This window comes from Microcaecilia unicolor, chromosome 12 (assembly GCF_901765095.1).
Source record: "Microcaecilia unicolor chromosome 12, aMicUni1.1, whole genome shotgun sequence".
In the NCBI taxonomy this organism is placed as follows: Eukaryota; Metazoa; Chordata; class Amphibia; order Gymnophiona; family Siphonopidae; genus Microcaecilia; species Microcaecilia unicolor.
The window spans coordinates 16,533,178-16,677,356 of NC_044042.1; the positions used below are offsets into that span (position 1 = coordinate 16,533,178).

Here is a 144,179-nt window from a genome sequence, read left to right on the forward strand (position 1 = left end):
CTCTTCCTTCCCATTCACATTAATTGATTTGATTTGCTTACTTTATTTATTTTTTGTCTATTAGATTGTAAGCTCTTTGAGCAGGGACTGTCTTTCTTCTATGTTTGTGCAGCGCTGCGTATGCCTTGTAGCGCTATAGAAATGCTAAATAGTAGTAGTAGTAGTAGTAGAATGAGCCGAGCAGCCATGTTTTGGACTGTCTGAAGCCTTTTCAGTATGTAATCCCGGCATCCAGCATAGATCCCACTGCAGTAGTCTATATGGGATAGGACTAACCAGTGAACTAGGGTACGGAAAAGCTCTCTTGTCACGAAGTGTCTTATACGCTTCAGCCTCCGCATGGCGAGGAACATTCGTTTAGAGATGATTTGCACTTGGTTATCCAGTTGTAAATGGCTGTCCAGCACGACACCAAGGATTCGTAGGCTTGGTGAAACCGGAAGTTTGTGATCCTTTAGGTTAAGCGTGGTTTGGACTACTTTATTGTACCTGGTCGAAAGGATGAGACATTGCATTTTTTCTTGGTTAAGTTTAAACAGAAATGTCTTTGCCCAAGATTCCGTGATGGAAAAACTCGCGTCTATTTTATCGGTGATATCAGCTAATGTGGACTTGAGTGGGATTTAGATGGTTACGTTGTCCGCATAAATGAATGGATTAAGGCCAAACTCAGATAGAGCATTAGCTAATGGAGTCAGCATAATGTTGAAGAGGGTCGGAGACAGCGGCGAGCCTTGAGGCACCCCACAATTGGCTATCCAAGGTGCAGAAATGACAGAAGTGGATTTGACTTGGTATGTACGGAAGGAGAGGAAACCCTTAATCCAGTGTAGCACATTCCCACTTAATCCAAACGTGTCCAGCAGGTAGAGTAGAAGCTCTTGATCCACCATATCGAAAGCACTGAACATGACTATTAATGACTATTTTGAAAGTAATTACTAAGATTTGAAGAGACTTACTGAATTTCTAATTTTTCATTTGTACTCAGGGACCCGAACAGCCGTATTGAAGTTACAATTAATTGGTTCTCTTGAGACAGTGTGTTATCTCAAAACATGGTTCATATTGGGACCTAAGACCACTTTTAATCTAAGTTGATTTATGTACGATTTTTTTATTACATTGACGCACTGATTGAGCACTTTGTATGGTGTTTGCAGTTTGAAAAACAATATAAAACTATGCAAATTCTGTGTGGTGATTGGATTTGAGGGATACAGCTAGACCAAGTGGTCTGTGAAGGTCCTATGAGAACTTATGAGCTCACTAGCCAAAAATTTTTATGAGTGATATTATACTAAGTAGGAACACAGTTTAAATTTATTGTATACTGTTAGGATAATTTTTGTATATGTTTTATGACATTTCCCACCAGTTTTTGAATTGTTTCTCCCTGGTAATGGTGGTGATACTAAAGGAAGCAGAGCAACTTATTAATTTTGAATTTTACAAAAATGATTTGCATGATGGTTTTCACAAAATGTAATCATCTCAAGAGGTATAAATATCTTTTTTCTAGTCAGTTCCACTAGTAAAATGTCACAAAATGTTTCTATTTATTTGCATGGTTAGCTAACTTTTGCATGAATGAGGCTTCTAACCTGTGGGGAAACCCTGTAAGTTAATACACTGGCCTTATTATATGCAGATAATCTGAACAATAAAGTCTCAACATGCTACCAATAAACAGCCATGCACAAATATCTTATTGTGCGCTATTGGCAAGAAACTTCATATGTATTCGTGAGATTGTCTGTATGTCCATTTGAAATCCAGGAAAACATTTAAAGGACAATTCTATAACCTGGGCACCCACATTTGTGTAAGTTACACCCATAAATGTTTAGAATATTAGTACTGATGCACATGTACACATTTAACTGCACAAGTGCTAGCAGGGCACCCAGGCTCTATACTGCAAATACCCTCTTAACTTACATAGCATGTATTTGCAAAGGGGGCATACATAGCTGTGGAGCATGGGTGGGTAACTTAGAGAATACGGTTAGTTATGCATGTCTTTGCTGCATTTAGGTGCCTGCACTTAATGCAAGCTCTCTGGCTGGTATAGTTGCTGATGTCTAATTGTTAGGTTCACTAATACCAGGTTATAATAATATTCTATAACGCAACCTAAACTCCTAGGTTCCTTTATAGAATAGGCTCCTACTGCATGGTTTTGGGGTGCCTAAATGGAGGTGCTACTTATAGTATTGCCTCTTTAATGCAAGGGACTAACATTATTCCTTTGTGTTTTAGATAAGTAAGCAAAATGAAGAGAAAGCAAAGATGGAAATAGATATACTAGAAGCGACAAAAAATCAATTAAGGCAAGAAAATTAAAAGTTATTAAATCATCATGTAACACTTCACTGTAAATAGGTGCAAAATGTTTTGAGAAGGAAGTGTGGCTTGAATGTGTCAAGACTTGAATTTCTTATTATTTTCAGCATGGTAACTACCATTTGGTAATGAACCAATGTGGATAGATGTCCAAAAGAGAAAACTTTCAAAGTTATACAGTGATGCTCTTCAGCAAAAAAAACAAAGCAGTTGAATTTAAACAGTGCTTCAGGAAAAGAAAGATACTTGAAGGAGCTGTCCTTAGCTTTGATTTTTGTCCTGTACAGACAGTATAGTTGTGTTACATTAACCATTCATAAAATTATTGCAACAAATCCTTCCCAACTAATCTGTGACATGTTAGCCTCATAACAGTTTTATAAATTTCTATTTTAATATTTTTCTTTCCGTTTTAGAATTATAATGAGACTATGAAGGTAATTTTGTAACAGGGTGCTTATATGTGAAGGATATGTAAGCATCTATTTGTAGCCTCCTTTATAAAAACACGTGGAGGGGCATAATCGAACGGGGACGACCATCTCTAAGGACGTCCCGGTGAAGGGGCGGGGAAACCCGTATTATCGAAACAAGATGGGCGTCCATCTTTCGTTTCGATAATACGGTCGGGGACGCCCAAATCCCAGCATTTAGGTCAACCTTAGAGATGGTCGTTCTTAGGTCGTCCTTAGAGATGGTCGTCTTTAGGTCATCCTTAGAGATCGTCGTCCCCGGTTTTCGGAGATAATGGAAACCGAGGACACCCATCTCAGAAATGACCAAATCCAAGCCATTTGGTCGTGGGAGGAGCCAGCATTCGTAGTGCACTGGCCCCTCTGACATGCCAGGATACCAGCCGGGCACCCTAGGGGGCACTGCAGTGGACTTCAGAAATTGCTCCCAGGTGCTTAGCTGAGCCCAGGTGCTTAGCTGAGCCCCCCAATCCCCCCCCAAAAAACCCACTCCCCACAACTGTACAACACTACCATAGCCCTAAGGGGTGAAGGGGGGCACCTACATGTGGGTACAGTGGGTTTCTGGTGGATTTTGAAGGGCTCCCATTTACCACCACAAGTGTAACAGGTAGGGGGGGATGGGCCTGGGTCCACCTGGCTGAAGTGTACTGCACCCACTAAAACTGCTCCAGGGACCTGCATACTGCTGTCAGGGAGCTGAGTATGACATTTGAGGCTGGCATAGAGGCTGGTAAAAAAAAAAATTACGTTTAGGGTGGGAGGGGGTTAGTGACCACTGGGGGAGTAAGGGGAGGTCATCCCCGATTCCCTCTGGTGGTCATCTGGTCAGTTCGGGCACCTTTTTGAGGCTTGGTCGTGAAAAAAAATGGACCAAGTGTGCTCGCCAGGGACGCCCTTCTTTTTTCCATTATCGGCCGAGGACGCCCATCTGTTAAGCACGCCCCAGTCCCGCCTTCGCTGTGCGTCCGACATGCCCCCGGGAACTTTGGTTGTCCTCACGATGGAATTCAGCTTTCGATTATGCCAATTTGGGCGACCCTGAGAGAATGACGCCCATCTCCCGATTTGTCGGAAAATGGGCGCCCTTCTCTTTCGAAACTAAACCTGTTAGTGGGTCATTTTCGATATGATGTCTAAGTCCAACTTTGGATGTTTTGCTTAAAACATCCAGACTTCAAGTGGGCAATATAGCCATTTTCAAAACAGAAAAACATCTATTTTTTCTTTCGAAGATGGTTATTTGCTAGATATTTTTGTGCTCTGTGCGTTTATCCAAGTGAAAAACGCAGAATATCAAGCCATTGGGATATAGGAGGAGCCAGCATTCTTAGTAGACTGGCCACACAGACATCCTAGGCAGCATTGCAGTGGACTTCAAATAAATGCTCCCAGTACACATCTCACCGCTGCTCCCTTATCTTTTCTGCTAAGCCCCCCCAAAACCCATTACCCTCAATTATACACTACTACAATAGCCCTTATGGGTGAAGGGGGCACATATATGTGGGTAGAGTGGGTTTCTAGTGAGTTTTGGAGGGCTCCTGTTTCCACCATAAGTGTAATAAATAGGAGGAGATATGGGCCTGGGTCCACCTGTCTGCAGTACACTGCACCCACCACTACACTACGCTGGGGACCTGCATGCTGCTCTAATGGACTTGAGTATAACATCTGAGGCTGGCATAGAGGCTGGTAAGTAATGTTTTAAATCACATTTTGGGGGTGGGAGGGGGTTAGTGACCACTGGGGGAGTAAGGGGAGGTCATTCCTAATTCCCTCTAGTAATCATGTGGTCATTTAGGGCACCTTTTTGAGCCTTATTCGTTAGTTTTAATTCTGGATGGTTTTGTTTTGTTCCATTATGGCTGAAAACATTCAAGTGTTAGGAGTGCCCAGATCCCGCCCTTAACATGTGCCTCACACGCCCCCTTGTGATTTGAACGCACTTCTGACGGACTTCATAGAAAGATTTCTAAAAATTGGTTTTGAAAATACCAATTTGGATGTTTTTGTGAGAAAAATGTCCAAATGCAGATTTATCCTGTTTTTTTTTAATGTTTTCGAAAATGAGCCCTGTGGAGGGGCATAATCGAACGCGAACGCCCATCTCCATGGGCGTCTATTTCCGAAAACGGGTACGTGAAGGGGCGGACCAAACCGTATTTTCAAAAAAAAATGGGCGGACATCTTTCGTTTCGAAAATACGGTTTGTACGGACCAAATGCCATGGAGTTAGTCATTTGTGAGCTGGGCGTTTGTTTTTTTTAGTGATAATGGAAACTAAAAACGCTCAGCTCACAAACGTCCGAATCCAAGCCATTTGGTCATGGGAGGGGCCAGGATTCGTAGTACACTGGCCCCCCTGACATGCCAGAACACCAACTGGACACCCTAGAGGTCAGTGCGGTGGACTTCAGAAACTGCACCCATATGCATAGCTCCCTTACCACGGGTGCAGAGCCCCCAACCCCTCCCCCAAAACCCACTACCCACAAATGTACAACACTACCATAGCTCTTAGGGGCGAAGGGGGCACCTACATGTGGGTACAGTGGGTTTTGGAGGGCTCCCATTTACCAGCACAAGTGTTACAGGTGGGAGGGGGATGAGACTGGGTCCGCCTGCCTGAAGTGCATTGCGGTACCCACTAAAAGTGCTCAAGGGACCTGCATACACGCAGGCCTCTAGGACTTGTTGCTGTTATATAACCTTGGCACACCAGTTGACACCTGAAGACTAATCGCTCTGAAAACGTCCTTTATTGGAATAAGCACGTTTACTCACAGTTAACTGCAGATCAGAGGTTGTGCTCCACTGGCAATGAGTCTCCCTGGTACTGAGATTAGCAGTAGGTCAGAGCTGGCAGAATTCTGTACAATGCCCTCTTTCAGCAACATTCAAGGTAAGAACTAGGTTCTGTAACGTGGTTCACAGATGAAAGGGATCTAAAACTGGCTTACAAAAATGGCCACTACCTCATGGACTACTGGAAACAAAACAGGGCACACTCTGACCCAGTAGGCAGGGGGAAAAGCACCATGGGAGTAGAGCCTACCACCTACCAACATCGTGAGCATTTAACACAAGCTAGTGGAATCACGGAGCCCAATACCCTACACCCACCACAATGCATTGCTGATGTGACTCTGCAGTGCACATAACAGAAAAGGTTTCACACTCACCCGAGATGCACATCACAACCAGGGAAAGGCTGTCACAGGATAAAACACATTCTGCTGTCATGGAGGTGGGTACGGCATTTGAGGCTGGCATAGAGGCTGGCAAAAAAGGTTTTTTGAGTGGGTTTTTTTTGGTGGGAGGGGGTTAGTGACCACTGGGGGAGTCCGGAGAGGTCATCCCCGATTCCCTCCGGTGGTCATCTGGGCAGTTGGGCCACTTTTTGGGGACTTGTTCATGAAAAAAAAGGGTCCCAAAAAAGTGACTCAAATTCGCGCTAATAATGCCTTTTTTCGATTATCGGCCGAGAATGCCCATCTCTCCTCGGCCGATAACCACGCCCCAGTTCCGCCTCCGACACGCCCCCGTCAACTTTGTTCGTTCCTGCGACGGAGTGCAGTTGAAGACGCCCAAAATCGGCTTTCGATTATACCGATTTGGGCGCTCACGGAAGAAAGACGCCTATCTCCCAATTTGGGTCGAAATATGGGCGTGTTTCTCTTTCGAAAATAAGCTGGATAGGCACTTATGTGTCTTAAATAAATGGGGTAAACTGGCAGAAATCGCACCTAGATTGATGCCACGGACATTTATTCTCAGAAGCAGATGTAAATGTTAGTGCCTAAAGAATGCAATGATTCTGAACCAAGGTGGTGAGATGTTTGTTGTACACCACTCGGTATTACCAAGCCCCTGACAGCAGCCCTTGTGTGGGCGAAACACAGCCAGTGTCGGGCTTGTTTGGTTTTATTTTCAGAGTATTCCAGAAAAGCAGTTGTTATTTATTTATTTATTTATTTATTTATTTATTTAATTTTATTTATGTGTTCTTGTATCCCACTGTTATCCAAAAACAGGTTTCAGTTAAAAGTGGCTTACAATTTACAATTAGGTGAAATTACAATTATGGTTCTTAGGTAGGAGGTAGAAAGGACAATGATAGCTTATAGAGAGGACATCAATAGTTTATATAATTAGATTTGGAATTTTGAGATAGGTTTTCATTTCTGGGATGTAGTTAGCTGTAGAATTGTTTTGAAGTATGTTTTCAGTTCTTTTCTGAATTAAAGATAATTGGTGATGCCTCTTGTGACCTTTGGTATTAAGTTCCACCACTTGGACCCAAGATAACTAAATCCTGTTATGTATATGATTTTATTTTCAGACCTCACAAGAATCGGAGATCGGAGGTAGGGTATTACTATGGATTAAGAGCTGGTTGAAAGATAGGAAGCAAAGAGTAGGGTTGAATGGTCAGTATTCTCAGTGGAGAAGGGTAGTTAGTGGGGTTCTGCAGGGGTCTGTGTTGGGACCGCTGCTTTTTAACATATTTATAAATGACCTAGAGATGGGAGTAACTAGTGAGGTAATTAAATTCGCAGATGACACAAAATTATTCAGGGTCATCAAGTCACAGGAGGAGTGTGAAAGATTACAGGAGGACCTCGCGAGACTGGGGGATTGGGCGTCCAAGTGGCAGATGAAGTTCAATGTTGACAAGTGCAAAGTGATGCATGTGGGTAAGAGGAACCCATTACAGCTATGTCATGCAAGGTTCTGCGTTAGGACTTACGGACCTAGAAAGGGATCTGGGAGTCATCATTGATGTTAAAAACGTCTGTCCAGTGTGCTGCTGCGGCTAAGAAAGCGCACAGAATGTCCAGTTTGCAGTGGGTATTGGCGAACCTATGAGTCGCTTGTTTAACTGATTCAGTGGTGAGTGGTTTAAATGTTGACCAGATACGGTCAGCTGGGTATCCACCCAGGATTAGGTCCAGGTCGTCGAAGAAGTTTTCGATGTCGGTGTTATGATGAGGTAGAGTGCTATGTAATTTTATTATTTTTTTGTTGAAGTAGGTAGCAGTTTGTCAGCAGATGGGATGTCTGTGTTGGTTGTGGTGATAGGAATGGTGTCTAGTAGCTTATTTACGAGTTGAAATAGTTTCTTCAGATCTTTGTTATCCGGTCCTAATTTAGTTTTGTAGTAGGACCTTTTGGTTTGTCTTATTGCATATTTGTATTTTCTGTGTATTTGTTTCCATGCATTGAGTGTATGTTCATCTTTTATTTTTTTCCATGCTCGTTCAAGTTTTCTGGATTGTGTTTTGAGTTTTTATAATTCATCATTGAACCATGGTATTTTTTGTCTTCTTGATATTTTTGTCTTTAAGGGTGCTATCCCAGTCATTGAGATAATGTATGGAGTCAGTTCATGTTGTCCATCCGTTGTCATATATCTGTTGCTAGAATATTTGTGGATGTATTTGCCCTCTCATAGTGTAAGTTGTATGTTCTGGTATAAGATTTAGTCCCTTCTTTCGCCAATTTAGGAATAGGTTCAGATATTTTCAAGATATTACTCACTTTTCCATTCAGGAATTGTGTTTTTTGTCTAAGCCCAGGTGGTATGTAAAACGTTCACTATGCACATTGTCTCTGTATTTCCTCTGTTATTGCTGGAAATTCAACACTTATCACTGTTCAATGTTTTTTCAGTCACTTCAGTTTTTCACTTCATATCTCATCTTTTCATGTTTGCCATTTTATTCCTTTTTATTATTTTTATTTTTAATTATTACTGTTTGGGTTCGTATTATGCTTTATGTCCAATTTTTCTAGACCCCTGAGGAAGGCTTTGTGCCAAGGCACGGCCCGTTTAGGGTCATTTGGGTTACCTCTTCAAAGCCTCAGGATTATTGAATATGGAATTTGACCAATAAAATCTTTTCATTTTGCCTGAGCATTTTGGAACATCTTTCTTCCACCCTTGCTTTGTACAGGGGTATATATTGACCAGGCCCTTTCTCTTGATTACATCTTAATGCTCTGATTAAAAGTTCTTTCTTTTTGCTCAGGAAACTGAGACAGGTTAGATGTTTTTTTAAGTGGATAAATTTAGACTTCTGGTTCAGTCATTGATGTTGTCAAAACCAGACTATTTCAATCTTATATTTTTGGGGGGTTCTAAGCAAAAGTTAAAAAGACCTCATTCAATACAGAATACTGCAGTTCGTCTGATTTTCTCTTTGAGGAAATTGGACAGAATCACAGGTAATTTTGTAAGATTGCGCTAGCTGCCTTTGGATGCTAGGATTTTATTTAAGTTTATTTGTCTGTTATTTAAAATTCTTGATGGGAGCTATCCAAAGTAGTATACTGGATTATTTCCAGTTTAATGCCCTGACTAGGAATAGAAGAACTACTAATAATTCCCCTTTTAGTTTTCCTTCTGTTGAAGGCTATAAACAGTTGAAAATTCATGAAATGTTGTTAGCATACCAAGTTCCTAAATTCTGGAAAGACATTTCAGTCTGTGTTACCCATTTTCATACTTACTCTTCATTTAGGAGAAATCTAAAAACCTGGCTTTTCAGAAATGTGTTATTGGTCAATCTCATTTAAGGATGTATGTTTTCTAACTAGAATCTGATATTGTAATTCTTGGGCGTTTTGTCCTGGCTCTGTTTTGATTTGTAAACTGCTTAGAACTTTTCTGTTATAGCAGTATGTAAATACTATTGTTATGTTATGTTAGTCTGTGGGCAGAAAGCTAGGTAGAAACCTGATCCAGGCATTCCCGTAGAGGACCAGTATCGGGGGAAGACGGGTTCATAGAGAAAATGAGGAGAATATCATCAACATAGAAATGGAAAGAGATCCCGGTGGACTGAATGAGGGTGGCAAGGGGACTTAAAAATAGGTTAAACAACAGAGGTGACAGGATAGAGCCCTGAGGAACCCTAAAGGAGAGAGACTGAAAAGCAGAAACCAAGACAGTGGTATCAACATGAAAAGAACGATCAATAAGACAAGAGAGAAACCAATTCAGTACTGTGCCAGAAAGTCTGAGTGAAGAGAGGTGAGACAGGAGAAGAGAAAGGTTGACAAGATCGAAAGCAGCTGAGAAATCTAGGGAGACAGCAAGAACAATAAAGTGCCTATCCAAGTAGGAATAAATCTCGCTAATGAGGGCAGCAAGGATGATTTCCATACTGAAATGAGGGTGGAAACCGAATTGTCTAGTGGAATTCTCTATAAAAGATGAGATCTGGGTGAAGACAATTTTCTTGAGGATCTTAGAGAGGAAACATAGGTTTGACACCAGGTGGTAATGAGATGGTATGTGAAGATCTAAAGTTGGTTTATTGAGGATAGGGCGCACTACTGCACACTTCCAAGATGAAAGAACTATTCCAGTCAAAATAACCAATAGAACCTTATGTGAAATTTGTAGCTCAGAACCCTGCAGCCAGGCTGAAGGGAAGGGGTCTAACAAGCAAGAAGTGAGTCTCATACCAGCAAGAATCTTAGTGAGTGATCCCAAGGTTTGAGAATGGAAAGAAGATCAGGTTGAGGTGCCAATGCTGGGAACAGGAGGTTGAGGTAAAGAAGACGACCAAGTAGGGTCGGGACAAGATTGCTGGTCTGATGAGGTTAGAGAAAGACGAGGCAGGGAGAGATCAGGGCCTGTAAAAGAACTGACAAGAACAAGTACTTTCATATTTTACTTGTGGTATTTACCGGTACAAACCTTTGATGCTTACACACACTTGCAAATTTTGTGCACTTTTATAGCTTCATACTGGTTGATTTCCTCTGTTGATAAAATATTGAGGCTACTGCAGTGCTGTGCTAGTTGAAGATTTCCTCAGCATAGGCTAGACAGGCACCACCAAGGAATTTTGCTCAGAAAACTCTCTTGTATCTCATAATTGAATTCTATAATGCAACTTAATGTTGCTATTGAACTTAAGAATGACCATTATCATGGAAAAGAAAAGTAAGAGGAACTTTCAACTATTCACATGCTTATGTTTTTTTTTACTTAAATAAAATCATAATGAAAAGGAGCATATTTTTGCTTTTCTTATCCATATGTAGTACAAGTGTTATATCTGTCATAAATATAACATTGTTATCACTTCTAAATTTACCGAATAGGAATGAATTGAAGTCTTTGGAAGAAATAATGAAATTAAAAGGGGAAGAGGCTAAAAGTAAACTAGATGAGAGTAAAGACAAGGTATGTAAAACAGAGTGTGCACAATAACTGACGTTGAGAATACCAGTCATAACAGTTCTATTAAGCAGAGTATGATTCCATTCCAGTTAAAGATATTTTACTTAATAGCACAGCAAGAATTGATCACTCAGAATAAAAGTAACAGAATATTTGCCATCTGAAAACTAATACAAACAGAGAAACACAGAAAAATGTAGGCAGATAAAGACCATTTGGCCTATCCAGTCTGCCCATGAATGCTGTCTACTCTCCCTGTCACTCCCTTAGACATCCTATGTTCTTGTTCCAAGCTGTCTTGAATTCAGATACTGTTTTCGTCTTCATAATTTCCACTGGGAGGCTGTTCCATGAATTTACCACCCTTCCCAGGTTACTTCTGAATCTATCCTCTTTCACCTTCATCCTATACTCCCTTGTTCCAGAGCCTCCTGTCAATTGAAAGAGACTTGCCTCCTGAGTATTTATGCCACGTATGTATTTAAATGTCTCTTTCATATCTCTCCTCTCCTGCCTTTCTTCCAAAGTATATATATTGAGATCTTTTAAGGTTGTCCCCATATACTTTATGACGAAATTCCACTGACCATTTTAGTAGCCGCCCTCTGGACCAACTTCATCCTGTTTATATCTTTTTGAAGGTGCACAATATTCTAAATGAGGTCTCACTAGTCATACAGGGGCCTCATCACCTCCTTTTTCCTACTGGCCATTTCTCTTCCCATGCACCCAAGCATCCTTCTATCTTTCGCCATCACCTTTTCTACCTGTTTGGCCACCTTAAGATCATCACATACGATTACATCCAAGTCCTGCCTTTCTTTTGTGCACAAACATTTTTCACCCCATAAACTGTACTGTTCCCTCCCAAATGCATGACCGACCTTGCATTTTTTAGCATTGTATTTTAGCTGCCAAATTCCAGACCATTCCTCTAGCTTTGCTAAGTCCTTCCTCATGCTATCCACACCATTAGGGGTGTTTATCCTATTGCAGATTTTGGTATCATCTGCAAAGAGGCAAACCTTACCAGACAGTCCTTCAGCAATATCGCTTACAAAAATATTAAAAAGAACTGAATTTTGCAGCACACTACTGGTAACATCCTTTTCCTCAGAATGAGCTCCATTTACCAATACCCTCTGTCGCCTTCCACTCATCCAGTTGCTAACCCAGTCAGTCACTTTAGGGCCCATACTGAGGACACTCACTTTATTAGTCATCTTTGCGGAACCGTGTCATAGGCTTTTCTAAAATCTAAATACACTATCATCTAGTGCTCTCTCTCAATCCATCTCTCTAGTCACCCAGTCAAAAAAATTAATCAGATTTGTCTGACAAGACCTGCTCTAGTGAAACCATATTGCCTCGGGTCCTGTAATCATTAGATTCCAAAAACTTTACTATTCTTTGTTAAAAGCATTTCCATTAATTTACTTACTATAGAAATTAGACTTACCAGCCTGTAGTTCCCAATCTCTTTCTTACATCTGTTTTTGTGGAGAGGGACCACATCTGCTCTTTTCTAGCCCTCCAAGATGTCACTGAAAAGGTCAGCCAGTAGAGCCGCTAGAACTTCAGTACCCTCAGATGTATGCCATCCGGCCCCATAGTTTTGTCCACCTTTAGGCCAGCTCCTCATAAACACAGTCTTCTGAAAATCGTTCAGGGACTACCGCTTCTCCATGCCTATTTGTGTTTGTGTTCTGCAGTCCTGCACCCAGCCCTTATAAACACAGAACATAAGTATTTGTTAAGCAATTCCACCTTATCTTTATCAGTTTCTGTATATTCCTTCTCTTTACCTTTGAATCTCATACTATCACTTTTGTACTTCCTCCTATCACTAACATATAAAAAAAATGTCTTGTCCCCCGCAGTTTGATTGTATCCACAAAGATGGCCACATAGCTGAAAGGCTCCACAACAAGCTCCTGGATCCCTCACTGGTTTGGAAGACCCCAGCCGCCACTGACTAACCAGACCAAGAGATCCTGACAGGAGAAGAACTAGCAAGAAACCAGACCGGATCGGGAGATCAATCAGCAGATCAACAGGAAAAAAAGGAAGGACGGTGCCACCGGCAAACCTGCTCAAGCACGCTGCGGGATGGAGAAAACCCAACACTGGAACAGGACTGAGTGACCAATAGACCCCTAGGATGCAGGAGGCATGGCTGATACATAGGCTATTTTCAGCTGTGGGAGCACCCTGAGCGGCAGCGGGAGATCCTTGGAGTTCCATCCTAGAGTCTGGCACCATGAGGCAAAGTGTGAACCTCTTCAAGCAGGCCGCAGGAAGGGGAGTCCCTGCATCGAAAAATCGCAAAATGGCGCCCACAGACCCCTGAGACGTGGGATGTAGAGCAGATGCCTAGGTCACTTCTAGTCACATAAGCACCCTGTGCCTGCAGTGGGAGATCTGCAAGGGAGTCCCCCCCCCCCCCTCAGTGACCAGCGCCACGAGGCGGAGAGCCAACATTGGACCCACAGGAGACTGACTGCTCTAATCGCATACTCAGCTGTGCCTCAGAGGGAGGCTCTCTTTTAGTGCCCTAAATCAGCTCGGGAACGAATGACGAGTGAACTAGAGTGAGTGCTGTGGGTCAATATTGGGGCAGGATGGCCCGGAAGTGTGAGAAAACTGGAGGGACCATTGCTATCGCTGGGGAGTGGAAGGGCAAGAAATCCAAACACCATATGCATTTGTAGACCTAACTGCCACTTTGCAGTAACCTTTAAGTAGGAAAACAACCTGCAATGAGGATGCTAAGACTGAGCTGAGTGACCCACCCAAGAATCAACTGAAGAATACATCGCTAGACAACTTTTCAGTATTCTGATGCTAAACACCTAATGTTTTTGAAATCAAAGGATTATCTGGCTTGTGGGTGTGCTCTGTCTCGTTTCCCGTTCTATGTTCGTGCCATCTCTTTTCGTAGGGAACTATGAGTGGTCAGAGCTGGTTATGTATCAGCAGTTCCAGTATGTTCATTTATTCCCTCTTTCTTACCAGGTACCTGGGTCTTCTCTTGTCTGTGCTTTCTCTCCCTGTTTGCATGTAATTCCTTCACCTAAAATTTCAAGCAGGGTGCCAGGCAAGGTCTAAGTGCAATATCTAACATCTGTTTAATAATACGCACGAAAGTAGAACAAATAAGCACAAAATTATCTGCCTGAATTCAAAAGCAGGCAAGATCAAAGAATATTGATCACCAGACCCATCTCTTATACCCTGACACAAAGAGTAAATAAGTGGCAAACATAAAGGCATGGCTCTGTTTCTACATAATGATACTATGGATAATCGAGCTACAAGTTACCGCCCTAGATAAATGGAACAAAATCCCTATAATCATCACTGATAGATGACACCTATATTTCCAGCTAGACGAGCCAATCCACGGGCCACAAAATAGACCAGAAAACAAGCTACCAACCAACGGCAAGACATCAAATCCGGACAAAAATCAGTGTGAACATAAACCCAGAAAAAAACACAACACATATCCAACTGATAACTGTACAGTGTACCAGAACTATAAATGAGACATATGTCCCAGTTCCGATAGGCTACATAAACGCAAGATCAGTAGCCAGACTTATAGTCGGCAAACCAAAATACGAAAGCGCAACACCCCTTCGCGAAAAACTACACTGGCTCACACTCAAAGAACGCATCACGTTCAAACTCTGTACCTTGGTCCATAAAATCATCCATGGCGACGCCCCAGCCTACATGTCGGACCTAATAGAACTACCACCCAGAAATGCAAAAAAATCCTCCCGCACATTCCTCAATCTTCATCCTCCCAAATGTAAAGGCTTGAAATACAAATCAGTGCATTCATCAACCTTTTCCTATACAAGCACACAGCTTTGGAATTCACTGCCACGTAACCTGAAATCGGTCTACGAAATGACCAATTTCCGCAAACTCCTGAAAACTTATCTCGTCGACAAAATATATCATAAAGAACAACACGCGTAACTCTACTTTCTTTAAGATACCCAGGAATGTTCTTTAATGTCTTCTGCTTTCACACTATCATGCACCTAATGTCTATGGCTTTAACACTATCATGTATTTTACCATGATGTAACCAAAACTTCTGCTAAAACAAATGTATACTCTTTTCTATTTCCAATATGGTATGGCATATTTTCAAAGCACTTAGCCTTCCAAAGTTCCATAGGTTTCTATGGAACTTTGGAAGGCTAAGTGCTTTGAAAATATGCCTCTATGTATTTCACCATCATGTACCCAAAACTTGCTGTAAAACCAAATGTACATTCTTTACTATTTCCAGTATCCACAATGAATTGTAAGCCACATTGAGCCTGCAAAAAGGTGGGATAATGTGGGATACAAATGTAATAATAATAATGAGACAAATATCATTAGAGACTGTATTGAAACTGAACAATTTGGTTTTCTATTCATAACAGAATCATGGCAACAAAAAGATGACCCAGCAATACTCGATATATGCTCACTCGATTATAAAATCACACATCTTAATAGAGCCAAAAAGAAAGGAGGAGGGGTCGCCTTAATAGACGTGGAGGGGCATTTTTGATATGTCTAAGTCCGACTTTGGACGTTTTGCAAAAAATGTCCAAAATCTGAATAGCAAAGAAGGTCATTTTCAAAAAAGAAAAACATCTACTTTCTTTTTGTTTTCGAAAATAGAAGGTTTTGTGATTTGGACGTTTTATTTTTTGGTCTATTTTCGAAAGAAAAACATCCAAGTGCAAAATGCACAAAATCAAGCCATTGGGGTGTAGGAGGAGGCAGCATTTTTAGTGCACTGGTCCCGCTGATATCCCAGGAAAGCAATAGGGCACCCTTGGGGGCACTGCAGTGGACTTCATAAAATGCTCCCAGGTGCACATCTGACCATTGCTCCCTTACCTTGTCTGCTGAGCCCCCAAAACCCACTACCCCCAACTGTACACCACTACCATAGCCCTTACGGGTGAAGGGGGTACATATATGTGGGTACAGTGGGTTTCTCATGAGTTTTGAAGGGCTCACAGCCTGGGTCCACTTGTCTGTAGTGCACTGCACCCACCAGTACACTACTCCAGGGACCTGCATGCTGTTCTAATGGACCTGGGACAAAGTAAGCAACAACACACTAAACAAAACAGCACTACTCAAAACAAAAATAAGAAGCAAAAAACAGTCCTGCCCCTGATTCAAGGATGAACTACTAGAGATGAAAAAACTCTACAGGAAACTGGAAAGAAACTGGGCTCAAAAGAAAACAGAACTGAACAAAATTACATGGAGGAACACTCTAAGAATGTACAAACACAACATAAAGAAAACTAAAGCAGAATACTACAACATATACGTAGACCCAAAACAGATCAACACAAAAAAAGTATATGAACTCATGAATAACCTGCTAAACGCCCAAACCTACTGCCATCAAATGAATCAGATGAGTTCGTACAACACTTTGAACGAAAAATAACAAAAATAAGATCAACCCTTGCTGCACCACAAACATCCCTCACAGAATTCTTACACGAATACAAAACCAAGGCAGACAGAATCTGGTCATCCTTTAAAATACCAACAACCATATTAGTCAAAACAATGTTAACAAAGTATGCACACGCTAAATGCCAACTAGACAGCTACCCGAACTATATGATGAAGAATCTACCATACTGTTCCATCCAACGCAACACAGAACACACCTTATCCGAGGTCATTTCCCCTCGGATAAGTGCAACATCATACTACTACTAATTAACATTTCTAGAGCGCTACTAGGGTTACGCAACGCTGTACAGATTAACAAAAAGGACAGTCCCTGCTCCAAGGAGCTTACAATCTAATGGGCGAAATATCAAGTAGGGGCAGTCCAGATTTCCTGAATAGAGGTATGATGGTTAGGTGCCCCAATCCCCCAAAACGCTACAAACAAGATTAACTATATCACAAACTACAGACCAACGGCCTCAATTCCATTATTGACCAAAATGATGAAGGGTCTAGTAGCACAACTAACAGAATATTTGATGCAATTCTCGCTATTCCACAACTCCCAGTGTTCAGACTACTTCACAGTACAGAAACTGTTATAACCACACTGATATCAAAATTCAGAAAACTGATATGCCAAGGCCAGATATATTGAGTGCCTTCGATGTAGTAGACCACACAACACTAATAATCCTGCTAGACAACATGGGAATCAATGGAGCAGTGGCATCCTGGACAAATGGCTTCCTGAGGATGAGATCCTATATAGTAAAAATAACCAACCAGCTTTCAGCACCTTGGATCCAAGAATGTGGAGTGCCACAAGGGTCACCAATATCACCTATACTATTTAATGTTATGATGGCACCACTTGGAAAGAAACTGGAAAACATGGGATTCAATCCATATATATATACAGTGGTGGAAATAAGTATTTGATCCCTTGCTGATTTTGTAAGTTTGCCCACTGACAAAGACATGAGCAGCCCATAATTGAAGGGTAGGTTATTGGTAACAGTGAGAGATAGCACATCACAAATTAAATCCGGAAAATCACATTGTGGAAAGTATATGAATTTATTTGCATTCTGCAGAGGGAAATAAGTATTTAATCCCTCTGGCAAACAAGACCTAATACTTGGTGGCAAAACCCTTGTTGGCAAGCACAGCGGTCAGACGTCTTCTGTAGTTGATGATGAGGTTTGCACACATGTCAGGAGGAATTTTGGTCCACTCCTCTTTGCAGATCATCTCTAAATCATTAAGAGTTCTGGGCTGTCGCTTGGCAACTCGCAGCTTCAGCTCCCTCCATAAGTTTTCAATGGGATTAAGGTCTGGTGACTGGCTAGGCCACTCCATGACCCTAATGTGCTTCTTCCTGAGCCACTCCTTTGTTGCCTTGGCTGTATGTTTTGGGTCATTGTCGTGCTGGAAGACCCAGCCACGACCCATTTTTAAGGCCCTGGCGGAGGGAAGGAGGTTGTCACTCAGAATTGTACGGTACATGGCCCCATCCATTCTCCCATTGATGCGGTGAAGTAGTCCTGTGCCCTTAGCAGAGAAACACCCCCAAAACATAACATTTCCACCTCCATGCTTGACAGTGGGGGACGGTGTTCTTTGGGTCATAGGCAGCATTTCTCTTCCTCCAAACACGGCGAGTTGAGTTCATGCCAAAGAGCTCAATTTTTGTCTCATCTGACCACAGCACCTTCTCCCAATCACTCTCGGCATCATCCAGGTGTTCACTGGCAAACTTCAGACGGGCCGTCACATGTGCCTTCCGGAGCAGGGGGACCTTGCGGGCACTGCAGGATTGCAATCCGTTATGTCGTAATGTGTTACCAATGGTTTTCGTGGTGACAGTGGTCCCAGCTGCCTTGAGATCATTGACAAGTTCCCCCCTTGTAGTTGTAGGCTGATTTCTAACCTTCCTCATGATCAAGGATACCCCACGAGGTGAGATTTTGCGTGGAGCCCCAGATCTTTGTCGATTGACAGTCATTTTGTACTTCTTCCATTTTCTTACTATGGCACCAACAGTTGTCTCCTTCTCGCCCAGCGTCTTACTGATGGTTTTGTAGCCCATTCCAGCCTTGTGCAGGTGTATGATCTTGTCCCTGACATCCTTAGACAGCTCCTTGCTCTTGGCCATTTTGTAGAGGTTAGAGTCTGACTGATTCACTGAGTCTGTGGACAGGTGTCTTTCATACAGGTGACCATTGCCGACAGCTGTCTGTCATGCAGGTAACGAGTTGATTTGGAGCATCTACCTGGTCTGTAGGGGCCAGTTCTCTTACTGGTTGGTGGGGGATCAAATACTTATTTCCCTCTGCAGAATGCAAATAAATTCATATACTTTCCACAATGTGATTTTCTGGATTTAATTTGTGATGTGCTATCTCTCACTGTTACCAATAACCTACCCTTCAATTATGGGCTGCTCATGTCTTTGTCAGTGGGCAAACTTACAAAATCAGCAAGGGATCAAATACTTATTTCCACCACTGTATATGCTGATGACATCACCATGTATATACCATTCAAGAACATCACAGAGCTATCGGAAAGGGTAAAAAAAGGTATGGACCTCATGAAAGGCTAGGCCAACACCTTTAAACTCAAACTAAATAGAGACAAAACCAAACTACTACCATTCTGTTGCTACTGTGAGATTTAAATTTCAATAAAAATCAAAATCTATATTCACCAAGTGCAATTAATACAATAAAATCCTAGCTGTGTCTATTGTGATAGAGACACATCCAGGAGAGTTGGGTTAAGGCAGTTTCAGTCTGAAATACAAGTCCCCCAGAAGGCATTGCAGGCAAGGAGCCAGGGGGTGAGATGGAAAACCCGGACTGGACTCCTAGCTGCAATGGGGGAAGATATGGGTGTAAGCTAGTAGGATGTGTAGATTGGCTGCCACTAGGGGGAAAGAGAGATACGAAACCCTGTGTGCAGGAGCTCATCATTAGTCTAATGCTTAACTCAGCTGGTATGAGTGTGGGGGATGCTAATGAGAGGAGAATGATTGGTTGTGAGAGCAGAAGCCGGGGATTGATTAGGCAGGTGGGAAGGAGTCCCAGAGAAGAGCAGCAGAAAGAGAGAAGCAGAAGGGAGAAGCAGAGGCAGGCTGAAAACCCTTGGGTAAGAGAGGTCCCTAAAGTATTGAATCTACCAGTGGAGCTGATGTCAGGTGGAATTCCTTGGGTATGAGAAGTCCCTAAAGTATGGAACCCTTATGAAGGTAAAGAGAGTAGAAGGTAGAAACTGCTGCTTTGTGATTTAACTGTGATGATGAATGGAATGAACTGCTTCTATTTGGAATTGAACTACTGTTTATTTTGCACTGGATAAAGAGCCAGACTGGAGCTGACTATGAGCCTGTATTGAATCCTGGTATGTGCTGATAGTCTGCTTAAAGGAGACTATGTGCCACACACTTTCAGGTGGCTTACATGTGCTTAAGATTGAAGGTGAATGCTGCTGTTGGAACTGTGTATCAGGTCTATTAGAAACCTGCATGGAATAAAAGATTGAAGTTGCTGGTGGACATTGGTTTCTTGATTGTGCCAGGGGAGCGCTCTCCCTGGTGACACTATTCAGTATCGAATAAACTGTTTGCTTAATGTTAAATAATTTCTCCAAGGACAAGCAGAATAGCAAGTCCTCATAACATTGTTATTTTTTTTTTTATTTGTTACATTTGTATCCCACATTTTCCCACCTTTTTGCAGGCTCAATGTGGTTTACATATTACCGTTAACGGCGTTAGCCGGTTTCGGTCTGAACAAATACAAGGTATGAATGAGTACAAGGTGATATTATGGTAGATAAGGTACATGTATGGTAGGTAATTGGGGGGGTTTAGAAAGGGAGAGGGGAGGAAGAGTCAGGTAATGTCCATTACGGTCTTTGGTTATATATTGTTTCGCAGGTGTCCAGGTATTTGTTATGTTGGGTCGGTGGGGTATGCTCTTCTGAACAGGATTGTCTTTAGTGCTTTTCGAAAATTTAGGTGGTCTAGCGTAGTTTTTACTGCTTTTGGCAGTGCGTTCTATAGTTGTGCGCTTAAGTAGGAAAAGCTGGATGCAGAGGTGGATTTGTATTTGAGTCCTTTGTTGTTTGGGCAGTGGAGGTTTAGGTAAGATCGTGTAGATCTTGTGGTATTTCTGGTTGGCAGGTCAATAAGGTCTGTCATGTATCCAGGTGCCTTGTCGTAAATAATTTTATGAACAGTCTTACAGATTTTGAAAGTGATACGTTCTTTGGTAGCCAGTGCAGTTTTTCTTGGAGTGGTTTGGCGCTGTCAAAATGCGTTTTTCCAAATATAAGCCTGGCTGCTGTGTTTTGAGCGGTCTGGAGTTTGTTTTATGATTTGATCCTTGCATCCCGCATATATATAGTCTGTGTGGCTTAGTACCATTAACATAGTAACATAGTAGATGACGGCAGAAAAAGACCCAACAAGATAAACTCACATGTGCCATTTTTTGTGTATACCTTACCTTGATTTGTATCTGTCTTTTTCAGGGCACAGACCGTATAAGTCTGCCCAGCACTATCCCTGCCTCCCAACCACCAGCCCCGCCTCCCACCACCGGCTCTGGCACAGACCGTATAAGTGTGCCCAGCACTATCCCCACCTCCCAACCACCAGCCCTGCCTCCCACCATCGGCTAAGCTTCTGGGGATCCCTTCCTTCTGAACAGGATTCCTTTATGTTTATCCCACACATGTTTGAATTCCGTTACCGTTTTTCTCTCCACCAACTCCCGCGGGAGGGCATTCCAAGCATCCACTACTCTCTCTGTGAAAAATACTTCCTGACATTTTTCTTGAGTCTGCCCCCCTTCAATCTCATTTCATGTCCTCTAGTTCTACCGCCTTCCCCTCTCCGGAAAAGGTTCGTTTGCAGATTAATACCTTTCAAATATTTGAACGTCTGTATCATATCACCCCTGCTTCTCCTTTCCTTCAGGGTATATATGTTCAGGTCAACAAGTCTCTCCTCATACGTCTTGTAATGCAAATCCCATACCATTCTCGTAGCTTTTCTTTGCACCGCTTCCATTTTTTTAACATCCTTCACAAGATACGGCCTCCAAAACTGAACACAATAATCCAGAGGTGGGGCCTCACCAACGTCTTATACAGAGGTATTAAAACCTCTTTTCTTCTGTTGGTCACACCTCTCTCTATAAAGCCTAGCAATCTTCTAGCTACAGCCACCGCCTTGTCACACTGTTTCATCGCCTTCAGGTCCTCAGATACTATCACCCCAAAATCCCTCTCCCCGTCCGTACCTATCAGACTCTCCCCGCCTAACACATACGTCTCCCGTGTATTTCTACTCCCTAAGTGCATCACTTTGCATTTCTTCGCATTGAATTTTAATTGCCAAACGTTAGACCATTCTTCTAGCTTCCGCAGATCTTTTTTCATGCTTTCCACTCCCTCCATTGATTGTATCAGATTACGAAATATTTCCCTTGGGAAGAATGGTTTCATGTGTTTGAGTTTCCACATTAAGAAAAACATTTTCTTTATGGTGGATTTCGCTTGGGTCTCTAGTTACTCCGAGAATTTTCAGGCTGTCTGTGATAGGGAGGTTGTATCCTGGGGTGTTAATGTTTGTGGGTTTGTATGTATTGTATTGGGATGAGATGATAAGGCAGTGTGTTTTTTTTTCTGTATTGAGTTTTAATTGGAATGCATTTGCCCATGAGTTCATGATGTTTAAGCTGAGCTTGATTTGGTTGCTGATTTCTGCTAAATCATGTTTGTAGAGGATATATAATGTAACGTCATCAGTGTAGATAAATGGGTTAAGGCCTTGGGTGGAGAAGGTCTTGGATAGTAGAGTCATCATAAGGTTGAAAAGGATCGGTGGTAGTGGTGATCCTTGCAGTACTCCGCAATCAGGTTTCCACGGTGACGATATGTTTTTGATTTCACTTGATATGTTCTTGTGGTTAGAAAACCCTTGATCTACTTGAGAGTGCCACCACCGATTCCAAAGTATTCTAGGAGTCTTAGTAGTATGTTATGGTTAACCATGTCGAACGCACTTGACATGTCAAATTGAAGGAGGAGAATGCTCTTGCCTATTGCTATTTCCTGCTTGAATTTGGTTAGGAGAGTAAGTAGTACCGTTTCGGTGCTGTGTAGGGGTCGAAATCCTGATTGTGACTCATGTAGTATAGTGAATTTGCTTATGTAGTCATTGAGTTGTTTGGTCACCAGTCCTTCCATTAGTTTGACTACTAATGGGATAGATGCTACTGGGCGGTAGTTGGTAATGTCGTTTGTACTTTTCTTTGTGTCTTTTGGTATTTGGGTGAGCAGGATGTTGCCTTTTTCTTTAGGGTAGATACCGTGATGAAGCATGAAGTTTAAGTGGGATGTGAGATCTGTTATGAAGCGATGGGGGGCAGATTGTATTAGGTAGCTGGGGCAGGTGTCCAGTTGACAGTGGCTGTTGGAGTATTTTTTAATCACCTGGGTAACTGTGTCGGCGCTGAGGAGCGCGAAATTTGACCATTTTCGATCAGCAGGGTATTCACCATGGGTTGGGTGTAGACCATTAATGAAGTTATCTATCTCCGTGAGGTTCTGAGATAGGGTTTTGTGTAGGTTTACGATTTTTTCATTGAAATATTTAGCAAGGTTGTCTGCTGATGGGATGCCAGTGTTAGTTGTGGTGACCGGCATTGTGTCTAGTAGTTTGTTCACGAGATGGTATAATTTCTTCATGTTTTTGTAGTCCGGTCCAATTTTAGTTTTGTAGCACGACCTTTTGGACTGCCTTATTGCGTATTTGTATTTCCTTTGTAGTTGTTTCCATGCGTTGAGTGTGTGTTTATTTTTTATTTTTTTTCCATGCGCGTTCCCGTTTCCTAGATTGTGTTTTTAGTTTTTTCAGTTCTTCATTGAACCACGGTATCAAGTTGTGTCTGTGTGAAGTTCTTGTTTGTAAGGGTGCTATTTTGTCTAGTATGTGTCACTGATGGAGCTAATGCAGGAAAACGTCTCCAGCTGAGTAAGTGCTAGAAGTTGAGTCACTTTGCTTTGCCTACATGCTACTTCCTGACTGCTGCTTGGAGGACCACCTCAGCCTCATCTTTCCATGGAACCAGTTTGATGCGTGCCATCAGAGCTTGCTTTTAAGTTTTTGGGTAATCCTGTTGCTGTCATGTAGCACTTTTTTCCCTTAATGTCTTAGATAGTTTTTTTTTTGGCCATTTTCTGGTTTCCTTTATTTTATGTATGCAGCCTATTGTAGGGCTCGTTTGAGGACCTCAGACTCCCGTTTAATGTATATTTGGTCTAAATCGATTTCATAATAATTATTTTTCAGGAAAAACTTCCCCAGCAGCTTAACAAATGCATCTGGTGCAAAGGGACCACATCCATCACAGATATCCATAATTTATGTCTGCATTGCATGGAGCACAACCATGATCTCTCTCGATGTAAATTATGTTCACAGATGTCCAAGAAGGGTAATCATAGTCAAGAAAAACAACACAAACAGTTTTCTGTTACTGAGAAGTCTGGTTCATTGACTGTGGCTTTGGAAGCATTAACCCCTATGAGTCCTGGAGCTTCATCAGATGCTGGGGATACATTGGTATGAAGAATACATTGTTCATATATGACGTTGAGCTTCAGTAGATGCCATCAAAATTAGTCACTAATCATCAGAGTAACATACATACATAACATAGTTACATAGTAGATGACGGCAGAAAAAGACCTGCCCGGTCCATCCAGTCTGCCCAACAAGATAACTCATATGTGCTACTTTTTGTGTATACCCTACTTTGATTTGTACCTGTGCTCTTTAGGGCACAGACCGTATAAGTCTGCCCAGCACTATCCACGCCTCCCAACCACCAGCCCTGCCTCCCAACTACTGGCTCTGGCATAGACCGTATAAGTCCTACCTGAAGAAGAGGAAGGATTCATCTTCAGCTATATTGACATTGAGGGCATGTGATTTTAAACACCAGATGGAGACCAGGGTACATCAACATTACACCTCATCAGAATGTGGTATTGAGAGCTCTGAGGTTACCAATGTCCTCAAAACACCTTTATTGAGAAGACTGCTCATATCAGAAGGGGTGCAACAGTGTTCAAGGACCTAAAACCTGGCTTCTAATATTCCTTAAGTGTTCTGGAGGACATGATCACCCCTACTGCTTTCCCTACACCTTTGTTGATAGCAGCCTTTAAGTAGCAGCGCCTGAAGAAATTGGTAAATAGATGAGTACTTTGTTGCTTGGCATGATGCTGCAGCTTCAACATCATCAATGTTGATGCAGAGAGACATCCAGCTGGTCCTTGAGACTGTGAAGGCAGCCAGAGGCTGTCGGTTATTCAGTAGGAAAGCAGAGAGAGCATGGAAATATTCTCTGTTCTAATCCAGGCAAGTATCAAGCCTTAAGGGGGGTTTTGGACTCAGCTCTCAGAAGGCCAGGTGCTGTGCAGCCAGGGAAGTTGTACTGAGCATTCTCCGAGGACAAGCAGGCTGCTTGTTCTCACTGATGGGTGACGTCCACGGCAGCCCCTCCAATCGGAACACTTTTCTAGCAAAGTCCTTTGCTAGTCCTCGCGCGCCGATGCGCACCGCGCATGCGCTGCCGTCTTCCCGCCCGAACCGGCTCGTGTTCGTCAGTCTTTTTGGCTCTTTTGCTATTAAAAAAAAGGGAAAAGGATTTCGGAAGAGGGCCTTTTCGGTCTTTTTCCCCTTCCGGTATTTCCAGTTTTTGCCCCGTTAAGTTTCTGTTCGTTTTCGGGGTAGGCCCTTTTGAGGCCTCGGGTCGAATTTTTTTCTTCCCCTCTTTTTTGGTGCCTTTCCGCAATTAAGGGTTTTGATTTCGCCGGCGTGATTTTTCTGCCCATGTCATCGAAGTCTCCCAGCGGCTTCAAGAAGTGCGCCCGGGTAATCTCGCTCACTGACAGGCACGCGTCGTGTCTTCAGTGTCTGGGGGCTGGGCACCGCCAGCAGGCCTGTAGTCTTTGCGCCCTTTTACAGAAAAGGACTCAGGTAGCGAGATTGGCCCAGTGGAACGTTTTGTTCTCGGGCTCTTCGTCGGCATCGACACCGGGAGTATCGAGTGCATCGACGTCGGCAGCGTCAAGACCTCCGTCCTCGGCCGCGACTGCATCTAGGCATCGACCCTCTGCATCGGGGCCGAGACATCGGAATAATGCGTCGGTGGTACCGGGACCTCCACTTCTGCTGATGTCGTCGGACGGTGGTGCTTCGACTGGAGTGCAGGTGAGGGCTGTCCATTCCCCTGCTGGTGGCGGTGAGCCTTCGGGTGGGTCTCCCCCGACCCTGAGGGCTCCTGCGGTACAGCCCCCCCGAGACCGACCTTCTTCGGCCTCGGCCCCGAGGAAGCGACGGCTGGATTCTACGTCCTCCTCGTCCGTGCCGGGAAGCTCCGGTGACATGCTTCGTTTGAAGAAGTCAAAGAAGCATCGACACCGGTCTCCTTCCCGTGTCGGTACCGAGAGCTCTGGGTCGCCGAGGGATTCGGCACCCAGTAGGCATCGGCACCGAGAGGACCGCTCACCCTCTGTTCAAGAGGTGTCGATGCGCTCCACTTTGGACAGCCCGGAACAGCCTCCACGCCCGGAACAGACTCTGACATCGACACCTGCATCGGCTTCCATGTCTTTCTCTACAGCCGCTCTGCACGAGAGTCTCCGGGCCGTCCTCCCAGAGATCCTGGGAGAGCTGTTGCGCCCTTCCCCTCCGGTAACGGGGGTGCTTGCGCCACCGGTACCGTCGAGTGAGGCGCCAGCTGGCCCCTTGCCCAGGGTGAGGTCTCCGACATCGGTGCCGCTTGCGGTACCGACTGTGGTCGCCTCCCAGGAAGGCTCCCCGACGACGTCGGCGGAGGGAGCTTCACCGGTGCGGGCGAGGGAGGCAACCTCTTGACGTTCACACCGTGGCCGTGGTTCCACGGAGTCGAGCCGGGCACGGCTTCAGACACAGGTCCGTGAACTTGTGTCTGACACCGATGGTGAGGCCTCGTGGGAGGAGGAGGAGGAGGACATCAGATATTTCTCTGACGAGGATTCTGATGGCCTGCCTTCTGATCCCACTCCCTCTCCTGAAAGGCAGCTTTCTCCCCCCGAGAGTCTGTCTTTTGCGGCCTTTGTCTGGGAGATGTCTACGGCCATCCCCTTCCCGGTGGTTGTGGAGGACGAGCCCAGGGCTGAAATGTTTGAGCTCCTGGACTATCCTTCTCCACCTAAGGAAGCGTCCACAGTACCCATGCATCATGTCCTAAAAAAGACATTGCTGGCGAACTGGACCAAGCCATTAACTAATCCCCACATTCCCAAGAAGATCGAGTCCCAGTACCGGATCCATGGGGACCCAGAGCTGATGCGCACTCAGTTGCCTCACGACTCTGGAGTTGTGGATTTGGCCCTAAAGAAGGCTAAGAGTTCTAGGGAGCATGCTTCGGCGCCCCCGGGCAAGGACTCTAGAACCTTAGACTCCTTTGGGAGGAAGGCCTACCATTCTTCTATGCTCGTGGCCAAAATCCAGTCTTACCAGCTCTACACGAGCACACACATGCGGAACAATGTGCGGCAGTTGGCGGGCTTGGTGGACCACCTCCTGAGCAAGCCAAGCCATTTCAGGAGGTGGTCAGGCAGCTGAAGGCGTGCAGAAAATTCCTGGCCAGAGGGGTATATGATACCTTTGATGTTGCGTCCAGGGCCGCTGCTCAGGGTGTGGTGATGCGCAGACTCTCATGGCTGCGTGCCTCCGACCTGGAGAATAGGATCCAGCAGCGGATTGCGGACTCGCCTTGCCGTGCGGATAACATTTTTGGAGAGAAAGTCGAACAGGTGGTAGAGCAGCTCCACCAGCGGGATACCGCTTTCGACAAGTTCTCCCGCCGGCAGCCTTCAGCTTCTACCTCTTCAGGTAGACGATTTTTGGGGGGAAGGAAGACTGTTCCCTACTCTTCTGGTAAGCGTAGGTACAATCCTCCTTCTCGACAGCCTGCGGCCCAGGCTAAGCCCCAGCGCGCTTGCTCTCGTCAGCAGCGTGCGCCTCAGCAAGGCCCCTCGGCTCCCCAGCAAAAGCAAGGGACGAGCTTTTGACTGGCTCCAGCAGAGCATAGCCGACATCCAAGTGTCAGTGTCGGGCGACCTGCCGGTCGGAGGGAGGTTGAAAGTTTTTCACCAAAGGTGGCCTCTCATAACCTCCGATCAGTGGGTTCGCCAAATAGTCCGGCAAGGATACACCCTCAATTTGGCCTCAAAACCTCCAAATTGTCCACCGGGAGCTCAGTCTTACAGCTTCCAACACAAGCAGGTACTTGCAGAGGAACTCTCCGCCCTTCTCAGCGCCAATGCGGTCGAGCCCGTGCCATCCAGGCAAGAAGGGCTGGGATTCTATTCCAGGTACTTCCTTGTGGAAAAGAAAACAGGGGGGATGCGTCCCATCCTAGACCTAAGGGCCCTGAACAAATATCTGGTCAAGGAAAAGTTCAGGATGCTTTCCCTGGGTACCCTTCTTCCCATGATTCAGGAAAACGATTGGCTATGCTCTCTGGACTTGAAGGACGCCTACACTCACATCCCGATACTGCCAGCTCACAGACAGTATCTGCGATTTCAGCTGGGCACACGTCACTTCCAGTACTGTGTGCTACCCTTTGGGCTCGCCTCTGCGCCCAGAGTGTTCACGAAGTGCTTGGCTGTGGTAGCAGCGGCACTTCGCAGGCTGGGGGTACACGTGTTCCCATATCTCGACGATTGGCTGGTGAAGAACACATCCGAGGCAGGAGCTCTACAGTCCATGCAGATGACTATTCGCCTCCTGGAGCTACTGGGGTTTGTGATAAATTATCCAAAGTCCCACCTTCTCCCAGTGCAGAAACTCAAATTCATAGGAGCTCTGCTGGATTTTCGGACGGCTCGTGCCTATCTCCCAGAGGCGAGAGCCAACAACTTGTTGTCCCTCGTCTCGCGGGTGCGAGCGTCCCAGCAGATCACAGCTCGGCAGATGTTGAGATTGCTGGGCCACATGGCCTCCACAGTTCATGTGACTCCCATGGCCCGCCTTCACATGCGATCTGCTCAATGGACCCTAGCTTCCCAGTGGTTTCAGGCTGCTGGGGATCTAGAAGACGTGATCCACCTGTCCACGAGTTTTCTCAAATCCCTGTATTGGTGGACGATTCGGTCCAATTTGACTCTGGGACGTCCTTTCCAAATTCCTCAGCCACAAAAAGTGCTGACTACGGATGCGTCTCTCCTGGGGTGGGGAGCTCATGTCGATGGGCTTCACACCCAGGGAAGCTGGTCCCTCCGGGAACGCGATCTGCAGATCAATGTCCTGGAGTTACGAGCGGTCTGGAACGCTCTGAAGGCTTTCAGAGATTGGCTGTCCCACCAAATTATCCAAATTCAGACAGACAACCAGGTTGCCATGTATTACATCAACAAGCAGGGGGGCACCGGATCTCGCCCCCTGTGTCAGGAAGCCGTCAGCATGTGGCTCTGGGCTCGCCGTCACGGCATGGTGCTCCAAGCCACATATCTGGCAGGCGTAAACAACAGTCTGGCCGACAGGTTGAGCAGGATTATGCAACCTCACGAGTGGTCGCTCAATTCCAGGGTAGTGCGACAGATCTTCCAAGTGTGGGGCACCCCCTTGGTGGATCTCTTCGCATCTCGAGCCAACCACAAAGTCCCTCAGTTCTGTTCCAGGCTTCAGGCCCACGGCAGACTGGCATTGGATGCCTTCCTCCTGGACTGGGGGGAAGGTCTGCTGTATGCTTATCCTCCCATACCTCTGGTGAGGAAGACTTTGTTGAAACTCAAGCAAGACCGAGGCACCATGATTCTGATCGCTCCTTTTTGGCCGCGTCAGATCTGGTTCCCTCTTCTTCTGGAGTTATCCTCCAAAGAACCGAGGAGATTGGAGTGTTTTCCGACCCTCATCACACAGGACGAAGGGGCGCTTCTGCATCCCAACCTCCAGTCTCTGGCTCTCAACGGCCTGGATGTTGAGAGCGTAGACTTTGCCTCTTTGGGTCTGTCAGAGGGTGTCTCCCGCATCTTGCTTGCTTCCAGGAAAGATTCCACTAAGAGGAGTTACTTCTTTCTATGGAGGAGGTTTGCCGTCTAGTGTGACAGCAAGGCCCTAGATCCTCGCTCTTGTCCTACACAGACCCTGCTTGAATACCTTCTGCACTTGTCTGAGTCTGGTCTCAAGACCAACTCTGTAAGGGTTCACCTTAGCGCGATTAGTGCATACCATTACCGTGTGGAAGGTAAGCCGATCTCGGGACAGCCTTTAGTTGTTCGCTTCATGAGAGGTTTGCTTTTGTCAAAGCCCCCCGTCAAGCCTCCTACAGTGTCATGGGATCTCAATGTCGTTCTCACCCAGCTGATGAAACCTCCTTTTGAGCCACTGAACTCCTGCCATCTGAAGTACTTGACCTGGAAGGTCATTTTCTTGGTGGCAGTTACTTCAGCTCGTAGAGTCAGTGAGCTTCAGGCCCTGGTAGCCCAGGCCCCTTACACCAAATTTCATCATAACAGAGTAGTCCTCCGCACTCACCCTATGTTCTTGCCAAAGGTTGTGTCGGAGTTCCATCTGAACCAGTCAATTGTCTTGCCATCATTCTTTCCCCGTCCTCATTCCTGCCCTGCTGAACGTCAGCTGCACACATTGGACTGCAAGAGAGCATTGGCCTTCTATCTGGAGCGGACACAGCCCAACAGACAGCCCACCCAATTGTTTGTTTCTTTTGATCCCAACAGGAGGGGAGTGGCTGTAGGGAAACGCACCATATCCAATTGGCTAGCAAATTGCATTTCCTTCACTTACGCCCAGGCTGGGCTGGCTCTTGAGGGTCATGTCACGGCTCATAATGTTAGAGCCATTTCAGCGTCGGTAGCCCACTTGAAGTCAGCCACTATTGAAGAGATTTGCAAAGCTGCGACGTGGTCTTCTGTCCACACATTCACATCTCATTACTGCCTGCAGCAGGATACCCGACGCGACAGTTGGTTCGGGCAGTCAGTGCTTCAGAATCTGTTCGGGGTTTAGGATCCAACTCCACCCCCCTAGGCCCATGTTTTATTCTGTTCCAGGCTACACTCTCAGTTAGTTGGAAAAATTGTTAGGTCAATCTCTGTTATGTCCTCGCCGTTGCGAGGCCCAATTGACCATGTTTGTTGTTTTGAGTGCGCCTGGGGGCTAGGGATACCCCATCAGTGAGAACAAGCAGCCTGCTTGTCCTCGGAGAAAGCGAATGCTACATACCTGTAGAAGGTATTCTCCGAGGACAGCAGGCTGATTGTTCTCACAAACCCGCCCGCCTCCCCTTTGGAGTTGTGTCTTCCCTTGCATTGTTTGCTACATATGGGACTGACGAACACGAGCCGGTTCGGGCGGGAAGACGGCCGCGCATGCGCGGTGCGCATCGGCGCGCGAGGACTAGCAAAGGACTTTGCTAGAAAAGTGTTCCGATTGGAGGGGCTGCCGTGGACGTCACTCATCAGTGAGAACAATCAGCCTGCTGTCCTCGGAGAATACCTTCTACAGGTATGTAGCATTCGCTGAACTGGAGAAAGCTGATGAGTCATGAGGCCTCCAGCTGCTCCCACTGGCACCGCCTCTCTGGAGAGAAGAAAGGGAATTTAAAGGAATGTTATAGTTTGGTATGAAAAAAGGAGGAGAGAGAAAGATGGAGTGGAGCCTGAGAGCCAAGGGTCAGAGACTTCCCAGCCACACTCAGGTAGAGAGCAGCACTCCATGGATAGAAGATAGGGGAAGTCTCAACCATAGTAATTTGCAGTTATGCAATGAGTGGGAAAGAAAATTCTATAGCAATGGGTGGAGTCTAAGAAAGGGTAAGGCAGTCCCTGGGTAACAAAGATCCCTCAGCCTAGAGGCAGACAGGTGAGGGTAGTGCTTCAGTAGCTTGCAGAGAGGAATGGGCAGGAGCTGAGACTTAGGAGCAGGAGTCGCTGAGGGTGAGAGCCCCAGAGTAAGTCCAGGATTCATGGTGCGCTCCCAGAACTGTTTGTGCTTTTACTCTTGGGAGAGTGGAAATAAATTTGTTGTTATAATTCTGTGGGAACAAATTATAGGATTGACCCGTTCTACTGAGCTATTTTTTGCTGAACTGTAGCTGAGTCTCGCTTGCTGCTGTACCATGAATGTAAACAACTGTTAATCAGAAAGCTATATATAGCCCAGCCATTGGGTTTAAACAGAATGCAAGGCAAAAGTAAATTGGCAGCAACAAATAATGCTGGGGAAAGATTTAACTTCTAAAGATATTTAAATTCTATTTTAACCACCTTGACACTATCCCAGAGAAATACAGATTGCTTTCTTCAACAGAATCAAAGACATATAGGAATTACAATTGTTTCTCTACCATAAGCACCTGGGTAAAACAGGATGATTTTGTACTTTTTAATGAAATTATTAATTTTTTTTATTTATTTTTGTAAACACAATACAACAGTGTTTGCACACAAGTATCCATAGCTTCCAGTTATGTAGATACACTGAATCAAAAAAACCACAAATTGGACCTTTATGGCTATCTGAACAAGAACCACCTGTATGGCTCACACTACATACTGCATTTTCCATTTTTATCCCACTCCCCAACCCATCCCCCTCACCCATACTCCAGTTTCACCACTTTGACCCATACCGTAACTCAGCATCCACACCCCATTCACCACCCTCCTACCCCTCCCCCCCCTCATCCCCCCTATAAGGGTAACACTTTTAAACAACCTATGATAAACAGGCTATGATATTGCTTGCTAGCAAGTTTTGCTGAAGTGGAATAGATACGGCATTCATTCTCACCAACTGTTCTCATCTTGGTATACCACACCTCAACCTGGATACTCTCCCGGGATGTCCAAAATTGTAAAATGGACTTCTTTATCAGTAAGAGTGAAATATATATGAATCTCCTGCATGGCTTAGTAAGGCCCTGGGCTATTAGAAGGGCTTGATCCCCCAGAAGTAAAGTTGCATAATCTCACTCTATCTGCCTATTTGTGACTTCATTGATCACCTGGAATGCCCGGTTCCACAGAGAGATGGGCACACTAAAAAAAGAGTGAACAAAAGTCCCCAATCCTTGCTTGCATTTAATATACTGACCCTCCCCTCAAAGACCCATGACTACCCCCTTAGCCTTTGTAATATGTGCCCGGTGCAATATCTTGTATTGTGTTTCCTGCAGGTCCGCTGCCTTAACCATGTCATAAATAGTGGAGAAGAGCTTGCTAAATGTTTTTATGGTATAACTCATATTCAGCTCTCTATTCCACTGATCCATCAATCTTTCCACCCCCCAGTGGCATAAACATGTTTAAGATTTTGTACCACGTGGAGAGGCTGTTCGCCTTGTATGGTGTACGCAGTAAGATCTTATCTAAAGGCCCCCACTGGCATCGGTCCCCATAGGTGTTCTTTAAAGAAGAGTAATAATGCCACACCTGGAGGTACTGCAATAAATGATTATTGGGGATATCCCACCTTTCCTTCAGCTGATCAAAAAATTCTAAGTACTCCTGTCCCTGCACCATAAGGTGGCATAGCATCACACATCCCTTCTCCCTCCATTTGTCAAACACAGAATGCCCCAATCCTGCCGGAAAGTCCGCATTGCCCACCAAGCCTAAGAAAGGGGAGACCTCCGGTGCTCGGTTCTGGCGCCATTATTAATTTTTTTTGTTTGGAATTTAGGTAATAAAGAAGCTGATGTACTATACTAAGAAATTTTGGATCTTCTCATATTAAATAGCACAAAATGCCAGCAAATGTTCAAAAATATCAAAATGTCAGTATTTTTGTGTTTAGTCTGCAAAACCTTTTTACAAAAATATTTTACAAAACAGCTTTGTTCTAAGCTTTTATGTGGAATTCACTACATGCAAAAGTATATTTAAATTGAGCATTAATGAACTCCTAGAATGCAAATGCATGCAAAGCAACTCTTTAATATTTTGATTTGCAAAAATGGGCCTATGAAAAGGCTTCATAGGCCTGTAACCAAGCAGCCATATGCTCTCACCCCTTCCCCTATTGCCCAGAGTAAGCACACACAAATCATTTTGGCACACAAGATCTCGGCTTTATTAGATGAATATAAAATACATCTGTCCTGAGCCAGACTTCCTTTGCTGCATATTCAGGGCCCCTTTTACAAAGCAGCAGTAAGCCCAACGCGGGCTTACCGCTCGCTAGATAGGAAGTACTGCCGAACTATCACAGCAGCCTGGTGGTACTTCCCACCCCCAGTGCGCCATCATTTCCCACTCCCAGGGCACCAGGTTAGCATGGAACCCTTACCACCACTTCAATGGGTGGAGGTAAGGGCCCCCCCCCCCCTCACCGAAAAAAAGGCCTACCCTTTTACCCACTGTGGTAAAAGGGGGCCTTGGCGCGCAGCAAAAACATGTACCGATGCCAGTACAGGCTCCCTTTTGTCACAGCTTGGAAAAGAGTCTCATAGTTCCTACCCTTTGCCTGCTGTCCAGAGCAAGCCCATTTCCCAGTTTTTTGCACTTTTACCTGACCTCTTCAGGCACCCTGTCTCCCAATTTCTTGCGCTTTTATGTGACCCCTTCAAGCAGCACAGACCTTTAGTAGTCCTGCTATAGGGTAGACTGCCTAGACCACCATTTATGTGCATTGCACAGTTGAACCTGAACAAACATTGACTGCAAAGCCTTCTGGAATTCTGACTGTAGGGCCTAAGCTGGATAGCCATTTTGTCTGCATGTGAGGCCTGAGATACAATATGAATTTTCTGCTGGATTGTCACATTGCAATTGCATCAGGCTGTGACCCCTTCAGGCAGCACAGACCTTTAGTCTCAGGTGGTCTCTATTCCTGGCTAAATCCAAAGGGCTCTACTCTATCCTCATCCTTCTTGATCTTTCTGCTGCTTTTGACACTGTTGATCACAGCCTACTCCTTGGCACTCTGTCCTCACTTGGATTTCAGAACTCTGCTTTTTCCTGGTTTTCTTCCTATCTCTCTCAGCGTACTTTTAGTGTTTACTCTGGTGGATCTTTCTCTTCCTCTATCCTGCTCTCAGTGGGTGTACCTCAAGGATCTGTCCTAGGACCTCTCCTTTTCTTAATCTATACTTCCTCCCTTGGTGCTCTGATCTCAGCCCACGGTTTTCAATATCACCTTTACGCTGATGACTCCCAGATCTATCTCTCCACATCAGAAATCTCGGCAGAAATCCAGGCCAAGATATCTGCCTGCTTGTCTGACATTGCTGCCTGGATGTCTCACTGCCACCTGAAGCTCAATATGTCCAAAACCGAGCTCCTTATCTTCCCACCTAAACCAACCTCTCCCCTTCCCCCACTCTCTATTTCTGTTGACAACACGCTCATTCTCCCTGTCTCATCTGCTCGTAACCTTGGGGTCATCTTCGACTCCTCCCTCTCCTCTGCACATATTCAACAGATTGCTAAAACCTGTCATTTCTTCCTCTATAATATCGCCAAAATTCGCCCTCTCCTTTCTGAGCACGCTACCAGAACCCTCATCCACACTCTCATCACCTCTCGCTTGGAGTACTGCAACTTGCTTCTCACCGGACTTCCACTCAGCCATCTCTCTCCTCTTCAATCTGTTCAAAATTCTGCTGCACGATTAATATTTCGCCAAAGTCGCTATGCCCATATCAGCCCTCTTCTGAAGTCACTTCACTGGCTCCCTATCCGTTTCCGTATACAGTTCAAGCTCCTCTTATTTACCTATAAGTGCATTCACTCTGCTGCCCCTCACTACCTCTCCACCCTCATCTCTCCCTACATTCCTTCCCAGGAACTCCGTTCACTAGGCAAATCTCTCCTAATTGTACCCTTCTCCTTCATCGCTAACTCCAGACTCCGTTCCTTTTATCTTGCCTCACCTTATGCCTGGAATAGACTCCCTGAACCTTTACGTCAAGCTCCATCCCTGGCCGCCTTCAAATCCGGGCTAAAGGCCTGTTTGATGCTGCTTTTAATTCCTAACTTGTCACCTGCTCGTAACCTTTATCTTGTCTTCCTCTCTTCAATAGTCCCTTTCCCCAATCTGTCCTACCCTTTCCCTTATTTGTCCTGTCTGTGTCTTGATTTAGATTGTAAGCTCTTTTGAACAGGGACTGTCGTTTCTTCATGTTAAATTGTGAAGCACTGCGTACGACTGGTAGCGCCTGGTAGCGCTATAGAAATGATTTATAGTAGTACTAGTAGGTGGTACTGCTATAGGGTAGGCTGCCTAGACCACCATTTGTGTGCATTGCAGAATTGAACATGAACAAACGTGGACTGCAAAGCCTTCTGGAATTCTGACTGTAGGGCCTAAGCTGAATAGCCATTTTGTCTGCATGTGAGGCCTGAGTCACAATATGGATTTTCTGCTGAACCATGGATTGTCACATTGCAATTGCATCAGGCTGTTTGTGTACAGAGTGCCAAGGACTCTTTATGTAATTTCCAAACCAGCTGAATCTAGCCTGAAGTTTCTAGCTTGTAAGAACGAAGAGATCTTTGAAGAAAGAACATTGTTTATGTTGTTTCAGCCAGCTTGGAAACCTTATGAATACTTCAGTCACACCTTCAGTCCATGTTGAAAATACCTACTTGATTGGTTCTGTCACATTGATCAACTCTAATGCCACTAATTATAAAGACTGTTCACAAAATTTCAATAAACAGATGTTATACTGGCTTTGTAGAGAACAGACTGGGATCGCTTTCACTCTCTTCTTCTTTTGTACCATTTCTTGTAGCATTTTGCTTTGCATGACGAGTTGTATTGCTACCTTTGCATCAATTCAATTCATTTACTTACATGTCATACCCAGGGGGCTGGAAGCAGGATGTGTCCGCATTGGGCTCCAGCAACTTAGATTAAAAAACATACATTCTTGGGCCTGATTCTGCCTGGAGTTGTCAGCATTTTTAAAAAATGGGCTGAATATCGTAAGAACATAAACACATGAGCCCCAATATTCAGACAGAAGGAGATACCTGGGCTGTCTCCTACGGTCCGCGCTGAACCCGGATATTCAATGTTGGGCTGTTTCCAGTGATCGGCATTGAATATCCAGGTTTTTGGGGTCGGTTTGAAGATAACCGGCCAAAGATATACTAGGGTTTGATGTGGCCAAAAATGATCGCCAAAACCGATTTTAAAATCGGCGGATAGCTGGTTGTATCACGTGATATAACCGGTAATCCGCCAGCTGCTAACCTTGGATATTCAGTGGAGAATAACCAGTTATCCCTTGCTAAATATCAGCGGATAGCTGGTTAAGCACTATTTAACCGGTCAGCATCCATTCTGACCAGTTAAATAGCACCAGATATCGGGCGGATAAGCTTTGCCATTCTAGAGCAGACCAAAAAGTCCATCAAGCCCAATATTCTGTTTCTAACAGTAGCCAATCCAGGACACACGTACCTGGCAATACACCAAAAGAGTAAAAGAGATTTTATGCTGCTTATCCTAGAAATAAGTAATCGATTTTCCCAATTCCGTCTTAATAATGGCTTATGGATTTTTCTTTTAGGAAATTAGCCAAACCTTTTTTAAACACTGCTAAACTAACTGCTTTTACCACACTTTCTGGCAGCAAATTCCAGAGTTTAATTACATGTTGAGAAATAAATTTACTACTTAGTAGCTTCATTGCATGCCCCCTAGTCCTTGTATTTTTGAAAGAGTAAACAAGCGATTGACGCCTACCATTTTCACTGTACTCAGTATTTTATAGACTTCTGTCATATCTCCCATCAATCGTCTCTTCTCCAAGCTGAAGAGTCCTAGTCTCTTTAACTTTTCCTCATAGGGAAGTCGTCCAATCCCCTTTATCATTTTCGTCATCCTTCTCTGTACCTTTTCTAATTCTGCTATATCTTTTTTGAGAAGCAGTGACCAAAATTGCACACAGTATTCGAGGTGCGGTCACACTATGGAATGATATAAAGGCATTAACATTCTCATTTTTGTTCACCATTCCTTTCTTATCATTCCTAACAATTCTATTTGTTTTCTTAGCCGCCGCTGTACACTGAGCAGAGGGATCAATGTATCATCAGCGATGACACCTAGATCATTTTCCTGGATGGTGACTCCTAATGTGGAAATTTGTATCATGTAGCTGTAGTTTCCCACATGCATCACTTTTAAGTTGCTCACATGGAACATCATCTGCCATTTGAATTCCAAGTTTCATAAGGTCCTCTTGTAATTTTTCACAGTCCTCTTGTGATTTAGTAGAATAACTTTGTGTCATCAGCAAATTTAATTACCTCACTAGTTATTCCCATCTCTAGATCATTTATAAATATTTTAAAAAGCAGCAGTTCCAGCACAGGTCCCTAGGGAACCCCACTATCTACCATTCTCCACTATCCCTACTCTCTGTTTTCTATCTTTTAATTGGTGCTTAATCCACAGTAGGACACTGCCTCATATCGCATGACTTTCTAATTTCCTCAGGAGTCATTCATGAGGTAGTTTGTCAAATGCTGTTTGAAAATCCAGAAACACTATATCTTGAGTGGAGGAGTGGCCTAGTGGTTAAAGCACTGGTCTTGTAATCCTTGTGATCTTGAGCAAGTCACCTAACCCTCCATTGCCTCAGGTACAAGCTTAGATTGTGAGCCCTCCTGGGACAAAGAAATATCCAGTATACCTGAATGTAACTTACCTTGAGCTACTACTGAAAAAGGTGTGAGCAAAATCTAAATAAACCAACAACTTTATCCACATATTTATTTACCCCTTCAAAGAAATGCAGCAGATTGGTAAGGCAAGATTTTCCTTGGCTAAATCCATGTAGACTTTGTTTCATTAATCCATACCTACGTATATGCTTTGTAATTTTGTTCTTTATAATAGTTTCTACTATTTTGCCCGCACCAACATCAGGCTCACCAGTTTATAATTACCCAGGTGACCTCTGAAACCCTTTTTAAAAATAGGCATTTATTTATTTATAACACTTATACCCACATTTTTCCACCCACGGGCAAGCTCAGTGTGGCTTACATCAATTAGTAAAGTCAAGCATTAAATTTGCCACCCTCCAATCTTCCAGTACCATTCTTGATTTTTAAAGATAAATGGCATATTACTAACAATAGCCCTGCAAGTGTTTAGACAGTGTTTAGAAAAAGAACTGAAAGTTTGCAGATTGATTCTAATACTACTACTACTACTATTTAACATTTCTAGAGCGCTACAAAGTGTACGCAGCGCTGTACAAACACAGAAGAAAGACAGTCCCTGCTCAAAGAGCTTACAATCTAATAGACTAATAGTCACATATAACTTTTGGGTCCATCTCTGGACTTCCCATGAACTGCCTGTTTATGTGGCACTGAATAAGAGCAGCTGGCCTTTCAGCATGGTTTAAAGGGGCTTAAACCACACCGATGGCCTAATTCTATATGTGGCGCTCAAAATTGTACACAGAAGTTTGGGTGTGCGCCCAATTTCTGCACCCATTTAATTGAATTACAAGCCAATTAGCACCAATAATTGGGTGCTAATAATTTTCAGCACTATTTGACATTAATTCAAATTTATATGTACATTAGGTGCTGAGAATTTATGTGTGGATCCAAAAAAGGGACACAGTCATAGGAGGGACATGGGTGGATAAAGAGCATTCCTGGACTTTACGCACACTTTTATACAGATCCACGCATAATTTAGGCATGAGAATTTGTACCAGGTTTTACTTGGAGTAAATCTTCGCACCTAAAATTGGGCGCATATCGTGGTGCCAAACAATATTCTAGGAATAGTGCCCAACTCTGAATGCCTTTTGTAGAACAGCATTTAGCACAAAATTTATTGGCCCCATAAACAGAATCTAGCCCTGAATATTGACCCCTAAGCTTTTATGTTTCTCTTCTGATTTTGTGTGGTTTATGTCCTTCTAATTGAAGCAATTATTTGCAACCTTGTTCTATGGCTTAATCTTCTTGAGTATTTGATATATTAACAACTTCCTCAGCTTTGAATACCTGATTGCTTACTACTAAAATATATATATATATATATATATATATATATATATATGGGAGTTGCACCAGTATATTGGAATGCGATACCAATAGACCTTAGACATCAGGATTATATGTAGTTTAAGAAATTACTTAAAAATTGGGCCCGATATTGAAAGCAATTTAACTGGACAGGAATGACTGCTTCCTAGTTAAGGGGGTCTTTTACTAAGGCACACTCACATTTTTAGCACTCACTAAAAATAGGCGCACACTAAACGTTATTGACGCCAATGCAGTCATATGGGCATCTTTAACGTTTTAGCGCGCACCAAAAACATAAGCGCGCCTTAGTAAAAGACCCCCTAAATTGCTTATGCAGGACTATCCACTGATATTCAACTTAACCAGTTAGTGCTGCTGAATATCAGCACTAACTGCTAAAACTATAGTTGGCAAAATTTTGGGCAGTCTGGGGATGGAGTCAGCATTTATGTGGTTAAATGCCAATCCTATCTTTGGTTTTACTAAAGTGGTTAAGTACTGAATATTCCACTTATCAGATAATGGATAGCTGGCTGCACAAACCCAGATATTCAGTGCCAGTGCTCTGACATGGCCCAGCATTAAACACCCTGGCATAATGCTGGCAGTGGCCAAAAAAATGCTGACCATTGCTGGCTGAATATTTACTCCATGATGTTTTATTAAGGGGCCCATTTACTAAGTCATGCTAAAAAGTGGTCAGCGCAGTTGTTAGCGTGTGGGTTTCCTGCATGCTCCAGCCACTTTTAGTGCGGCTGTAAAATGGGCACAGTTTCATTTGTGCCATTGATGGCCATGCACTAATTTTCCAATTAGTGTTGGTCATTACCGCGTGAGCCCTTACCATCACCTATTATGTAGGCACTAATTGCTCCCGTGCTAACCCTGCAGTAATTGGGCAGCATGCAGCAGTTTGCCTGTGCTACCCGATTGGTGCAGGGCATGCCTACTCTCCGCCACCATACATGCCCCCTCACTAAAAGATACTTGATATTTCTTAGCACGGAATTGATGTGCAGTGATCCAAGAACTACTGCGGATTGCCTGAGTGTGTCCCGTGGTGGTCCCTTTTCAGCACGCATTAGTGCTTACCGCCACTTATGCTTCTTTTACAAAGCTGCGCTAGCGATTTCCTGCGTGGCAATTGAGAACAAGCCCATAGGAATTGAATGTGCTTCCTCTTATTTCCCGCACAGGAATTGCTAGCGAGGCTTTGTAAAAGAGACCCTTAGTAAAAGGATCCGTAAGTATTTTGATGATATAGCTTTAAAGCTTGGGAAGTTGTTTTATATCTTTGATTGATATTTCAGATTGTTTTGTTATTTTATTTTTATATTTTATGTTTAACTTCTAGGTTGTTTTATGATGCATTATGATTATTTTCTGTTTTGTTATTTTTCAATTTTTATTATTCATTTTATGTTTATCTTGTAAGTTTCTTTGAGCTAATGGTTTAGGCAGCTTAAAAATGATTGTTATATTTCTAACTGTACCAACAAAATATATTTTCAGGCCAGAAATATTGAAAATGAAATGTCTAAAAAGGAAAAGCAATTGAAGACATTAGAAAACAAGGTATGAAAGTATGATCAGGATTGTACTAAGCTATAGTTGCACCCTGTGCGACTCATCTAGTAGCACTTCACCCGCTTCACTACTTCCAGAGGAGACAGTGGGCTGGGAGCAATTTATGTTCACCTCCATATGTGTTCCCTGTGCGTCCACACTGCTCACACAACCCTTGGTACAGCACTGAGAATAATAGAAAATATTTAATGGAGCATACTAAAAAATTTTAAATCTGATATTTTCAAAAATCTATATATTTCATTTCTGTTCAACTTAAGGGTTGTTTACATAGTCACTGTTTCTAGAGCTGCTTTCTTCTTTGAGTTTTTTATGCTTGTAAATATTCATGGCATTCTCCGAGGGCAAGCAGGCCTATTTTTTGTCACAAGTGGGTAACGTGGCGTCATGTTGCCTGGTCTGGAGCTTCTAATAAGTTCAAAACAAAGCTTTGTGGAGTGCGAGACACCCTCCACTGTGCATGCGTGACTAACCCGCCTGCCACAAGGGCACGTCTCCCACAGTTCTTTTTTTTTATCGCGGTGAAGAGAGGCTGTGTTTTTTCTGGACAGGGCCCCCATGACCGACCAGTGTCGGACCCGACCCCGAGGCGATGTGAGGATTTGACGTCATCCTTGTCGGTACCAAGGAATCTCGGTGCTGAGCTTTGGGTGAAGGCTAAGAAGCATTGGCACCAATACTCCTTGACGCATTGTTCCGGGAGCTCCAGGGTGTCAAGAGAATCGGCACCTGAGAAGCGTTGGTGCTGGGAGGATCACTCCCCCGTCATTCAAGAGGTGTAGATGCGCCAGTCTTCGAGCAGCCAAGACCCGGCTCCTGTCTCAACCCCAGTGGTTCTTCAACCTGATTGGGCCGGTGTAATAAAAGTGAATTTTACAGATTGTTTTTTAACTCTGTGTTGACCGACCAGTGCACTCGGGGTCTGTATTGTTGATTAGAAGTAATTCTGTTTAAAAATGATTGTTTAACTTTGATTGTGTGAGAACAAGTTGGAATGCAGAAGATAAGACACAGCTCTAATTAATTTGATATGTGAAGAGGGGGATGGTACTTGTTTTCGGAGTTCAGCCTGGCCATCTGGACTTGGAAAACATGTGACCACATTCCCACAGTACCTAAACAGAGAAGCATTTTGTAATTTTCCTTAGCTCGGAACATGAGTTCTGAGCTTAATAAAAAGGGGGCCTTTTTGCAGCAGAGCTTTGGGGCTCATCTGTGGGTAGACGTACCGCGCAGAGGACTTGTTCCTGGTCAAAGAAGCTCCTGGCCCTCGCTGTGAACCGGGCACCCCCAGCTGATGATAAGGGCCTGGATGATGTAAGGACCAGTGATGTTGTATGTATAGTGTATTATTGCTTCTTTTCCTGGTCTAAGAACTCTTAGCATTGCTTAGATGTAGAGACCAGTGATGTAATGATTGTTTGTATAGCTAATCATTGTGTGTATGCAGGCTGTAAATCCTTAGCAATACATTTTTGGCGATGAGGGTGGGATTCGTACAAAGAATGACACCTTTTTAAGAGGAATGCAGGGGAGAGTTGAATTCCAAGGCTGGAACGAGGTTCTAGATGTTATTATAGCCACTGAGTGGTCATAATGGGAGGAATAGGATTCCGGTTTAAAGGAATCATTGCCTTTTGCTGTAAGTTTGCTGCAGGCAAAAAGTTAAAACAAAAAGGGAGAAGGAACGGTATCACATACTATCTTGTTGGGTAGACTGGATGGACTGTACAGGTCTTTATCTGCCGTCATTTACTATGTTACTATGTAACAGTATTGCTTATCTGAAAACCCATTAGAACCGGGATAAACAGCATAGGAAAAGCACAGAATTGGAATGATAAGTGTGAGATTTACAGTTAAAATGAGATGCTTGCCAGAATACTTTACTAAATGATAACTGAGCATTCCGCTATAAGAGTGACGCAGTATAAATATAAGAAATGAAGGAAGAGAAAATTAACAAAAAGAAAGTACATTTATATCATGATTTTAAAATTATGTTTAGACTCATTTGGAGTCATTAATTGCACATATAAAGGAAAGGGATGGGAGGTAAATCTTATAAGATACAAGGACTGTCTCAGGCAGGGAAACTTTTAGGCATAGGAATGTGTTAATTGCAAGCAGCACATAAGTAAAATTCTGGCACCGGGTAATCAGGAAAAAATATGACCTTGATTGGAAGGGAGAAAAGCAACAGATTTTTTTTTAACACGCTTTTGAGCAGACAACACAGATTGCTTTGGATCTGTGGCTAGTTCAACTAGAAGTAGAATTAAGTGTCTCAGGGAATAAAAATTATGCTGATTAGACCCTTTGGCAAAAACAAAGGAATCGGGTAACACTGGGGTTTTAGAGCCATAGGTTTTTTAGAAGTAGAAAACAAATACAAACTGGGCTAGAGCCTCTGGAACGAGTGGAGAGCCCAGTCAGGTGGGGAAAATCCTATGATCAATTAATTGAGGAGCAGCAACATGCATGGTTTACAGATGGTTCTGCTAAGTATGCTGAAGGAAAGAAAATGTGGAAAGCGATAGCCTACAATCCAAAAATAGAACGTTCACTAGAATGTAGTGTGGAAGGAACAAGTAGTCAATATGCAGAGTTGTATGCTGCCTATATGGCTTTGAAAACTTGAGAATTTAGGGCAATGTCATACATATATACTGATTCATGGTCTGTGGCAAATGAATTAGCCATGTGGCTACCTACTTGGTACAAAAATAACTGGAAAATTAATACCAAAGATTTGGTGGGTCAGAGAATTGTGGCAAGATATTTGGAATTTTGTAAAATACTAATGTTATTGTTTTTATGTAGATGCTCATTGCAAGGGTGATGCTCTAGAATGTCTCTTCATCGCAGTGGCTGATGAATAAAGTAAAATCACACCCCTCGAGGTGGAAAACTGTTGAAGAGCCAGATAATTGCTCAGGTTTGGCGACATGGGCGCACCAGAAATGTGGACATTTGGGAAGAAAGGCCACTTACAGGTGGGCAACAGATCGTGGTATTAGTTTAATTATAGATGTTATTAAAACTGTTATTGTTGAATGTCTGGTCTGTTAATACCAGACTAGGCGATCTGTTCCCCACATGTCCAAGGGGTAATTAAAAAGGGGAAAATTACCTGAACAAATTTGGTACATAGATTATATAGGACCTTTACCCAATTTGCAAGGATGTAAATATTGAATTGATGTACCGTAGACTGTCCATAAAGTCCCTGGTGTTGAGGGGACATATGACCAGTCATCAGTAGGATTGACTAGAAGGCTTTTGTCTATAAGGTACCTTATGGCCATCTGACTCCTTATTACTGAGGGGATATCTGGACTCTTACTAGTACTCATGTCTGTCATAGGGTTACCATAAAATCTTAGATTTTCTACAGGAATGAGAGAAGACAGAGGGTAAAGATATATATTTTATTTATGCTTACCAATACAAGGCAGTGCATTCAGAGACATCAATTGACTTCAGGACAGAGCGACCGCACCTCTGGCAGCATCTGGGTCTTCTGTCAGCCACTCCCAGATCTAGCCCTGCTTTTATACCCTCTCTCTCCATTGAAAGTAATGAGGCCCATAGAGTGCTATGATAAACTTGTTTACCCAAAACTTAGTCAACCGCAAATCCCCCTCTCACCCGCCTTTCTTCTATGTCAATTTCCTCAATTTTGCACCTGGCCTGACAATTTTTTCGAACTGACACGTAGCCTTAAAGATTCCATTTCATAACTCATATTGCAATTCATCTTCCATTTTGTATCTCAGAGTGCAACTGAACTTCCATTTTAATTACAGTCTCCTTGGCCTAACTTTTCCATTTCAAGTCATCTAGATCTCCTTTTAGGCTTAATTACCAGGCCATGCTTTTCCAACAAGGCCTCAATTATACCAGCCATTGATTTTTAATATTACCATTTGTTTCTAATAGTCTAAACTCCAAGGTTTGCCTTCCACCATTCCAGTGGAGGCCCAAGGAAGGCTCCTAGCTGTACCATATCTCTACAATATGTGTGCACAGCAGTAGATAATTATTTTAGATATTTAATTGCTCATCCTTGCAGGCAACACTATTAAAACTTTAGAATTGCATAACAATGTGCCTTAAGTCACAATCATATTTTCAAAGCACTTAGCCTTCCAAAGAAACCTATGGAACTTTGGAAGGCTAAGTGCTTTGAAAATATGCCTCAATATAACCTTGTCTTTATCCTCCGATCTGGGCAAGACGAATGGACTTATGTCCCAGCAAATAAGTGTTATCTTAGAGAATAACTGATCTGTTTATATGCTTTATTCATAGATCCTTGTAACATTCAGTGTAATCCTTCTTCTTACGGTGTCTTTGGGTATGGTTATTACACCGGGTGGACATTTATGACTCACAGCCGAGAGTCAGAGCAAGCTGATTGGGAGATGGAGGAATCATAGTGAAATCTGACAACAAGATAATTACAAATGTTCAGCTAACTAGATGTGTCCTGTGGCAACTGTCAACAACACTCAAATATGGAAAGAAGTCCTGTCACATGACTGTTTAATATCATAGCTTCCAAATAATGAACTTATGGGCGGATGCATTCCAACTTAACACAGAAAAGACACAATGCCTTATCTTTTCATCGCAATATAACAAGATCAATTATACTAATATAAATACCCCAAACCACATTCTTCCTGTTTCGGATACCTTGAAACTCCTGGGAGTCAAAATTGATCGAAATCTTACTCTAGAAAGTCATGCGAAAAATGTAACAAAGAAAATGTTCCATGCAATGTGGAAACTTAAAAGAGTAAAACCTTTCATCCCAAGGGAGGTATTCTGCAATCTGGTGCAATCAATGGTGTTAAGCCATTTGGACTATTGCAATTCCATCTATGCCGGATGTAAAGCACAAATTAAGAAACTCCAAACTGCCCAAAACACTGCAGCCAGACTCATATTTGGAAAAGCGAAATACGAAAGCGCCAAACCCCTGAGAGAAAAATTACATTTGCTCCCACTAAAAGATCGAATTACATTCAAAATCTGTACCCTGGTTCATAAAATTATTCATGATGAGGCCCTGATATATATGTCAGACCTCATAGATCTACCAGCAAGGAACACAAAAAGTTCATTACGCACATTCTTGAACCTCCATTACCCCAATTGTAAAGGACTTAAATATAAATCAATATATGCATCTAGCTTCTCCTACATCTGCATGCAACTTTGGAACGCACTACCGAATGCCATAAAAACCACACGATCTGGAAGCCTTCCGAAAATTACTAAAGACTAACCTGTTCAAAGAGACTTATCAAAAGGATCCTTCATAAAAGACCTAATATCAAAACATTACCAGAATAAGTTACATTGAACTATTTTTATTTGGTTACTTTAATCACATTGTCATTATTGAACATTATACATTACCCTTGATCTCAAATACCTGAAATGAATTGTATATCTATTTTCTTCTAATTTATATTTTCTGTACTTTAATTGTAATAATATTCTGTACTTCTCATTCCGGAAATGATGATCACCATTATGGCATAATGTAAGCTACATTGAGCCTGCAAAGAGGTGGGAAAATGTGGGATACAAATGCAGCAAATAAAATAAAATAAATAAATATGACTTGCACAATTCAGAGACAGACAATACAGCATCGTTGACCCAAAAATGCAGTCATTGTTGATATTTACACCACCAATGTGTTATTAGCAAATGTTTATATTCTTGTGTGAACACTACACCTATGAAGACCTGTGCAAATACTGTAGTACCCTTAATTGCCTTAATTATAGAGTAAAATGAACTTGGTATGATACACTGTTAGGAGTTTTTAGTACAAGTGTAGAGATAACAAAGGCTATTGATGCTGAAACTTTAGACAAAACAAAATGTATTAGAACTGACATTAATCAGCTTATTATTTTGCAATATGATAAAGTTTTTTTTTAATTGTACTCAGTTTATTATACTCAGTTTACAAGTAGAAATTTATATAGCATAATTTACTAGCGTGTTGTATCACTTATTTTCCCTTATACAAAGGAATAAGGCTCAAGATGACTAACTCTGAATACTTATGGAGGTGAATTTCACCGATGGATTCCTTCCACAACATGATTAATAATTTCGAATATTGCCTTGTGCACTGACCTCTTTTGTTATGGGCAAATTGTGCAGTTTAATGTAACTAAGCAGTATGTATTATTTGTAATACTGAATTTTGTTTAGTTATTAGGGGGCAGCATTATTACCATTTGCCCTGGAATTATACTTCCTACTAATTTAGTGTGTTTGTTGAAATTAGTTCTCAGTATATTATCCATTTGTATAATCTGTCTTGTTCCTTTTTTTTGGGGGGGTGGGGGGGGGGGGGGTTAGTAATAACTTATGTATGGACTGTTGTTCAGACAGAGTTGAAAATCAAGGACCGAATGTAATAAAAGTGAATTTTACAGATTGTTTTTCAATTCTATCTTGACCAACCAGTGCACTCGGGGTCTGTATTGTTGATTAGAAGTAATTCTGTTTAAAAATGATTGTTTAACTTTGTGTGAGAACAAGTTGGAATGCAGAAGATAAGACACAGCTCTAATTAATTTGGTATGTGAAGAGGGGGATGGTGCTTGTTTTCGGAGTTCAGCCTGGCCACCTGCACTTGGAAAACATGTGACCACATCCCCACAGTACATAAGTTTCTCTGAGGACAGGCGTACGTATCAGGCCGCTATGCTCGCCACCAAAATCCAAACGTACCAGCTCTACACGAGCATCCACTTACGGAACTCGGTGAGGCAACTGTCTAGTTTGGTGGAAGTACTCCCTCTGGAGCTCGCCAAACCTTTTCACCAGGTGGTCAGGCAGCAGAAGGCGTGTCGCAAATTCCTGGCCAGGTGGTCTTACGACACTTTTGATGCCGCATCCCACGTAGCTGCTCAGGGTATCGTGATGCACAGACTGTCATGGCTGCATGTCTTGGACCTGGATCAGAAGACCCAGCAGCGAATGGCGGATGTTCCTTGCGGGGGGGGGGGGGGGGATAATCTCTTTGGAGAGAAAGTAGAGGATATGGTTGATCAGATGAAAAAGCATCATGATGCCATGGATTCTTTCTCCCACTGGACGTCTTCTGCTACTGCCTCATCCAGGAGGTTTTTTTGGAGGGAGGAGGAGTGCTCCCTATTCCTGTAATAGGCGTAGGTATACTCCTGCCTCTCGGCAGCCGCTTCAGGCTCAGTCCCAGCATGCGCGTTCTCATCAACACCGTGTATCTAAGGCCCCTAGGGCTCCCCAGCAAAAGCAAGGGACGGGCTTTTGACTGGCTCCAGTGCAGCATAGCCGCAGTAAAAGTGTCTGCACCGGGCGACTTGCCTGTCGGGGGGAGGTTGATATTTTTTCACCAAAGGTGGCCTCTTATAACCTCCGACAAGTAGGTTCTTCAAATAGTCCGGTTAGGTTACACACTGGCATCCAAGCCTCCAAATTGCCCACCGGGAGCTCAATCTTTTAGCTCCCAGCACAAGCAGGTACTTGCAGAAGAACTCTCCGCCCTTCTAAAGGCCAATGTGTTCGAACCCGTTCCACCAGGGGAAGAAGGGCTGGGATTCTATTCCAGGTACTTCCTTGTGCAAAAGAAATCAGGGGGGATGCGTCCCATCCTAGACCTAAGGGCCCTGAACAATTTCCTAGTTCGAGAAAAGTTCAGGATGGTTTCCTTGGGCACCCTTCTTCCCATGATTCAAGAAAATGGCTATGCTCTCTGGACTTAAAGGATGCCTATACTCACATCTCGATCTCCCAGCTCACAGGAAGTATCTTCGGTTTCAGTGGGAACTCGGCACTTTCAGTACTGTGTACTGCCCTTTGGTCTCGCGTCTGCACTCAGGGTTTCACGAAGTGTCTGGCAGTTGTTGCAGCATCGCTACGCTCACTGCATGTGTTCCCTTATCTCGATGATTGGCTGGTGAAGAACACTTCAGAGGCAGGGACTTTAAGGTCCATGCAGATGACTATTCAAATGCTGGAACTACTAGGGTTTGTAATCAATTATCCCAAGTCCCATCTTGTCCCAGTGCAAAAATTGGAGTTCATTGGAGCTCTGTTGGACACACAGGCGCCTCGAGCTTATCTCCCCCAGGCAAGGGCAGATAATCTTCTCGCCCTAGTGTCCTTGTCTCGAGCGTCTCAACAGATCACAGCTCGGCAGATGTTGAGACTCTTAGGACACATGGCTTCTACAGTTCATGTAATTCCCATGGCATGCCTACACATGAGATAAGCTCAATGGACCCTAGCTTCCCAGTGGTCTCAAGCCACAGGGGATCTAGAGGATGTCATCCATCTCTCCACTGATTTTTGCAGTTCCCTTCAGTGGTGGACTATTCGATCCAATCTGACCTTGGGACGTCCATTCCAAATTCCTCAGCCACAAAAAGTGCTGACCACGAATGCATCCCTCCTAGGGTGGGGAGCTCATGTAGATGGACTTCACACTCAGGGAGCTTGGTCCTTTCAGGAGAAGGATTTTCAGATCAACTTCCTAGAATTACGAGTGATCTGGAACGCTCTCAAGGCATTCAGAGATCGGCTGTCCAATCAAATTATCCTAATTCAGACAGACAATCAGGTGGCTATGTATTACACCAACAAGCAGGGGGGCACCGGATCTCGCCCTCTATATCAGGAAGCCGTCAGGATGTGGCTTTGGGCTCACCATCACGGTATGTTTCTCCAAGCCACGTATCTAGCAGGCGTAAATAACAGTTTGGCCGAGAGATTGAGCAGGTTCATACAACCTCATGAGTGGTCTCTCAACATGGACGTTGTTCACAAGATCTTCCAAGTGTGGGGCATCCCCTCGGTGGATCTTTTTGCCACTCAGATTAATCACAAAGTCCCTCAATTCTGTTCTAGACTTCAGGCTCACGACAGGCTAGCGTCAGATGCCTTTCTCTTACATTGGGGGACAGGCCTTCTGTATGCGTATCCTCCCATACCTCTAGTAGGGAAGACTCTGCTGAAAGTCAAGCAAGACCGCGGAACCATGATTCTCATTGCACCTTTTTGGCCCCGTCAGATATGGTTCCCTCTTCTGGATTTGTCCTCCGAAGAACCGTGGATATTGGAGTGTTTTCCGACACTCAGAACGAGGGGTCGCTTCTACATCCCAACCTCCAGTCTCTGGCTCTCATGGCCTGGATGTTGAGAACTTAGAAGTTGCCTCTTTAGGCCTTTCAAAGGGTGTCTCCCGAGTCTTGCTTGCTTCCAGGACTGATTCCACGAAAAAGTGTTATTCTTTCAAATGAAGAAGGTTTTCCATCTGGTGTGACAGCAAGGCCCTAGATCCCTTTTCTTGTCCTACACGGACTCTGCTTGAATACCTTCTATACTATCTGAGTCTGGTCTCAAGACCAACTCAGTCAGAGTTCACCTTAGTGCGATTAGTGCTTATCATCAACGTGTAGATGGTCAGCCTATCTCTGGACAGCCTTTAGTTGTTTGCTTCATGAGAGGGTTGCTTTTGTCAAAGCCCCCGGTCAAACCTCCACCAGTGTCATGGGATCTCAACGTCGTTCTCACCCAGCTGATGAAAGCTCCTTTTGAGCCAATGAATTCCTGCCATCTGAAGTACTTGACCTGGAAGGTCGTTTTCTTGGTGGCTGTTACTTCAGTTCGTAGGGTTAGTGAGCTTCAGGCCTTGGTAGTGCATGCACGTTATATCAAGTTTCATCATAACAGAGTAGTCCTCTGCACGCACCCTAAGTTGCTGCCAAAGGTGGTGTCAGAGTTCCATCTGAACCAGTCAATTGTCTTCCAACATTTTTTCCCCGTCCTCATACCCGCCCTGGCGAAAGCAGTTTACATACCTTGGACTGCAAGAGAGCATTGGTCTTTTTCATGGAGCGGAGAAAGCCCTTCAGACAGTCTGCCCGGTTGTTTGTTTCTTTCGATCCCAACAGAGGAGAGTCACCATCGGAAAACGCACAGTCTCCAATTAGCTAGCAGATTGCATTTCCTTCACTTATGCCCAAGCTGGGCTGACTCTAGAGGGCCATGTCACGGCTCATAATATTAGAGCCATGGCTGCATCAGTGGCTAACTTAAAGTCAGCCTCCATTGAGGAGATTTGCAGGCTGCAACGTGGTCATCAGTCAATACATTCACATCTCAGTACTGCCTTCAGCAGGATACCCCGACTTGACAGTTGGTTTGGGCAGTCGGTTGCTGCAGAATCTGTTTGGGGTTTAGGATCCAACTCCACCCCCCTAGACCCATTTTGTTTCTAGTCCTGGCTTCACTCTTAGTTAGTTGTTTATAGTTTCAGGTCAATGTATGTTCTGTCCTCGCCGTTGCGAGGCCCAATTGACCAATGTTCATTCTTTTGAGTGAGCCTGGGTGCTAGGGATACCCCTCATGTGAGAACAAGCAGCCTGCTTGTCCTCAGAGAAAGCGAAGATACTTACCTGTAGCAGGTATTCTCCAAGGACAGCAGGCTGATTATTCTCACAAACCCGCCCACCCTCCCCTTTGGAGTTGTTATTTATTTCTCTACTAGCCCGTTCAGCCCGTAAAAACGGGCTAGTATAGGAAGGGGGGGGTTTGAAAGGCCCCCCCACCCTGCCGCCGAGTTCGCCCCCCCTCCCCCGGAGCCGTCACCACCCACCTTCCACCCGGTCGGGCCCTCGCTTCGCTATTGAAACAGCGAGGGCACGCAGCACACAGCTCTACTGCTGAGCTGCCGTGGCCTTCCTTCTTCTTCTCTGCCTGTGTCCCGCCTCGTGTGAGGTAACATTGTCGAGGGCGGGACACAGGCAGAGAAGAAGAAGGAAGGCCGATGGCAGCTCAGCAGAGGTGTGTGCTGCTTGCCCTCGATGTTTCAATAGCGGAGCGAGGGCCCGACCGGGTGGAAGGTGAGTGGCGGCGACTCCGGGTGGGGGGAGCGTTAGCGACGGCGGTGTCCCTCTCAAATGCGCAGTAGAGACCCTGTCTGTTCCGCCCCATCATCACGTATTGACGCGGGGGCAGGGCAGAGAGGGTCTCTACTGCGCATTTGCGAGTGAGTACGACACTCGCCATTTATATATTGATATGCTTTTGGATTTAACTGAGGAGAAGTGCTCACGTGACAGGCGGGAAATCAGTCCTCACATGCGCACCAGAATACTCGGGCAAAACTTTACTTTTTTGGTTGCAAAAATTTTCCGATTCTTGGGCCGACACAGACGTCAACCCACATATAAGAACAATCAGCCTGCTGTCCTTGAAGAATACCTGCTACAGGTAAGTATCTTCACTTTCTGTGCAAAATTTGTCATCCACATCCATTGTAAGGACTTCTTTCTTCCTGTCCATTATGAGCAGCTGCCTCAGGTAATTCTCTCTCCCTTTGTTCCTTTCGTGTATCTCTGCACATCAGGCAGCAAGCTTTCTCAATCTGCCTCAATCGGCCGCACTGGTTTTCATCTTCTCCCAGGTAGTGCTTTCATTCATAGATCCTTCTTGAGTGTGCTTCTCCAGGTCAGTTTTGGTCTTTTCAGTTCACCGGCTGGTCTCCATTTAATGCCATTATGGGATGACGATGGTCTTGCATACATAATGTGTCCTTTCAACTGGACTCTGCATTCTGTAACCTTCTGGGGTTGCTTTTCCTCAGTATTTCATCATTTGTGATGTGATTTCGGTAATAGATTGTTCTCAGGCATAACTAGTGAAATACATCCAGTTTCTTTCTTACCTTGGTTGATATCTTCCAGGTTGGTGGCATACAGTGGAATGGTACAGGCACAATTTTGTTTTGATACCGATCAATTTTGCTGACCATATTTAGCGCAATTGACTTACCGCTGTTGCCACCTTTTCCAGTCCTACAGTTCACATCTGCCACAATATCACCATTGTTTGACAATATACTGCTGAGATAGGAAAATTGTTTTACATCCTCAATTGGTTCCGTGGCTATTAGTTCCAAACTAGTATATAAATCCTACTTTTTCAGCAAACTCTTCTAATTTAGCTGTTAAGGTTTGTAAACTCTTTCTTGAGTCTTGACTCCCCCATTAAGGCTATATCATCAGCAAAAACCAGATCAATAAGTCGATGCAGTCTTTGTCATTGGATACCAAGGTTTATGTGTTTGTTGTTTCATGCATGACAGATTCAACCACCAGGTAATTAACTTGGTTTTATTTGTGAGTACCCTTATAATTTTAATATTCTGTACATTTCTTCTTATTCTGTTATCTTTGTTAGTTTAGCATCGTGAAGAAACAGATAGAAAATAAAAATAAATCTATAGAAGACTTGCAGCAAGAGGTATGTACCGGTATATTTTATATACCTATGCAGTCATTTTAGCTTAAGATATCCTTTTAATTGCTCGCCAGTTTATTGCAGGTAAAAATGCTTCTTTTAGAAATTTGACTCCTTTTTAGCCCAAAAATTTTAGATGTGCATTTTGTTTATTGAATTTGATCTACAGGTTAAGAAATTTTGTAGATTTTTTTTCTTTCTACTCCTTAACCTTCTTTCATGTTTCCCTAAAGTCATCATTGACAAGTACAATAGATGCAGCCACATCAATGGTGATATCATCTGACAGACCCAGGATGAACCTCTCACTCTTCCATAGCACAGAAAAAGCTGGAAGGCCTTTCCTGGGCATGTGCCAGGACTTCTGTATCAGTGTCACATGTAATTACTTCTTATCCTCAGTCTTCATCATCACTCAGACTGGCTTCTCCTATATTACAAAAAATTGCTAGAAAAAGAAAAATATCCATTGTGGCAGACGAAAATTTGGCAAAACAATTAAATGAGTACTAAGATGTTGATATTCAGTGACAGTTAACCAGGCAGGAGCCACAGGTTCCTCACATGATCATTAGTGGCACTAGTTAATATCACATATGATACTGCATCACTATCTGGTGGGTGCTAGGATGGTATAGAGATGCAACCAAGGAGAACCAGGAAGTTGTTTGGGCATCACCAGTATTCCCAGTAGTGTTCCCTCTAAGCTATGTTGGAGTTCCCCATCCTTATTCCTGCCAGTGGAGGATGGTGCTTTAAATTTTCAATCGATAGGGATAGGCAGGTTGCCTGGAGTCCTGCTAAGTTTGGGTGTCCCTTGCTATTGAAAATGTAATACTGAACATCACCCTCCATTGGCAGGATTGTAGGTGAAGGACTCCTGCACAGCTTAGAGGGAACAGTGGTGGCTAAGTAGCTATCCAGGCATGTTAGGCCTGGGGAAAAACCACCAAGGTGAGGAACAAAAAGGAACCTTACAAAAGTGCGTGGTCACTGGCAAACAGTAAGATGAAAAGATGAGACTGCAAACACACAAAATACTCAAGAACTGTGGTTTTATTGAAGAATCAAAGGGACCCACACCCACCTAAACATGGACTGTGTTGGGTCCCTTTGATTCTTCAAGGAAAACCATAGTTCTTGAGGTTAGGAATAGGTACATAGCAGTCCTAACCTGCAAAGATAGCTATTTTGGACACTGGCACTGAATATTGATGGTGCCCATATAACCTTTGGAACCTGCCAAAGACCTGAATAGTCAGCGTCAGTACTCAGATACGGGCTGACACTGAATATCTGGGTCAAACAACCAGACTTAAAAAAAGCTGGCCATCATGGATTGAATGTTAACCCCAAAATATTTGCTGACCCCTTGAGCTTCTCAGCAGCATGTGCAGAACCAGCTAAGAGACAATTCAGACCACAAAAACCATTGGGGGTCTTTTACTAAGGTGGGCTCACGTTTTTAGCACGCACTAAATGTTAGGGATGCCAGTGCATTCCTATGGGCGTCTCTAACGTTTAGCATGTGCCCAATTTTAGCATGCACTAAAAATGTGAGCACTGTGAAAAGGGTCCACTGCTTCCCAACACAGGTGGAGCCGTCCACCTGCCGAACTTCCAGAGCTCACCACAATTGCAGACAGTGGCTAGGTCAAAGCTTTTATATCAGGCAATAACAGCAGTCTCAAACTTCAGTACACAGGTTATCTCCAAACAAACAAGTTCCAACCAAAAGCAGGTTTCCAGTAAAGCATGTAAATAAAGCAGGTTTCCAAATACATCAGGCTTTCAATAAAGCAGGTTACTCTCACCTCAAACACCCTTCCAACCCTCAGGAGCTGGCCATCCCTGTCTTGGAACTCTCCCACTCCATAGAGGGCTTCCCCCCACTCCTTGGATTTCTCTCCCCCCTGATCTACCCCTCCTTCCATATAATCCATCCAATCATCTTCTTCCCTCTCCATGGGCCCCTCTCTATTCCAGCTGGGCCGCATGGTATATTGATTGCGTATCCAGGGGGACTGAGCCTCTCTCCACCTCCCCCTAGTGGGGCATGAAATTATAGGCTCAGCCTGGCTATCCCCCTGGCTTCCTCTGCTGGAGCTGGGAATCCATTCCCTTGTTTCCAGATTACTCTCTGCCTCCCTCCTTGCAATGGCTTCTGATACTTGTATTTCAGAGTCTAGATGCTTCATCCCAGCCACCCTGGCAGTAGCCTTGTCACAGCACGCCTTAGTAAAAGACCCCCCCTTGTCTTAATGGGCTCAGTGCAAGTACTTAAGGTTTCAATCACAATCATAGCAAACTAAAATAGGACTGGACTTCAAAGACATGAAGAAATTATACTAAAGTGTGAACAAACTGTTAGACACAACTCGGTCACTACACCCAACACTGACATCCATCTGCAGACAATCTTGCCAACTACTTCATTGAAAAAAATCTCAAACCTACGCAAAACCCTACCTCAGGACAACACGGATATCGAAAACTTCATCAATGGCTTGGACTCAACCCCTGGTGAATACCCAGTGGACCGAATCTGGTCAACCTTCGCTCTCCTCACTGCCGATACAGTAACCCAGGTAATTAATAGGTTCTCCAACACCCACTGTCAACTGGATACCTGCCCCAGCTACCAAATAAAATCTGCTCCCCGCCGCTTCATATACTAGACCTTACGTCCCACTTAAACTACATGCTTCAACAAGGTCTCTTTCCTAAGGAAACAGGTAACATCCTACTCACCCCAATACCAAAAGACACCAAGAAAAAAAACAAATGACATCACCAACTATCGCCCAGTAGCATCCATCCCACTGATAGTCAAAATAATGGAAAGTATGGTAACCAAACAACTTAATCATTACATAAACAAATTCACGATACTACATGAATCACAATCAGGATTTCACCCCCTACACAGCACCGAAACAGTACTACTTACTCTCCTAACTAAATTCTAGCAGGAAATAGCAACAGGTAAAAGCATACTCCTCCTCCAATTCGACATGTCTAGTGCGTTCGACATGGTCAACCATAAAATACTACTAGGACTCCTAGTATACTTCAGGATTAATGGAAACACACTTGAATGGATTAAGGGCTTCCTAACCACTAGAACATATCAAGTGAAATCAGGCTCGAACATATCACCACCGTGGAAAGCGGACTGCAGAGTACCTCAAGGATCACCATTATCACCAATCCTTTTCAACCTTATGATGACCCCACTAGCCAAGTCCTTATCCAGCCAAGGCCTTAACCCATTTGTCTCTCCAGATGACGTCACAATATACATCCCTTACAAACACGATCTGGCAGAAATTACCAACAAAATCAAACTCAGCCTGAATATCATGGATTTATGGGCAAACGCATTCCAATTAAAACTCAACAAAGAAAAAACGCACTGTCTCATTATCTCATCCCAATACAATACATATAAACCCACAAATAAACACCCCAGGTTACACCCTTCCTATCTCAGACAACCAGAAAATTCTTGGTGTTTCAATCGACTGGAACCTATCACTAGAGAAACCAAGCAAAATGTACAATAAAGAAAATGTTTCTCTCAATGTGGAAACTCAAACAAGTGAAACCATTTTTCCCGAGGGAAACATTCCACAACCTTTTTTTCTTCAAAGCAGTGTTGTATTTGTCAGCAACTCTTCTCAGTTCACATCTCTCATGTTCTTGGTGGCAAGAAACATCAATATCGGTACTGCTCGAGACACAACATTGAGAGAACTGGGCCCTTGAAGTCATCAGTACAGAGAAGCACTCACATTGTGGGCCACCCACCCTCCAGTGACCCAGAGCGAGTACAGCAGCCTTTCTTGTGCCAGGACCAGGCCATTGATTTCAACCTGAGGAATTCAAAGGATGTGACTGCACTGGTTGAGCCCCAGCCATTCCTGGGGTGGTAATCCTTGGTGAAAACTAACTAACTAACTAACTAACATTTCTAAAGCGCTACTAGGGTTACGCAGCGCTGTACAATTTAAACATAGAAGGACAGTCCCTGCTCAAAGAGCTTACAATCTAAAAGACAAGAGAACAATTTAAAGACAAGTGAACAATCTAGAGGACGAGTGAACAGTTAATCTGATAGGGTGGATAGATTGGAGGACGAGTGAACAGTTAATCTGATGGGGTGGATAGATTGGGCCATTTCATATTTCTAGAGCGGTTAGGCGCCGAAGGCAGCATTGAAAAGGTGAGTTTTAAGCAGAGATTTGAAGATGGGTAGGGAGGGGGCATGGCGTATGGGTAAAGGAAGATTGTTCCAGGCATAGGGTGAGGCAAGGCAGAATGAGCGGAGCCTGGAGTTGGCAGTAGTGGAGAAGGTTCTGAGAGAAGGGCTTTGTCCTGTGAGCGGAGGTTGCGGGCGGGAACATAGGGGGAGATGAGGGTGGAGAGGTAGTGAGGAGCCGCAGACTGAGTGCATTTGTAGGTAAGGAGGAGGAGCTTGAATTGTATGCGATATCTGATCGGAAGCCAATGAAGTGATTTGAGGAGAGGGGTGATATGAGTATATCGGTTTTGGCGGAATATAAGACGTGCAGCAGCGTTCTGAACGGATTGAAGGGGGGATAGGTGGCCGAGTGGGAGGCCGGTGAGGAGTAAGTTGCAGTAATCAAGGCGAGAGGTAATGAGAGCGTGGACAAGAGTTCTGGTGGTATGCTCAGAGAGGAAAGGGCGAATTTTGCTGATGTTGAAGAGGAAGAAGCGACAGGTCTTGGCAGTCTGTCATGGACCTCATTAAGAAGCGTTCTGACATCATCAAGTCACTGTCCTGGCTTAGCTGACTCAGGAGGTACTCTGGCAGAGGGCAGTGGAGGACCTACTGCTCTCAAAGGCATAAGTTTCCTCCCCCCACCTCAGAATTCCCAGACCTCTCACTCCTGCCCACAACAGCAGAGGGCTCAGAAGTCCCAGCCGGCTCTCCAGTTAAATTACGGGACAAGCTTTTGACTGGCTTCAGGAGATTATAGCCGCAGTAAAAGTTGCTGTTCTGTATGACCTACTGGTAGGAGGGAGACTGAATTTTTTTTCAAGAAAGTGGCCTCTTGTAACCTCAGACCAAAATTATTTCATCAATAAAGTTGCTTTTACCATACTGGTGTCCAGTTTCTCCACCCTCTCCTGTGACTTGTTATCTCTGATTTTGCACCCATATACAAATAACACCCTAAGCAGAGGAAGTATCTGAGATTTTAAGTACAGAAACACCACTAACAGCACTATGTCCTGTCAATTGGCGTCATGTCATCTCAGAGTTTTAATTAAATGTTGAGCCATAGTCACAGCATTGCTACTCTGGACCATAAAAATAAACAATAAATAAATGTGTTTCCCTAGCTAGATGATTGGCTGGTAAAGAGCACATCCAAGAAAGGAACACAAGAATCCATGTTCAGAACTATTTGGGCACTGGAGCTACTACAGGTTGTCATAAACTACCTGAAATTCCATCAGAACCAGTCCAACAATTGGAATTTATAGGAACCTTGAGAGACATGGCTTAGGCCAGGGCATTTGTCCCAGTCCAGCACAGAATCTTTGATATTTGCAGCGCTACAAGTTCAGCAGAGCCAGCAGGTATCAGTTCAGCAGTTCAGATTTCTAGGCCACATGGCCTCAGCAGCACATGTTATACCCATGGCATGCCTCCATTTGAGGCCAGCCTAGTGGACTCTACGCCCCAGTGATCCCAGGCCACTTAGAAACTAGTAGATGTCATCACTTTTCCTTTTCCTTGCCTACCTATTTGATTAAATATTGTAGCTATATTTCCTTCCCTTCTTCCTCCCACTGTCATTGTACATGTTTCATTAGTTCATTGTAAGCCGCTTAGGGGCTGCTTTATGTGGTAATAGGCGGGGTATAAATGATCTAAATAAATAAATCACTGTCACTCCTTCTCTCAGGAGGTCTCTGTCCTGGTCGATAATATGCAACAATTTGGCCAAAGGACTATCATTCAGATTCTTCCACCCCACAAGATATTGATGACAGATGCATTCAACCTGGGCTGGGGAGTGACACATTCAGGGTCAGTGGTCTTCTCACGATAAACAACACACGATCAACCTCCTCAAGTTAAGAGCCATATGAAATGCTCTAAAAGCTTTCAAAGATCAGCTTCTGCATCAAATTGTTCTCATTCAAACAGATGTCAAGCTCTAATGTATTATGTCAACAAGCAGGGAAGCATGAGTTCATACCTCAAGTATCAGGAAGCAGAATGTGGGGCTGGGGCCACTTCCAGTGGGATTGTTCTCAGAGCCACTTACCTGTCAGGGAATAACAGTTGTCTGGTAGATAGACTGTTGGATCTTGCAACCACATGAGTGGTCACTGAACATGGTGTGGCCCAGGAGATCATCCGAGATGGGGGCATCCCATTACTATACTTCTTTGCCATTTACCAGAAGGTGTCTTTCAAGTTTTGTTTGCTTCCAAGAGAGATTCCACTAGAAGGTCATATGGTTTTAAGTGGAGTAGGTTTGCTGTCTAGTGGCCATAGATCCTTTCTCTTGTCCTACACAAAAACTGCTTGAATACATTCTACACCTTTCTTAGTCTGGTCTGAAGATCAACTCTGAGGGTCCACCTCAGTACAATTGGAGCTCATCATCACCGTATAGAGGGTAAGCCCATCTCTGCTCAGCCATTAGTTGTTTACTTCACAAGGGGCTTGCTGTTACTCAAACTTCCTTTCAAGCCCCCCACAATGTCATGGGATCTCAACATTGTCCTCACCCAGCTCCTTTTGAGCCTCCTGACACATACCATCTGAAGCACCTGACCTGAAAGGTCTTGTTTTTATTGGGGGTCACTTCAGTACACAGAGGTAGTGAGATCCATGCTCTAGTAGCTGATCCACCTATCTTTGCCCGCTAAGCCATGGCCAGTTAAGTCTGAATATTGACTTAACTGGTCATGCGCTAGCTAGCTGGCATTGAAATCCCGTATATTCAATGCCAGTTATCGTAAACAGCCCAGCATTGAATATCCAGGTTGAATGCCAGCAACAGGCAGTCAAAGCGCTGCCTACCACCGTCTGAATATCAGTGGATAATGTCCATAAGTATCAAAATCAGAAAGGTAGTACATCAAACACTTATCTTGATATACTTGATTCATTCTGCAGTGGACCACAGATTTCTCCAATCTCCAACATACAGTATCCAGACAGCTTCCAACACCTTTTGCCAATATGCCTGTGAATCATCATATGTTGTGTATGTCTTACTGTGCCTGCTCCTTTTAGTGTATGCATAAAATTGAGACTTAATGAACATAAGTGTTGTTTGAGATCAGGCGCACTCACAGTACTATTGTTAGTGCATTGGCAACAACAGCATCAGATCACATATCTTAAGTGTTGAATAACAGATGTTGTGCTAGCTCCCAGACTGGAAAGGGATCAAGACCTGCAACTGGCATATCAAGAACAATTTTAGATAGATAAATTAGCCACGATAACTCCTAAAGAACTTAATGAAGAAATCAAGTGGCTTTTTCTTTTGTGTTTGGTGTGAATGATCATGTGTCTGCTCAATGATTGGCTGGTAAGTCAGTTACCATCTTTATGATGGGCCTTTCAAGCATGAAAAACTGAGTTTTGAGCGGTCTGGAGTTTCTTTGTGAGTTCTTTGCATCCTGCATAATTTCATTGCAATAGTCTGCATGGCTTAATACCATTGATTGTATTAAGTTGCAGAATAATTCCCTCGGGAAGAATGGTTTCACACGTTTAAGTTTCCACATTGAGTAGAACATTTTCTTAACTGTGGAGTTCACTTGCCTCTCGAGTGTAAGGTTCCGGTCGATTGTAACGCCGAGTAGTTTCAGGCTGTCTGAGATAGGGAGGGTGTAGTCTGAGACGTTTAGAGTTGTGGGTTTGTTCTTATTGTGTTGAGATGAGAGGATGAAGCAGTGAGGTTTTTCAGTGTTTAGTTGAAATGCATTTGCCCATGAGTTCATGGTGTTCAGACTGAGCTTAATTTCGCTGATAATTTCTGACAGGTCATGTCTAAAGGGGATGTATATTGTGATGTCATCTGTCTAGATGAATGGGTTGAGGCCTTGATTGGATAAGGACTTGGCCAGTGGGATCATCATTATGTTGAAAAGTATTGGTGATAGTGGTGATCCTTGAGGTACTCTGCAGTCTGCTTTCCACGGTGGTGATATGTTTGAATTTGATTTCACTTGGTATGTTCTGGTGGTTAGAAAACCCTTGATCCAGCTAAGTATATTTCCACCAATCCCAAAGTAGTCTAGGAGTCTTAGTAGTATGTTGTGGTTTACCATGTCGAATGCGCTCAACATGTCGAATTGGAGAAGTATGCTTTTACCTGTAGCTATTTCCTGCTTGAATTTGGCCAGGAGAGTGACTAATACGGTTTCGGTACTATGGAGGGGGGCGAAATCTTGATTGTGATTCATGTAGTATTGAGAACTTGTCCATGTAGTCAGTAAGCTGTTTAGTCACCATGCTCTCCATCAGTTTGACTGCTAGTGGGATAGATGCAACTGGGCAGTAGTTGGCGAGTTTGTTTGTTTTTTTTCTTGGTGTCTTTTGGAATTGAGTGAGTAGGATGTTGCCATATTCCTCAGGGAAGAGACCTTGTTGGAGCACGTAGTTTAGGTGGGATGTGAGGTCTGCTATGAAGCGGTCTGGGGCAGATTTAAGTAGATGGGTGGGGCAGGTGTCCAATTTACAGTGGGTATTGGAGAACCTATGAGTCGCTTGGGTAACTGATTCAACGGTGAGGAGAGCAAAGTTTGACCAGGTTCAGTCTGCTGGGTATTCTCCAAAGGTTGGGTCCAGGCCATTGATGAAGTTTTCGATGTCAGTGTTGTACTGAGGAAGTGTATTGCTTAGCTTTATTATTTTTTCATTGCAGTGTCTAGCAAGTTCGTCTGCGGATGGGATGTCTGTGTTGGTTGTGGTGACGGGGGTGGTGTTGAGTAGATTATTTATGAGTTGGAATAGTTTCTTCAAGTCTTTGTAATCCGGTCCTATTTTAGTTTTGTAATAAGACCTTTTGGTCTGTCTTATTGCATATTTGTATTTTCTTTGTATTTGTTTCCATACATTCAGTGTGTGTTCATCTTTTATTTTTTTCCATGCTCATTCGAGTTTCCTGGATTGTGTTTTGAGTTTTTTCAATTCGTCATTGAACCATGGTATCAAGTTTTGTCTTCTTGATATTCTTGTTCTTTAGGGTGCTATTTCGTCTAGTACGCTTCTGCATCTTTCGTCCCAGTCAGAGAGGTAGTGTATGGAGTTCGTTCGTGCTGTCCATTCGTTGTCATATATCTGTTGCCAGAATGCTTTTGGGTCTATTTGGACTCTTGTGCTGTAGGTTGTATGTTCTTGTATACGGTATGATCCCCTTCTTCCGCCAGTTTAGGGATAGGTTTAGTTTGTAGTGATCAGTCCAATGTGTTTCTGTCCATTTGATATCTGTTATTAGTAGGTTGTGGTCTGTGGACAATTTGTGTGAGAAGAGGTCCAGTGTGTGCCCTTTGACATGGGTAGCTTGCATGTGTGGCCATTTGAGATCCCATGAGAGGAGGAATTCCTTACATTCTTGTGTGTTGGTGGAGTTTGGGTCTTCTAGATGAAGGTTTATGTCACCTAGTATTAATATGTTGAAGTTGGTTACACAAGTGTTTGAGATGAAGTCCGTGAAATTAGACTGACTTTCGTTCCAATTACCGGGTGGTCTGTAAAACAAGACGCAGTTCAGATGATCGAGCAGGGATTTGTTGTGGATTCTGATTGAGGCAATTTCAAGTTGGGTTGTTGTAGACTCGGTGGTGGTTTCGGTGGTGAAGTGGGAGCGGTAGATTAGTGCTATACCTCCGCATCTTTTTTTCTTTCTGGTCCAGTGAGTGATTTTGTATCCTGGAGGGCATAGGTCAAGGATTATGGGATCCTTTTGATCGTGGATCCAGGTTTCATTGATGAAAATTAGATCGAGGTTGTCTGAGATTATCCAATCTGTTACTGTTGTTGTTTTGTTTACTACGGATCTGGCATTAATGTAGTGCACTTGAATTTTTTGGTATGGGGCTTCTATGTTTGATGTTGTATGGATTTTTTGTTAGTTGTCGTTCTTAGTTAGTGTGTGCCTGTTATGACCTTTCTTTCCATTTTGTTGTAACATATGGTAACCTATATGGTAACACATACTTTTGCATTTGTGTACCCCTGAGCAATTTAATAAAACACATGTCAGAAAAGCTTTATAAAATTATTTATAAAATGCTGCTGTACCCATAGAAATGGCTTGTAAAATTGTCCTCATAAACTCATGTACTTACAACATTAGAGGTAGTCTGTGGAATGTAATGTTTGAAAACAGCATTGCCAGCGATGTAACATGTAACCTGCCACAGGTTTAATTAAAAGTATTGTTTCCTCTTTAACAGAATAAGACATTAAAAAAAAAAGATTGCAGCAGACAGCAAACAATGCAGTGCTCAGGAAGCTGAGGTGGGAATTTATCATATGTTTTTGTGTGCATATTCTTTTGAAAGTTATATAGATAAATGACTTTATACCTTATAACATGAATCAGTAAGAGAACAATTTTAAAAATATGTAAGTACCTACCTGGATAAAATTGTAAATTGATGTCATCTTCTGTGGGTAACAATACTCTGTGTAAGGAAAGCTGATCTAGCAAGCAGTATGTGAGGATTTAAGTTTGAAATCTTCACCCATGCCTGATGGCACAAAATTTAGGTAAAGGTAAAAGTTCTATGGGTATAAAACTACCCATGGTGCTGGCCAGCCCCAGAGTTTCAAATGGAAAGTCTATGGAGAATTTTCCTTTGAAAATCATTTGTAGTCTTCCTGGGAGAAAGTGTAAATATGTATAGTTGATGCATGCACAAAAGTGTAGTGCACATGTAAAGGACAGTTATATGACTAGATGTTCATGGTTACATGCCACTTTGCATGCAAACTACAGGGGAAAGTAGCACTTATGCACATAAATGCCCTAAGTGCTATACTATACGGGCAGTCATAAGTACTATAGCACACAAATACAAGGAGATATACATTTAGGTGGCGCATGGGTGGGGCTCCCAGTTACGCATGTAACTTGCAGATACTGTAAATTAACACACGCCTTTGCAGCATGTGGGCACCTGCAGCTACAACAGGTCTATGGCAGGCATAACTATGGGTGCCTAAATTTAAGGTTTTCCGATGCTAGGTTACACTAGCATTCTGTAATCTGGGGGCCCAGATTATGTTATAGAATAAGTGTTCTTTGCTCTGTAACAGGGCACCTGAAAGGAGGTGCCCACTTATAGAATTGCCACCTTAATGATTCCGCCTGAACTTCACCCTAACTGTTCCCTGAACATGCCTATTTGTAGGTTGTATACAACCATGCGCCTTCTTGTTAACACTTGTACTTTTATGCACTTACCTCATAGGGCAACTTTATGAGGGGCCTTTCAAGCATGAAAAACTGAGTTTTAAAACATCTTTTATAAAATTGTCCCCATAGAGTACAGGCATACATACCTTCTTCAGAGCGGGTGTAAATCTGTGTGCTATGAATAAATATGTTGTTGAGAGAATTGTTTTCAGAACCTTATAAATCATATTTTGAGGGAGATGTTGCATTTAAAGCTATTTAAAAAAATCCAATATAGGCATCCAGTTATTCCTAATAGCACACAGATTTACACCCGAAGTAATTTTATAGATTTTTAATGGTGGATGTTTGATTATAATGATTGATTACCTCCTTTTATACAACATCTAAGTATGAAAATAATTATGGTGCTAAAAACATGCCAAAAAGTCTTTAAAAGTCTTTTTACTTAGCTGCATGCAAACTTAACAATGTTTCTTCTGTCCAAACAAAAGATCCTATGTAGGTTAATCATAGTAACATAGTAGATGACGGCAGAAAAAGACCTGCATGGTCCATCTAGTCTGCCCAACAAGATAAACTCATATGTGCTACTTCTTGTGTATACTTTACCTTGATTTGTATCTGCCATTTTCAGGACACAGACCGTAGAAGCCTTGCCCAACACTAGCCAATCTCCCAATCTCCAAAGTCATTTTTTTTGTGATAAATGACTTCTTATAAAATAATGACTGGCGTAACAGTAGCCACCATGATATGATGGCACACACTTTGCCATTAGACATGTGCAGATGCAGAGCTTGAATGAAGCGTGGGCAGAATACACAAGTATGTGCATAGATTATAAAATATGCTAATCTATATGTGTACGTGATTAATCTAGGAGCACATATTTACACCAACTTGAGAGCAGGTATAACTGTCTATGCCTATAAGATAGGCATGATTTCTGCCGCTTATGCTAGTGTTTTATATAACAAAAATCAATTCCCACAGTCTTTGGAAAACAATGATAACATAAAATACTAAAACCAAGACTGAATGTGCTGTAATGTTAATAAGGCTACCAGCTTTATAAGCAATATCTTTCTTTTTTAAGAAGCTTTTTTACTTTATTTTACTTTTTTCTTCTTTTTCTTTTCCTTGCTTTTATTATTAAAGAGTGCCCTCAGCATAAAACCACTATTTAAGGCAATTCATTTCTTTGCCAAGTGGTATAGCACTTCTTTCATCGGGCTACTCTTTGTTTTGATGTGTGCTATAGCCTATATAATAGTGCTTAAATTTAAATATAAATAACTGAAAACGTGAACTTATCTCTTAACGTTCTCTCAATGTGCACTGTGTTTCTTACTTGCCACTTCACTCTCCTTAGTCACTGTCTCTGACCGATTGTCTGGCTTCCCCTGAAAACACCCGACTCAGCAAGTCTTTCATCAGGGACTTGGGTTAAAGCCGTACCGGAACTCGGTGTGAAGCCATCATTTCTTTTTGAACAATGTGTGCGACATTCACTCAATGCACTCTCACAGCTTTAAAAAGGCGCTCTCTTGTGATTTAAACCAGAAGTGAATCTTTTGACGTCACTGCAAATTAAACGAGGGTTAATTGTCATCAGTTTTAATGCTATATAGCTTGTATGTACTTAATGCAACATCTATTCAGTGCCTAATCAACAGGCTCAAATAAACTCCAGTTGGGAATGTCTATAACATAGTATAACATTTCAATAACTTTCTAGATGATGGTTACATTACACAGTCATGCATTAATTTTCAAATCATGGTATTCCATTCGATGTTTTCATTTAAACCCAAAGGATGGATAGTCCGTAATCTATATATCCATCCTTGCTCACGGCGGGTCAACACTGCAGCGCAATCTCCTCTACTCATAGTTACTGGTACATGATCTATAATGAACTACTGCAAGTCAGAGAACGTATGGTTTCATTGTACACAGTGGGCTATGGGAGGCGCTGTTAGATTTTTTGTGGTCAAGCGACTTTTATGTTCTCTAAGGTGAGTTTTCATTTTTCTTATAGTACAACCAGCATAATACAGCGCACATGAGCACTGAATTATGTGCACCACAATGATGATTGGCATGTTGTCACATATTTCAAAATGAATGTTTGCTGCAACTCAATATGCATCCACTGATGCATCACCCTTGTTTGCGGGCAAAACTGACACTCCCCGCAAGGTCCATGTTGCCCTTGGTCGATTTGTTGATTATGCTTCATAAAGGTGGTGTGAACTAGACTTAAGTTACGTCCCCGGGTATATGCTATGCATGGATGTTAAGTAAATGCAGAATGAAATGAAAGCACATGCCAATGTCTATGAAGTAATCGCTCTATTTTTGGAGCCATGGGGAGATGAGCGCCCTTCTCCTAAGAGCAGCCAAGTCAGTATAATCAAAAGCCGATTTTGGCTGCCCTCAACTGCTTTCCGTCGCAGGGCCGGCCAAAGTTCAAGGGGGCATCAGCAGTGTACCGAAGGCGGGATGGGGGCGTGGTTAACAGATGGCCGTCCTCGGCCGATAATGGAAAAAAGAAGGGCGGCCCTGACGAACATTTGGCCGACTTTACTTGGTCCATTTATTTTCAGGACCAAGCCTCAAAAAGGTGTCCGAACTGACCAGATGACCACCAGAGGCAATCGGGGATCACCTCCCCGTACTCCCCCAGTGGTCACCAACCCCCTCCAACCCTAAAAAAAAACACTTTTTAAATATTTTTTGCCAGCCTCAAATGTCATACCCAGCTCCATCACAGCAGTATGCAGGTCCCTGAAGCAGTTTTAGTGGGTGCAGTGCACTTCAGGCAGTCGGACTTAGGCCTATCCCCCCCTACCTGTTACACTTGTGGTGGTAAATGTGAGCCCTCCAAGACTCACCCGAAACCCACTGTACCCACATGTAGGTGCCCCCTTTCACCCATAAGGGCTATGGTAGTGGTGTACAGTTGTGGGGAGTGGGTTTTGGGGGAGATTTGGGGGGCTCAGCACCCAAGGGAAGGGAGCTATGTACCTGGGAGCAATTTCTGAAGTCCACTGCAGTGCCCCCTAGGGTGCTCGGTTGGTGTCCTGGCATGTGAGGGGAACCAGTGCACTACAAATGCTGGCTTCTCCCATGACCAAATGGCTTGGATTTGGCCGGTTGCCTCGGTTTCCATTATCGGCGAAAACCAATGCCGGCCATCTGTAAGGGTGGCCATCTCTGGGGTCAACCCAAATGTTGAGATTTGGCCATCCCCGACCGTATTATCGAAACGAAAGATGGCCGGCCATCTTGTTTCGATAATACGGTCAGGGACGCCTCTTTATGGTGCTGTCCTTAGAGATGGGCACCCCCATTCGATTATGCCCCTCTTTGTTGAAGAAATACAGAAGAACACAATAAGAGGATCATGGAAAAGATTACCAGATTAAACTCAAAGAATCAAAGAGGGAAATACGGCAAGCAAAAGCACAGGTGAAAGAAAAATGGTGGGTCCTCTTAAAGATTTGTTTAATAAATCCTTGGAGACGGGGGAGGTTCCGTGGGATTGGAGAAGAACGAATGTGGTCACAAAAGTGGTGACAGGGAAGAAGCTGGGAACTACAGGCTGGTAAGCCTCACTTCGGTTATTGGAAAAGTAGTGGAAGTGTTGCTGAAGGAAAGGATAATGAATTACCTGGAATCCAATAAGGTGCAAGATCTGAGACAACATGGTTTTACCAAAGGTAAATCGTGCCAAACGAATCTCATTGAATTCTTTCACTGGGCAACAAGAGAATTGAATCAAGTATGTGCGAAAGATGTAATCTACTTAGATTTCAGCAAAGCCTTTGACACGGTTCCTCATAGGAGGCTCCTGAATAAACCTGTAGATAGGACCCAAAGTGTTGAAATATATTAGGAACTGGTTGACAGACAGACGCCAGAGGGTGATGGTTAAAGGAATTCACCTGGAGGAGGGAAAGGTGAGTAGTGGAGTGCCTCAAGGATCAGTGCTGGGTCCGATTCTCTTCAATATATTTGTGAGTGACATTTCCGAAGGGCTAGAAGGTAAAGTTTGCCTTTTTGCAGATGATACAAAGATTTGTATCAGAGTGGACACCCTGGAGGGAATGGAAAACATGAAAAAGGATCTGCAGACTTGGACTTGGGAAAACCTTCTGCTTATTTCTGGGATAATCAACATAAAATCTGTTTTACTTTTTTGGAATTATGCCAGGTAATTGTGACCGGAATTGCCTACTGTTGGAAACAGGATTTTTAAAAATTTATGTCATTTATAACTTGCCTATTAACTAGGCAAGGACCAAAAAAACACATATATTGAAATACATAAAATATAACAAATAAGAAACATATTACAAATCATATATCAAATCTAAAACAAAAATCAAAATAACAAATCCTTTTTACAGATTTTAATAGAACAGCATCATAGAACCAGTCCCAAGCCTTCTTACTCAATAAAAACTTGAACAATTAAAAGGGTTTTCAATCTTCTGTTAAGTTCAATAACAGACGTTAACATCTGTTGCAAGCGACATGACCACATCACACCATTTTTGCAAAAACTTCATTGGCTACCAATACAATACAGGGCTAAATTTAAAACTCTATGTCTGATCTTCAAAGCCCTGAGAGAAAGTGGCCCTGAGTACCTGAAAAATAGGATGATCCTCCACACACCTGCAAGGACACTAAGGTCCTCCCAAGGATCTTCGCTAACCACACCCTCTCCAAAAGACATTACACAATGTGATACCCGCAATCGAGCCTTCTCCGGAGTAGCCCCCACACTCTGGAATGCACTGCCTGAAAGACTGCGCCTAACACAAGACTGTCTCTACTTCAGTAAGCAGTTGAAAGCTTGGCTCTTCAACCAGGCCTTTAATGGAAGAAGTAACTAACTTGTTAGTCTCACTCACACACACAAGGAGTGACTTGGGCTGCATATACTGTAGCAGGACATGTTTATCCACTCCTACCCTAGCTGAGATAGTATTTAACCATCTCTCTGACCTCGTGCAACATTCTTTAAATCAATCACCTTACTTTCTAACTCTTCCTACTTTCTTATCTATCTATATGTTACATCTTTGCTTTACTCTTCACTATCAATTAAAATGTTCTATTACGTATTGTGTTGACATTGTAAGTAATATACCATGCCATACTTTGTATTATTTTTGAATATTTTTACTGCTGTAATTGCCTATTTGCTCATGTTTGATCTATTCTTACTGTACACTGCCTTGAGTGAATTCCTTCAAAAGGCGGTAAATAAATCCTAATAAATAAAACATCCAAATACTTCCAGGTAGTTTATTGCATAGGCCTGGACCAGCCAAGTAGAAAAGACCATCATAGGTATCAACATATCGAACCTTCACTAAAGAAGGCTGCACCAATAGCTGAGTTCCTATCGATCTGAGGGAGACAGCTGGTTCAAAGAGCTTCAGAATACTCTTCAGATATTCAGGAACACCAGTGGTCAAAGTCTTCAAAATAATAATCAGTACTTTAAACGTTATCCTTGAGCTCACAGTTAGCCAATGTTAAGACTTCAAAGAAGATATAACATGATCAGTATGTTGTAGTCCCACAATCATCCATACAGCAGCATGTAATGCTTTACAACAAGATTGAGATAAACAAAGGGAAAAGACTATTACAACAGTCTAATCTAATCAAAATTAGAACACGTAACTGATAGAAACAAGTTTGAACTACCTTTGTTACCTGTGCCTTAAAATTCAACTGTGCTTCTAGTACAACTCCAAGACAATCTGTTTAGTAGGAACAAGAAAGCCCTGGTGTTGTACTGGATCTACCTGGCTACAAACCTCCCGACTAACAAACATAATTTCAGTCCATACTAAATTTAAAGCTAACATTATTCTTCATCCACAGCTGAATTGCATCCACACATTGCTGTAATTTAAGACAACCAGTTACAAAATCATCATCAACCAAAAAGAAAAACAATGTCATCAAATCCTAAAATCAACCTCCAAATCTCTTAACACATCGTCGCATCAAGGTTTCAAAAACAGGTTATACAGTATAGCTGATAGGGCAGACCCCTGTGGAACCCCCAAATTCAGAAAATGAACTTCAGTTTATATCAGCCCATTTTACGACCATCCTGTGATTCTCCAAATAAAGAAAACACTCATGAACCTTTTCCCTGCAGTCTCATATCTCACAAACCATATCTGAAAAACCATACTGATTACTATCTAACAAAGTTGCTTTGTCAATAAATGACATCAATTGCTTCAATTCCAACCTTTCAATAATTTTACTCAATGCTGGTAGCACAGAAATTGACCTATAATTAGAAATAACAGATACATCCAAGTGATTCTTTTTCAGCAATGGTTTTACTGTGGCTATTTTAAGCTGGTCAGGTATTTTCCCCACCTACAATGATTTATTCAGCATTTTCAACAAAGCAGGAGCAAGTTTATTACCCAGACCTCTTAAAATCACTGAAGAGCAGCCTTCATGAACTGCCCTAGTTGGTGTCAATGAACAAACAACATTTTTTTCTTCACACTCTTGAACTTCCTCAAAACCTTCCAAAACAGAGGTGTTCTGAGCCAGCCTATTTAATCATGGCTTCCCTACCAGATCTAGCTGATTTAAGACAGATTGCCCTTCTGTCTGTCCCAGTATGGCAACGATTATGTTTTTAAATTCTGGAATCACCTCACTAACTGCAAATTAAACTGTCCACAACCAGACACTTTGGAATAAGACAAAACCCAACAAAAGCACTTTAAGAACCTATGTAGTAAACCTGCCAAACTAACAGACTGATGCTCAGAACCTAATACCGGTGTTAGGGTGCGCAGAATGTTCAGAGGGCACTAACGCTGGGGACAACATACGCACCAAAGATGGCTGCAAGTAGCATTAAAATGTAGTCAATTTTGTGTAAATTAGGTCTTTAGCTACGCCCTCCCAATGCTGAGAAACAGTGCACAAACTGAACCCTGTCGTTACTGCTGAAAACCTAACACCAGCTCCAAGTTGGCATTAGGGTGTCTGAAGAGAGATTTCTCATCAGATTTGAAGGTACTACATTCCCACAGACCCTGACGTGGCTGTCCTGGTCACCAGCTCCAGAGATAGCAGCTCCACATTATCTTGAGGAGGCAGAGGGACAGCACATAGCACGAGAGCTAGCCATAGCTGCTAGCCCACAAGTTGACTCATGGGTGGGGAAAGAAGCCAGTGGGCTACGACCAGAACTTTCTTGGCAGGGAATAGATTCTTGCCTAGACTTCTTTAGGAAGGCGCCTCCTTTCATCCCACCAATCAGCACCAGGGAGCCATAGAAGGAAGAGGGGGTCAGAAAAATAACTTCCTAATGCTCAGTGCTAACAGCATTCATATAATTTGCATGCTATATAGAATTAAATACCTGGGTATGTATATAACTCAGGATATGACAAGACTATATCATGAGAATGTAACTCCTTTGATGGAGATGACTTGTCACAGGTTGAAGCTGTGGACAGATTACCCACTGTCCCTACTAGGAAGAATAGCACTGTATAATATTCTGCTGGTGCCGAAGTGGATTTACATCTTCCAGACGCTGCCTCTCTTCCTCAGGCCTGAAGACGAGAAGAAATTGAATAAGCACCTACAATGTTTCTTATGGAGGAAAAAGCGGGCACGACTATCCATCAAGTCTCTATGTGTCCCGGTGGAACATGGAGGGCTAGGTCTGTTAAGCATTCGTTATCTCACTATAGCTAGTAGCATGAGACATATTTCAGACTGGTTTCGGTCAACATCGGTATTCTCGGCTACTCAAATGGAGACGACTCTCACTCAGGACACTCATTTTAGTTGCCTGCTCCATGTGGGAGGAGGCCCATTACCACCCACATTGACAGACTCATATATCCTCCCCACGGCAAAAGCAACCTGGAGGTGGATCTGTCGTCACCATCAGTTCTCAGCAAGAACAACTCCATTTATGGCCATTTGTGGTAATCCTGGCTTCCCCCCAGGGAATATCTATCCTGCTTTTGTCAGATGGCGGAGGAACGGGCTGATCTATTTAGTCCATGTACTAACAGAAGAGGGTCAGATACGGTCGTTTGAGGAGTTACAAAATCAATTCAGACTACTTCCCTCAGATCGTTTCCATTATTACCAACTGAGACACTACGTCCATAGCATCCCATGGACAACATTAACAGAAGATGTACAGGAGGAGCTGTCCTCCGCCTTTTCTTTGCAATCACAAACAAAAGTGCCAATGCGGATGCATCACAGACATATTAGAGACTCAGTACAGGAACCCAACTATGTGGCACTGGCGGCGTCTTGGAGTGAGGAGCTGTCAGTGTCAAGGCCAGCTCTCCAAGACTTTGTTCGCAGTATCCAGAGTTCCTCAAAATTGGTGTCGTATCAAGAGATGGATTATAAGTTTCTAATGCGGATACATATGTCACCTCGAAGGGCATTCCATGCGGGAGTGTCCCCGGATGGAGCATGCCCTAAGTGTCTGGCCCAGGGCGCTACTCTGGGCCATATGTTTTGGTCCTGTCCCAAGATAACAGCCTTCTGGACTAATTTATTAAAGTATATTTCGACACTGTGGCACACACCATGGAAACGCACCCCACTTTTATTGTTTGGAAAACCATTATTGACCATCCCCATACCAGCAGGATATAAAGGATTTGTACGCAGAGCAACTACAATAGCGAAAGCAGTTATATTGAAAGAATGGATTTCCTACAAAAGTCCTACCATCCAACAATGGCGCAGTAAAATGATTGACTATATGAGGTTTGAGTGGAGAGAGGCTAAGTCTGACTCCAGGTTTTCAGAATCTGCCTTCTTCCGTATTTGGACACCCTTTTGGCAAACGCTCACACCAGCTGGAAAAAGTCACCTTATGAACATGTGAAGCCCTATGAGAAATTAATGTATATGTTAGATAAATAAGTATCTCACTATCAAGGGAAGGAGGGAGGGGGGAGGTAGGGAGGGAGAAAATGTGAGCAATATCTTTACATTTGGCAGAGTTGGTAGATATATGAAAGACTCAAATGTTTCCAACATAAGTTGCAATAGTTGTTACAACGAGTTCAAATTTTGTATAATGCTTTATTTTTACACTTATTTGGTTGTAATTGATTATCTGACTCACAATAAACAGAAATTGAAATAATTTGCATGCTATTGGTGTTGAGCATTGGGAAGTTTTTTTTTTCGCTGTTCCTGTGGTATTTCCCAGAGCTATTCCCTACAGCGTCGGAGTCCTGAGCATTGGCCCACTAAATAGCACTAACTGTCCGGCTTCACAGAGCACAAATCCTACCTATGAAAAGCAGCACTGCAACTATTGCACCAGGTCCTAGAACACCAATTCACCTCAAACTGGGAAAACAGGATATGTGACACTGCTAAGGAGTTTCACACAGAAAATAAACAATAGTAGAAATATCTGACCTCTGACACATACCAGAACACACAAGTCCTCACCTAGAACAAATCAGAACTCCTGAGAAGTCAGGCTCCACATGCAATTAAACACTAAATTTTAAAAAATGCATGCCATCACTGTTTGAAATACAAATATATCAGAAATGTATAGTCCCAAAGCAGACATATTCCAATTACAAAACTTAAAATGTTTTCTTTTTTTTTCTCTGTTGTTATTTAAAGATTTCCTTTTATAACAAACAGATAATTGCCATGCAAGAATGTTTTATACAAAATCAAATGTTTTCTACCTCTTGTTGTCTTAGCACTTTTTTTCTAATTGTGTTCGTCCTGAAGCTTTCTTTTTTCTACCTTCAGTGTATTCCTCTTTCCCATATTCTCTAAACTCTTTCTTTCTTTCTTTCCTGTCTTCCTGTTTGATTCACTTCTTCTATATGCTTGTCTGACATTGATTTTTCCCTATCTAATTCAAAACTAATAACATTGAAATAAAATTATTATGATTGTGATGTGCTCAGAAACTCATTTGTGACTAATCCAAGTGTGGATAACACATTTCCAGCCACTAGTATCTATCATTGCACATCAGGCTTTTTATGTACAGTGCAATCTGCTTAAGTGCAAGGGTCTGGGACCAAAGAAATACATGCAGTTAACCGGAGCGTGCACTTAACTGTTGTGACCCAAAGAAGCTTGACATCTGATAAACATATGTACAGTACTGTTTATTATATGTACAGTATACAGTCTCCGTTAACTGACGTTATACAGTCTCCGTTAACTGACTTTAGGCTTACTTGAAGTAATCAGTCGTAGTCCTCTGTATACTCTTGTGTCTGTGAGTTCCATAGACTACATCTGCCAGACGGTAAAAACTGTCATAGCACTGACATCCAGTGGCCTCCAGATAGGCCCGCACAGTGTTGAGACTCTGCAGCGCTCTTGCAAAAGTGACAGGAGGTTGTTGAATTTCGTCAGCATGTGCCTCGCTGTTCATTTCATCATCTGTTTCATCATCAGCCGTTGCCTGCGTGTAGGCGCATATCTCGACATCAGTGCTGTTGTCAGCTGTTTGTATATCGTAATCAACAGCTACATAGTGATGAAACTCCTGTTCAGTAACACCAGCTGGGATGTCAATAGCCTGTTCATCTGACGCGTTTGCAACAGCTGCATCTGTTTCGTCCCTCTCCACATCCTTAACAAAGCTTGCCCGCGTGTAGCAGTTCACAATGGTTGCCTGTGTAACACGATTCCAAGCTTCTTTCTGCATATGTAGGGAATCCAACAGTGATAGATTACGAGCCAGTTCAACAGCACATTTATCCTTGCCAATCTGGTTATCCATAACGTTCATGAGACGACGTAGCACAAGAGCCCGATAATGTTTTTTGAAATTGGCTATTATGCCCTGATCCATAGGTTGGATCAGAGAGGTAGTGGTTGGTGGCAGGAAGACCACCTTGACGTTAGACATCCTGACATCATCACTGTGTGCAGCACAATTATCACAAAGCAACAAAATCTGATGCTTTTGTGCCTGCCTTCTTTAGCCACTGCTTCCAAATTTCCCCAGTCATCCATGAATTTGCGTTAGCCTCGTATGACACAAGAAGTCGCTTAACATTCTTGAAGCAACGGGGCTGTTTGCTCTTTCCAATGACGAGGGGTTCCAACTTCTCACTCCCATCCATATTGCAGCAAAGGAGGATCGTCAGTCGGTCCTTTAACGTTTTACTTCCTGTAGTTTCAGCTTGTTTGAATGCAAGTGTTCCATCAGGAATCACTCGCCAGTAGAGACCGTTTTCGTCAGCATTGAAAATGTCACGAGGTGCAAACTCGTTCAAGATGGTAGGAAGAACTGAAACAACCCAATTTTCAGCACCGAAGTCATCAGTGTCTTGTTTTTCACCATGCTGTTTCTTGAATTTTATGTTGTTCCTCTCCTTCTTCCATCTTTCCAACCATCCAACAGTGGCTTTGAATTCAGTTAGTCCAAGACTTTCAGCTAGCTGATTAGCTTTCTCCATAAGCAGTGGACCACTGACAGGAAACTGTCTGCTCCTGACTTGAGAAAACCACTGAAGAAGAGCATCTTCTACATCCTCAGCTTTTCCTGCCCGTTTACGTTTCCTGTGTGGATTTGTATTGTTTTGCCAGTCTTCCAGAAGCTGATCTTTCTGCTTCAAGATACGTGAAATTTGACTGGGATTGACACCATATTCTTTAGCAATAGATGCTTGACTTTGTTTGTTTTCTAATTTTTTAAGAACTTCTATTCATTCAGCCAGTGTTAAAGTCTTACGGTTACGCGATGATGACGACGACTCCAGTGTACACTTTAACAACTCTTTCGCTTATTCTGCCTGTGGCAGTTAACCAATGAGATTTCAAATTTACCGCCCCTTTGTCACGCGCCAATCAGCTCCCATATTCTGCACGTGTGCTTATGCTGAGTCTTTCCTGCAGAGGAGCGGTCTTAAACCATGCATATAAGCAAATCTTGCACTTATCAGTGGCGTGCTAAACCGAAGTTTGTCCCCATAGAAATTGATGGCGCCAAAAATGGGACCGAAGTACGGCATGCAGTTAAACAGAGCATGCGCTTATCCGACGTGCACTTAAATGGAGTGCACTGTATTTATAGTCCACAGTCTATTCCAAGATCATCAAAACAGTACAGTCTGAAAAAAACCTATCTGTATATTATAAATGTTGAATGACATTCTGTGACTGTTCGCTGTTCCAATGCTCTCAAAAAAGCCTCCGTTGAGAGAAACTGGCTGCAGCCATTCAATATAAGCAATGTCCCAGCTCAGATCCAAGTTTCACCACTTACGTGGCTTCTTCAGGGGATAAAGCAAATCGAGCACTCCAACACTCCAAGGTGGTGCCCAAGAATCTCAGACATCAATCCTCCTTTTAAGTTTTAAAAGGAGTCTTGGAGCCTCTGAGCTGGAAATGTATTATGCACTTTTGGATTAGTCACATATGAGTTTCTGAGCACATCACAATCACAATAATTTTATTTCAGTGTTATGAAAGTTCTGGTTTTAGTTAGATATGTTTTATCTAACTAAGGAGGAAAGGAGGAACAGGGGTGATATGATACAGACGTTCAAATATTTGAAAGGTATTAATCCGCAAACGAACCTTTTCCGGAGATGGGAAGGCGGTAGAACGAGAGGACATGAAATGAGATTGAAGGGGGGCAGACTCAGGAAGATGTCAGGAAGTATTTTTTCACGGAGAGGGTGGTGGACGCTTGGAATGCCCTCCCGCGGGAGGTGGTGGAGATGAAAACGGTAACGGAGTTCAAACATGCGTGGGATATGCATAGAGGAATCCTGTGCAGAAGGAATGGATCCTCAGAAGCTTAGCTGAAATTGGGTGGCGGAGCAGTTAGGGGGAAGAGGGGGTGGTGGTTGGGAGGCGAGGATAGGGGAGGGCAGACTTATACGGTCTGTACCAGAGCCGGTGATGGGAGGCGGGACTGGTGGTTGGGAGGCGAGAAATACTGCTGGGCAGACTTATATGGTCTGTGCCCTGAAAAGGACAGGTACAAATTCAAGGTAAGGTATACACATATGAGTTTGTCATGGGCAGACTGGATGGACCATGCAGGTCTTTATCTGCCGTCATCTACTATGTTACTATGTAATATGTACCAGAAATATTTTTGGATTTGGATACTGCCATAAATTATTTTTTTATTGATTTTTCCCTATCATCTTATTACTCTGCTTCCCTCTTCACTCTAAACTACATTTTACCCCTCTTTCTCACCTTCTAGTTATTTGCCCCAGCTATAGATCTCCCTAACTCACCCTGCCACTGTCCCCTCTGTCCTCATCTCATGTTCACCAGACATGTGGCTCCTTTGTCCTTGCCCAACTGCTGTCTCGCATTTCAGTTCTCTCCCCCACCCCCTCCCATTCTCAAGTTGTCTGTATCTCCAGCCATCCTCTGCAAGCTCCATCTCTGTTATTTATCCTTACCCCTGGCTACAGCATTCACACCCATTATACCCAATAGGAAGGAATGGGCAACTTGGCAGGGGATATGGGAGAAAGGAGAGGGACTATAGCCAGAGATAAAGATGAATGACAGAAAAGGAGCTTGAGCTGGTGAGGGATGAAAGGCAGAAGAAAGTAGATGAGGGCTAGGGAGGAGTACAAAGGGATGAAGTGGGAGACTAAAAGTGAGTGAAAGATGGGGGAAACAGTGGGCTGCGTGAATGATTAAGAATGGGGGTTGGAAGTGAGAGAAAGAGGAAGATGGGCTGGGAAGGAGTTTGAGAGGATATAGAAAGGTGGCAGGTAGGCAGATGATTGTAAGGACTAGGAGAGATAATGGGGTGAGAAATAGAGGTAGGTGGTAAGGAGAAAAGGAAGGTATAAGACAACAAAAGATGTGACAAAATGGCAATGAAAAGAGATAAGGATGGAAGAGCTTGCAGGAATTGACTAGTGAGAGAGAAGACAACTTGGGTGTACTATAGCTGGGAAGTTGGGGGGGGGGGGGAGAGAAGGGTATAGCTGGGAAGTGGAGGGGGGAGAGAAAATAGCCCATTCCCACACTGTCTCTTTCTATTGCATCTCACTTCTTCCCCAGTCCTCCAGATCTTTCATACCATGTCATGCCTTCTTCCTATCCCTCAGTTCAAATCCCTAGACTTCTCTCACACCACTACCTTGTCTTATAGGCCCCTATTTTTATACCGTATCATTACCTCCCCTTCCCTTCCCACTCACACACACATATTAACTACTTCTGTGTTCCATATTAGCTGCTGATATGCCTAGCATGCACCATCTCATCCTCTAGACTCACCCTCTAGTCCCACCAAACCCCAGCTCCCTCCACTCTCCAATCCCAAGTACCTTTTAGTTTCACCACCATCACCCCCACTACCCATGTCTCAATTGTTACTTATTCCAAACTCTCATCCTCCGAAGACAAGTAAACCGATAATTCTCACATATGGCTAACAGTCCACGTTGCCAAGTCTGGAGCTTGAAACAAGCTTTACAAAGCTTCAAGTGCAAGCTGCACTCCCACCACGCATGCGTGACTGCCTCCCCGTCCGCAGCGAGAGCACAGGAATGTAGTTCTATTTTTGCCACAGTGAGGAGAGGACGTCATTTCTGACTGCTCCTCACAGCTCAGTTCAGCTGTACTTCACAATACTTATTTTGTTTTCCTTCTTGCTTTATTTTTTTTTTCTTTTTGCTCTGTTTTTTTTTTTTTTTGGGGGGGGGGGGGCTCGCCTTTTTTTCCCTTACCCTTATAGATTAGGGTTTGTTTGTTTTTTTGTTGTCCCTTTTAAAGTTTCTTTGTTTTATCCTGCACTCAGTAGGCTGTACATAGGCCTGATCTCTGGTCGGGTTTTTCCCTTATATTTTTTTCTGGTGCTTTGCCCCTTTTACAGCACCATCGAATCTTTTGATTTAGCCATGGCTGTTTTCCTTCGATGTCATCAAAGGTTCCCAGTGGCTTTAAGACCTGTAGCAGGTGCAATCGGACCAGCTTTGGCAAAGACACCCATTCTTAGTGTCTTCAGTAATTGAGGTTTGAACATACCCCTTCTAACTGTGTTCTTTGTATTCATATGAAGAAAAGAACCCAGTTAGCCAGATTGGCTCAGTGAGAGAAAATTCTTGGAGCCATGTCCGAAGCCTCGGCATTGGGAGTTGCACCAGTACATCGGTCTGTATGACTGAGAGGCCCGTAGGCACAGGGAGTTGCTGTGAATCGAGTTGGTCTCCACCTACGTTGACACTGGCTGCTGTGCAGGGCCCCTGGACCAATCAGCATCGGAGTCGACCCCGAGGCATTGTGAGGATTCAACGTACGAGCCCAGGGCTAAGATGTTCGGGATCCTGGATTATGTGTCTCCTCCTAAAGAGGCTGTGACATTCCCATCTTAGGGACGTTCAATTGAAGAACTAGGAGTCCCCTTTGTTGGTCCCTGTACTCCTTAAAATATGTACCAGATTCAGTCTTTCCCTGGATTTGATAGGCCTCAGTTGCCTCATCATTCCCTGGTGGTAGAATCTGCACTCAGAAGTGCCAGGAGTTCTAGGAACTATGCTTTGGCGCCCCCTGGCACGGAAGCTAGAACCCTGGACCCTTTTGGGTGGAAGATGTATCAGTCCTCTATGCTTATCTCCCCTATCCAATCATACCAGCTCTACCAAGCCTGTACTTGTGGTCCTTGATGCTCAGTATGTCTGATTTGGCAGACTCTGTCCCACCAGAGCAGGCCGAATCACTTCACCAGCTGTTGTAAGTTCTTGGCCAGGATCTCTGCTGAAAGTATAGTGATACATAGACTCTCATGGCTGCATTTCTCTGACTTGGACGCGGTGGTCCAGCAGAGATCGGTGGTCCAGCAGAGATTGACAGACCCTACATGCCAGGGGGATCATTTCTTTTGCAGAGGAGGTGGAGTAAGTCACTGACCTCATTAAGAAGCACACTGATACCATCAATACTTGCTCCTGCCAGACGCCTTTTGCAACTGCCTCCTCCTCCTCTTGGAGGTTTTTGGGCAAGTCAAAGAGGGGTCCTTACTACTCACAGAGATGTACAGTGCTGTGTATGTCTAGTAGCGTTATAGAAATGATAAGTAGTAGTAGTAGCAGTACAGGTATGTAGGCATGTCACTTCTTCTTGTCAGCCTCAGCAGGCTCAGCCCTGTGCGCTCATTCTCGTCAACAGTGTGCGCTTAAGGCCCAGGCAGCTCCCCAGTCAAAGCAAGGGGCAAGCTTTTGACTGCCTCCAACAGAGTATAGCCGAAGTAACAGTGACCGTTATGGATGACTTGCTGTTTGGGGGGAGGCTGAAGATTTCTCCAAGAAAAATGGCCCCTTGTAACTTCCGATCGGTGAGGTCTTCAAATCGTCCGTCTCAGTTACACTCTACATTGGCGACAGAGACCACCAGATTTCCACCAAGATCACCTCACTTCAGCTCTCTGCCCTTTTAAAGGCCCATGCAGTCAAGCCCATTCCACCAGGGGAAGAAAGGAAGGGATTCTATTCCAGGTACTTTGTTGTGCAAAAGAAGGGAGGGGGGATGTATCCCATCCTAGACCTAAGGGACCTGAACAAATTTCTGGTCAAAGAAAAGTTCAGGATGGTTTTCCAGGGCAATCTTATCCCCATGGTTCAGGAAAATGATTGGCTATCCTCTCTAGACTTGAAGGATGCTTACACACACATCCCAAGACTTCCAGCTCACAGGAAGTATCTCCAGTTTTGGCCTCGCTTGTCTCCCAGGGTCTTCATCAAGTGTCTCAGCATCACTTCGCAGACTGGGAATCCATGTGTTCCCCTATCTGGATGATTGGTTGGTGAAGAGCACGTTGAGGGATGGTGCTCAGGAGTCCAAGCGGTACTGTTTAACATGTTAGAAATTATTAAGAGAGGGATGGTAAATAAGATCGAGAATACTACAATGCCTCTCTATCGCTCCAAGGTGCGTTCAGTTCTGGTCGCTGTATCTCAAAAAAGATATAGTGGAATTAGAAAAGGTTCAAAGAAGAGCAACCAAAATGATAAAGGGGATGGAACTCCTCTCATATGAGGAAAGGCTAAAGAGGTTCGGGCTTTTCAGCTTTGAAAAGAGACAGCTGAGGGGACATATGATTGAGGCCTACAAAATCCTGAGTGAAGTAGAAAGAGTAGAAGTGAATCAATTTTTTACTCTTTCAGAAAGTACAAAGACTAAGGGACATTCATAGTAACATAGTAGATGACGGCAGAAAAAGACCTGCACGGTCCATCCAGTCTGCCCAAGTAGATAAATTCATATGTGCTACTTTTTTATTTGTACTGTCCTCTTCAGGGCACAGACCGTATAAGTCTGCCAAGCCCTATCCCTGCCTCCAAACCACCAACCCCACCTCCCACCACCAGCTCTGGCACAGACCGTATAAGTCTGCCCAGCACTATCCCTGCCTCCCACCACCGGCTCTGGCACAGACCGTATAAGTCTGCCCAGCACTATCCCCGCCGCCCAACCACCAGCCCCGGCACAGACCATATAAGTCTGCCCAGCACTAGTCCCGCCTCCCAACCACCAGCTCTGCCACCCATTCTAGGCTAAGCTCCTGAGGATCCCTTCCTTCTGCACAGGATTCCTTTATGTTTATCTCATGCATGTTTGAATTCCATTACTGTATTCATCTCCACCACCTCCCGCGGGAGGGCATTCCAAGCATCCACCACCCTCTCCGTGAAAAAATACTTCCTGACATTCTTCTTGAGTCTGCCCCCCTTCAATCTCATTTCATGCCCTCCCGTTCTACCGCCTTCCCATCTCCAGAAAAGGTTCGTTTGCGGATTAATACCTTTCAAATATTTGAACGTCTGTATCATATCACCCCTGTTTCTCCTTTATTCCAGGGTATACATGTTCAGGTCTGCAAGTCTCTCCTCATACGTCTTGTAACGCAAATTCCATACCATCCTCGTAGCTTTTCTTTGCACCGCTTCAATTCTTTTTACATCCTTAGCAAGATACGGCCTCCAAAACTGAACACAATACTCCAGGTGGGGCCTCACCAACGACTTGTACAGGGGCATCAACACCTCTTTTCTTCTGCTGGTCACACCTCTCTATACAGCCTAGTAACCTTCTAGCTACGGCCACCGCCTTGTCACACTGTTTCATCGCCTTCAGATCCTCAGATACTATCACCCCAAGATCCCTCTCCCCATCCGTACCTAGCAGACTCTCACCGCCTAACACATACGCCTCTCTTGGATTTCTACTCCCTAAGTGCATCATTTTGCATTTCTTCGCATTGAATTTTAATTGCCAAACCTTAGACCATTCTTCCAGCTTTTTCAGATCCTTTTTCATGTTTTCCACTCCCGGGGTGTCCACTGTGTTACAAATCTTAGTATCATCCGCAAATAGGCAAACTTTACCTTCTAACCCTTCGGCAATGTCACTCACAAATATATTGAACAGAATCGGCCCCAGCACCGATCCCTGAGGCACTCCACTACTCCCCTTTCCCTCCTCCGAGCGAACTCCATTCACCACCACCCTCTGGCGCCTGTCCGTCAACCAGTTCCTAATCCAGTTCACCACTTTGGGTCCTATCTTCAGCCCATCCAGTTTATTTAAGAGCCTCCTGTGGGGAACCGTGTCAAAAGCCTTGCTGAAATCTAAGTAGATTATGTCTATAGCACGTCCACAGTTCAATTTTCCGGTCACCCAATCAAAGAATTCAATGAGATTCATTTGGCACGATTTCCCTTTGGTAAAACCATGTTGTCTCGGATCTTGCAACTCATTTTCTTCCAGGAAATTCACTATCTTTTCCTTCAGCTTCGCTTCCATTACTTTTCCAATAATCGAAGTGAGGCTTACCGGCCTGTAGTTTCCAGCTTCTTCCCTATCACCACTTTTGTGAAGAGGGACCACCTCTGCCATTCTCCAATCCCTCGGAACCTCTCCCATTTCTAAGGATTCAATGAAGTTACATGGAAATATTTTTAAAACAAATAGGAAGAAATATTTTTTCACTCAACAAATAGTTAAGCTCTGGATCTCTTTGCTGGAGGATGTAGTAATAGTAGTTAGCATATCTGGGTTTTAAAATGTTTTGGAAACGTTCATAGTCTGCTATTGAGACTGGACAATGTTCTGGGGAAGGGGGAGCCTATTCCGAAAGGATGGGCTCCACCTTAACCAGGGTGGGACCAGGCTGCTGGCATCAGCATTTAAAAAGGAGATAGAGCAGCTTTTAAACTAGAAACTGGGGGAAGGCCGACAGTCGTTCAAAAGCACATGGTTTGGAATAAGGTATCTTTCAAAGATATCACCAAAACAGGGAAGATAGGGTATGCCAATAATGAGGTTGCAAAAGAGACCATAGTAGATTAATGTGTCCTAAAATAAAAATCAGACAAAAGATTGCAAATTAATACTGTCAAGTACTGAGCATGATGTAAATAGGAACAACAAACGTAGCTTGTATGTCTAAATGCGAATGCCAGAAGCCTAAGAAATAAGATGGGAGAGTTAGAATATATTGCAGTAAATGAAAAATCAGATATAATAGGCATCTCTGAGACCTGGTGGAAGGAGGATAACCAGTGGGACACTGTGGGTGGATCGAATTGGTGGTGGGGTAGCATTATATGTTAAGGAGGGCCTTGAATCAAATAGATTGAAAATTCTGCAGGAAACAAAACACATCTTGGAATTTCTATGGATTGAAATTCCATGTGTAAAGGGGAAAAGTGATAGGAGTGTACTACTGTCTGCCTGGTCAGGATGAACAGACGGATGTAGAAATGTTAAAGGAAATTAGGGACGCTAACATACAGGGCAACACAATAATAATAGGTGATTTCAATTACCCCAATATTGACTGGGTAAATGTAACATCAGGGCATGCTAGGAAGGTAAAATTCCTTCACGAAATCAAGGACTGCTTTATGTAGCAGCTGGTACAGGAGCCGACAGGAGAAGGAAAAATTCTAGAACTAGCCCTTAGTGAAGCGCATGATCTGGTGCGGGAGGTAATGGTGCTAGGGACTGCTTGATAACAGTGATCATAATATGATCAGATTTGATGTTAGCTTTGGAGTAAGTATAGGCAGGAAATCCAATACATTAGCGTTTAACTTTCAAAAAGGAGACTGTGATAAAATGAGAAGAATGGTGAAAAAAAAACAGAGGAGCGGCTGCAAGGGTCAAAAATTTACATCAGGCATGGTTGCTGTTCAAAAATACCATCCTGGAAGCCCAGGCCAAATATATTCCGCGTATTAAAAAAGGAGGACGGAAGACCAAACGACAGCCTGCATGGTTAAAAAGTGAGGTGAAGGAAGCTATTAGAGCTAAAAGAAAATCCTTCAGAAAATGGAAGAAGGAACTGACTGAAAATAATAAGAAACAGCATAAGGAATGTCAAGTCAAATGCAAAGTGCTGATAAGTAAAGCAAAGAGAGACTTTCAAAAAAAGATAGCGTTGGAGGCAAAAACACATAGTGAAAATTTATTTTGGTATATTAAAAGCAGGAAGCCAGCAAAAGAATTGGTTGAACCGCTAGATGACCGAGGGGTAAAGGGGGCAATCAGGGAAGACAAAGCCATAGCGGAGAGATTAAATGAATTCTTTGCCTCGGTCTTCACCGAAGAAGATTTGGGAGAGATACCAGTGCCAGAAATGGTATTCAAAGCTGACAGGTTGGAGAAATTAAATGAAATCTCTTAAATCTGGAGGATGTAATGGGGCAATTTGATAAATTGAAGAGTAGCAAATCTCCTGGACCAGATGGTATTCATCCCAGAGTACTGATAGAATTGAAAAATGAACTTGCGGAACTATTGTTAGTAATATGTAATTTATCTTTCAAATTGAGCATGGTACCGGAAGATTGGAGGGTGGCCAATGTAACACGGATTTTTAAAAAAAGATTCCAGAGGAGATCCGGGAAATTATAGACCGGTGAGGCTGACATGGATGCCAGAACAAAATTACAGAGCATATTCAAAAGCATGGATTAATGAGACAAAGCCAACATGGATTTAGTGACGGCAAATCTTGCCTCACCAATCTACTACATTTCTTTGAAGGGGTCAACAAACCTAACATAACATAGTAGATGACGGCAGAAAAAGACCTGCACGGTCCATCCAGTCTGCCCAACAAGATAACTCATATTTGCTACTTTTTGTGTATACCCTACTTTGATTTGTACCTGTGCTCTTCAGGGCACAGATCGTATAAGTCTGCCCAGCACTATCCCCGCCTCCCAACCACCAGCCCCGCCTCCCAACCACCGGCTCTGGCACAGACCGTATAAGTCTCCCCAGCACTATCCTCGCCTCCCAACCACCAGCCCCACCTCCCAACCACCGGCTCTGGCATAGACCGTACAAGTCTGCCCAGCACTATCCCCGCCTCCCAACCACCAGCCCCGCCTCCCGATCTTGACTAAGCTCCTGAGGATCCATTCCTTCTGCACAGGATTCCTTTATGCTTATCCCATGCATGTTTGAATTCCGTTACCGTTTTCATTTCCACCACCTCCCGCGGGAGGGCATTCCAAGCATCCACTACTCTCTCCATGATGACATTTTTCTTGAGTCTGCCCCCCTTCAATCTCATTTCATGTCCTCTAGTTCTACCATCTTCCCATCTCCGGAAAAGGTTCGTTTGCAGATTAATACCTTTCAAATATTTGAACGTCTGTATCATATCACCCCTGTTTCTCCTTTCCTCCAGAGTATACATGTTTAGTTCAGCAAGTCTCTCCTCATACGTCTTGTAATGCAAATCCCATACCATTCTCGTAGCTTTTCTTTGCACCGCTTCAATTCTTTTTACATCCTTAACAAGATATGGCCTCCAAAACTGAACACAATACTCCAGGTGGGGCCTCACCAATGACTTATACAGGGGCATCAACACCCCCTTTCTTCTGTTGGTCACACCTCTCTCTATGCAGCCTAACAACCTTCTAGCTACGGCCACCGCCTTGTCACACTGTTTCGTCGCCTTCAAATCCTCAGATACTATCACCCCAAGATCCCTCTCTCTGCCCATACCTATCAGACTCTCCCCGCCTAACACATACGTCTCCCGTGGATTTTTTATTCCCTAAGTGCATCACTTTGCATTTCTTCGCATTGAATTTTAATTGCCAAACCTTAGACCATTCTTCTAGCTTCCTCAGATCCTTTTTCATGTTTTCCACTCCCTCTCGGGTGTCCACTCTGTTACAGATCTTAGTATCATCCGCAAGTAGGCAAACTTTACCTTCTAACCCTTAGGCAATGTCACTCACAAATATATTGAACAGAATCGGCCCCAGCACCGATCTCTGAGGGACTCCACTACTCACCTTTCCCTCCTCCGAGCGAATTCCATTCACCACCACCCTCTGGCATCTGTCCATCAACCAGTTCCTAATCCAGTTCACCACTTCAGGTCCTATCTTCAGCCCATCCAGTTTATTTAACAGCCTCCTGTGGGGAACCGTGTCAAAAGCTTTGCAGAAATCTAAGTAGATTACGTCCATAGCTCGTCCCTGATTCAATTCTCCTGTCACCCAATCAAAGAACTCAATGAGATTCATTTGGCACGATTTCCCTTTGGTAAAAAACCATGTTGTCTCGGATCTTGCAACTTATTGTCTTCCAGGAAATTCACTATCCTTTCCTTCAGCATCGCTTCCATTACTTTTCCAATAACCGAAGTGAGGCTTACCGGCCTGTAGTTTCCAGCTTCTTCCCTATCACCACTTTTGTGAAGAGGGACCACCTCTGCCGTTCTCCAATCCCTCGGAACCTTTCCCGTCTGCAAGGATATATTAAACAAATCTTTAAGAGGACCCGCCAAAACCTCTCTGAGCTCTCTCAGCGCTGCGTATGCTTTGTAGCGCTATAGAAATGCTAAATAGTAGTAGTAGTAGTATCCCGGGGTGGATCCCGTCCGGTCCCATGGCTTTGTCCACCTTTAGCTTTTCAAGTTGTTGATACACACTTTCTTCTGTGAACGGTGCTCTATCCACTTCATTCTCATTTGTACTATTTCCAGTCCATCGTGGTCCTTCTCCAGGATTTTCTTCTGTGAAAACAGAACAAAAGTTAAAAAAAAAAAAAATTTAGCAAATTTGCTTTTTCTTCATCATTTTCCACATAGCGGTTCACAGTATCTTTTAGTCTCACAATTCCCTTTTTAGTCATTCTCCTTTCACTAATATACAGTGGTGGAAATAAGTATTTGATCCTTGCTGATTTTGTAAGTGTGCCCACTGACAAAGACATGAGCAGCCCATAATTGAAGGGTAGGTTATTGGTAACAGTGAGAGATAGCACATCACAAATTAAATCCGGAAAATCACATTGTGGAAAGTATATGAATTTATTTGCATTCTGCAGAGGGAAATAAGTATTTAATCCCTCTGGCAAACAAGACCTAATACTTGGTGGCAAAACCCTTGTTGGCAAGCACAGCGGTCAGACGTCTTCTGTAGTTGATGATGAGGTTTGCACACATGTCAGGAGGAATTTTGGTCCACTCCTCTTTGCAGATCATCTCTAAATCATTAAGAGTTCTGGGCTGTCGCTTGGCAACTCGCAGCTTCAGCTCCCTCCATAAGTTTTCAATGGGATTAAGGTCTGGTGACTGGCTAGGCCACTCCATGACCCTAATGTGCTTCTTCCTGAGCCACTCCTTTGTTGCCTTGGCTGTATGTTTTGGGTCATTGTCGTGCTGGAAGACCCAGCCACGACCCATTTTTAAGGCCCTGGCGGAGGGAAGGAGGTTGTCACTCAGAATTGTACGGTACATGGCCCCATCCATTCTCCCATTGATGCGGTGAAGTAGTCCTGTGCCCTTAGCAGAGAAACACCCCCAAAACATAACATTTCCACCTCCATGCTTGACAGTGGGGACGGTGTTCTTTGGGTCATAGGCAGCATTTCTCTTCCTCCAAACACGGCGAGTTGAGTTCATGCCAAAGAGCTCAATTTTTGTCTCATCTGACCACAGCACCTTCTCCCAATCACTCTCGGCATCATCCAGGTGTTCACTGGCAAACTTCAGACGGGCCGTCACATGTGCCTTCCGGAGCAGGGGGACCTTGCGGGCACTGCAGGATTGCAATCCGTTATGTCGTAATGTGTTACCAATGGTTTTCGTGGTGACAGTGGTCCCAGCTGCCTTGAGATCATTGACAAGTTCCCCCCTTGTAGTTGTAGGCTGATTTCTAACCTTCCTCATGATCAAGGATACCCCACGAGGTGAGATTTTGCGTGGAGCCCCAGATCTTTGTCGATTGACAGTCATTTTGTACTTCTTCCATTTTCTTACTATGGCACCAACAGTTGTCTCCTTCTCGCCCAGCGTCTTACTGATGGTTTTGTAGCCCATTCCAGCCTTGTGCAGGTGTATGATCTTGTCCCTGACATCCTTAGACAGCTCCTTGCTCTTGGCCATTTTGTAGAGGTTAGAGTCTGACTGATTCACTGAGTCTGTGGACAGGTGTCTTTCATACAGGTGACCATTGCCGACAGCTGTCTGTCATGCAGGTAACGAGTTGATTTGGAGCATCTACCTGGTCTGTAGGGGCCAGATCTCTTACTGGTTGGTGGGGGATCAAATACTTATTTCCCTCTGCAGAATGCAAATAAATTCATATACTTTCCACAATGTGATTTTCCGGATTTAATTTGTGATGTGCTATCTCTCACTGTTACCAATAACCTACCCTTCAATTATGGGCTGCTCATGTCTTTGTCAGTGGGCACACTTACAAAATCAGCAAGGGATCAAATACTTATTTCCACCACTGTACCTGAAGAAATTTTTGTCACCCCTCCTTACATTTCTAGCCATTTGTTCTTCCGCTTGCGCTTTTGCCAGTCGTACCTCTCTCTTGGCTTCTTTCAGTTTCATCCGGTATTCCTCCATATGTTCCTTTTCTTGAGTTTTTCTGTATTTCTGGAACGCCAACTCTTTAGCCTTTATTTTCTCAACCACTTGCTTGGAGAACCATATTGGTTTCCTTTTTCTCTTGCTTTTATTTACTTTCCTTACATAAAGGTTCGTGGCCCTATTTATATCTTATTTCAGCCTGGACCTTCCACTTCTTGTACTTCCTCCCAGCCCATCATCTCCTTCCTCAGGTATTCCCCCATTTTACTAAAGTCAGCACGCTTGAAATCCAGGACTTTGAGTTTTGAGTGGCCGCTCTCCACTTTAGCTGTTATATCAAACCAAACCGTTTGATGGTCACTGCTGCCCAGGTGGGCACCCACTCGGATATTTGACACGCTATCCCCATTTGTGAGCACCAGATCCAGCATCGCTCCCTCCCTCGTGGGTTCCATCACCATTTGTCTGAGCAAAACACTGTGAATAAAGGTGAGCCGGTTGATATTGTGTATCTGGATTTTCAAAAGTCATTTGTAAAAGTACCTCATGAAAGACTCCAGAGGAAATTGAAGAGTCATGGGATAGGTGGTAGTGTCCTATTGTGGATTAAAAACTGGTTAAAAGATAGAAAACAGAGAGTAGGGTTAAATGGGCAGTATTCTCAATGGAGAAGGGTAGTTAGTGGGGTTCCCCAGGGGTCTTGTGCTTGAACTGCTGCTTTTTAACATATTTATAAATGACCTAGAGTTGGGAGTAACTAGTGAGGTAATTAAATTTGCTGATGACACAAAGTTATTCAAAGTCGTTAAATCACGGGAGGATTGTGAAAAATTACAAGAGGACCTTACGAGACTGAGAGACTGGGCATCTAAATGGCAGATGATGTTTAATGTGAGCAACTGCAAAGTGATGCATGTGGGAAAGAGGAACCCGAATTATAGCTACATAATGCAAAGTTCCACGTTGAGTCACCGACCTAGAAAGGGATCTAGGTGTCGTTGTTGATACTTTGAAACCTTCTGCTCAGTGTGCTGTGGTGGCTAAGAAAGCAAATAGAATGTTAGGTATTATTAGGAAAGGAATGGAATACAAAAATGAGGATGTTATAATGCCTTTGTATCACGCCATGGTGCGACCACACCTCGAATATTGTGTTCAATTCTGGTCACCGCATCTCTAAAAAGATATAGTGGAATTAGAAAAGGTGCAGAGAAGGGCGACAAAAATAATACAGAGGATGGAACGACTTCCCTATGCGGAAAGGCTAAAGCGGCTAGGGCTTTTCAGCTTGGAGAAAAGACGGCTGAGGGGAGATATGATAGAGGTCTATAAAATAATGAGTGAAATGGAACGGGTAGACGTGAAGCGTCTGTTTACTCTTTCAAAAATACTGGGACTATGGGGCACTCAATGAAGCTACAAAGTAGTAAATTTAAAACGAATCGGAGAAAATGTTTCTTCGCTCAACGTGTAATTGAACTCTGGAATTCATTACTTGAGAATGTGGTAAAGGTGGTTAGCTTAGCGGGGTTTAAAAAAGATTTGGACGGCTTCCTAAAGAAATAGTCTATAGACCATTATTAAAATGGACGTGAAGAAAATCCACTGCTTATTTCTGGGATACTGTCAAAATCTGAATGGCTCTCTACTTTTAATGTATAACTAAACACAACAAAGTCCAAATAGTAGAGATATAATCACTTAATTGCTTAGCAGGTATGTTTAAGGGAAGTCTCATACAGTCACTTAAGGCAGCAAGCTTACGTACGCTGATATGCCTAATTTGAGTGACAACTCTAATCATAGACAACCCCCTCCATCCTATATCTTTTTTGTCTTTCCATCTGCTAATCTAGTAATAACTGGAAAACTTTTCTAGTGCAGCTAAGTGATACAAGTGAATTCAGAGGAAGTTTTCTATTTCTTATACATTTTTTTCATTCAATATATGTCCGTATATATCCAACTTATCTGTGTGTATATTTGTGGAGCGATCCCAGGAGTTCTTGCTATCCCGTGAGCGATAAGCACCCTAAAGAGATGAAACCGACTGTCCCTTAACAAAGCGTTAGAGCGAAACAGGCATCCAACCACACTCCATCTTGTGTTGTATACATATAAATATATATGTACACATTTTTTGAACGAATAATAATTATTTATTATCATTTATAGAACATTATCCATGTCTGATGTATATTGTGATTACACCATGAGGCATATTTTCAAAGCACTTTGGGAGGCTAAGTTCCATAGGTTTCTATGGAACTTTGGGAGGCTAAGTGCTTTGAAAATGAGCTTGCATATAACCTACTATACACTTATGAGGTTAGTATATATAGAAAAATAAATTGAATTATTTAACTATTTAATCTTTTTAAACTAATGGTATATATCTATGTTTTAAATGTATTCTATATGTCACAGTATGCAGATAGTTATCCATAAATGCAAATTGATTTATGTGATTTTTATTTGTTTTTATCCTTTTATTTGGTGTACGACATGATTATTCATGATATAACACAGATTCATGTACATGAAGAAAATGTTTTATCCCATTCAGTGTTGATGAGAGTATTTAAATTATTTCATTGTTAATATTTATTATTTATACACAACACCTTTTGATATTTTCATGTAATTTTGATGCTATTTATTCCTTGGTTTGTAGACTTTATATTGATACATAATATTTATGTATATATGTGTGGTGTTAGAGCACACATTTTTGGGTTTATTCATGTACACATACATAAGATCATATATGCTATGTCTTGATAAATATGTATTGTTAATTTATTGGTTTATATATTAATTTATATATATATTTTTTTTTAAATTTTAGTTTTTGTTACATTTGTACCCCGCACTTTCCCACTCATAGCAGGCTCAATGCGGCTTACATATTATATACAGGTACTTATTTGTACCTGGGGCAATGGAGGGTTAAGTGACTTGCCCAGAGTCACAAGGAGCTGTGCCTGAAGTGGGAATTGAACTCAGTTCCTCAGGACCAGAGTCCACCACCCTAACCACTAGGCCACTCCTCCATAAGTATATTTTATATACTTATGTAGTTATGGGGTCATATTTTTGGTGGCTGTTACTTCAGCTTGCAGAGTAAAGTTTCTGCCTAAGGTTGTGTCAGAGTTCCATGCAAACTAGTTGATTGTCTTGCCAACATTCTTTCCTAGACATCATGCCCATCCTTGCGAGATCGTACTGCATACCTTGGACTGCGAGCATTGACCTTTTACTTGGCACGGAGTAGGCCCCACAGACAGTCCTTCCAGCTTTTTGTTTATTTTTACCCAAACAGGATGGGAGTCCCCATCTTGAAATGCACCAGTTCCAGTTGGCTAACACATTACATTTCCTTCACTTATGCCCAGGCTGGGTTGACCCTTGATGGTCATGTCAAGGCTCATAATATCAGAGCCATGACTGTGTTGGTAGCCCACTTGAAGTCAGCCTGTATTGAAGACATTTGCTAGCCTGCTACATGGTCTTTGGTCCACGCATTCACATTTCACTACTGCCTTGAGCAGGATACCCAACTGACATTCGGATTGGACAGACAGTTCTTCAGAATTTGTATGGGGTCTAGAATCCAACTGCACCCTTCTAGGCCGGTGGGGTCTAGAATCCAACTTCACCCTTCTAGGCCCATTTTGTTCTGTTCCAGGCTGCAATCTCACACAGTTTGTATATAGTTTTCAGGGTAATCTGTGTTCTGATCTCTCTATTGCAAGGTTCTATTGACCGATGGTTGTTGTTTTCGGTGAGCCTGATAACTTGGGATTCCCATATGTGAGAATTATTGGCCTGCTTGTCCTTGGAGAAATTGAAGATACTTAACTGTAGAAGGTATTCTCTAAGGACAGCAGGCCATATATTCTCATATACCCTCTCATCTCCCCTTGGAGTTGTCACCTTTTTGTAGTATGCTATTGCGGGTCCTGCGCTCTCACAGCTGGCAGGAAGACACTCACTCATTCCTGTTGGGGGCATGGCACATTCTTGAAGCTTTTTTTTTATTTTAGTTTAATTTTTAGAAAACCAAAATGCAGGAGTTTGTACAAAATAGCCAGTAGGAAACAGCAAACAAAGAGGTACCACAGCAACAAGAGAACCACATGGTAATTGAAAATAAAGGAATGACCCGTGTCCCAGGCAACAAATGTATAAACAGTAGAACTTTTGAACATTTTCAAGTTTTGTAAAAGGAACCCCACTCCCACCCTTCCACCCAACCCCAGATCCAACATCAGAAAGTCCAGGAAAAGAGGAATACACATTAAACTACAGGTCCTACAATCAGGCTGAACAATTTCTCAGAAAAGGTTCACAAGTGTCTTCCCACTTATGTAAAGGATGAATGTGGGCAGCTAAAAGATGCTCTATGTCGCAAATATACCAAAGCTTATTAAGAAGTTTCACCAAGGGTGGAACAGTCTACTGCTTCCAATGTGTAGCCAAGGGGACCCTGGCAGTATGCGTAGTGTGACGCACCAAAAGAGCTTGAGGTTGCTTAAGTGCAGGAGCTTTTTTAGGAAACAAAACACAAGGGACCACGGAATTGGGCAAGCCAGCCATTGCTGAAGTCTATGTTGAACCGCCTTGCAACATGCCCAGGCCTTCACGCAAATCCACCAAATATATCCCATAGTGCCAGCTTCCCCACAACCCTGCCAACATAAAGCGGAAGTACCAGGAGAAATGTGTTGAAGGCGGGCAGACGTGAGATACCATCTGTACATAATTTTAACGGCATTTTCTTTAAATGGCACTGAAATGGAGACCTTCAATGCTTTTTCCAAGGAATTCCACTCATCATTAAGCTGTGCCGGCAGTAAGCAGGTCCATGGCAACGTCGGACAGGAAAGAGTGGGGTTCTTTCCTGCCCCAAAGACTCGAAGAGGCCACTAGACCACCAGGATGTGGGATACAAATGCAATAAATAAATTAAAAAAAAATAAGGATGTGATAAGGTATGGGAGGGGATGTGGATGAAATTGTGTAGGTGTGTGGTGAGCTGTAAAAAAAAGGTGGATGGAGGGAGACTGGAAAAAAGATTGGGGAAGGGATATATATGGGGGGAGGGACAAGGAGGAAATAGAGCATATGGAGAAGGGGATGGGGAGAAGAGGAGATGGGGATATGCTGCTCATGAATTGGAGAGAAGGGAAAGGAAAGGGGGACATTCTCATGGATGTTTGCTGTTTTTGGAAATGTACATCTTTTTATTTTATAGCAGAGTATGGAAGAAAATGCATTTCTGTTAACTTTACCAGTATTTTTACGGCTTATAGAATGTGGCTTTCTTGGGGGGGGGGGGCAGGTCAAGGTGACTGCAGTGCGGGGGTGTGATGGTGGTGAGGGGGGACTGGATGGGAGCAGGGTAGGAGCATGGTGGAGGGTGTGGCTGCATTTTATTTTGTCATGGCAAATATGGTAACCCTACCCAAAACCAACTCCCCCCACCCACACACACACACACATACACACTCACTCCAAATCAAAACAAACGACCATGATAAGTTCCCATTTACCTGCCACAATACCCATATCCACAACCAGGCTCAACAGACACACAATCACCAGTCTGTAGAAAACCACAGCCAACCAAAAAAGCAAACATCCACTGAGAAATCCCCACCCAGCAGAAAACAGTAGATAAATCCACACAAATATCAAAACCAAAAAATGGAACAGTCATACAGAAGCCTCTGCGGCAGCCACATCAGCTGCCTTCCTGGATTTTGCGGGCACCTTTTGCCACCTCTGGAGCTTGGTCCGAGTGGCAGGTGTTACCATACTAAGAGATGAGACAGTAACAAACAGTCCAGCTGATGAAAGCTCCTTTTGAACCACTGAATACCTGCCATCTGAAGTACTTGACCTGGAACGTCATTTTCTTGGTGGCTGTTACTTCAGCTCGTAGGGTCAGTGAGCTTCAGGCCTTGGTAGTATATGCACCTTATATCAAACTTCATCACAACAGAGTAGTCCTCCGCACGCACCCTAAGTTCCTGCCGAAGGTGATGTCAGAGTTCCATCTGAACCAGTCAGTTGTCTTTCCAACATTCTTTCCCCATCCTCATACCCGCCCTGGCAAAAGCAGTTTGCATACCTTGGACTGCAAGAGAGCATTGGCCTTTTACGTGGAGCAGACAAAGCCCTTCAGACAGTTCGCCCAGTTATTTGTTTCTTTCGATCCCAACAGGAGGGGAGTCACCATTGGAAAACGCACAATCACAAATTGGCTAGCAGATTGCATTTCCTTCACTTATGCCCTGACTCTGGAGGGCCATGTCACGGCTCATAATGTTAGAGCCATGGCTGCATCAGTGGTTCACTTAAAGTCAGCCTCCATTGAAGAGATATGCAAGGCTGCAACGTGGTCATCAATCCACACATTCACATCTCATTACTGCCTTCAGCAGGATACCCAATGTGACAGTCGGTTTGGGCAGTCAGTGCTGCAGAATCTGTTTGGGGTTTAGAATCCAACTCCACCCCCCTAGACCCATTTTTGTTGTGTTCCAGGCTGCACTCTCAGTTAGTTGTTTATGGTTTCAGGTCAATCTAAGTTATGTCCTCGAAGTTGCGAGGCCCAATTGACCAATGTTCATTGTTTTGAGTGAGCCTGTTTGCTAGGGATACCCCACATGTGAGAACAAGCAGCCTGCTTGTCCTCGGAGAAAGTGAAGATTCTTACCTGTAGCAGGTATTCTCCGAGGACAGCAGGCTGATTGTTCTCACAATCCTGCCCACCTCCCCTTTGGAGTTGTTCTTTGCTTCTTTTTATGCTTTTTGATTTAACTGAGGAAACGCACTCATGCGACAGGCGTGAAATTGGTCCGCGCATGCACGTGCGCCAGAAGACTCTGGCAAACCTTTTTTTATATTTTGCTTGCAAAATGCCGATTACTGGGCCGATGCGGACGTCGACCCACATGTAAGAACAATCAACCTGCTGTCCTCGGAGAATACCTGCTACAGGTAAGAATCTTCGCTTTACCCTCTCTAGTTGCTGTATCCTGACTTACTCCTATATCTAAATCATTTGACACTAATTTGAGAATAGTTGATAACTATAGACTGGAAGTGAGCATCCCCTGGTTTGCAAAATTGATGGAGTTTATAGTTACCAACAATTACAAGATGTTATATTTTCCAGTGACTTGCTACACCCTTCTCAACATGACTCTCATCCTTTACATAGCACAAAATCTCTATTATTGCTTATGACTACAGAGATTAGAAACATTTTGAGTAGAGGTGAGCAGGCGATGCTCCTGTAGTTCGACATATTAGGGAAAGGGAAATGGGACTTGATATACCGCCTTTCTGAGGTTTTTGCAACTACATTCAAAGCGGTTTACATATATTCAGGTACTTATTTTGTACCAGAGGCAATGGACGGTTAAGTGACTTGCCCAGAGTCACAAGGAGCTGCAGTGGGAATTGAACTCAGTTCCCCAGGATCAAAGTCCACTGCCCTAACCACTAGGCTAGTCCTCCACTCCACTCCATTAGTAGCCTTTCATGCCATAGATCACTCATTGATGCTTTATAGGTTGAGTGAGTTGGGCATTACAGGCAGAGTGCTCAAATCCTAATCCTTCCGTTCATTCCTACTCTTCCCGAATATCTCTTGTAGGTTTTTTACTGCATTGGTGTCTGTCTCTGTGGTCCGTTGTAAGCCACATTGAGCCTGACACTGTAAATGTAGCCCTGTCCCGCACATGTAGGCAGTGTGAGAGGCCACAGGGGTGTGGTGCTGTGAGGTAGGAGGAAAGCTGCCAGCCCTGTTTGGTATAGGGTCCTCCTGGGTTCTGTGAAGAGGATAGGGGCATTAAGTAGTGGTTTCCTTTGAAGAGACTGTTTGTGAAACGGTTGAATTATTGGGATGTATAGAACAGCAGGCTGAACTTTGACTGAGCCCTTCTGAGGGAGAGGGGAAGGTAGTGCAAAGGAAGGGAGCCTGAACTGTTAAGGAACTGAATGTTGGCTGGAGTTTGGAACTCGGCCTGAACCCTGTTTGTGAACTGCATTTCAATTTTGAGAGTGGAACTGAATTGAGAATAAAGCACTTTGGTCTTAAGTCCATATGGCAGTCTGGTTCTTTGCTGGAAACCTGGGAGTCTAACAGGGCTGCCAGCCCCAATCCAGAACAGAGGAAGCAGACCTCTTTACAATATGTTATAAGATTGCATGTTTTGTTTTTAAATCCTTTGCTGGCCAAAATGCGGTTTGAATAACATCATTGTCTTTTACTAAGATCTAGCAAGTCCTTTCGATTGGCTCAAGTCTTCATTATGTCAGTTCCAAGCTGCAGAGGGATTCCATTAAAAAATTATTTGGATTCTTCTTTCAAATATTTAGCCACTAAGGTTTGGAACGGGCTGCCAAATTTTGTAAGATTGACTTTGTCTTATTTCATATTTAGGAAACGCCTGAAAGCTCATATGTTTTCTGCTGTTGGTATTGACTATTTAAGTATGATTTTTTTTGTCTACTAATTTAGGTCTGATTTCTGTCTGCTATGTTGTTCTGCTTTTTTATGTAATGTAATTCCACCTGATCAGAATGCTTCTTTTCCTTGATTGAAATCCACAGTGAATCCAAATGGAGATATTGCGGAATATAAGTCACCCATAGTATAGCATATCGTGTTCTCTGAAGACAGCAGGACACATTCTGATATACCTACCCTCCTCCTCTAGGAGCTGTATTCTCTAAACTATTGTACTAGACTGCCTTGGACCCGCATGGTCTGTATATGCGGGAAGGTGAGCGCATGCGTGGTCAGGAATCCAGAAGCTTCTAGATTTAGAATCTGGGGAGCACATCTGCGCTGGACTCCACTGGATGATGTCACACACGTGTGAATATGTGTCCTGCTGCTACAGGTGAGTAACTTTATTTGTATTGTGTAGCCTTATTTTGGCAATTTCTTTATCCCTTTTTTTTAAATTGTAATAAACATTTAAAATTAAAATAATTCAGGGGTCAAGGATTATCTTTAAATCTTGGGGTCAATGGCAGCCACCCTGGACCTAGTTCCGTGGGCCAGAGCATGCGTGCATTAATGCAGAGAGCGCTGTTATTCCAGTGGCTGCCTCATTTTCAGGAGTTGGAGGTTTGTCTTCCCCTTGGGGAGGAAAGGAAATGGTGGCTTTGAGTGTTGAACCTAAGGTGAGGAATGAGTCTGGAGATGCCAGACTGAATTGTGGTGATGATAGATGCCAACCTCAGCGATTGGGGAACTCATTGTTTAGGTGAAGTAACCCAAGGTCTTTGGTCAGTGACAGAAGCCTTTTGGTTGATTAATGGGCTGATGTCTTAATCAGTGGCTCTCAGTCTACATTTTCTGGCAGGCATGGGCGTAGTTTGACTGTTTAATTTGGGGGGGGGCAAAAGATGGGGTGGAGCATATTAGCATATTCATTTGCATATGTATATATTCAAATGAATATGCTAATATGGAGGAAGGAAGGGAAAAAACCTGTCCCCTCCATCAATCCCTGTTGTCCAACAATTCTCCTCTCTCCCCTACCCATCCTGTTTCTTTTTTTCCATCCCATTCTATCCAGCGTCTCCCTCCCCCTTCGCAGCATCTACCAAGAACGACAATGCAGCAGCTCATGGGTTTGCTTCCTGTGTTTTGAGTGAATGGCGACGGCTGTGCAGGGGAGTGGAAATCAAGATTAACCAAATGGCTTCCTTACTTACAGTGGACTAGATAGGCTGGCTCGCTCCACTCCCGAAGTTGCAGCGGCGAACGGGCGGGCGTAAAAGCAGCAGCAAGCAGCCAGGCTCCACTCCGTCCTTCGCTTCCTGCCCTCTCTGCGTCCCGCCTTCCTCTGATGTAATTTCCTTTCAGGCAGGCGGGATGCTGAGAGAGGGCAGGAAGCGAAGGACGGAGTCGAGCCTGGCTGCTTACTGCTGCCTTTATGCCCGCCCGTTCGCCGCTGCGGGCAAGAAGATTAAGTCATCGTTTGGGGGGGCATTGCCCCCCTCGCTTCCCAGTTTACGCCCATGTTGGCAGGAAAGCATATGCCCATGCTTCCAGACTGATCTGGAGGGACTGAAGGAAAAAGAATTAGCAAGTAATATGATAGGATTTCTCCTTATGTGCCCCGCCCATGCTTTAGCCAAATTCTGCCCATGCGAATGCTCATCTACAAAGTATGTGCCATCACATCTGGGCATGTAATTAGAGAATTCCACTTAGCTGGAAACTGCTCATTCACATATGTGTTCACATATGCATGTAAATGATTAGAATACTAGTATTTCTCCGAGGACAAGCAGGCTGCTTGTTCTCACTGATGGGTGACGTCCACGGCAGCCCCTCCAATCGGAAACTTCACTAGCAAAGTCCTTTGCTAGTCCTCGCGCGCCCGCGCGCACCGCGCATGCGCGGCCGTCTTCCCGCCCGAAACCGGCTCGAGCCGGCCAGTCTTCTTTTGTCCGCACTCGGTACGGTCGTATTTTCGCCGTGTCGAGCCCCGGAAAGTCGACCTCGCGCGTCCAAATTGTTTTGAGCGTGTTTTTTCTTCGGAAAGCTTTTTCTTGAGTCGGGAAGTGCTCCGGAAACCCTCCACCGGGTTTCGTGTCAATCCTCCCCGTACTTCCAGCTTTTTGCCCCGGTAAGTTTTCTTTCGTCGTCGGGGTAGGCCTCTTTTCGGCCTCGGTCAAGATTTTCTCCCTCTAAAGTTTTTGGTGCTCTTTTCCGTCATTTCGGATTTTGATTTCGCCGGCGTGATTTTTCCGCCCATGACATCGAAGCCTTCCAGCGGCTTCAAGAAGTGCACCCAGTGCGCCCGGGTTATCTCGCTCACTGATCGACACTCGTCGTGTCTTCAGTGTCTGGGGGCCGAGCACCGCCCTCAGAACTGCAGTCTGTGTTCCCTGCTTCAAAGGCGGACTCAGGTAGCGAGACTAGCCCAGTGGAACGTGTTGTTCTCGGGCTCTTCGTCGGCATCGGCACCGGGATCTTCGAGTGCATCGACGTCGTCAGCGTCCAGACCATCTTCCTCGGCCGCCCCTGCATCGAGTGCATCGAGGCATCGGGCCTCTGCATCGGCGCCGAGACATCGGATAGCTGCATCGACGTCGGTGGTACCGGGACCTCGTCTGCTGATGTCGTCGGACGGTGGTGCATCGTCAGGAGTGCAGGTGAGGGCTGTCCATTCCCCTGCTGGTGGCGGTGAGCCTTCGGGTGGGTCTCCTCCTACCCTGAGGGCTCCTGCGGTACAGCCCCCCCGAGACCGACCTCCTTCGGCCTCGGCCCCGAGGAAGCGACGGCTGGATTCTACGTCCTCGTCGGTGCCGGGGAGCTCCGGTGACATGCTTCGGAAGAAATCGAAGAAGCATCGACACCGGTCTCCTCCCCGTGTCGGCACCGAGAGCTCTGGGTCGCCGAGGGATTCAGCACCCAGCAGGCATCGGCACCGAGAGGACCGCTCACCCTCTGTTCAAGAGGTGTCGATGCGCTCCACTCTGGACAGCCCGGAACAGCCTCCTCGCCCGGAACAGGTTCTGACGTCGACGCCTGCATCGACCTCTCAGCCTTTTTCTGCAGCCACTCTGAACGAGAGCCTCCGGGCCGTTCTCCCAGAGATTCTGGGAGAGCTGTTGCGCCCTACCCCTCCGGTACCGGCGGTGCTTGCGCCTCCGGTACCGTCGAGCATGGCGCCGGCTGGCCCATTGTCCAGGTTGAGGTCCCCGGCGTCGGTACCGCGTGCGGTGCCGACCGCGGCCACCTCCCAGGAAGGCTCCCCGACTACGTCGGCGGAGGGAGCTTCGCCGATGCGGGCCAGGGAGTCTACCTCTCGACGCCCCCATCGTGGACGTGGTTCCATCGAGTCGAGCAGGGCGAGGTTGCAGACACAGGTCCGTGAACTTGTGTCTGACACCGAGGGTGAGGCCTCATGGGAGGAAGAGGAAGATCCCAGATATTTCTCTGACGAGGAGTCTGAGGGTCTTCCGTCTGATCCCACTCCCTCTCCTGAGAGACAGCTTTCTCCTCCCGAGAGTCTGTCTTTTGCTTCCTTTGTCCGGGAGATGTCTACGGCCATCCCCTTCCCGGTGGTTGTGGAGGACGAGCCCAGGGCTGAAATGTTTGAGCTCCTGGACTATCCTTCTCCACCTAAGGAAGCGTCCACTGTTCCCTTGCACCATGTCCTGAAAAAGACATTGCTTGCGAACTGGACCAAACCACTAAGTAATCCCCACATTCCCAAGAAGATCGAGTCCCAGTACCGGATCCATGGGGACCCAGAGCTGATGCGCACTCAGTTGCCTCATGACTCTGGAGTTGTGGATTTGGCCCTAAAGAAGGCTAAGAGTTCTAGGGAACATGCTTCGGCGCCCCCGGGCAAGGACGCTAGAACCTTAGACTCCTTTGGGAGGAAGGCCTACCATTCCTCTATGCTCGTGTCCAAGATCCAGTCTTACCAGCTCTACACGAGCATACACATGCGGAACAATGTGCGGCAGTTGGCGGGCTTGGTTGATGCTCTTCCCCCTGAGCAAGCCAAGCCTTTTCAGGAGGTGGTCAGGCAGCTGAAGGCGTGCAGAAAATTCCTGGCCAGAGGAGTTTATGACACTTTTGATGTTGCGTCCAGGGCCGCTGCTCAAGGTGTGGTGATGCGCAGGCTCTCATGGCTGCGTGCCGCCGACCTGGAGAATAGACTCCAGCAGCGGATTGCGGACTCGCCTTGCCGTGCGGACAACATTTTTGGTGAAAAAAGTCGAACAGGTGGTAGAGTCTCTCCACCAGCGGGACACCGCATTCGACAAATTCGCCCGCCGGCAGCCTTCAGCCTCTACCTCTACAGGTAGACGATTTTTCGGGGGAAGGAAGACTGTTCCCTACTCTTCTGGCAAGCGTAGGTACAATCCTCCTTCCCGACAGCCTGCGGCCCAGGCTAAGCCCCAGCGCGCTCGCTCTCGTCAGCAGCGTGCGACTCAGCAAGGCCCCGCGGCTCCCCAGCAAAAGCAAGGGGCGAGCTTTTGACTGGCTCCAGCAGAGCATAGCCGACATCCAAGTGTCAGTGCCGGGCGACCTGCCAGTCGGAGGGAGGTTGAAAGCTTTTCACCAAAGGTGGCCTCTCATAACCTCCGATCAGTGGGTTCTGCAAATAGTCCGGCAGGGATACACCCTCAATTTGACCTCAAAACCTCCAAATTGTCCACCGGGAGCTCAGTCTTACAGCTTCCAGCACAAGAAGGTACTTGCAGAGGAACTCTCCGCCCTTCTCAGCGCCAATGCGGTCGAGCCCGTGCCATCCGGGCAAGAAGGGCTGGGATTCTATTCCAGGTACTTCCTTGTGGAAAAGAGAACAGGGGGGATGCGTCCCATCCTAGACCTAAGGGCCCTGAACAAATATCTCGTAAAAGAAAAGTTCAGGATGCTTTCCCTGGGCACCCTTCTCCCCATGATTCAGCAAAACGATTGGCTATGCTCTCTGGACTTGAAGGATGCCTACACACACATCCCGATACTGCCAGCTCACAGACAGTATCTGCGATTTCAGTTGGGCACACGCCACTTCCAGTACTGTGTGCTACCCTTTGGGCTCGCCTCTGCGCCCAGGGTGTTCACAAAGTGCCTAGCTGTGGTAGCAGCGGCACTCCGCAGGCTGGGGGTGCACGTGTTCCCATATCTCGACGATTGGCTGGTAAAGAACACATCCGAGGCAGGAGCCCTGCAGTCCATGCAGATGACTATTCGCCTACTGGAGCTATTGGGGTTTGTGATAAATTATCCAAAGTCCCACCTTCTCCCAGCGCAGAGACTCGAATTCATAGGAGCTCTGCTGGATTCGCGGACGGCTCGCGCCTATCTCCCAGAGACGAGAGCCAACAACTTGTTGTCCCTCGTCTCGCGGGTGCGAGCGTCCCAGCAGATCACAGCTCGGCAGATGTTGAGATTGCTGGGCCACATGGCCTCCACAGTTCATGTGACTCCCATGGCCCGCCTTCACATGAGATCTGCTCAATGGACCCTAGCCTCCCAGTGGTATCAGGCCACTGGGGGTCTAGAGGACGTGATCCACCTGTCCACGAGTTTTCTCAAATCCCTGTATTGGTGGACGATTCGCTCCAATTTGACTCTGGGACGTCCCTTCCAAATTCCTCAGCCACAAAAAGTGCTGACTACGGATGCGTCCCTCCTGGGATGGGGAGCTCATGTCGATGGGCTTCACACCCAAGGAAGCTGGTCCCTCCAGGAACGCGGTCTGCAGATCAATCTTCTGGAGTTACGAGCGATCTGGAACGCTCTGAAGGCTTTCAGAGATCGGCTGTCCCACCAAATTATCCAAATTCAGACAGACAACCAGGTTGCCATGTACTATGTCAACAAGCAGGGGGGCACCGGATCTCGCCCCCTGTGTCAGGAAGCCGTCAGCATGTGGCTCTGGGCTCGCCGCCGCGGCATGGTGCTCCAAGCCACATATCTGGCAGGTGTAAACAACAGTCTGGCCGACAGGTTGAGCAGGATTATGCAACCTCACGAGTGGTCGCTCAATTCCCGGGTTGTACGACAGATCTTCCAGGTGTGGGGCACCCCCTTGGTAGATCTCTTCGCATCTCGAGTGAACCACAAAGTCCCTCAGTTCTGTTCCAGGCTTCAGGCCCACGGCAGACTGGCATCGGATGCCTTCCTCCTGGACTGGGGGGAGGGTCTGCTGTATGCTTATCCTCCAATACCTCTGGTGGGGAAGACTTTGTTGAAACTCAAGCAAGACCGAGGCACCATGATTCTGATTGCTCCTTTTTGGCCGCGTCAGATCTGGTTCCCTCTTCTTCTGGAGTTGTCCTCCGAAGAACCGTGGAGATTGGAGTGTTTTCCGACCCTCATCACACAGGACGAAGGGGCGCTTCTGCATCCCAACCTCCAGTCTCTGGCTCTCACGGCCTGGATGTTGAGGGCGTAGACTTTGTCTCTTTGGGTCTGTCGGAGGGTGTCTCCCGCATCTTGCTTGCTTCCAGGAAAGATTCCACTAAGAGAAGTTACTTCTTCCATTGGAGGAGGTTTGCCGTCTGGTGTGACAGCAAGGCCCTAGATCCTCGCTCTTGTCCTACACAGACCCTGCTTGAATACCTTCTGCACTTGTCTGAGTCTGGTCTCAAGACCAACTCTGTAAGAGTTCACCTTAGTGCAATCAGTGCATACCATTACCGTGTGGAAGGTAAGCCGATCTCAGGACAGCCTTTAGTTGTTCGCTTCATGAGAGGTTTGCTTTTGTCAAAGCCCCCTGTCAAGCCTCCTACAGTGTCATGGGATCTCAATGTCGTTCTCACCCAGCTGATGAAACCTCCTTTCGAGCCACTGAATTCCTGCCATCTGAAGTACTTGACTTGGAAGGTCATTTTCTTGGTGGCAGTTACTTCAGCTCGTAGAGTCAGTGAGCTTCAGGCCCTGGTAGCCCAGGCCCCTTACACCAAATTTCATCATAACAGAGTAGTCCTCCGCACTCACCCTAAGTTCCTGCCAAAGGTTGTGTCGGAGTTCCATCTGAACCAGTCAATTGTCTTGCCAACATTCTTTCCCCGTCCTCATTCCTGCCCTGCTGAACGTCAGCTGCACACATTGGACTGCAAGAGAGCATTGGCCTTCTATTTGGAGCGGACACAGCCCCACAGACAGTCCGCCCAATTGTTTGTTTCTTTTGATCCCAATAGGAGGGGAGTGGCTGTAGGAAAACGCACCATATCCAATTGGCTAGCAGATTGCATTTCCTTCACTTACGCCCAGGCGGGGCTGGCTCTTGAGGGTCATGTCACGGCTCATAATGTTAGAGCCATGGCTGCGTCGGTAGCCCACTTGAAGTCAGCCTCCATTGAAGAAATTTGCAAAGCTGCGACGTGGTCATCTGTCCACACATTCACATCTCATTACTGCCTGCAGCAGGATACCCGACGCGACAGTCGGTTCGGGCAGTCAGTTCTTCAGAACCTGTTTGGGCTTTAGGATCCAACTCCACCCCCCGAGGGCCCTGTTTGTTCTGTTCCAGGCTACACTCTCAGTTAGTTGGTAAATTTTTTAGGTCAATCTCAGTTATGTCCTCGCCGTTGCGAGGCCCAATTGACCATGGTTGTTGTTTTGAGTGAGCCTGGGGGCTAGGGATACCCCATCAGTGAGAACAAGCAGCCTGCTTGTCCTCGGAGAAAGCGAATGCTACATACCTGTAGAAGGTATTCTCCGAGGACAGCAGGCTGATTGTTCTCACAAACCCGCCCGCCTCCCCTTTGGAGTTGTGTCTTCCCTTAAATGTATTGTCTTGCTACATACTGGACTGGCCGGCTCGAGCCGGTTTCGGGCGGGAAGACGGCCGCGCATGCGCGGTGCGCGCGGGCGCGCGAGGACTAGCAAAGGACTTTGCTAGTGAAGTTTCCGATTGGAGGGGCTGCCGTGGACGTCACCCATCAGTGAGAACAATCAGCCTGCTGTCCTCGGAGAATACCTTCTACAGGTATGTAGCATTTGCTTTACATGCATTCCTGCTACCTACATCTAGGCACTCCCTTAGGGGGTCTTTTACTAAAGATTAGCTCGAGTTATCTGCAGCAGAACTCAAAGGAACAAAATGGGCCCTACTGCAGATAACTCGAGCTAATCTTTAGTAAAAAAAAAACAACAACCTTAAAGCATTAACATAGTAACATAGTAGATGACGGCAGAAAAAGACCTGCACGGTCCATCCAGTCTGCCCAACAAGATAAACTCCTGAAGTTCCATATATCTGGTCAGCATTTGTGACTAGAGACTATGTAGGTCCACCTAACTGTCCAATTTGAAACCGGGAAGTTGGCAATCCTAGATCCATCCACTGGGGAGGGTTGAGGTGGAGAGTACTTTGCCAAATTAACAGAAAGAAATTAGAGAGAAGAGAGAAAAGCAGTTTTGAGCCACAGCAATGAGGGTGAGAGAGCAAGCAGTATGCAGAAGCAAGCCTAAAGTTATCTTACCTTTGTGGCAAGAGTAGGGGAAGTAGCAGAGTCACATGGCTGCCTATAAGACAGACTGACGCCCATAGCATGCACATGCTAATTGATAAGACACCCATAGGAATATAATGAGTGTCTTATCATTTAGCGCACCTTAGTAAAAGGACCCCTTGTCTGGTGGTGTGTGGAGGGGTATATAAAAGAAACAAGTGCCAGACACTAGTTTGGATTCAGGGAGAATGGTCCTAGATTTGTGGCCATGGGAGGCAAGTGGTATAAAAAAAACAGCAGCAGTCCCAACTAGCAGGAGCATTTAGGGAATTATGTAGTTTATCATGATTATACTTGTTCTAATAAAGTATGTATGAAATGTTGCCCATGTGTAATCACATAATTCCTCAGTGTACTTGTGGTAGTTTCAGTGATAGTAATAGTAATTTGATTTGGATTTTTTAAAGGTGACTCAACTGAAGGCAAAATTGGAAAATATTAGATTGCAATCTGAAAAATCCAGCAACAGCTATCAAAAAGAAATTAATGAGAGAAGCTTGATAGAAGAAAAGCTTCGTGAAGAAGTAAGTTTTGCAAACTGTAATAGCTCAAGTTTATTCATGGAGAACCATAATTAATAGGTTAGCCATAGGGATATTTTTGTTAATGAGAATAATAATAAGAATGACAATTTTATATCATTAGTTCTTGAGAACCAGAATGAAATATATCATTTTTTGTCAGAACGAAAATTAAATAAGAATAAAAAATGTACCCGCCCCCCACCTCCTTTTACAAAGCCACGTGGTAATGCCAACACATCCCATTCAAAGTGAATGGGCTGTGTCGGCATTACCAAACCAGCAGCCACTAATGCAGCTTTGTAAAAGGGGGGGAGGGGGTTATAGACCTGAACAGAATAACTAAAATTATAATTTCCCTTAACGAAAATGACTTACAGTAGAACGAAAATGATCAGTGTGCTGTGCTGTGCAGTGTCCACCCCTCCTACAAGTCCTAGCTGTGCTGGGGCTGCCTACTGATGCTGAAAAGAATGCTGCTGTTTAGCTCCGCAGTCTGCTGCATCTCCCTGAGACCACTGACGCCAGCAACCACACACATACTCAGTTAACAGTGTTGGCTTAGGTCAGGGAGATGCAGCAAACCGCAGAGCTGATGAGCAGCTAGCTAGGTACTGCCATGCCAATCATGGACCTCATCTCTGTGATTGTGTCCCACCCACCCATGTCTATGCCGAGCTGAAGAAGAATTGAAACAGCAGCCTTTTTTCAGTGCTTGCTGCTTGAATGGCCTAAGATCCCGCCAGGGCCAACATTTGGCTACATCACACTGCGATCTGCCAACTGCGTGCCTGCAAATCCACCCAGACCCACCCAATCTGCCATGTACCTGCTGGCCCACATACCCCCCGGCCCACTCAATCTGCCGACTGCATGCCTGCTAGTGCCAAGCTGTAGAAGAGCAAGTGTTTTTCAGTGCTTTCTTGAGCAGCTTCAAATCCCTGGCCTGCCGACTGCGTGCCTGCTGGCCCACCCAGGCTCACCCAGTCTGCCAACTACATACATGCCTGCTAGTGCCAAACTGTAGAAGAGTATGTGTAGGTTTTAAGGTTTCTAGAAATGAGACCTTCTGAAACTAAATGCTAAATATGAACAGTTTTATTTTCATGTGATATTCTGAGGGCTGTTCTTGATATGTGCCTTTTTTGATCTCAATAAAAAAAAGCTAGAACTGAAATTTGTCATGAGTTTGTGAACTAAATAAAAACTAAAATTTTGAAAAGAGAAAATTTTATTTGTTGTGAGTTTGTGAAGAGCTAAAATTTTGGGAAGAGAACTGAAATTATTTGTTATGAGATTCTGAACTGAATAAGAACTAAACGTTTTGAGAGAGGACTGAATAAAAACTAAAATTCCTTGTCACTTGCAGCAGATGAATCCAGGAACTAGTGGGTTAAGTCCACCTACCTGCAGGTGGAGATAGAGATAAACAAACTAAAGGCAGTGATGTCAGACGGCCAGTTCCTTCCTCAGTTAGTATGTCTCTATCTCAGCAGGCTGTGGACGGCTTTTTCTTCAGCTCCTGGGCCCAAGGCCTCTGAGGGTGCTCCTGGGCTGGTGGCTAGTTTGAGCCGGGGGTAGCGGACTGGTTGTGTCCCCTTTGACAGCATATGCAGTTGCTGGGTCCCTGCTGCACCTCAAATTCCCTCTGAACAGGCTTTTGCTGTTCCTTTCCTTCCCTGTGTGTTTCTGCCTCTTCACTTAAAAAAAAAAAAGAGAACCATAGAATTTGTTTAAAAGAGAAACAGAAGCACAGGGAAGTATGTTTTTGCTGCGAGCAGATTTGTGTTACTGCTGTCCGAGTCCTGTTTTCTGTTGCCTGCTTGTCTGAGCCTGTCTCGAAATTGAGTCGGAGAGTTTTTTTTCTTCAGCTCAGCTGTCAGTTCCCGCGCTTAACCGGTCCGGGGTAATTCCTGCTGGGTTCCTGTTCGTGGGCGGGCGATGGCAGTGGAGGCGGTAAAACGCTGTTCCTGATGTGGGAAACGGCGTTCGGCGGTGGGCCTTTGCAGCGCGGGTGCGCTAATTTGGTGGAACTCAACGGAGCGGTGCCCCCCCACCCCCCGAGAGCGTGCTTTCCCGCCTGGAGCCTGGCGATTCTCGTGCCATTTTGTGATCGATTGCGGAGCCGGCTCCGGTAGCGGTTTTGGGCAAAGCTTCTTCTCTGCTGGTAGGGGAGTCGGGGGGGGGGGGGGCTGTCAGTCACTGTGGGCGATGATGCAGGTGCCATGGCTGCAACCTCCGTTGCGGGGGAGGGGGTTTTGCCAGAGTTTATTTTGCTACTCCATCAGGCGTTTTTGTTGAAAAGGGCCTTGCCCTCCCCCCTCATGCGGACAGCTTTGGCATTTGATTCTCTCAGGGGGGTCTGGGGTTAACCAAGAGATTTCGGGGTTTTCCCCAGAGGATTTCTCCTCCCTTAAAAAGCCTAGGCTTTCTTTGGGGTCTGAGGAAGGGTCCTGCATACAGTCGCCTGCAGCTTTCTCTGTGGTGGCCAACTTCCTCCGTGGTGGCTGTCTCGTAGCAGACGGGGGTAGAGGACATGCAGGACATTGTCCTCACTGACCAACCGGAGGACTCTTCCGCCGTGAGGATTTTCCATAAGGAGGAGTTGTCCTCCTTTATCTCTCAGGCGCTGGAAGCCCTGAATATAGAGGACCCTGAGGTTGCGGCTTCTCAGGCGGTCATCCCCAAGATGGCTAGTACCAGACGACCTTCTAAGGCCTTTCCGGTACATGAAGCTATTGAAGAGTTGATTTCGGCCCAGTGGGCGAATCTGGATGGGGGGCTGAAAGTCAGATGGGGGGGCTGAAAGTAGCCAGGGCTATGGCCAAGCTGTATCCATTTTCAGCGGACCATTTAGAGCAGTTTGCTCTACCTAGGGTGGATGCCCTGGTGACGGCAGTCACTAAGAAGACTGCTCTTCCAGTGGAAGGTGTTGATGCACTTAAGGATATGCAAGACAGACGGCTAGAGGCCTCTTTAAAACGTGCCTTTGAGGTGGCCGCTTTGACACTTCAAGCTTCTGTTTGTAGTTCTTATGCAGCTAGAGCTTGTCTCAGTTGGCTACATTCTGTCATGGATTCGATTTCGGATTTTGATATGCCGGGAATTCCTCAGATGTCGCTGATGGATATTGGGCTGGCGTACTTGGTGGATGCCTTGTATGATTTGGTTCGTGCTTCGGCCAAACTCATGGCCTTGACCTTTTCCTTTCAGCGTCTTCTGTGGCTCTGTCATTCAGCCGCAGATATGGCCTCTAAGCAACGGCTCATTAAATTGCCTTTCCGAGGGAAATTGCTTTTTGGGAAAGACCTAGAAAGGAGCCTCGAGGTCATGTTTCAGAGAGACGCGCCGGTATCGCTCGGGGCGGTCCAACACAGCCTTTCAGCGTCCTCGTTTTGAGCAGCATTCTTCCTTTTGCAATGAGAAGCGTCCGGCTGGACCCCCCTCTCGTCAGGGGGCTCCTTCTTGGGCCTCCCAATGATGGGGCGCAGGTCCACTCGGGAGGAGAGCAGATCGGTGGTCGGCTTTCTCTGTTTCTTCCAGAGTGGGCCAGAATTACTTCGGACCAGTGGGTCCTCGATGTGGTGCGAGAAGGTTACAAGCTAGAATTCTTCTCTCCTGTCACAGACTTTTTTCTGGAGTCCCGCTGTGTATCACAGGCTAAGAGGACAGCAGTTCTGCAGTGTTTGCGAGACCTGCTAAGGATAGGGGCTATCGTGACTGTTCCTCCTCTCGAAAGGCGCACAGGTCGGTACTCCATCTTCTTTGTGGTTCCAAAGAAGGGAGGGGCTTTTTGGCCTATTCTCGATCTCAGAAAAGTACACCAGTTTTTGCGGGTTCGTCACTTCCGCATGGAGACATTAAGGGCAGTTATTGCTGCTGTTCAACCAGGCGAGTTTGTAGCAGCTCTCGATTTGAGTGAAGCTTACCTGCACATTCCCATTTGCAGAGATTTCTCAGATTTGCGGTGCTGGGTCAGCACTTCCAGTTTCGGGCCCTTCCTTTCAGAATGGCCACTGCCCCACGCACTTTTTCCCAGGTCATGGTGGTGGTGGCGGCATTCCTGCAGAAGGAGGGGATTCGAGTGCATCCATATCTCGACGACTGGCTGATTCGGGCGACGACAGCAGAGGAGAGTCGAGTGGTCACCGACCGAGTGATTACGGTGTTGTAATCCTTAGGTTGGGTGGTCAATATAGACAAGAGTCATCTGGTTTCTACTCAGAGTTTGGAGTATCTTGGAGTGCAGTTTGATACGAAGCGGGGGAAGGTGTTTCTCCCCGAGGGGCGAAGGAACAAATTGCTTTCTCAGGTACGGACCTTATTGAGTCGTCGCGCTCCCCAAGTGTGGGACTATGTTCAGCTCCTCGGTTCCATGACGGCGACCTTGGAGGTCATTCCATGGGCAAGGGCTCACATGCGGCCTCTTCAGAATTTCCTTTTGAGCAGATGGTCGCTGACGTCGCTGGATTATCAACGGCACTTTCCTTGGTCGAGCCGGGCCAGGGACAGTCTCGCGTGGTGGCTCCGGTCAGCCAATTTGCAGAAGGGTGTTTCTCTGGTGTCTCCCAATTGGGTGGTAGTCATGACGGATGCCAGCCTTGCGGGCTGGGGAGCCCATTGTCTTCATCGAGTAGCCCAGGGATCATAGACCCATCTTGAAACAACTTGGCCAATAAATCGTCTGGAGTTGTGAGCAGTCATGAATGCGCTGCGGAGTTTTCAGGACCTTCTGCAGGGGCAGGCGGTTCATGTATTCTCGGACAACACCATGACGGTGGCCTACATCAATCGGCAGGGGGGCACTCGCAGTCTTCTCTTGGCAGTGGAAGCGTCTCGTCTTCTAGTATGGGCGGAAGCGCATGTTCAGAGTCTGTCGGCAGCGCACATTGCAGGTCAAGACAATGTTCAAGCGGATTTTCTCAGCTGGACTCTTTTGGACGCAGCTGAATGGACTCTGTTGGACTCAGCTTTTCGGCCGATCTGTCAACGTTGGGGAAGACCAGTAATGGATCTCATGGCCATGGCTTGCAATGCCAAAGTTCCCTAGTTCTTTATCCGCAAACGGCAGCCAGGATCCGCAGGATTGGACGCTTTTCTCCAGCTGTGGCCAGAACAACAGCTACTGTATGTTTTTCCTCCGTGGCCTCTGATAGGGAGAGTTCTCTGCCGCATAGGGTGGCATCGAGAGCCGGTCGTTCTAGTGGCCCCAGACTGGCCCCGACGGCCGTGGTATGCGAATCTCGTTTGAGCACTTTCAGAGCCACCATTGCAACTTCTGGTGACTCCCGATCTGCTGCATCAAGGGCCAGTTCAGATGGAAAATCCCTCCCGCTTTGGTCTTATGGCCTGGCTATTGAGAGGCGGCAGCTGAGGAAGAAGGGATTTTCAGGACCAGTCATTGCCACTCTTTTGGGGGCACAGAAGCAGTCTACTTCAGCAGCGTACGCGCGAGTGTGGAAAGCTTTCTCGGTGTGGTGCGCTTTGCGTGCTGAATCGCCTTTTCAGGCGGACATTCCGGTTATTCTGGAGTTCCTTCAGGATGGTCTTCAAAAGGGATTGACATATAATTCCCTTCGAGTGCAGGTGCCACACTAGCTTGTTTTAGGGGCAAACTGGACAGTTCCTCTTTAGCAGCTCACTCTGCTGTGGTCTGTTTCCTACGCGGAGCTCTTCGGCTTCGGTCTCCTCTGTGGCAGCCGTGCCCGGCGTGGCAATGTGGCACTGCGAGCCCTCCAGGCCCCACTGTTTGAGCTGTTGAATAAGGTTTCTGAGAAGGATCTAACACTTAAGACAGTGTTTTTGGTGGCCATTGCTTCGGCTAGGAGGATTTCTGAAATTCAGGCTTTGTCTTCCAGAGATCGTTCTTTGCAGTTTTCTGAAGCAGGGGTGTCGATTCAGACGATGCTGTCATTTCTACCTAAAGTGGTTTCGGCTTTCCAAGTCAATCAAGCGGTTTATCTTCCGTCTTTTCGAAGAGAGGATTATCCGGGGGGAGTTTGCCTCGCTACATTTCCTAGACGTGCGGAGAGCCTTGTTTCGGTACTTGCAGATCTCTAATGAGTTTCGACGCTTGGATCATCTCTTTGTGCTCTTGTCGGGATCGAAAAGAGGTGAGGTGGCTTCTAAGGCTTCCATTGCTCACTGGATTAGGGAAGCCATTGGAGCGGCGTATCTGCTACAAGGGCGGGCGTCTCCAGTAGCCCTGAAGGTGCATTCTACTCAGGCACAGGCGGCTTCTTGGGCGGAGGCGGACGCCTTATCTCTGGAAGAGATTTGCCGGGCGGCTACTTGGGCGTCTCGTCATATTTTTGCGAAGCATTACAGGCTAGACGTGTCTGCTCGGGAGGATGTGAGTTTTGGGGCGGGAGTGTTGGCGCGGGGAGCATCGGCTTCCCACCCTACTTAAGGAATGCTTTGGTACATCCCACTAGTTCCTGGATTCATCTGCTGCAAGTGACAAGGAAGGTAAAATTATGTCTTACCTGATAATTTTCTTTCCTTTAACGCAGCAGATGAATCCAGGCTCCCTCCCTAGTTCAGGCTACAGTTTTTTCATTTTCCGCACAGTGTGGCTATTTTTTTCCTTCCGGGTTCTCTTTTGCAGAGTTCAGACATATGGGAACACTGAAAGGATTCCGATTTCTGGATCAAGTTGCAGTTATTTCGAAGTTCTTATTTGGTTCTCTGTTTTTCATAGTGAGGATGGTTTCTGGTTGTTACTGGTTTCATATTTTTGGCCTTGGCAAATGCTTACAAATGACATACTAACTGAGGAAGGAGCTGGCCGTCTGACATCACTGCCTTTAGTTTATCTCTATGTCCACCTGCTGGTAGGTGGACTTAACCCACTAGTTCCTGGATTCATCTGCTGCGTTAAAGGAAAGAAATTATCAGGTAAGACATAATTTTACCTTATTATTGTTCAACAGAACTAGAATAAAATAGGATTAAAAATTACATATTTTTGCAGATGAACTAGAATTAAAATACTTTTCCAGACTATACTATCACTGATCCATATCTTATGTACAACATTAGCCAGTATCTTAAGGTTTTTAACTGTAATTTTGGTGATGTAAACAGCTTTATGAGGAAATATGTCAGGTCACCAATTCAACCCTGGTGACTTCTAGGGACTTGACTATAGTGGCTGTGCTTTAACCTTTACCGACAGCAGCCTTCGAGGATTGGCTCTAGGCCATGATTCAGGAGGAGATGGGGCACGTCCTTGCCTGGTGTGGTGCTGTGGCACTGAGGGTATCAGCATCGGCTCCATTGCAGCCCCAGCCCTTCCTCGATGGCCATGCCTTCTTGTCAAACGTGCATCGATGCTGGTGTCTGTGTCCAGCCTGTGGGGAAGAAAGCTTCCTTAGGCACCATAGATCACCAGTTCTTCGATGCCCCCACTTGGGGCCCGACCATGGTTTGGGTAGATCAAGGCAGGCTCAGAGTTCTTAAGAATGTACAGATGAAGCAGTGGGAGACCCCCTAGGTCAACTCTGTATACTGATTCAAGAAGCTACAGCTTCCTCAGCATTCTGTGGTGGTCAAATCCACTCTCAAAAGAGCCAAGGGGCCCTTTTACAAAGACACACTGAAAAATGGTATGCGGTAGTGTAGACGTGTGTTTTGGGTGTGTGCAGAATAATTTTTCAGTGCACCTGTAAAAAATGCCTTTTTAAAATTTTTGCTGAAAATGGACGTGTGGCAAAATGAAAATTGCCGCGCGTCCATTTTGGGTCTGAGACCTTACCGCCAGCCATTGACCTAGCGGTAAAGTCTCACGTGGTAACTGGGCGGTAATGACCTACAAGTGTCAAATACCATTTGGTGCACGTCTGATATGCGCATCTGAAAATAAAAATTATTTTTTGGACGCACGTATCGGATGCGTGCCAGAAATGAAATTACTGCTAGGGCCATACGGTAGCCGGGCAGTAACTCCATTTTGGTGCGTGTTGGGCTCATGTAGACACTAACGCAGCTTAGTAAAAGGGCCCCCAAGAGTTCAAAAACTCGCTTCTCAGTGCCCCCATAGAGGGAGGACCGGACATTGAATTCTTTATGCTTTTTAATCTAACTGTGGGTGCTGCGCAATTCAGGCAAGCGGGAAGGCATTTGTACATGCATGGTGTGGGCTAACCAAAGGCTTCTAGAAGACTTTGGAACATCGGGTAGTGTCTGCACTGAGGCTTTATCAGGGGATGTCACCCACATGTGAGAATACTTGTCCTGCTGTCCATGGAGAACACCTGCTACAGGTGAGTAACTTCACTTTTCTCACCTGTAGCAGGTGCTATCCAAGAACAGTAGAATGCTTATTCTGGCTGCTCACCCACCTCCCCTTGGATTTGCATTCTGTCTGCTATTATATTAGATTGACATGGTCCCATGGAACACCGATAGGCAGGCAGATGTTTACATGCATGTCAACCTGCTTTGAAGTTTCTAGAAAATTTAGAATGCTGGGGAGCATCTCCACACTAAGGCTCCATTGGTGACAACACTCATCAGAATAGTCATCCTACTGTCCTTGGAGAACATGTGCTAAAGTTGAGTAACTTGGATTTCTCTCCCTTAGAGATCGTCTGTGCTTGTCTCATGCGACTTAATTCTGGTGGTGTGGGGAGGGTTATACTTTTAAAAAAGCATTTACTAGGCACTGGTTTTGGTGCAAGGAAAAAGGGCCTGCAATAGTTCTGCCATCAAGGGATCTTTATGCCAAGTGCTGAGCAATGATGAGGAGCATCAGCATTAGCCCTTATTGGTGCAGGATGCTGGGAGCAAGGAAATTGAGACAACTGTCATCCTTTCGTCCAAGCATCCCTTCAGAGAGGACCACTCATCCTCAAGGAAATCTAAAGAAACCCATCAGCCTTTAAGGGCTTGAGGTCTAGCCACTGATATACTTCATGCTACCTAGGAGGATAAAACCTCTCTTTTTGTACCCAAAGTGTAGTTGGCATTTGGCAGTCTTTGATGAGTTGAAGAGTAAGGTCATGAGGATGCTGATTTGAGATCTAGCATTAGTGTAGAGCAGACCTGATAGCCACATATCTCCCAGTTGGTGAAAGATTATATGTGGGTGTGCCCGATGCAAAGAGCTCCTAGCTCTAAGGGAACAAGTCTATTCTCTTGAGGCTATAGCAGACTTGGAGGAGCTGAAGGAGATGTTGAGGTACATAGAGAAGGCCTACAGGGACGTTGCAGAGAAGTCTGGCATGGGAAGAGCATGGAAGGGGCATGGGCGTTTTTGCCACTTACACACACACCTTATAGAATGCTGTAAGTTACTTGTGCTTTTGCTACATTTAGACGCCCACAGTTATGCCAGGTTTATGGCTGCTATAACTGGAGGCGCCTTAATTTGGGTGCACCCTGCAGGGATATGCTATGCTAGTGTTCTGAAATGGCATATGAGTGCCCAGATACCATTATAGAATGGGCTCTCACTGTGCAGCATCAGGAAGCCTAAAAGGAGATGCCCCACTGTAAAATTGCCCTCTAAACGGTGTCAGTATTGATAACTAGCCACTGAGATGTATGTTTAATGTTCATTTGACTCAAGCTGATGCCACAATGGCTGGAATTTTCAGCACAACAAACTTCTTTCAGTTCCAAAGGGTATTCTATTAGTAGATCAAGGGTACAGCAGTGGGGTATTTATAACCCCTACAGAGCAAATTTGTACATGGCTAATTTTAAAAAAGTGTTCTTAGCCATGCATCCATTTCAAGTCTAAATTAGTTACATGGAACTGATAGGTTGACAATATATTTCTCCAAGGACAAGCAGCATAGGAAGTCCTCACAGTATGGGTGATGTCACAGATGGAGTCTGTACAGAAAGCTCCAGCTTAGAATACATCTGAAGCTTTTGAGCTGTTCCACCATGAGGGGCATTTTCGAAAGGGACGCCCACGTTTCGATTTGGACATCCTTGCAAAACGTCCCGATCCAGGGGCAGGGAAACCCGTATTTTCGAAACAAGATGGATGTCCATCTTTTGTTTCGAAATTACCATCAGGGACGTCCAAATCCTTAAATTTGGTCGTCCTTAGAGATGGATGTCCATCTCAGAAACGACCAAATGCAAGCCATTTGGTCGTGGGAGGAGCCAGCATTTGTAGTGCACTGGTCCCCCTGACATGCCAGGACACCAACCGGACACCCTATGGGGCACTGCAGTGGACTTCATAAATTGCTCCCAGGTACATAGCTCCCTTACCTTGTGTGCTGAGCCCCCCAACCCCCCCCCCCAAAAAAACCCTACCCCCCAACTGTACACCACTACCATAGCCCTTACGGCTGAAGGGGGGCACCTAGATTTGTACAGTGGATTTGTGGTGGGTTTTGGAGGGCTCGCTGTTTCCACCACAAACATAACAGGTGGGGGGGGGATGGGGATGGGTTCGTCAGTCTGAAGTGCACTCACCCACTAAAATTGCTCCAGGGACCTGCATACTGCTGTCATGGACCTGAGTATGACATCTGAGGCTGGCATATAGGCTGGCAATCAATATCTTTAAAGATGATTTTTTGAGGGTGGGAGGTTGTTAGTGACCACTTGGGGAGTAACGGAAGGTCATCCCCAATGTGTTAGGCACGCCCAAGTCCCACCTTCGCTATGCCTCCGACACGCCCCCTTGAACTTTGGCCATCCCTGCGACAGAGTGCAGTTGGGGACGTCCAAAATCAGCTTTCGATTATACTGATTTGGATGACCCTGGGAAAAGGACATCCATCTTCCGATTTATATCGAAAGATGATCGTCATTCTCTTTTGAAAAAATGAGCCCACATGCATGCACACCACTTGCCACTCTTATGCGGGACCCCTTTAGTCTTTGTCTTTCTTTGGAGCCGTTTAGAACTATGTTACTGGAATTTGCCTCAAAATAGTATTTATTTGTTTTATTTTTTAATTTCTAGCTCCTTTATAACTAAGTGGGTTACAATAAAAACATATATAATTTAAACAACAATACTCAAAATTTGTAGACTCTGCATACGCCATAAATTCTACAAGTACTCTCAGAATAAAACTTCGCATAAAATTGTGTGTTTTCATCTGCTTTTTAAAACCAAACCAAAGCAGTATGAACGCACAAGCTTTAAGGCAGCTTATTATACAGTAAAGGTCTAGCAAAAGAAAGGGATGATTCCTTAGTGCCTAAATAATGCAACCTCGTTAAAGTAAGCATAACCAATTGGAGTGTCCCTCCAGATCTCATTAACGTACTGTCAGGCTTTCAAGGTACAAACTAGGTTCGTGAGCCCTTGGGCCACTGCCGTGGAGCAGCAGTGGCAGGCAAAACCACCCCACACCAGAGACAAGGCAGAACTCTGATAGAAACAGCTAGACTTCACCTGCGCTTGACCGCCCTTCCCCAGGAGTTGAGCCCCTGGGTGCAGGTGGCCGGCAGGACTTACCAGACAGGGCAGGCACTGGATACCAACTAGGCTGAACAGGAACTGAGGGTCAGAGGGGAAAGGAATGTACATGGGCAACAAGGCAGGAAACTGGGCTAGGACTCACAGACAGACAATACTACACAAAGCAGGAAATGGACAAACTAAAGGACAGGAACTGAAAGCTACCACGCAGCCACTGAAACAGGGTACAAATACTGACAGAGAAGAGACAGGACTGAAAGCTGCAGAGCAGCCACCAAAACAGGGTACAAATACTGACAGACAAGAGACAGGACTGAAAGGTGCAGAGCAGCCACTAAGCTAGAGACATAGACAAACAATAACTAGACAAGGAATACAGACCAGAAACAAGACTAGGGAAGTAAGCAAATAAACCTAAGCTAACCTACACACAAATAACTAGAAACAGTCAAGGAGCTAAACAAGAAACCAGACTAGGCAGAAGTGCAACAAAGCACCAACAGACCAGGGACCTTAGACGATGCAAAGGCAAACTCAGAAGGTTCCAGGTGGTAATAAACCCATCAGCAGCTGCAGGAATCATGAGGCAGCTACGGGTGAGGCTAGCTGCCAAACTTAAAACCAAGTCTGGAGGGCTGGAATATCTGGACCGGACCAGAAAGAAAGTCTGGAAAGTCTATGGCAGCCACCGGTTCTGGCCACCAGAGGGCAAGAGGAACACAAACCAAGACACAGGCAGAAAGCATACTGAAGCACAGAGAGGCTTAACACACACAGGTGCAGTATAGTGGAGTAATCAGAGCCATGCTGGAAGCAGCCAGCACACAGAGACAGAACTAACTCAGGAAGAACAGACAGAAGCCAGCTCAGAAGCTGACTGCCGGAAATAATGTGAGTCTGAGACGGGTCACGACCACAATCATGACACGTACTGGCTGATAACTGTCCAATGTCTGAGACATGTATGACGCTGTCAAACCTTTTGCTATCTTATAAACCAAGATCAACAATTTAAAACAAATCCTGTAATAGACAGGAAGCCAAAGTAATTGTTTCAAGATTGGCGTCACATGGTCAATACAAGTCAACCCTTTTATCAACCTTGCTGCTACCTTTTGTAACATTTGTAGTGCTCTACAGCATATTTCTTAGCTAAATTTTTGCTTTTTTGTACATTTTTTTCTTGTGTCATGCAGTACTTCTCTCAGAATATTTGTTAGGATTTTGATTGTTTCCTAGTTTATTTTGTCATGTTGCCCACTGTAAGCCTCGCAAAGAACCTCAGGCTCCTGGATGAGGTACTAATTTTCAAAATCAAGTCATTCAGGGGCCCTTTTACAAAGTCGCGTAGGTGTATATGCGCATCCTACGTGTGTCAGTTTGGAGTTACCGCCCGGCTACTGCATGGCCTGGGCGGTAATTTCATTTTTTACATGTACCAGAAAATAATTTTTATTTTCCTGCATGCAGTGGAAACCAGGCAGTAATTGTCATTCCACGCGCGTAGATGATTACCACACAGTTACCATGTGAGACCTTACCGCTAAGTCAATGGGTGGTGAAAAGGTCTCAGACCCAAAATGGACACACACCAATTTTTATTTTGCCACATGTCCATTTTCAGCAAAAATTTAATAAAGGCTTTTTTTATAGGCACGCTGAAAAATGGATCTGCGTGCACCCAAAACACCGCCTACACTAGCGTATCCCATTTTTCAGTGCACCTTAATGAAAGGACCCCTCAGATTTTATGTGGCTTGGTTTCCAAAAGATCACTCCAGAACTGTAAATTGCTTTCAGACAGCTAAAAGTTACTTTAAGGAAGCCTGGACTCGTCCAGCAAGAGTGAATGGTTCTCATTGGAATAGAGTTTCATTCTGGGGGTAGCCTTTTTAGAGTGGCCACAGGGGTGGGTGAGAGCATGGTATAAGTGCAGGGGATACTCAGGGGGCAAAATGAGGTTTGGAGGGCCCATGCTTCACTGCCTCCAGTGGGAAGCCATTTGAGCCAGTTTTACTGGAGGTGGATCCAAATAATCTCAGATCAGTGGGTCCTCTAAGTTATTTGAGAAGACTGTGTCCTGAAGTTCGGTCACCAAATCCTAACAGTTTCTTGGAATCCCCGTATTGTTCCCTGTGGAAGGTGCCTGCCGAGATAACACTGAAAAAGCTTTTGCAATTAGGGACAGTTGTTTCAGTTTCTCCAAAAGAACAGGGAACAGGCAGATACTCAATTTACTTTGTAATGCTCAGGAAAGAGGGCTCATTTCACCATATCTTAGATCTCAAGAGATTGAAGAAAGCTCTGGGATTCCAAGATTCCAGATGAAAACTTTGAGACTAATGATATTAATGGTCCACCAAGGAGAGCTTTTATGTCCCTGGATCTGACAGAACCTTATGTGCATATTCCCATTTAAGAAGAGCACTAACATTATCTTCATTTTTAGTTCTGCACTTCCATTCGGGTTAGCAACAGCTCCAAGGACAATAATCAAGGTTGTGGTGGTACTTTGTGAAAAACAGGAGTATTGGTACATAATTATTTGGATGATTGGTTTATCAGAGAAAAGTTGTACTAACATAAGAATATAAGCGTTGCCATACTGGGACAGACTGAAGGTCCATCAAGCCCAATATCCTGTATCTTCATTAAATGAGAGCGGCTGAAAGAGGATGAGCAAATATATAAATAACACATGACTAGAGAAAATGATTAAAAAAATAAAAATGAAGATACAGATTAGGTATGTGTCCTTGATTTTACGCCTCTTAATGGTTTTACAATCTATATATTTTTTCTATTTATGTCCACGCCAGTACCCTTTCTTTGCTGGTATTTTATACAATTTATATGTATTATATATGTTTGTAATTTGTTTTTTTAGTTTATAATGTTGAGGTTTCTGACATATTTATATATTTTATATATATTTATATGCCTATTCGTGTGTTAATATATTTTTAAAATTATATTTTGCATTGCATGTTTTTCTATATATGTTTATCTTAATGTGTTTTTAAATATTCATATTAATTTTGAATTTAAAAGAGACAATGTTTATAATTCATGTCTATGTTTTACATGTACACTACTATTCGTATTGATGTTTTTATGCATATTTTTATAGAGATACATATTGTTTATGATTCTCTATGTTTTATAATTTGATACGTTTGTTGTTTATTATAGCCCCTGACGCAGCCCTATTGTTGGGCGAAACACGGCCTGTGTCAGGCATTTGTCTTACATACGGTATCTTCAATAAAGTGGTTTGGATATTATATCGATCTGCTAGTTTGTTTTCCACATTGGATTTTGCAGATCGCTTGCCTTGTTATTTATTATGATTATGCATGCGTTAATAAAGTAATCACATAATTCCTCAGAGTGTACTTATGGTAGCTTCTGTAGTAAAAATAATAATAGCAATTTGCTTTGGATTTTTTTAAAGGTGACTCAACTGAAAACAAAATTGGAAAATATTAGATTACAATTTGAAAAATCTAATGACAGCTTACAAAAAGAAATAAAGGAGAGAAGCTTTACAGAAGAAAAGCTTCGAGGAGAAGTACGTTTTTGCTGACCATAATAGCACTAATTTATTCATGTAGAACTATTTCCCAAATGAATGGGTTATCCATATCTTATGTATATGTATCTTATATAATTAGCCAGTATCTTAAAAGTTTGAACTGTAATTTTGTGTCTTACAAGAAGCTTTTTGAGGAAATATGTACCTACAGATCAGAATTCAAATGCCGTGATCAGCGAGTTTGTTAAAAGTTGGCTGTGACGTTTTAAGTCTGTATCTTATATATTTAGTGCCACAATCTGGATAGTAAATGGTGCTGAATATATGTAGAGAAAGATGACTGCTGCTAGCTGTTTGGATGGCAGAAGTATTCAGCTGCTGTCTGGATAGCTATGCAGTTTAAGTTAGAACAGCCTTTTTGCTGGCCTAAATTTATCCTCATAGCTACATGGATAGTGGCTGAGTATCACTGCCTATCCTTAGTTAGATGGAACATACATACTCTACCCTGACTCCACCTCAGCACTGTGTGAAAAGCACCAAGGTGGTCTGTAAGAATATTCAGCAGCTCTGTGCAGATAGTGCCTCTGAATATTGGTTGACAGGGACTTATTCATATAAAGGGCAATTCTATAAACTAGGCGCCTGCATTTAATCACAAGGAATACTAACATTTATGGGCCCAATATTCAAAGTGATTTAACTGGTTAAATTGCTTGGTTGGGGCTAGCCACTAATATTCTGTGACACTTACTTAACTGGCTAAGTGCCCTTCAATATTGCAGTTAGCACTGACCTCAAAGCCAGCTGTGCTGCGGGCGGAGTCAGCACTTAGCCTCTTAAGTGGCCAGGTTTACTGCATAAAAGGGACCGCATAAGTGTCTGGCCTCTTTTATGTGATAACCCATGGCTGCTTAAGTTCTGAATATTGACTTAAGCGGGTATGTTTTAATTGGCTTAAAAATAACTGGATAATCAAAGCCGGAGCTTGCCCAGGTCCTGGCTTTGAAGGAAATAACGCTGTTGGCGGTGAGCAAAAATGTTCACTGCTGATGACTGAATATTGAACCCTACGTATTTAAGTGTATGCTTACCCATGATTGTGCCAGCTAGGTGCTTAAGCACTATTCTTAGGGTTACCATATTTGCCCCCCCCCCAAAAAAAAAGAGGACACATGCCCCACCCCGCTACACCCCATCCTGCCCATGCCACACACCCCACCTCGCCCCCTTTCACACCCCACCCTGTCCCCTGTCACATACCGCCCTGCCCCTTTCACACCCCCCCCCCAATCACACACCCCTAAGAGTGTCCTATTCTCCCCTCCTCTTACCTTACTATACTGCCCTGGTCGTCTAGTGACCTCTTCGGGGCAGGAAAGAGCCCCCTCTTTCCTGCCCCCAGCGCCTGCTTACTGTTCCTTGCTGACTCCAGTCCTGGTGCCGATTCAAAATGGCCATCAAGAGTTGAAGCGGCCTCACGAGACTTCAACTCTTGGTGGCCATTTTGAATCGGCGCCGGCCCCAAAGAGGTCACTAGACCACCAGGGCAGTATAGTAAGTGGAGTGGAGGATAGGACACCACTAGGCCTGCCTGCCTGCCCGTTTGTCCGGGTAAAGAGGACATGTCCGGGTAAAACCGGACATATGGTAACCCTAACTATTTTGTAACAGTGTGCATAAGTGGCATACTGCATAAACGCAAGGGAAACATATATATGGGTGGAGCATGGGCAGTCAATGAGTGGGGATCCCACTAATATGCATAAATTATAGAATACTGTAAGTTACATACATCCCTGCTGCAGTCACACTAGGTCTGTGGCTGGTGCAACTAGGCCAGTAAATGTGAGATTACTAGGTTACGCCCAGATGCCATTATAGAATAGGTTTGCCACCACTCCTCATTGAGGTGCCTAGATGGAGGGTCCTACTTAAAGAATTGCCCCCATAGTGCCTGGTGCTATATGGAAAAGTGCTTTTGAATATCTACTATAATAAAACGCACCCTCAACGTTCTGAGGACACTGATGTCACTGAAGTCACTCAGACTCCCAGAACGGTTCGTGGATTCATGGTGGTGAAGCCACCCCACTGACCCGTGCCCCGCCCTCGCGTCAAACGTCATGACGTCGAGGGCGGAAAAAAAAAGTTAAGAAACGGATCGCACCCACGCAAGGGGAGGAGGAGTAGGGTCCCTACTCCTCCCCCTGCCGACCCACCCGCGGAAAGGGAAACCACCTCCAAAGCACCGGAGTCCAAATGACTCCAGAGACCACTGTTCCGACATCCAACACCACCCCCCCCCCCCCCCCTGCGCACCAAAGCTCTAAAAGTAGAAGCCCCGCCCACAGAATGGTAGACCCGACCCCCCCCCCCCCCCCAAAGCTGCAGGTCAAAAGAAGGAGGTCCAACAACCCCCCCCCCCCCCCCCCCGCAACAACTGCCTCCTCAGCCACCCACCTTTGCGTTGCTTTGCCGGCGGGGGACCTGAAACCCCGCCAGCACAAGTCCTGTCTGCTGACTACGGCGTCATCTTTGGGTTGCTAGCCTGTGCAGGCAGGGCTTCTGTGCGTTTGACGTCCTGCACGTGCAGGACGTCAGACGCACAGAACCCCGCCCTGCACAGGCTAGCAACACCGAAGATCGCTGTAGTCAGACTCAAGTCAGCACACACAACACAGGACTTCTGCTGGCGGGATTTTGGGTTCCCCGCCAGCAAAACTACGCGACGGTGGGTGCGATGGCCACGGTGGGTGGGATGGCGGCAGGCGGGTGCATCGCCGTGGGTGGGATGGCGGCTGGAGGGGGGGCATCGCACGGAGGAGGCGCTTCATTCCTTCTTCTTAAAAGCTGGATCCTCCCCCCCAAAAAAAACTGAACCATACAACACACACACATACTGTCACGTCTGTGGCCGTGACCACCCTCATACTTACCCTGTTTCTGGGAGTCAGTGGCTGTGCTGGCTTCTGCTTGTCTCTGTGTCTGTCTCTGTCTTAGTTTCTCTCTGGCTCTGTGTGCTGATTGCCTTACTGGACCTCACCTGTGTGGGCTATGCCTCTTCCAAGATGGCTGACGCCTCCTCTATGCCAGTATCCAAGATGGCTCCTGCTTGTCCTTCCTGTGGGCTCACTTCCTCTGTGTGTCAAGCCTCTGTTTGGAGGCAAGGAACTTCCTGCCTTTGTCCTGCGGGTGGTGACTCATCAGTGAGGTCCTTTAAAGGAAGGCCTGTGCTTGCAGTCAGTGCCTTCGCATGGTGTCATTGTCTGGTGTCATGCCCAGAGGCCGACAGGTTAGTTAGTGTGTTGCTGCGCTGCTTCTAAGCCTGTCTTCTGTGTGGGCTTCTTGCTCTTCTGTGTGGGCTTGCCGTTCTGCTTAGTACCTGTGGGCTTCTTGCCCTTCTGTGTGGGCTTGCTCTTCTGTTTAGTACCTGTGGGCTTCTTGCCCTTCTGTGGGAGGCTTGCCCTTCTGTTTAGTACCTGTGGGCTGCTTGTCCTTCTGTGTGGGCTAGTGCCCTTCAGTTCCCAGTACCTGTGGGCTGCTTGCCCTTCTGCGTGGGCTGCTAGCCTTCTGCCTTTAGTCTGTGTTGGCAGCCTGACCTATTCCCTGCTTGTATATTCTGTGTGCACATCCTGAACCTTGTATATCCTGTGTGCACATCCTGGCTGCTAGCCTTCTGCCTTAGTCTGTGTTTAGAGCCTGCTGTTCAGCCCTGGTTTCCCCGTCTGTGTTGGCAGCCTGACCTACTCCCTGCTTGTATATTCTGTGTGCACATCCTGAACCTTGTATATCCTGGGTGCACATCCTGAACCTTGTATATCCTGTGTGCACATCCTGGCTGCTAGTCCTTCTGCCTTCGCTGTGGAGGTAGCCTCTGCAGCTCAGTCCGGGTTTCCCCATCTGTGTTTGCAGCCTGCCCTACTCCCTGCTTGTATATTCTCTGTGCACATCCTGAACCTTGTATATCCTGTGTGCACATCCTGGTTCCTGCTTGTTCGTCCTGAGTCCTGGTTTTGGCTAGCTAGTGTTATCCGGTTTTCCGCTCTGCCTAGCTACCTTCTGTCCCGTGTGTCTACCTTGTACCTTGCTTGTATATCCTGTGTGCTTATCCGGATCCCTGCTTATGTATCCTGATTCCTGTATCTGTCTAGCTAGCGTGTATCTTCTGGGGGATTTATCCTGTTACCTGCCTCGACCTAGCTAGTGGGTTTGCCCTGGGGGTATTCCCAGTCTCCCCTTCTTCCTTGCTTGCATGTCTGCCCTAGTCCCTGTTCCTGATAAGCCTCTGTCTGTCTAGTCTGTCTGGTGTGTCTGGCTTAGCGGCTGCGTGCAGCGCTTAGTGCAGTCTAGTATTGGTTCGTCGTGTTTCCTAGACCCAAGGTGGGTCCTCTGGATCTTCAGTTCCGGCCTTGCCCTACAAGTCCTGTCGGCCGCCCGCACGCTAGAGCTCAACTGTAGCGGAAAGGTGGCTAAGTACAGGTGAAGCGGTTCCTGTTCTGCCGGTTCAGTTGCCTACTTTCAGTCCAGAGTTCCGGTCTGGTCCTTCCGGACGTCCAGTTCCTAGACGGTCTTGCCTGCCTCTGCCGCTTCGCGGCAGGGGCCCAAGGGCTCACAATTCCCAGTGCTGCCTTGAGGACCTGACAGCATGCCAAGGCCCTCGAGAACGCGACACATACACACTCTCATCTGGCAGCACTTCCTCACCCCCCTCCCCCACACACACTTACTCACTCTCATTTGGCCACACTTCCTCAACACCACCCCCCAACACACACACACTCTCATCTGCCAGCGCTTCCTGAAATCCCTGCCCCCCCCCCCCACACACACACACTCATCTGGCTGTGGTTCCTGACCCCCCCACACACTCACTCTCATTTGGCCACACTTCCTCAACGCCCCCCCCCCCCAACACACACTCTCTCTCTCTCTCATCTGGCAGCGCTTCCTGAAATCCCTGCCCCCCACACACACACTCACTCACTCATGTGGCAACCCCCCCCCCCACCACACACACACACACACACTCAGTCTCTCATATCGCACCGCTTCCTGAACCCCCCCCCTCCACACACACACACACACACTCTTGCTCATCTGGCAGCGCTTCCTGAAGCCCCCCCCCACACACACACTCATGTGGAAACACTTGATAAACCGCCCCCCCCCACACACCCACTCACTCATCTCGCAGCACTTCCAGACCCTCCCCCCACACACCCCTCTTCTTCCAAGCTGAAACCCCAACACATACCCCCACAACACACACACACACACACACACACTCTTTCTCACTCTCATCTGCCAGCGCTTCCTGAACCCCCCTCCCCCCAACACACACTCTCTCTCTCTCATCTGGCAGCGCTTCCTGAAACCCTGTACACACACACACAGACACTCACTCTCTCTCATCTGGCTGCGCTTCCTGAAACCCCTGCCCCCCCCCCCCCACACACACATACTCACTCACTTATATGGCAGCCGTTCCTAAACCCCACACACACACACACACACACACACACTTACTCACTCTCATTTGGCCCCACTTCCTGAACCCCCCCCCCCCCCCCCCCCACACACACTCTCACTCTTCTGCCAGTGCTTCCTGAACCCACGCCCCCAACCACATACACTCACTCTCATCTGGCAATGCTTGATAAACCGCCCCCCCCCCCCACACACACACACTCACTCACTCACTCACTCACTCATCTGGCAGCAGTTCCTGAACCCCCACACCCCTCTTCTTCCAAGCTGACAACATACCCACACAACACACACACACTCTCTCTCATCTGGCAGCACTTCCTGAACCCCCCCCCCCCCCCCCCCCCCCACACACACACACACTCACTCATCTCGCAGCGCTTCCTGAAACCCCATACACACACACTCGCTCTCTCTCTCATCTGCCAGCGCTTCCTGAACCCCCTGCCCTCCCCCCCCCCCACACACACACTCACTCTCTCACTCGCATCTGGTAGCGCTTCCTGAACCCCCCGCACCTCTCTTCTTCCAACCTGAACCCCCCCCCCAACACATCCCCCTCCCCCTCCTCCAGCACACCAATTGCTTGGGTGCAGTGGCGAGAATCTCAGACACCAGAGACAGAGGGGGGGGGGGCCTGACACCAGAGAGACACAGGAAGGGAGGTATCTCTGTAACACACACACTCTCTCTCTCTCACATACAATGTCTTTCTGACTCTCACTGTCACACACTCTGTCTCACACTGTATCACATTCACTCTCTTTGTGTCACACAGTCACTCACACACTCGCTTGGTCTCATACACTCACTGTCACAGAGAAACCCCCAACACACTCTCACACACTCTCTCGCACACACACACACTCTCTCTCACACTGTGTCTCACATATGCACTTGCACACACTCTCATTCTCACACACACACTCTCTCACAGACACGCTCACACCCAGACTCACTCTCTCACACACACACTCACACTTTCACTCTCTCTCTCTCACACAGTCACTCTCACATACACTCTCCCAAACATACACACTCCGAGGAAAACCTTGCTAGCGCCCGTTTCATTTGTGTCAGAAACGGGCCTTTTTTACTAGTAAACTATAAGAGGTAGATATTCAGCCACAATAGTCAGTGTTTTTTTAAACGTTGACTGTCGCTGGCTAGATTAGCCCCTGATCAAAAGCATTTAACAGGCCAGGATCAGCACCTGACCAGTTAAATGCCCCATATCCAGCAATATTCAGCAAGAGATAGCTATGTGAATATTGGCCCCATAGGGTACATTGGATTTCTCTTATACTGAGATGTGCACTGTTTTACCACGACACAATCTCTAGCCAGTAATGAACAGGTTGATATTTAGCTGCTGTGGTCCACATTTTTTTTTTTTTTCAAACACCAGCTGTAGCTGCCATGAAAAATCCAGATATTCAGAACCAGTATCCAGGCAGTGGGTGGTATTGAATATCTAGATACAGCAGTGACAAGTACCATTAACTGGATAGTACAAATATTAAGGTAACCAGGGAAGCCATCTTCTCCAAGTGGCTTGAATCCACTGAAAACATACCCCCCAATATTCAAAAGCATTTAACCGGCCAGGATCGGCACCTGGCCAGTTAAATGCCCTATATTCAGCGGGAGATAGCTGTGTGAATATTGCCCCCATAGGGTACATTGGATTTGTCTTATATTGAGATGTGCCAAGGGATTAAGAGGCTCATTTTCAAAGCAAGTAAACTTAGAAAATCACATAGGGCGTCTTTTACTAAGGCGTGCTCATGTTTTAACGCGCACTAAAATTGTGGGCGTGCTAAACGTTAGAGACGTCCATACGAATGCATTGGCATCTCTAACATTTAGCGCGCCTACAATTTTAGGGCATGCCTTACTTAGTAAAAGGCCCCCATAGTTTATTATGGGGCTGATTTTCAAAGCACTTAGACTTACAAAGTTCCATAGGTTACTAGTAGAGGCATATTTTCAAAGCACTTAGACTTACAAAGTTGCATAGTAACCTATGGAACTTTGTAAGTCTAAGTGTTTTGAAAATATGTCTTCATGTAACTTTGTCTATATACTTTGAGAATGAGCACCTAATTTTACTGTGGAGGCCAGAAGGTACAACAGTAGCCACATGTCCCATGCTGTTGTTTTTTGGCTCATTATTTTTTTCTCTGAATTTCTGTGAGAGTAGTCCATGTCAGTGCCTTCAGCTGATTTTACCATTATATGTTTGATTTTTTTTTTCTGCTATGAAGAACTCCTGTTATAGATAAGCAATTTTGACATTTCAGGAGGATTATGAAGAATGTTACCTCAACAATTTCTGAAGTAGTGACTGGGTAGTAAAACTTTTAATAGATGAAGGCTGCATATTATTTTTCATCCTGTATCATTTTGAAATACCTCATAGTACCTTGAAGTTACAGCTTTTATTTTAATAGTTTGATTAAGTGTTCCTTTTACAAAGTTGCACTAATGATTAAGCCCATTCAAATCCCATGGGCTTCTTCACATTCAGCACACTCTAATCGGTAGCATGGCTTTGTAAAAGGAGCCCTAAAATACTACACTGATATGTATTAATTTGAATGAATAGTTCTACTTTCTGTTAGGCTGAAAGGATGAAAGTGATTGCTGATGATGCACAGAAAATGCAGAAAGAAACAGATATAAGATGTCAACACAAAATTGCTGAAATGGTGGCACTTATGGAAAAGCATAAGGTAAAAGTTAATTTTGAGATGGTATGCAGTATCTAATACTTGATAAAGATCACAAGAATTTAGAAAAGTTATTTAATTAGTAATAGTTTTTAGTAAAAGAAAAATGTACTTTAATTCTGTAATTGTTAGCTGTTGAACAACGCTTTTGTTTGGTGTCAAAACAATTCAGAAAGAATAATCAGATAAAGATATTCACAAATTATCTGGTGCTCTTATGAGCAGAGCAGTGGTTCCCAAGCTTTTTTGGCTTGTGGCACCCTTAATGTCTGAGCAATTTTTTGTGGCACCCCCTGCCTCTGGCCACACGGGTCTCAATCCCCCTCCCACCCGGCCATGTGGGGCTCCACCCCTGCCCCACATCATGTCCAATATTTCTCCTCTCTCCCCCATGTACCATCTCCCCCCCCCCCCCCCCCAACCCATGTACCCTTGTAATCCATTTTTTACCTTGTTTCTGGGGAGAGGAGGATGAAGAAGAGCCCGGACCTGAGCACAGGAGGGAGGCAACATAATATCCTGCAGCCCCGTCCTCCCTCCTGGGGAGAGGAGGATGAAGAAGAACCCGGACCTGAGCACAGGAGGGAGGCAACATAATATCCTTCAGCCCCGTCCTCCCTCCATGACAGCTGAGTAGTGAGCAGCCAGGGTCACAGGGCAGGAGCAGGCCTCCAAACCTCCAGACTGCCGGCATCGGCAGCAATTTGTAAGCGCTGCCTTCAGCCTGCTCCGAAAGCCTTCTTTGTCCAGCCAATTCCTGTTCCCGTATAGGCGAGATGCTGTACAAAGAAGGCTTTGGGGGCAGGCCAAAGGCAGCTGTTACATCATTGCATGCAACGTGCGAGCAGGTGTGCAGTGGAGAGATGCACTTGGCGTGTGAACTCCCAAATGTCCCACGGTACCCCTGTGAGTTTGCTGCAGTCTACAGTTTGGGAAACACTGGAGTAGAGGGAACACAAGCTGAGTTGTGTAAACAATAATGTTTAATATACAGAGGAACGTTTATACTAAAGTGTGATAAATGTTTTTGTTTACCTTATAGTAAGTGCGAAGCCTGAGTGGTAACTGTTGAGGTGTTCCTGGCATCTTCACATACATTTACCACAGAGAAAATTTTTTTTACCACTTGTTAAGTGCAGTTGCAGATAGCGTGGATGCACTACCACATGCATGCTATCTGAATCAGTAACAGTACACACTAAGGAGCCCTTTTACAGAGCAGCGGTAAGCTCAACGCGGGCTTACCGCTCGTTCTTCCGGGACTACCACCAGCCCAATGTGGCCGCCGGCGGTAGTCTTGTCCCGAGTGCACGCCATTTCTGAGGGAAAAAGAAAACCCATGGAAATGCTTTGCACGGCGGTAACCCAGTGGTAATTGGGCCTCGCCGAGTGCTGCCCGGTTACCACTGGGTTAGCATGGGAGCCCTTATCGCCACCTCAGTGGGTGGCGGTAAGGGCTCCCCACTGCATGGCCATGCAGTAAGAGTTATCTCACTAAGTGGCCATATTTTTTCTGCTTTTACCGGCTGTGGAAAAAACGGCCCAGGCGCATGGGAAAAACAGCCCCCACCACTTGCGAAGGGTCCTTTTTCCTGCAGCTTGGTATAAGGACACCCAAGGTACTGTATACTAACTGCAGTGCACAATCTACACTCATTCCCTGCCCATTTCCCACTGCAAAGCAAGATATGCAGTTATCGCATGAATTAGTGCAGGCTTGTCCACGTTCAGTTCTTGTGGGCTGCAAACTGGCCAGATTTTCTGGATTTCCATAATGAATATGCATAAGAGAGACTAGGCCCAATGTTGAATATCCAGGTCAAATTCAGTCTGTAGCAGTCAGTGCCTTAAAAATTGCTGACCGCCACCAGCTGAATATTGATTCAATCTCCAGTACATAGTAACAATTAATAGCGTTCTAATATAGCAGAATTTCTGCCCCATGTGGAGGGGCATAATTGAACGGGGATGACCATCTCTAAGGGCGCCCATCTCTAAGGACGTCCCGGCAAAGGGGCGGGGAAACCCGTACAAATCAAGGTAAGGTATACACAAAAAGTAGCACATATGAGTTTATCTTGTAGGGCAAACTGGATGGATCATGCAGGTCTTTTTCTGCCGTCATTTCATTTACTATGTATTATCGAAACAAGATGGGCGCATGCCAAAGACGGCTTGATACATGCAGACAAGCTGCGTGTATAATAGCCGTCTACAACCTTAAATAAATTGCTGTCTGCAACCTTAAAAAAATACAAGTCCAGGTGAAAACATCCAAGTGCTCGTCAGGGATGCCTTTTTTTTTTTTTTTTAGTATGGGTGAAGGACGTCCAAGTGTTAGGTGCCTTCGCTATGCCTCCATCCCTGTGACGGGCAGTTGAGGATGCCCAAAATGTGGATGTTTCTGTGAGAAGGATGTCCATGCCTTTGCTATGCCTCTGACACCCCCTTTATTTATTTGGATTTTGGATCACAAGTAGCAGCAGTGGGATTTGAACTGGCCACCTCTGGATTGCAAGACCAGTGCTCTAACCACTAGGCCACTCCTCCCCACCACTCCACTCCCTTGAAAGTTGGCCGTCCCTGGGGGGGGGGCAGTTCAGGACGTCCAAAATGTTTGAAAGAAGGACGTCCACGCCTTCGCTATGCCTCAGCTGACACACACACACCTTTCCCCCCCCCAGGGACCTGCATACTACTGCGATGGACCTGAGTATGATATTTGAGGCTGGCAAAAAAGTTTTTAAAGTTGCTTTTTTCAGGGTGGGAGGGGGTTAGTCACCACTGGGGGAGTCAGGGGAGGTCATCCCTGATTCCCTCCGGTTGTCATCTGGTCAGTTCGGGCACCTTTTTGAGGCTTGGTCATAAGAAAAAATGGACCCAGTCGGCCAAGTTCTCATCAGGGACACCCTTCTTTTTTCCATTATCGCTCGAGGACGCCCATCTGTTAAGCATGCCCCAGTCCCGCCTTCGCTACACCTCTGACATGCCCCCGGGAACTTTGGTCGCCCTCGCGACGGGAAGAAGTTGGGGACGCCCAAAATTGGCGTTTGATTATACCGATTCGGGCGACCCTGAGAGAAGGACGCCCATCTCCCGATTTGTGGGCGCTCTTCTCTTTCGAAAATAAGCATGTTAGTTCCTGGAATCACCCACAAACCCAATACACAAACTACCAGGATTCGTAGTTGGTCCAGGACAACAGAGCCAATAAACTAACAGGTTTATTGTCCATTAGAACAGTGAACGCTTGAAAAACAGATGAAAAGGTACAGCAAGCAATAACAGATAACCAAAACAAAGATCGCCATTAAAATTATTTAACACTTGTTACTAACTGGGTAGCACCTGAGGAGTTTTAGGAAATTAGCTTCTCACAAGTCTTGAACAGGGCCTCAGGACAGAGATGTTTCTCCTCTGTTCTCCCCAGCTGAGAATGGGGAAAATCCAGTACCTCCTGGCTAGATTTGAACTCCAGGGCCAATGAGAGCCCAGGACACCAACTTTGAAAGTATATGGCCAGTGATACTGCAGATTGCCTTTCCACAAGCTTAAACTGGAAAAGAAAACAGCTTTAAGAAACAAAAGAAACTCCATCTGCTGGCCAATCAAGTACATATACATAAGTATTGCCATACTGGGAAAGACCAAACATCCATCGAGCCCAGCATCCTGTTTCCAACAGTGGCCAATCCAGGTCACAAATACCCGGCAAGATCTCAAATATAAGTACATAAGTACATAAGTAGTGCCATACTGGGAAAGACCAAAGGTCCATCTAGCCCAGCATCCTGTCACCGACAGTGGCCAATCCAGGTCAAGGGCACCTGGCACGCTCCCCAAATGTAAAAACATTCCAGACAAGTTATACCTAAAAATGCGGAACATACAAAACATTTTTTTCTCTGAGGACAAGCAGGCTGCTTGTTCTCACTGATGGGTCGACATCCACGGCAGCCCAGAGGCGGTAATTTTTCCACAGCAAAAATAGGCAAAGTTTTGCCAGAGCCTTCTGGAGTGCGGGGCGTGCACACCTCGCATGCGCGGCCGTCTTCCTGCCCGTCGCATGAGAGACCCCGCTTAGTTTTTTCTTTTCCGTGGTGGAGAGCGGCTGCTTGTCGGTCTCTCTCCCTCTTCAGCCCAGAGAAACAGCCTTTGTTTTGACAACTTATTAGTCATTGCTTCTTCGTTTTTCTTTCCTTTCCCTGTTTCCCTTAAAAAGTTTAAAAAAAAAAAAAAAAAAGTCCTTTATTTCTTAGTTTTGGCCTTTTAAGTTTCCTTTCATTTTTGTCGCGGCCCTCTTAGGCTGCACATATGCGATTTCTCATTTTTGTGTCTTTTAATTTGGCACAATCGCGAATATTGACTTCGCCGCCGCCGCTATTTTTCTGTCCATGTCATTGAGGACTCCCAGCAGCTTCAAGAAGTGTACTCAGTGAAACGGGTCAATCTCAGGTACCGACCCCCACGCGTAGTGTCTTCAGTGCCTTGCGCCCGACCATCGCCCAGACGCATGTAAGTTGTGTCTCCACCTTAAAAGGCGGACACAAGCATCAAGAAAAGCTCTTCAAGACCGTCTTTTCGGAGCTTCGACTGGTTCTTCGGCGTTGACATCGGTACCGAGGTCGTCATCGTCGATATCAGCACTGGAGATGGCATTAACCTCAGGAGCGTAGGTAATTGGTGTCCGGAGACCACCGCACGCTGGGAGCAGTGAGCCATTGAGTGGGTCTCCACCTGCCTCAAAGTCTCCTGCTGTGCAGGCCCCATGGGACCGACCACTTTCGGACCCGACCCCAAGGAGGCGTGTGGATTCCACGTCCTCCTCGTCGGTACCGAGGAGTATTGATGACTTGCATCGAGCGAAGGCGAAGAAGCATCATCATTGGTCTCCTTCCAAGCACGGTACCAGGAGCTCTGGGGCGTCGAAGGATTCGACACCCATGAAGCGCCAACGCTGGGAGGACCACTCACCCTCCATTCAAGAGGTGTCGGTGCGTCGGTCTTCAGACAGCCCAGTACCGCCTCCTCGACCTCCACAGATTCTGACGCCGGCTCTTGCACCGACCCCGCAGCCTTCGACAGTGACTCTAGAAGAGCGCATCCGAGCCATTCTTCCAGTTATTCTGAAGGGGTTGCTGTGTCAGTCTGCTCCGGTACCGGGGGTGCTTGCGCCCTCCGTACCGCTGATGGAAGCGGCAGCTGGCTCTATGCCTGTGGTGAGGTCTTCGACACTGGTGCCACTTGCGGCATCAGTGTCGGCTGCCACCCAGGTCGACTCCCCGTCGACATACCTGGAGGGAGCTCCAATGCCGCCAGCATGAGAGTCGACTTCTCGACATCACCATCGAGGACATGGTTCCTCGGCGTCGAGACAGGCCCGGTTTTGGACTGCAGTTAAGGAACTCTTGTCCGATACCGATGAGGATGCCTCGTGGGATGAAGGGGAGGATCTCAGGTATTTCTCTTCTGAGGAGTCTTGTGGTCTTCCCTCTGATCCTACTCCTTCACCAGAAAGAAAGCTTTCTCCCCCAGAGAGTCTTTCTTTCTCTTCATTTGTCCAGGAAATGTCTGTGGCTATTCCCTTCCCTGTGGTATCTGAGGATGAGCCCAGGACTGAGATGCTCAAGCTCCTTGACTATCCTTCGCCACCTAAGGAGTCATCCACCGACCACCGTTCCTTTGCATAATGTGCTCAAGGAGACACTTATGCGGAACTGGATAAAACTACTAAGTAATTCCACCAGTCCCAAGAAAGCTGAGTCCCAATATCGGATTCACAGAGAACCTGAGCTGATGAAGTCGCAGTTACCTCACGACTCTATGGTTGTGGATTCCGCTCTCAAGAGAGCCAGGAGTTCTAGAGACTTTGCCTCGGCGCCCCTGGGAAGAGAATGTAGAACCCTGGACTCTTTTGAGAGAAAGGTCTATCAGTCCTCTATGCTCGTGGCCAAAATTCAATCCTACCAGCTCTACACGAGCATTCACTTGAGGAACTTGGTGGATAAGCTCCCTCCGGAGCAGGCCAAGCCTTTTCAGGAGGTGGTCAGGCAGCAGAAGGCATGTCGTAAATTCCTGTCCAGGGGTGCTTACGATTCTTTTGATGTTGCATCCAGGACCGCTGCCCAAGGTACAGTGATGCGCAGACTCTTATGGCTGTGTGCCTCTGACCTGGACAATCGAGTCCAGCAGCGGATTGTGGATGTTCCTTGCCGGGGGGGGGGGGGGGTAATATTTTTGGCGAGAAAGTCAAGCAGGTGGTTCATCAGATCACCCAGCGGAAAACCGCTATGGACAATCTCTCCTGCCGGGCGCCTTCTGCTTCTTCCTCATCAGGTAGACTATTTTTCCAGGGAAGGAAGAATGCTCCCTACGCCTATAACAAGCGTAGGTACAATTCTCCTTCCCAACAGCCTTCTCAGGAACATCCCCAGTGCGTTCGTTATCGTCAACAGCGTGCGCCAAGGCAGGCCCCTGGAGCTCCCCAGCAAAAGCAAGTGGCGGGCTTTTGACTGGCTCCAGCTGGGCATAGCTGCTATAAAAGTGTCCGTGCCGGACAATCTGCCGGTCGGAGGGAGGTTAAAATTTTTTCACCAAAGGTGGCCTCTTATAACCTCCGATCGGTGGGTTCTTCAAATAGTCCAGCTAGGATACTCCCTCAATTTGATCTCCAGACCTCCAAATTGTCCACCGGGAGCTCAGTCCTTCAGCTTCCAGCACAGGCAGGTACTTGCAGAGGAACTCTCCGCCCTTCTCAGCGCCAATGCGGTCGAGCCCATTCCACCAGGGCAAGAAGGGCTGGGATTCCATTCCATGTACTTCCTTGTGCAAAAGAAAACAGGGGGGATGCGTCCCATCCTAGACCTAAGGGCCATGAACAAATTCCTGGTCCAAGAGAAGTTCAGGATGGTTTCCCTGGGCACCCTTCTTCCCATGATTCAGGAAAACGATTGGCTATGCTCTCTGGACTTAAAGGATACTTATACACACATCCCGATACTTCCAGCTCACAGGAGGTATCTTTGATTCCGTCTGGGAGCGCAGCACTTCCAGTACTGTGTGCTGCCCTTTGGTCTGGCGTCTGCGCCCAGGGTCTTTACAAAATGCCTGGCAGTAGTTGCAGCGTCGCTACACAGACTGGGAGTGCATGTGTTCCCTTATCTCGACGATTGGCTAGTGAAGAACACCTCAGAGGCAGGAGCTCTACATGCAGATGACGTATTCAACTCCTGGAGCTACTCGGGTTTGTTATAAATTACCCCAAGTCCCATCTTCTCCCCGTTCAACAACTGGAATTCATAGGAACTCTGCTGGACTCACAGATGGCTCGCACCTTTGTTCCCGAAGTGAGAACAGACAATCTTCTGTCTCTAGTTTCCATGGCCAGAGCGTCTCTGCTGATAACAGCTCGGCAGATGTTGAGACTTCTAGGCCATATGGCCTCCACAGTTCATGTGACACCCATGGCCCATCTTCACATGAGATCAGCTCAATGGACCCTAGCTTCCTAGTGGTATCAAGCTGCATGGGATCTAGAGGATGCAATCCAGTTCTCCACTGATTTTCACAAGTCCCTTCAGTGGTGGACAATTCGATCCAATTTGACCGTGGGACGGCCCTTTCAAATTCCTCAGCCACAAAAAGTGCTGACAACGGATGCATCCCTCCTGGGGTGGGGAGCTCATGTAGATGGGCTTCACACTCAGGGAGTTTGGTCCCTCCAGACAAAAGGTCTTCAGATCAATCTCCTGGAGTTGCGAGTGGTCTGGAACGCTCTAAAGGCTTTCAGAGATCAGCTGTCCAATCAAATCATCCAAATTCAGACAGACAATCAGGTTGCGATGTACTACATCAACAAGCAGGGGGGCACCGGATCTCGCCCCCTGTGTCGGGAAGCCGTCCAGATGTGGCTTTGTGCTCGCCGTTACGGCATGTTTCTCTAAGCCACGTATCTGGCAGGTGTAAACAACAGTCTGGCCGACAGATTGAGCAGGATAATGCAACCTCACGAGTGGTCACTGAACATTGGTGTTGTCCGCAAGATTTTCCGAGCGTGGGGCACCCCCTCGGTGGATCTTTTTGCCACTCAGCTCAATCACAAGGTCCCTCAGTTCTGTTCCAGACTTCAGGCCCACGACAGGCTAGTGTCAGATGCCTTTCTCCTTCATTGGGGAACAGGGCTTCTGTATGCATATCCTCCCATACCTCTGGTAGGGAAGACTTTACTGAAACTCAAGCAAGATCGTGGAACCATGATCCTGATTGCTCCCTTCTGGCCGCATCAGATTTGGTTCCCTCTTCTTCTGGAGTTATCCTCCGAAGAGCCGTGGATTGGAGTGTTTTCCAACCCTCATCACTCAGAATGAGGGGGCACTTCTGCATCCCAACCTCCAGTCTCTGGCTCTCACGGCCTCTGGATGTTGAGAGCGTAGAATTCACTTCTTTTGGTTTCTCTGAGGGTGTCTCACGGATTTTGCTTGCTTCCAGGAAAGATTCCACGAAGAGGTGTTACTTTTTATTTTTTATTTTTATATCATTTACAATAATTTTTCAAGCATAACATCTTGAAAGATAGTGATATAAACATATTATTATCCAATAACTAAAGTTATAACAACTAGAGTATCACAAAAATCACTCAAGTCCTCAAATAGATTCCAAGACTTAGGAATTAGAGGAGAAATAAGGAAATAAAAAAGGAGAATAGCTATACGCGAAGGGTTACAGTGATAAAATATTATGTAGCTCCAGTTGGTGTCTTAGAGGCGATTAGTTTGGAAAGCTGAGACGGATCAGTGAAAGTATATTTAACATTATCAAACCTTATAACACATTTACAGGGGTACCTCAAAAAAACGGTACCCCCAAATTGAATTACCGCCGGCTTCATCATGAGAAATTGTTTCCTCTTCTTTTGCGTCTCTCTTGAGAAATCAGGAAACAGGGAAATTCGCAAACCTAAAAATGGCTTCTCCCTATGTTTAAAAAACATCTGGAAGAGCCATTGTTTATCAGGAATTAGAGCCACAGTAGCGACCAAAGTCACAGGTGTGGCCAGTAATGTATCCGATGTCTCAAGAAAGGCTGAAATGTCCAAAGTCTGTTGTACACTTTGTTCTGTCAATTTTGGAGGAAGATAGAGAATTCTTGAAAAGGGTGGCAAATTTGATTCTGGTATACATAAATTTTCCATGAGGTATCTCTTTAACATGTCCCCTGGTTTTATCATTGCATTATAAGGAAAATTAAGAAAATGCAAATTTTGATTCCTAGTGTAATTTTCTAAATTCTCAGTTTTAATCCTTAAGCTGGATACTTCTTTCAAAAGTGAAAATTGTATATTGTCCAGTTTCTTTACAGTTCGTTCCATAGTATCCATTCTAGGAATCATTTTTTCAACCTCTATTTTTTGCTTCTCACTAACTTGCTGAGAATGTTTAGTTGTAGAAGCAAGAAACATTTGTCCCAGTTGGGACATAAGATCCCACAATGAGTCCAGCGTTACCTCATTAGGTTTGGTAGTAAGTTCAGCAGGAAATACAATCTCTTGAGCCGCCTTTCTCCCTCAAATCGCCTGTAGTTCTCCCGCTTCCTCTGCAGGCTGGCGAGTCTCTCCTGGAGGCATTACCCTCCTCTCTCCCGCTGGAACTAGTTGAACCTGGGTCCCCAGCGTCGGCACTAACTCACAACTTCGGGGAGGCACCGACGTTCCAAACAGCGGGGAACTCGCCGCCATTGGTTGCGGGGGTGGAGCTCTAACCTTGGGACTCAGTGTTGTCTCGAGTTCAAGGGACGCCAAAAGCTCCTCATTCCCGCCAGTGCCCGATCTCGAACCAGTCCCGGAAACCTCACCGACCCTCTGTTGCACCATGAACCGATCCATCAGTCCAGGTATCTGGGAAGGGGTCTGGGGGACTCGGGCAGATGCCCTTCCTCGTCGTTTAGGCATTAAAAATGCAAAGCAAAACGATGCAGCAGCGAGCCGCGTTAGCGTGCGGCCATCTTGGAATCCTCTGGGAAGGTCGAGGTGTTACTTTTTCAAATGGAGGAAGTTTGCCGTCTGGTGTGATAGCAAGGCCCTAGATCCTCGCTCTTGTCCCACTCAGACCCTGCTTGAATACCTTCTACACTTGTCAGAGTCTGGTCTCAAGACCAACTCCATAAGAGTTCATCTTAGTGCTATTAGTGCTTATCATTATCATGTAGAGGGTAAGCCTATCTCTGGACAGCCTTTAGTTGTTCGTTTCATGAGAGGTTTGCTTTTGTCAAAGCCCCCTGTCCACCAGTGTCATGGGATCTCAACGTTGTTCTCACCCAACTCATGAAGTCTCCTTTTGAGCCACTGAATTCCTGCCATCTGAAATACTTGACCTGGAAGGTCGTTTTCTTGGTGGCAGTTACTTCAGCTCGTAGAGTCAGTGAGCTTCAGTCCTTGGTAGTGTATGCACCTTATATTAAGTTTCATCACAACAGAGTAGTCCTCCGCATGTACCCTAAGTTCTTGCCAAAGGTGATGTCGGAGTTCCATCTGAACCAGTCAATTGTCCTGCCAACATTTTTTCCCCGTCCTCATACCCGCCCTGCTGAACGTCAGTTGCACACCTTGGACTGCAAAAGACCATTGGCCTTTTACGTGGAGCGGACAAGTCCCTTCAGACAGTCCGCCCAAATGTTTTGATCCCAACAGAAGGGAGTCGCAGTCGAGAAACGCACCATTTCCAATTGACTAGCAGATTGCATTTCCTTCATTTATGCCCAAGCTGGGCTGAATCTTGAGGGTCATGTCATGGCTCATAGTGTTAGAGTCATGGCAGCGTCGGTGGCCCACTTGAAGTCAGCCTCCATTGAAGAGATTTGCAAGGCTGCGACGTGGTCTTCAATCCACACATTCACATCTCACTACTGCCTTCAGGATACCTGACGCGACAGTCGGTTTGGGCAGTCGGTGCTGCAGAATCTGTTCGGGGTTTAGAATCCAACTCCACCCCCTAGGCCCTGTTTTATTCTGTTCCAGGCTGCGCTCTCAGATGTTTCTTTTCTTAGGTCAATCTAAGTTATGCCCTCTCCCTCGCCCTGCTTGTCTTCGTAGAAAGTGAAGGTACATACCTGTAGCAGGTGTTCTCCGAGGACAGCAGGCTGATTGTTCTCACAAACCCGCCCACCTCCCCTTTGGAGTTGTTGTTGTTCTCCTTGATATTGCTTTTTGACATAATTGAGCGAGGACTCTCGCGCGACGGGCGGGAAGACGGCCACGCATGCATGGTGTGCGCGCTCCTCGCTCCAGAAGGCTCTGGCAAAACTTTGCCTATTTTTGTTGTGGAAAAATTACCGCCTCTGGGCCGCCGTGGACGTCGACCCATCAGTGAGAACAATCAGTCTGCTGTCCTCGGAGAACACCTGCTGCAGGTATGTATCTTCGCTATACTGCTTATCCCAGAAATAGTGGATTTTCCCCAAGTCCATTTAATAACGGTCTATGGACTTTTCCTTTAGGAAGCCATTCAAATCTTTTTAAAACTCTGCTAAGCTTAACGCCTTTACCACATTCTCTGGCAACGAATTCCAGAGTTTAATTACACGTTGAGTGAAGAAAAATTTTCTCCGATTCGTTTTAAATTTACTACATTGTAGCTTCATCGCATGCCCCCTAGTCCTAGTATTTTTGGAAAGCGTGAACAGACGCTTCACATCTACCCGTTCAACTCCACTCATTATTTTATAGGCCTCTACCATATCTCCCCTCAGCCGCCTTTTCTCCAAGGTGAAGTGCCCTAGCCACTTTAGCCTTTCCTCATAGGGAAGTTGTCCCATCCCCTTTATCATTTTCGTCCCCCTTCTCTACACCTTTTCTAATTCCACTATATCTTTTTTTAGATGCGGCGACCAGAATTGAACACAATATTCGAGGTGCGGTCGCACCATGGAGCGATACAAAGGCATTATAACATCCTCATTTTTGTTTTCCATTCCTTTCCTAATAATACCTAACATTCTATTTGCTTTCTTAGCCGCAGCAGCACACTGAGCAGAAGGTTTCAACGTATCATCAACGACGACACCTAGATCCCTTTCTTTTTCCGTGACTCCTAACGTGGAACCTTGCATGACGTAGCTATAATTCGGGTTCCTCTTTCCCACATGCATCACTTTGCACTTGCTCACATTAAACGTCACAGTGGCGTAGCCAGACTGCCAATTTTGGGTGGGCCTGAACCCAAAGTGGGTGGGCACAAAATTTTCTCTCGACCCCCCCCCCCCTCCTCCCCAGCAAAATGTAGTCACACTCAGATGCATTTGTCACACAGGGTAAAGTGCTGCTTTTCAGTGCATCAGATTTCAGACAATTTATTTAATAGCCTAATCCTTTTCAGTGAGCTTTCAGAGGCCAAAACCTCCTGCCTCAGGTCAGTATAATGCTGTTACGGTATCCTCTCCTGACCTAAGGAAGGAAGTATTGGTCTCTGAAACTTTATTAACACCATATTACTTTATCCTAAATTAAAAATAAAATTATTTTCTTTACCTTTGTTGTATGGCCATTAACTTTTTCTCATTGTGTTGCTCCCAGTCTCTAGATTCTGCTTTCCTTCATTTTCGCTTAACTCTTCTGCCAGGGTTTCCTGGCCATTTGTCATTTTTCTCTCCTTTCTTCAATATTTTCCTGCCTCTCTCTGTGTCCAGATTTAATTCATTCTTACTATCCATCCTTTAATTTCCTTCATCTACTTATGGCTTTTCATCTTTTTCTCACCCTTGTTCTCCCCATGCCCCTTCCTCTTATTCTCCAATCTTTCACTACTCCCCCTTTCCATGCAGCAGCTCTCCTCTTTCTCTCCCCATCCTTCCAGTGTCTCCCCTCTCTCTCCCCATCCTTCCAATAGCCTCCCCTCTTTCTTTCTGCATCCTTCCATCCAGTGTCACCTCTTTCTCCCTACCCTTCCATCCAGCGTCTTCCCTCTTTCTCTCCCCATCCTTCCATCCAGCGTCTTCCCTCTTTCTCTCCCCATCCTTCCACCCATCTACCCTCTCTCCTGATCCTTCCATCTAATGTCTCTCTCCCTCCTTCTAACCAGTGTCTATCTCTCTACCCTTTCTGTTTAGTGTCCCTTCTCTCTCCACATCCTTCCAGTCTCTCCCCTTTCTCTCTGCATCCTTTCATCCATCTCCCCTCTTTCTCTGCCATCCTCCCATCTGTTTTCCCTCTTTCTCTCCCCATCCTTCTGTTTTCCCTCTTTCTCTGCCATCCTCCCATCTGTTTTCCCTCTTTCTCTCCCCATCCTTCCATTTTCCCTCTTTCTCCCCATCCTGCCATCCATTTTCCCTCTCCCATTCAGGCCCACCAGCCTCAGCTCCCATTGCCGGCCACTGCTGCTTTTCCTGATGAGCAGCAGGGCCGGCGCTACAAAAAGAAGAAGCGCTCAGCTGACTGAGCTGAGCGCCAACGCTAACCCGAAGAGAAAAAATGTTTTAAAAAAAACGCGGCACTGCAGGCAGCCTCGAAGCATTGGCTGCTGGCTCTGCAGGCTCCTTCCGTCTCTTACATCACTGCCCCTGCTTCGCTACAGGGGCAGTGATGTAAGAGACGGGAGGAGCCTGCAGAGCCAGCAGCCAATGCTTCGAGGCTGCCTGCA

General features: G+C 45.2%; 1 protein-coding gene and 1 long non-coding RNA gene across 2 annotated transcripts in view; both read left to right on the forward strand.

Moving 5' to 3' along the window:
- Positions 1-10,952: 10,952 nt before the first annotated feature.
- On the forward strand, positions 10,953-107,349 carry LOC115481820 (synaptonemal complex protein 1-like). Its single transcript, XM_030221229.1, has 5 exons — positions 10,953-11,022; positions 41,137-41,199; positions 53,473-53,535; positions 63,994-64,057; positions 107,280-107,349. Exons 1-4 carry the CDS (start codon positions 10,969-10,971, stop codon positions 64,054-64,056), a joined length of 243 nt encoding a protein of 80 aa, XP_030077089.1. The 5' UTR covers positions 10,953-10,968; the 3' UTR covers position 64,057; positions 107,280-107,349.
- A 14,902-nt stretch (positions 107,350-122,251) lies between these two features.
- The window catches only part of LOC115481821, a 36,044-nt gene continuing 14,116 nt past the window's right edge, over positions 122,252-144,179 (forward strand). The window contains exons 1-2 of the long non-coding RNA XR_003944009.1: positions 122,252-122,362; positions 130,441-130,551. This is a non-coding gene — a long non-coding RNA (uncharacterized LOC115481821). The remainder of the gene's footprint in view (positions 122,363-130,440; positions 130,552-144,179) is intronic.

Bases quoted from the DNA above. Each gene is read 5' to 3' on its own strand.
- LOC115481820 (XM_030221229.1), top strand. From the start codon at position 10,969: ATGAAATTAAAAGGGGAAGAGGCTAAAAGTAAACTAGATGAGAGTAAA. The intron at 11,023-41,136 runs GTATGTAAAACA...ATATATTTTCAG, and splicing joins TAGATGAGAGTAAAGACAAG to GCCAGAAATATTGAAAATGA. The intron at 53,536-63,993 runs GTATGTACCGGT...CCTCTTTAACAG, and splicing joins TAGAAGACTTGCAGCAAGAG to AATAAGACATTAAAAAAAAA.